The sequence below is a fragment of the Marmota marmota genome, unplaced genomic scaffold, assembly GCF_001458135.2.
Source record: "Marmota marmota marmota unplaced genomic scaffold, marMar, whole genome shotgun sequence".
NCBI lineage: Eukaryota > Metazoa > Chordata > Mammalia > Rodentia > Sciuridae > Marmota > Marmota marmota.
In genome coordinates, this window is record NW_025999990.1 from 51,207,476 (window position 1) to 51,324,325 (window position 116,850).

Sequence of the window (116,850 nt, forward strand, 5' to 3'; positions counted from 1 at the left end):
TGTTATAAAAATTACGATATAAGAGGTTGTGAGGGGAATGGGAAAATAAACAAGGAGAGAAATGAATTACAGTGGATGGGGTAGAGAGAGCAGATGGGAGGGGAGGGAGGGGGGATAGTAGAGGATAGGAAAGGTAGCAGAATACAACAGTTACTAATAGGGCATTATGTAAAAATGTGGATGTGTAACCGATGTGATTCTGCAATCTGTATTTGGGGTAAAATTGGGAGTTCATAACCAACTTGAATCTAATGTATGAAATATAATATGTCAATAGCTTTATAATGTTTTGAACAACCAATAAAAAAAAAGAAGGAAACAAACAGTGTCCACCAAACTGAACATCTACCAATAAGAGATTAGCCAAATGCATTCACAGTGAATTCTTGAAGTGAAAACCTGTGTATCATCAAAAGAAACAAAACAATATGGTGACAAGGAAAAATATCTAAGATATCTCTTTTAGAAAAAGATATCATATGGAATCACTTAATAGAAATAGATAAATTGATTATCCTTACATGTGAACTGGAAGAACACATTTAAAGAGTGAGATTAAATGGAAAATAAATAGGAAGATAATTATACATAAATTCTGATTTAAGAACACATTTGGGTTTTTTTGTTTTTGTTTTTGTTTCTGTGGTGCTGGGCTTTTGAACTAAGGATCTTACACACGTTAAGCATGCACTCTACCACTGAGCTACATTCCCAATCCCTAAGAAAGCATTTTGGATTTCATAAAAGGCTTTCTTTATAGCTGTGGTAGGCAGAATAATGACCTAAGATATCCAGTACTAATCCCTGGACCTTTGAATATATTAACTTTCATGGCAAGAAGGATTTATAAATGTGATTAAATTAAGAATCTTGAGATAGGGAGATTATCCTGGATAACACAGGTGGATCCAATATAATCATAAGGGATCCTCATAAAAAGGAAGGAAGAGCATAGTGAGAAAAGAGGTGACAAGGAAAGCAGGGGTCAGTCAGAGAGAAAGCCTGGAAGATGCTACACTGTTGGCTTTGAAGATGGAGGATGGGGCCTCAAGCCTCAGAATGCTGGTGTTCTCTAAAAGCTGGAAGAAACAAGGAAATGATCACATTACCTTGATTTTATACCAATAAAACCTATTCTAGATTTCTAACCTCAAAACTTTAGAGTTATTTTAAACTACTATGTGTGTGGTAATTTGTTATAGCATCAATAAGAAACTGATATAAAAGGAAATTTTCCATTCTCATTCTATTAAAATAATTTTAAGATAAAGGACTTGAGAAAATACATTACTTGCCTCTGAATTCCTGCTACCAAATACACATAAACACTTTTAATAGTGACATAGAATACATTAACTTGTATTTCCTTGTCTTCTGTGTGTACAATAATGGCTGTTGAAAAGTATGGGCTTTGGAGTTAGACAAGGTTCCATCCTAAGTTCAGCACTTAGTGTCTCTGTGACCTTTGGAGAATTGCTTATCCTCATTTAGGAAGAGGGACAGAATAAAGCTTCCTTTGCAAGACTGCTGTAAGAGTTTAATAAATTTTTGTTTAGTTCAGGTATGGTAAGGCCAACAGATCAGAAGACTGTCATTGAAAAGATGATTTTATTAGATTTCTAAGAGGAAGGGGCACAGCATGCCATGGAGGGACACAACGGGAAGCACCAGGGTCAGTTGCAGGCAGGGACAATGAACAAGGGAACAGCTGGGAATACTTGATTGGGGTTTTCTTAGGAAGGAATGCGTATGGGGGCATAGAAAGAGTGCTGCCTATGTTAGGACTGGCTAGTTTGACTAATCCTAGTAGGCTCTGGAGTCTAGGGAGTTGCCCCTGCTTGTATGATCCCATTATAATGCACAGAAGTGTACTGCCTTAGTCAGCTTTCCATCACTATAACAAACATCTGAGATAATTGACTTATAAAGAGGAAAGTTTATTTTGGCTCAGAGTTTCTGAGTTTCAGTCTATGACTGACCCATTGCTTCTAGAATTATGGAAAGGCGGCATGTCATGGCAGGGAGCACGTGGTACAACTGTCCCTCTTGTGTTCTGGAAAAAGAAAGAGAGGAATAAGGGGCTGGGATCTCGATATCCCTTTAAGGACATACCTGATGACCAGAATACCTCCTACCTGCCCCCACCTGTAAAGGTTCCACCACCTCCCAATGACACCATGGGCTGGGGACCAATGAGCTTTCAAAGACACTTGTCCAAAGCATGGTAAGAACTTATCCACAAACTGTGGGGGTCACATGGAGGTTTGAGATGTCCATTTCCTATATCCGTAAGTTAAATTACATCCAAATCCAGTCTTCATCTCCCAGTTTTAGTAGGAAATTTCATCCCAGACATTATCAATTTCTCCCCCAGCTTTTCTCAGCTCAGTAAATTACATGCCCACCCACACAGTTACTTAGATCTATACCCAAGCTATATTCCTTGATCCCTGTCTCTTCTCCACCCTCCCACATTACATCCAGGATCATCCAGGGCAAGCCCCCCAAACCCACCACAAAGCTGTTCAGGCCCCACATCCCTAGGTGACCTGTTATTTTCATCACCCTGGACCACTGGCTTCCTCATTCCACTTGCTGTCCCCCCATCCCCTGCAAAGCCTTCATAAAGCATCCAGGGCATTTTCAAAGAGTAAGACAGGTTGTGCCCCATTCCTGTGACAACCCTCCATGACTCCCCATAACCATGGGATGACTAGTCTATTACCCCCAGTTCACCCTGGCTCTGGCCCTGTCACCTCTTAGCCTCCCCTCGCTGCCCTCTCCATGGGGTCCTTCTTTTTGTCCACCAGCTTGGGGACATCCAAGTTTGCCATCCTAAGGCTTGTTCCCAAGTGTTCCTCTGCCTGGGATGACCTCCCTCAGGGTCATCCCCTGGCCAGCACTTGAGCATGAGAGTCATTTCTGCCAAGGCCATGCCTGTCACTTCATCTGATTTTCATTCTTGGCAGAAGAAAAGCTGTCAGAGCACTTGGTTGTAAGCTTGATGAATGAAGGGACCTTGTCCCTCTTGTTCACCACTGAATTTCTCACACGTGGTGCCATGAACTGCTTCTTGAATAAATGTTTCCCTGCAGTGTGCTCAGGATCCCAGCCTGCTTGGTCCCTTCTGACCCAACCTCTATGCCACTTTGGGGGCTCAGAAGGCCCAGAGGAAGCAGGGAGGCCTCTAACCATCCTGGGTGGAAAGACTTGTTCCCTGCAGTACCATCACCTCCCCAGGAATTGCCACTGGGCAGGATGGGGCCCTCCTCTCCCCACCTCAGCTCTAACCGAGCCTGACCCTTCAGACTGAGCAGGGTTAGGGACTGATCAGGCCCAAGGTGGGAGAGTTGGAGCCCTGCTCAGTCTTCCCTGCCTCCTTAGCATTCCCAGGGCTCAGCTGAAGCTCCTCAAAAGCATCCAGAGGGAGGGGTTATTTGTTTGTTTTATATACCCATAGCATTTAAGTAGCTTTCTTTCTTCCTCTGGGAAAATCCTTCAGGTTGAGAGTAGGAATACACAAATAATGAGGGAAAATATTGAGCAAACATGAATTATCCTGCCAAGAAATGCTAAGTGAAAACTCCTGAACACAGAATTATATAAAGTGGTCAATTATGCTTTTTAATACACAGACAAAACACTGGAAGAAAGTAAAATATTATCAATGGTTGTTTCAGAAGAGATGTCTCTATGTGTAATCACAACTCTTTTGACTTTTACATATTTTCTACATTTCAGGCAATGAGAGTGTGTTGCTTTTATAATTTTTAAAGCTTTTAAAATTGTACCTTTTAAAGTGCTTTGCAGATTGGATTTCTACACCTGGTAATTTATCATTTGAAATATTCAAATGTGCATGTAAATTTTATTACAAGAATTTTCATTAAATAATTTTCCATAATAGTGAAAAAGGACAAATAAAATAAACATAAAGTAATCCAGGGGATCATCAATAATGATGAATTATAGACAGACCTTAGAAATCATGGCTTTGAAGAGTACCTCATATTATAGGCAAAGGTTCACTATGTAGATAGCTTGAAAAAAATTTAAAAACAAAACGTGAACATGTTTTTCAGTTCTATAAAAACACAGCCAGGCACAGTGGTGCAGCCCTGTAGTCCCAGTGGCTCGGGAGGCTGAGGCAGGAGAATTGCAAGTTCAAAGCCAGTCTCAAAAGCAAGGCACTAAGTAACTCAGTGAGAACCTTTTTCTAAATAAAATACAAAATAAGGCTGGGGATGTAGCTCAGTGGTCGAGTGCCCCTGAGTTCAATCCCTAGTACCAAAAAAAAAAAAAAAAAAAAAAAAACCTTACAAAAAAATAACACTTGAAACCATAAAGCCAAAGTTAGCCTTAATTATTTCTTTGGTGTAACAGGAAAAATTACATTTTTTCTTTGTACCTAAGTTTATTTTAAAAATAGATATTATGTATTACTTTTCCTGTAAAAAAAATATTCACTATGGATACTGAAGGACAGTTGTACCATGTACCTAGAGCTGTAAGTGGGTTTTAGACAGAAAAGACACTGAAGAAGAGACCTCACTCACAGGACTTGGTAAGCCAGCTAGGAGTGGCTGGACCTCACACAGGGCAAGCACTCCTGTGTCAAGATAAATGCCAGCACAGAAGGAGAAAGCCAGGTAGACAGGTCCCAAGAGAGGGAGAACTGCCTTCTCATCTTCATATTTGGGTCTTGTGCCAACATCAGGTCAAAGTAAAACCCATGCTATTACTCCGTCCTGTCTAGGAAGGGTTCAGAGCCCAGGTTTTGCAGAGGGAGACTGGAGTCAGCTGCCCACTCAGCTCTGAGACTCAGCCATGTTGCTTGATCTCTGTGTGTTCTCAATTTCCAGGGAGCCAGGACTTCCACTTCAGACTTGTTTCTGTTAACTGAGTAGCTCCTGGGATGTGTTAGTGGCTCTATTATTTATGGAGGGTCACAGGACAATGATAATGGCATGATCCTCAGGAGACATTCCCAGGGACCCTGTCCCAGCACAGGTCCATGACTGAGCAGGAGCCACAGTGGTTCTCAGCACAGCTACCTCCACCAGCTGGAGACAGGAAGAACAATTTCTCCCTGGGTCTCTAAGGTCACCTTGAATGTGGCCTCCTGGGGGGAGAGCAGAAAATGTCTCAATAAAGTTTCGGGGCAGCTGGATTAGCCAGGGGACAGAGCAGGAAGCCCCACTTTCCCCAGGCCTGGCTGAAGCACTGCTGGCCTGTGTACATGACATGCTGACATCAGTCTGTGCTGCCATCCATTCAGGCATCCTAGGTTTGTGATAGTAGGAGCAAATGTGACTCCATTTTATTTTATGACTTCATCCTGTAAAACAAACATGCCAAGTAGAAGAGTCATGACTGGAGCAAGATGTTCTTTTCCTTTTGCTATAGAAACCTTTAAGAACACGGAATACCTAATGGGGCATTGTTTCTGTAACTAGGGTAACGGGGCTCTGTTTCTATAACTGGGGTGGCTGGGCTAACTGTGATTGGTTAGGCTTCCCTCCACTTGACTGCACTGTCCCACTTCTGTAACCTGGCTTGCTTGCATTGGCTAGACCCCCGAACATCTCTTTTGCGGTTTTCAGGCTTATAAGGAGTGCCCTTGAAATTGTTCGGGGCTGATCAGGGGAACAGCTTTATGTTCTGGTCAGCCGCCACCGGTGTGCTTCAATAAAGGCTTGATTCGATTATAGGTGAGTGGTCTGGAAGTCAGTTTATGAAACCCTGGGACAAAGCTTTAACTAGAACAGGTTCTTCTGTGAATTATAGCCTTCTGAGTTGCTGAGCCCCAGAGATAAGACCAGCAGTTGCCTCAGCCTCTCCCCAGCTCACTGTGGAGAACTTCCCTGGCTCAAACGTATTCCTGGCTTGGAGGCCAGCTGCTGTCTCATGTGCTCTGCCTTTGTCCTTGCTTTGTGTCTCAGGCTACTGACCCCTGGTCCAGTCTGCAGTGTGCAGTGGAGATGTGGTTGTTAATATAATTCGTATATTACCTGGGAGGTTCTGCCAAATGGTGCCCTATGGATACCACCTGGGGCACCTCATTTTCCTCTAGACATAATTTCTCAGGCTACACTTCACCAGATTTTCAATGTGTGGTGACACGGAAAAAGAACATAGGCTGTGGGAAGGTCGAACACAGATTTGAACTTGCACTTTGCTGTGTGACCCAAGGTGACAAGCACATTGCTGACTTCACTTCAGGGTCTCACATTCCCCACCTTCAAAGGAGCAAAATGTCACCTGCCACATGAGAGAAGTAAATGAGATGATAGGAACTCATCTAGGGTGGTGGCTGGCATTAGTGGGTGTTGGAAAATGCTTTTTACTTCCCAAAGAGCTTTGAAAGACCCATTAGAAGTCATTATCTAGGATTTTACCTTGGACCAACCAGTCTGTCAAGAAAACTTGTCTTTTCCTAATAAGAGCTTTAATGTAACTGAGAGAGAAATGAGTGGTGGAGCCGGGCAGTGCCTGGGGGTACCCGGGGCTAAGACAGTGTCCTGCTTTCCACACCTCCCTGTGGAGGGGTCAGAGTGACTCACTCCTGTTCCAGGTAATCCTGGCTTTATGGTGCAGATAAACACCATCTGGTGTGGCACTGGGGCCTTCTTTGCACTTTCTGAGCTGAATAATCCCCTCTGGTGACATAAATGACAACAGCAAGTAAACAACTTTAGAGATCCAGAAAAAACAACTTAAAAGATCCTATGCAGCTGCCTGCCCACTGAAGTGATTTCCACAAAACTTCCAGTTAGCATTCACTAAAGCGTGTTCTGTGGAACCTGAGTTCAGAGGGATGTAAGTAACAACTTTGTGAAGAGGGGAAGGATGCCTCTTAAACGCACTGGGGGGAGTGGACAGAAGGTTAAAATGAGCACCTTTCTTGACCACCTGTCTTTTCAGACCTAGATGTTCTCCTGTGGCTGGTCAGTCCCCCTGTGGGAGATGGATGGACAGTGTTTCCCAAACACACTTGACCATACAGCTCCTCTTTTGAGGAATTCCTATTAACATTCTAGAAGCAGGATTCTTCTGAAAAATATTTCTAGATATACTGTTGGGTTTTTTTAACAACTTTATTGAAGCATATTTTGCATATCATTTCCAGCTGTGTGATCATTAACATAAATAATTTTAGGACTTTCCATTCACCCCATGAAATAAATCTTCCTGCCTATTAACTGTTAATCGCTGTTCCCACCCCATCTAGGCAAAATCACTAATTTATTTTCTGTTTCTATAGATTTTCCTTGAGAAACATTGTTATTTGGGGGAGGGTGGTAAAATATACATAACATTGAATTTACCATTTTAGCCATTTTAAGTGTACAATTCAGTGGTGTTAAGTACATTCACACTGTTGTACAAACACCACGACCGTCATTCTCAATTTGTTCAATATCCCAAACTAAAACTATATTCATTAAAAAACAATTTCTCCTCCCCTGAGGCATTGGTAACTTATGTTCTAATGTTTGTCTCCATAAATTAGACTATTCTGTTTACTTCATATAAGTACAATCATGCAGTATTTGTTCATTCGTTGTCTGGCTTATTTTACTTTGCACAATGCCCTGAAAGTTCATTTATATTATAGCATGTATCAGAATTGCATTCCTTTTAAGGCTAAATAATTATATTCCATTGTATATGTATATTACATTTTGTTTATCCATTCTTCTGATGATGTATACCAGATTGCTTCCATCTCTTGGCTATGGTGAATAATGCTGCCATGAATAGTGATGTACAGATGTCTTTTTGAGTCTCTGCTTTCAACTTTTTGAGGTATATCCTACCAGTAGAATTTCTGGGTCACATGGTAATTTTATGTTTCACTTTTGGAAGACCCACCATATTGTTTTCCATAGTGGCTGTGTTGTTTTATGTCCTCATCAGCAATACACAAGGGTTCCAACTCATCATCAATACTTGGTATTTACTATTTAATTTTTGGTTTTGTCTATCTGTTTATGATTGCCAATTTAAGGAGTATGGAGTAGTATCTGATTTTGGCTTGAATTTGCATTTCCCTAGTGACTGATGATTTGGAGCATCTTTTCATGTGCTTATTGGCCATCTGTTTATCTACGGAGACAATTATGTACCTGAATCTTTGGCCTGTCTCATTATCAGGTAGATTGGTTGCTGTGGTTAAGCCATGGGTATTCCTTTGTATATTCTATTCATCCCTTATCACTTCCATGATTTGCAAATATTTTCTCCCATTCTGTTGGTTTTCACTTTCTGGATAGTGTTCTTGGACTTCATTTTGGTGAAGTCCAATTTGTATATATTTTTTCTTTTGTTGTCTGTGCTTTTGGTGGGATAACCACTGCTTTTAGGTTTTAAAAGATCAAATAGAAAGAGAATCTGCCCTTGAAAAGTAAAAAGAAAATCAAAATTGCTTGCTATCCTAATAGGTATTTTTATTATTCCTTTAGAAATAATAATTCATTTTTTTCACATAATATCCCCCCAAATAGTCAACTCTGAACTGTGTTTCTTGGCATATGTTTAAACAGCAATTGTTGTTCTTATTGAATATTCATTATGCACATGTCAGACTATCAGAGACCGAAATATCAGCCATTGTCAGTTCCAGAGCTGTCTGCCCTGAGTTGAGAGGCATATTTATTAGTAAAGACTCAGTTGCAAGTGACAGGGGACCAATTTGAAATGGCTTAGATAGAAAGGCGAATTTACTGGCTCATGCAGCTAAAATGTCAAGGAGAAGTATAGTGGTTTATCTAGGTCTAGAGGCTATATCTCAAATATTTCTCTTTTATTCTTCCCTCCTTCCTTTTCTCTCTCTATCCTTGATGTGGCAAGGCATTACATGAAGACTCAGTCCCCTTGTCCCAGAGCACCTTAGTGATCATCTAGTTTTTCACCCCTATTTCTCAATGATGGTCTTCTTGCAAAGTGAGCAAGGAAAAATGGTTTGGAAGGTGTATTAGTCTTTTTTTCCCTATTGCTATAACAAAATACTCGAGGCTAGAAAACTTATAAAGGAAAAAATGTATTTATCTCACAGTCTTAGAGTCTGAACGTCACACAGCATGGCACCAATTGTGGTAAGGACTTAGTGGGAGAGGGCATCATGGCAGGGTTCATGCAAGAAAGATCAGCTGGCAATTCAGGAAGCTAGGGCAGGGCATTGTCCCATTCCTCATGAATAAAACACTCAGGGTCACTCCAGGGGAACTGGGATGCATGAAATAATCACACAAGAGACAGAGATACCTTTTTCTTTGTGGTCCTGTGGCGGCTCCTCTGACCTTAAGGGTCCACAGAAAGAGTGAGCAAGCACATGCTGGACCCCTTTATTGAGGAGAAGCCATTGGAATGAGGCAAGGGGTCAGGTTTCAGGGGCTGAGACTAGCTTCCTGATGTCTGCTGTCAGCAGGTTGAGTGACACCTAGGAAGGCCACACTCAAAGGCAGAGTAAGAGAAAGGGACATATGAAGGGCGTTTCCATGGAACATTCTATCCCAAACAGGGTAAAGGGGTAATATCACAAAGGAACAGGTCTCGACTCATGGGGCAACATGCCTACATCTGAAGACATGTCCTCAAAATTCCAGGACCACAGAAATGTCCAGGTCACTACGAGATGTAGTAATGGTCAAAACCTCTCTGGCTCAGGGAAGGAGAATGTGAATCATTCAGACTGGCTGCCCACAGGGCATACTCTTGCTCATTTATTACACTCTCAGAAGAACTATCTGTGATTCCAGGAGAATGACTGAATCCTGGGGTTCCTGCCTTTAGGGCAGGAACCCCAGTGACCTAAAGGCCTCCCACTAGACCCCACCTCTTAAAGTTCCCACCACCTCTTAATGTCAACAACTAGGGAAATGGCTTCCAACACATGTACCCGAGGGGACAATAACAAACCTTATCCAAACTAAAGGCAGAGCAGGCGAGGACATTGCCCTCCAGCAGACATGGAAGGGTATGTGCCGCAAAACCTTTAATCAACATCCAGCTCTGCTCCCAGTGACTTTCCAGGCACAAAGGTTTGCAGACTGATGGGCTGATGGGCTAAGGTTCCCCAGAAGTAGTGCAGAGATCCCATTTCACTGACTTCACATCTTGATTTAAGAAAAAACACACTCCAAACACACCCTTTTTGAAGATTGTGATTTATTCTATTATTTTTAAAAATCCAGTCCATCCCATTATATATTATATTTTTATCATTGATTATATTTAAGCATATTACTTTAGTAGACTTAGAATGCTTTAATTTGATTCCCTTGATGAATATTCATTTCAAGGTAATAGCCAGATGGGCAGTAGGCAGAAAAAAAAACAGTTTATCTTCTGAGCAAATTTCTTATTGGTGCATTTCCTTGTATGTTGTCATAAAGGCTAATCCCTCACCACACATTAATTTTATGACTTTGTGAATGCCAAACTCCAATGCACTTTTCAATCTACTCATGGACTGAATCATCTTATTTTTCCTTTGCAGAAAGGAAATATCATCTTATATTAGGCATGAATTTATAGCAGGCTTAATATTTAGCTTGTTGGAAGCTTTCTTTCAGGAGGCAAAGTTTGTAAAAGACTAATTCAGCTTTGTGACACAACATGAAAATTCATATTTCCAACCAATGGGTTTCCAATAGAAGCCTTGCTTTGATTTGTTACGCTATGTCTTTATTTATCGGCTGTGTTCAGACTAACTATAATACCAGTGTCCCATCATCCTCACACCAGCTTGTCTCCATAGCTCATGTCCATTTTTCATTCTCATTCTGCTCCATTGTTTGAGTAATGATGACAACAGTGATGAATGTAATAGAAGTGCTCAGTCAGTGGCACCACAGTCCCAAGGGGACCTCCGGGTGAGTAATGGATCACCCACCTGTGTACAGATCTTTGTATGCATCATTGACTCCAGAAGCAGCTCTCAGAGCAGGGGTCTGTGGGTCTAACATTGAATTTTATTTTTTCTTCCTACTCTAATCATGATGAACGTTTCTTTTGTTTATTCTCCATCTCCTGGTGCTTACATCATGTGGGCTTCAATAATCTGTACTAAGACACATACATGAATAGTATTTATTATTAAAAATATGATGCTACCAGGTGCAGTGACACATACCTGCAGTTCCAACTGTCTATGAGGCTCAGGCAGGAAGACTACTTTTGCCTGGGGGGTTTTGGATCTGCCTGAGACACATAGTAAAACCCTTTCTAAAATTATTTTTAAAATGTGATGCTAGGTTAATGACATTGACAAGCACAGCATACCATTGCCCTTAACCTGGCATTTTAGGTCTTAGATTAAGTTCTGTTATTTTCCATTGAGGCTCAGTGAGCACATGAATCAGGCCATGGGTTAGACACATCTGAGCAAGGGGGGAGACACAGAAAGACCAAGTTTGATGAAGAGCCATACAAGGTTCTTATTAAGGACTTTGAAAGGGACTTCTCCTGGTATTATCATTAGAGAAGACTTGACCAGACCAACATAGATTCCTGAGCCACAAATCCAGCATTAAAAATTAAAACTCTATTGATTTTCTCAATACCCTGGTGAGGTCAATATTATCCTTATTTACTGGATTAGGAAAATTGAGATCAGAAAGGTGTGGAGATTTACATTACAACTCTGATAAGGGATACAGTCTAAATTGGTTTATATATGTTGTAGCTGTCAAATAGTTACTTTGTTAGGTATTAAAACTGAGAAAATAAAAAATAGTCTCTCATGCATTTTAAGATAACAATAATAAATGTATTTCATCTTAAAAATTTTGGCACCATATTTGAGAGGCCACCTAAAACCTTAGTGCACAAAACTAAATCACAGGACAGTTTGTTGTTTTAGTATTTCACCTGAACCTCCTCTGGTCAATGGCAGCTTGCCTTTAGGGGTTGCTGCTCCTGTTCAATTTCAGAAAGAAGGAGATAGGTACAGAGCCATGCCCACCCCCCTAGCTCCCTCCCTCATAGCACTCAAACACCCAAATCAGGCCGTTTCCTGAGTATGAGGGTAAAGTACAAGTATGTTTGAAGAGGGTGAACCAGGGGCTGGGGCTGTGGCTCAGCACTAGAGCGCTGGCCTCGCACGTGTGAGACCCTGGGTTGGATCCTCAACACCACATAAAAATAAGTGAATAAAATAAAGGTATTGTGTCCAACTACAACTAAAAAACAAATATTAAAAAAAGGAGTTTGAACCAGTCTGGGAGTTAAAGAGGATTTACTCAGGAAGTAAAATGAGAATGAAAAGATGTAAGAAGGGATGGGAAGAGTACCACCTGAGCCAGTCCATAGGCTCATCTATGGAACAGCTTCTGTTTGAGAGTTGAAGATGGATGAGGCTAAAAGAACAAAAAGAGTGGGATCCCTTGGTGGTGGCCCAGGTCTCGGCAGGCTGCAGTCTCCAGGGACTTCAGGTAATGATTCTCTCTGGTGATGAAGGGATTGACATGACACTTAGTCACCAGTCAAGGTCAGGTAGGGGATATAGTTATATGAACCAGATTGGCTGGGTTATTGGTCCAGGAAGCAGGGGCAGCTGTAGCTGGAAAGGCAGCTAAGGCTGAGTGAACCAGGTCCACCAGCATGGAGCCGTGCTGGGGGCTCAGCCTGCTTCGCCACATCTACTGTGAAGTGTCCATCCAGAATCCTTACTCTGGCCCCAACCAGATGTGTCCAGATTTCTTTCTAGGGATCCAGGCCCTTCCTCTTCTGCATAAAAACAGCCTCTCTAGGGTGTAGAAGCTGCTTAATCAGGAAATGGAGTTGGTGAAACTGTTGTAGCCACCAATATGACATCTTCAAACTGGTCATTAATAGACGGTAATCCTAAGCTTGTTTTCAAGTTAAGAACAAGATGTTAGATGCCAAAAACATATTCCTGAGCTACATATGGTTACAGCAAACCTTTCATGCATCCTTGGAACTGCACCCAATTCTGTAAGCACTCAGGTAATTAGGGATTTCAGATTTGCAATGCATGTTTTGACACCTTCTCAGGAAAATGTTTGGAGTTGAGCAAAAATAATATCTTAGTTTTGTAAACCTAAACAATTTACATATAACACTCTTACATCATGACTTCATTTGACATTCACAACTATTAATGAAGTAAACACAAATATTCTCATTTCATAGATAAGAACAAACTGGGTTAATCAAATGTCTTGCCTGAGACTTTACAGCTAGGATGTGGCAGGTCAGATCTTTAGAACTCACCCACTTTATTCTCCCTCTCTGGAGATTTTGGTCTCCTTAGGTTGGTCTTTCTTCCCAGTGTATCCCTTCAACCTCGAATTTTATATTTTTGTATCAATGACTCAATCATGAGATCATGGATCGAAATAGTAGCCCATGTCTTTTATTTTCCCTCATTTTTTTTAAGTGAAGTGCTTAAGTAGTCATTCTTTGAAGCTTATGTTTCTGTTTTGTTTCACTTTTTGAGGCGCGGTCTCATTATGTTGCTGAGGCTGGTGTCCCACTTGTGGGCTCAAGTGATCCTCCTGCCTCAGCCTTCCCAATAGCTGGAAATAAAGGCATGCATTTCCATGCTCTTTGGGTTTTATTAAGGAAATTCTCACTTCTCCCCTTCATATGGAGTCCAGATGACCGTGTCTAGATTCTCTTAAAACAATGGACAGTGAGCAATAGCTGATGTGGGTCTAACAATTGCTTCAAAGTCATTTGTAGCACATGCTCATATATAAGAATTCCTCAAAAATGAATGTGGCTTCCTTTTGGTTTTGGGGGATCAGTCAGACATACTCGGATCCCCAATATCTTGCTATCCAACATCAGATATTAGATATCCCAATATCTTACCAATATCTCTAGCCTGTGACATCATCACTCACCCCCATCCCCCCTCCAGCTTGTTTTTCTAGTACTCTAAGCTCCATCCACAAAGGAATTCCCAAGCATCCAGCATGGCTTTGAAGCTAAGGACACACTATGACTATGACCAGAATGTTCTTTCTTTCTACCTTCTCAGAGGTAACTTGTGCTCATTCTTCAGCTCTCCCCATAGACAGTAATCCTTCAGGACACAGTCTCTGAATCACAAGTCTAGCTTAGTCTCTCTTCTGCATGCTATAGAGCCTTGTGGGCAAGCACAGAGTTTCTGCAGTTAGAGGAACCATGATTGGACTCTCCACACTGGCAAACTTAACCTCTCTGGAATTTGATGTCTTTCCTATAAAATCTGGGTAATATCCATTTCTTTATAATTGCTGTTTTAAGAATTGAAGGTGAGAATCTATAAGCACAGAGAACAACTGCCTATAACATAAGTAGGGACTTAGTAGATGCATCTCAATGAGCAACTTTTTTTTTCTTTTTCTTTTTTAGCCTGTGTTGCCAGGAATAGGAAGCTGGAATAGTTATCTGAGTTTCTTCTGTTGGGAATTCATGGCTGTATCTTTGCTCATGTTGACTTCCTACTGTGAAGTGCCCCTTTTCCCCACTCTACCCACTCTCAGGGTCCTGTTTGACATATCCCTACCTCTCCCATGATGATGTTGGCCCCCACTGTGAGTTTTACCTATTATTCATCTATTAATGACAGTAGGACTCTTCAATTATTAGGCCTACTATATGCCCCACACTATAATGTGTGATTGGCATCTGATATCTATTTAACCCTCCACTGGTCCCAGAAGGGATGAGCTCTGTCTATCTACTCATCCCTGAATAAATGAGGCTTGGTTAAATTCTCCTTGTCATGAATGAGACAGCTGATATTTGAATCCTTCCTGACCCTTTGGCACCACCTGCCATCCTTCCTGGTTATCGGGTGCACCATCCTTGTGGGTAAACTCTCTTCCTTCCCCCAAAGAGTACAAACACTGTGGTGCTAGAGAAGGACAATCTTGTTCTCTAAAGTGTAGTCAGTGTGAAGCCAGGAGCTCTGGATGCTGTCTAGATGTGACAGATCCAGGGAGATAGAGCAAGAGGAAGGTGACGACTGTGATGGAGGGCCAGGTGCTATTGCTAGAGTTGCCCTGCTTAAAACTTCTACTTTCTATATAACTTTGGGAGAAGGGAAAACTGGAAATTCCATTTACCAGTCTAATAACAAAAGACGGATCTGCAAGGGCTTTGAGGTCAAAGTTTATTTGGAAGAGGATTCCAGAGGAATAGGTGAGTAAGCCAGGGAAGGGAAGAGAGCCAATCAAAGGCTCTAATGAGCAGATTACTGCTGCAGGCAACCAGGGCTGATCTCATTAGGGATCCTGGGAAACCATTTAGACTGGGATCAGAAAATTACAGCTGAATCCAGCCTGTTAGTTTTTTATTATGACTCTAAAGCAAAAATGCTTTTATATTTTTAAATGATAGAAAAGTAATTAATATTTTATGACATGCAAGTTCTTGACATTCAAATTTTAGTAGTGATAATGTTTTCTTGTTATAAAGCCTTGTCCATTTATTTACATTTCATCTATGCTATCACTGCTTGGTAGATGCATCTTGGTTCCCTAAAACTGCTGAACTGAGTAGTTGTGGTGGAGACCAGATGATCCACAATGATTAAAATATTTACTAGGAGGGTGGTGGAAGGAGAGGGTAATCATTATACAAAATACATGTATGAAGATGTGAATTTGGTGTCAACATACCTTATATACAAACAGAGATATGATAAATGGTGGTATAAATGTATATTAAGAATTGTATGCAAAAAAAAATAAGAGAGCTCATGTATAATGGCATAATTTGGTGTGAATATACTTTATATACAGAGTTACAAAAATTGTGCTGTGAATGGATAATTATGAATGTAATGCACTCCACCATTGTCATGTAAGAAATAAATTTTAAAAAAAAGAAAAAATATATTTACTAGGGGCTAGCGTTGTGGCTCAGAGGTACAGCGCTTGCCTAGCTTGTGTGAGGCACTGGGTTCAAGTCTCAGCACCACATATAAGCAAATAAATTTTAAAAAGATCCATCAAAAACTAATAAAAATATTTTAAAAAAATATTTACTAACTGGTTCCTCCTAGGAAAGATTTAAAATCATGGTTTAGGTCATGTTTCCACATTGTCTCTCCCAATGGATCCTCTTGAATCATTGCTCCAGGGATATTCCCAAGGGCTTTAATTTCCCAAAACTTGTAGCCCCTTCTTGTCCAAGCAACCCACAAACACTCTCCAGAAGAGTTCCAAGTCTTTTATAGCAGGAAGCAGATTGCATATTTGGAAACCAGTAGGATCCAAGGTGATCCATGTAAGGTACAGAGAGCTCCTGATACAGGAGCAATTTCTTCAAATTGGAGAATTCCCACAGCCCATTTTTTATTGGCTGTCAACCATAGTACATTGAGCAATTAGCCTCATGTAAAGACACAGGAAGGAGCAAACATCCAAAGACAGTTTGTCTCTAAAGAAACTGTCTTGTACAAGATGCTAGTGGCATTTCTGCCCCTCTTGACATGTGGTCCAGCAGCAAGGACATGCTGAAAAACAGTGAATGCATGAGCTTCTGCACTTCCTATAGCAGCACTTTCTGCTACAACAGCAGCATGGACAAGATTGTCTCCATTTTGGTCTCAAATTTCACCTCCACGATGGCCTTTGCACCAGGTAAAAATCAAGCCCACCCTTTTTATTGAGGAACTGTTCAGCAACCTGCTTTAATACAGGATGACTCACATCAAACCCAATCAAAGTCATTCTTGTGCTTGTAAAATGGTTCTGAACAAAGTGATATAACTCTTCTGATGACACTTTTCCAATCCTATAGTCAGGACAATACAATGACTTAGCTAAGGCATTCTGGTAAACAGCAGCATGCAAATTTTCAACAAGAAGAGCCTGTGGATTCTGTCAATCCTTAGCTGAGACTGAAGGGCAACTGCTTCCCAACAACAAAATTTTGGTGCTGTGGTGACATTGAGCAGGAATTCCATTGAAATGTCACCATCATACTGCAGGCACTCCATTTCCCAGTCACACTTAGTTTACCATCACTTGCTTCAATTCCTCGGGTTATCTTGAAAGATGAAGCACCCTTTGTAGCTAAACTGGATGCAAGACCCAGCAAATGAGAGGTTCCTAAATGGTTGGAGTCCTAATATCTACTGCCTGCTTTAATGAACAAACCAATTCTTGATGCAGGAGCATAGTTTTCCAGAGAAACAGTTATCAAACCATTTGGTAATTTGGTAAACTCAAGGTCCTGAGGATGTAGAGTAACCCCTGCAGGGGTAGTTGTACCTTTAATTTGGGGAGCAACTTTGAAGGAATAAAATCTTGAGAAGGACCTGGCTCTAGTCAGTAGCTTCATGGCTCAAGAGTGCTCTAACTCACTGTCACTGTGGCTTAAAGACAGGCAAGATAGTACCAGGCTGATGCCAAAGGAAAGCACCAGAAATTCACTGTTTCTTCTTTCAATGCCAATTACTTAGATTCTGGCTTTTTGGAATTTACACTGTCTTCCTGGCTGTAGTTGCTGTAGATGTGATCAAGGCTGCCTATAACCAAGTAAAAACAATTGCCCAAGGAAACCTTTCCAATGCAGATGTCCAGGCTGCCAAGAAAAAACTGAAAGCTGGATACCTAATGTCAGTGAAGTCTTCTGAAGGCTTCCAGAATGAAGTTGAATCCCAGACTCTAGCTGCTGGTTCTTACATACCACCATCCACACTCCTTCAACAAATTGACTCGGTGGCCAACACTGATGTCATAAATGCTGCAAAGAAATTTGTTTCTGTCCAGAAGTCAATGGCAGCAAGTGCAAACTTGGGGCATACACCTTTTGTTGATGAGTTGTAACACCAAAGCCATGCTACAGGGGAGAGAGTGGAACATTTTCTCAGCCCAGAGCATCAGACAACATGAAAGTCAAAAGTCTATAATTTATCTTGTTTTTCTCATTCAACCAAAATATCATATGCAGGGGCTGGCATTGTAGGTGATACCGAGGTATTACTCTATGGGTTTAGGGACTGGGATAGAATTTCAGTCAGAAATTTCTAATGGGATAGAATTCAGTCAGAAAAAGTCCATTAGAATAAGACAAAATGAACAACATAGAGAAAACAGAAAATCAAAGAAAATGAAATAGAAATGAGCAATACAAATAACGTACACCTTAACTAGGAGTAGTTCTGTCCATAGATTTCTATTAATGGAGAGAAGCATTAGATCAGAGGCTGGTTCACTGTTTTCATCAAGATGATATTTTCTATAGTTCTGGAGAGAGCAGTAAAACGTTCTTCCTATTTTTCCACACAGGTGGAGATAGGGAGGGAGCTGTTGGAAGGATAGCTGTAATCTGAATTGCCCTTTCTTAAAAAGGATATTCCAAGGAGCTCCTGAAGTGCTTTTCTAGTTAAGGAACGTGGAGGTTGAAGTGGGGGTGCATGTTTGCTTTTAGTTGCTGTGACATATACATGAGGAAAAAATATTAGAGAAAGAAAGATTCATTTTGGCTTATGGTTTCAGAGGTTTCAGTCCATGGTCAGCTGACTTCAAGATAAAAGCACCCTAGCAGAAAGACATGGCAGAAGAAAACTGCTCACTTCATGGCAGCCAGGAAGTGGTGGGGGATAGGGGGCAGGACCAGGGACAAAATACAGTCCCAAAGGGTACACACCCAGTGGCCTACTTTCTCCAACCCTGCCACACCTCCTCCTTGTAGTCCATTTTAAGTCTTTTGGGGACATTCCAGATAAAAACCATAACATAGTGGGATGTTCATATTGGACTGGGGAAGTGGTTCTATGAACCAGATTTGAAATAGCATTGATATATTGCAGCCAATGTTTTATCAAAAGAGTTTGAGCCTTAAAATTCTAGTTAAGTAGTAGATTAGCAGCCAAAGAAATATGCCACCTTCATAATCATAAGAGGGCCTACAGCCCATTTCCTTTCCCATTCAGGCCAGCCCTTTGGTATTTTAAAGACAATGTTCCTATTAGGGGTAAAGTGGTTTGGGTGCCTCTTCTCTGAAGAAGATCCCAAGCCGACCTTGAGTACCCTGTGGCCACTCTGGAAGTGGTATAAGATAACTGTCTAGTCTCTCCAAATCTGATTCAAAGATAAGGACTCTGAGTCTTCAGGGAGGTTGCTTAAGAGATTCTCTTTATTCTATCTAATTTTGTTCAAGTAGGTTCTGACAGCTGGACCTTTTGTATTATATTTCTGTATCCTTTGGGTACAGCATATTTTGCCCATTTGAATGGCTCTTTCTGTGAGCATCTTGAAGCCCTAGTAGACTCTCATAGGTAATAGGGTGACCTTCTGCTCTTAACTGGGTCCCTGTCCTCTAAGGTCCTGTCCTCTAAGGAGCCAGAGCATGTACATGATCACCAGAAAGCTTTGTTACTCATTTGACTGAAAACAAGAGCCTCATGTGAACATGTATGAAACAGATGCAGTTGAGATTTGTGAAACGGTTTTTTATGTGCCCGTTACTTAGACTAGGGGAGCTGACTCTTTCCAGTAAATCATATCTGAACTGTCTAGCTATATAAAGCAAAAAGCTTATACAGCATTTGCTTTTGTAAATAAACATGTTTTAGATAAGGTGGAGCACATTTAAAACTTCTGATATGACAAAATATTCCAAAAAAAAAAATGGAAAGATATATGCCAAACTGGGAAAAATTTTTTGTAACAGTTATGACAGAAAAGTATTAATACTGAGAATATTGTAAAGAGCTCCTGGTCAACTGGAAAAAGACAAAAACTTAGTAGGAAAAAATGAACAAGGGGAATAAAAAGGAAAATTAGAGAAGATAAAATAGAAGTGGCCAATAAATATATTAAATAATGCTCATCTTCAGTAGGAACCATGGATATAAAAAATTTTAAAACATGATGTCATTTTTACCCAATATAATGACAAAAAATATTTAAACATTTTACATTAATGCTCCAGTGGAGGAAAGGGAAAAGCTCTTCTCAATGTTGCTGGTGGGAGTATAAATGTACATGACAACATTAGAGGATAATCTGGCAGTCTCACAATTAAAATGAGCCTGTCCTCATGGCCAACCATTCTGCTCTAGGTATTTAAATCAGAGAAATACTTATGGGGGCAGAGGCTGCCAGTTATCTCCACATCTGTTCCTCATTTCTTGTGTTGTAATAAGATCTCCAGACAACCAGCAAGGAACTACATTTCCCAGCTTCCCTTAAGAGTAAATGTGACCAAATTTCAGCCAGTGGGATGTAAGAAGAGACTGCGATTTTAAAAGACATTTCCTTATGGGAAGGAATATACCCTCTCCTCCTTTTGTCTTTTTTATCAATGGCCAGTAGAAGAGAAAGGCGATAAGAGAGACATGCATGAGGCATAGACATGTGAGGATGGAGACAGATATTAGAGTGATGCATTTACAAGTCAAAGGATCCTGACAGCCAGCAGAAGCTGGAAGAAGTAAGGATGTCTCCTAGAGCCTTCAGAGAGAGTGCAGCCCTGCCAACGCTTTGATTTTGGACTCAAATAAGAGAATATAAATATAAGAATATAAATATAAGAATACTTCCATTGTTTTAATATTTCCATTTCTGGTAGTTTGTTATAGCAGTCCAGGAATATGAATATTCCATGACATACTCATTTCATAGGATATTTTTCAGAAGTTGGAAAGGATAAGCTCCATTTATATGGAAAGATATTGGCATGGAAAGATCTTGAAGATAATGGTGCTTGATTAAAGCATGTGACAGAATTATATCCATAAAAATACCATTTACACTTATGGAAACCATAAACAAGGCTATGCTTTTTATAGTAACAAATAAATGTATATAAACACAGAGACACATCTGATGTGGATTAAGTGAAGAACAAAATGTTGACCTTTTGGAGGATGGAGAAATAAGAGAATCAGGATTGGGGGAAGTAATCAGAAGAATTAGCTTTTTCACAGGATGAATATTTACATATGAATTGTGTAATAAATAATATAAATCCCCACATGGCACTCCAGATGTGGGAGACCAGTGGCAGAGAAGATCCTTGTTTGGGCCTCTGGTTCCAAGGTTGTGTAATATCTTTTGGAGTCACTCACTGCCCTGTACCACCTGCCTCCCCCCAACATGTGCATGTTCTTATCCCAGAACCTGTGACTCTTATCTTGTACAGCAAGAGGGACATTGCAGATGTGATGAAGGATTCTGAGATTTGAATATTATCCTGGATTATCTGGGTGTGTTTGATGACAGGGTTCTATAAGACAGGGCATGGTCAGGGGAGAAGGTATGTGCCAGTGGAAGCAGAGGCTGCAGTGATGCACTTTGGAAATGGATGAAAGGGACCAGCTGAAGAATCCAGGTGGCCAGGCACCACTGCAAAAGTCAAGGAAACAGATCTTCCCTAAGGACCTCCTGAAGGAACCAGCATTCAACACCTTGAATTTAGGCCAATGAAACAGATTTCAGACTTCTGACATCAAAACTATGAGAGAATAAATTTGTGTTTTTTTAAGTCAGTATGTTTGTTGTAATTTGTTATAGCAGTAACAGGAAGTGAACACATTTCTCTGTCCTTACTATCAATGCCTGCTAAACACAGCAAACCTTTGTGAAGAAAGTTCTAAAACTTAGGGGCATATATTTTAATTAATATGTACTTATCTGTGCTGCTAGAACAAAATAAAACAGAACGGATAATTTGTGAATAATCGAAATTTATTTCTCATAGTTCCAGGGGCTGGGAGTTCATAATCAAAGTTCAAACAGGTGAGGCTCTATCCCTGATTCCGAGATGATGTCTTGTTACTGTGTCTTCTGGGAGGGATGAACATTGTGTCCTCTCATGGCAGAGGACAGAAAGGGCCCAGCTAGTTCCCTCTAGTCCTTATATAAGGTTACTCATCACCACCTGAAATCTCTACTCATTACTGTACCCTGTGGATTCAGTTTGAACCTGTACATTCTGGAAGGATGCATCCATTCAAACCATAGCAGTATTTATCTGAACTACTGAGTTGCAACATGCTTGCTTCCAATGCTGACCTTATTAGAGACAGGCTGGCTTACACAACCAGGTTTAATCATCACTTAACTAACCTGTGTAAGAAAAACAGGACTCTTCTCTGTTTCTCCTGACATTATCTATCTACACTAAAAACTTCTTAGAAGCCAAGATGGTACCCAGGTAGGATAAGAAAGTCTCTGAATTTAAAAATTTTGCCTGATAAGTCTTGAGATATTGGTTACAGAGAGAATGAAGACTTTCCTTCTTCCAAATTTGAATTCTAAGTGTGCTCAGCTATTTGAGTTTTGCTCTGGAAACCACACCAAGCTAAGGATAAAACTGATATAGTCTATATTACTCCTTGCGATATGCCAGCCAAATTAGAAATTATAAAGCCCAGCAATGATTTCCAGATGAATGACTGTTTTAAAACTCAGTCACAAATGTCTAAGGAACTCTCTTCTTATAAACGGAAACTCCATTCTATGTATGGCCTCTCCCATTACCAGGAAATTCCACTGGATGAGAACCCTCATTGGGGGAAAAGCTGATATCTCCCTGCAGACTGACCCTGATGTGCTGGGTGAATAGTAGCTGGCCAAGGATTGTCCATTCATGAAAACTGTCAACACTACTCCCAGAAAATAGAAGAGAAGGAGATGTGTATTGCAGAAGCAGGAGGAATATTCTGTCTTTACAAAGCATTATCATGACCCTAAAAACAGTTTTCCACAGAAGAGACAGGTGGACAATCTGAAGCAAACTCTCTTATTTGAAGTTCTTGCAACTTCTTGTGCAGGAATTCTATGGATTTATCCATCTGATGACCTGCTGGTGGTGACAAATAGGGATGTCATAACATTATCCCTCCATACACCATTTTTCCTCTCAGAATGTGTGGAAAGAAGTGATTTCAAGAGCAAAACTCATACAGAACATGAATGTGATGAATCATTTTCAGAATGTTTTGGAGCATTGGAACAGTCAACTTTTAAGCAGAAAGTACAAATTAACTTTATGCCTGCACAAAGGAAGAATCCAGAAGAAAGTCAAAGCTTCCAGATGAACTTACAGAGGAATAATGTGCTTCAGTGAACCACCTCGTTGAGCCAGTTCTCCCTCTGAGATGTTGACCATTTTGAATAAAGAGGATTCTTTCAGGTCCACCTCTGCACATAGGTTGCCTTTTGGTCAGAGAAAAAAAGGTCATCTTGAAGGCCGAGGGTGTTTTGGTCAAATTCTGTTGCTCTGAGTTCACTCTCAACACATGGAATCCCTGAGGAGATGTTGCTTCTCAAGGTCCAGACTGAAAACCTGCTGCTGCACACCCTACTCTGCCATGAGGTACTGCTTTCACTGAAGATCAGGACACCAGCCCCATGACTCTTGGGACTCATCCCATCATTGGACAGGATTCAATCTGGGAATCATTCCTGATGGGAGAACTCACAGCAGTTTTCCATGTGACTATCCACAACTCTCATTTCCTGATGGGTAGAAGGACTCAGCTCTGGAAGATAAGGATGTGTTAATCAGCTTTCCACTGCTTTAACAAATACCTGAAATACTCATAACTAAGAAAGAGGAAGGCTTACTTTGGCTTACTTTTGTAGATTTCAGTTCATGTTTGGTCTTTGGGTCTGTGGCAAGGCAGTGCATCACGGTGGGAGCAAGCAACAGAGGAAACAGGTCACCTCCTAGAAACCAAGAATCAAAGAGAAAGGAAGGGACGGGGTCCCAGTATCCCTTTCTCAGGCATGTATCTAATGATCTAACTTCTTCTAGTTAGGCCCGCCTCTTATGGCCTTCACCACCTCCCAATTGTGCCACACACTGGGGACCACATATTTGCATTTGACTCTTACATTTTGGTCTTCTCCCCTCCTGTGTCACATCACTGTTCTGCATGACAACAAGTTCTTTGAAGAGTTCCTGCAAAACATCCTATATTCTTTCCTCATGATTTAAACATTAGCAGGAAGAACACTCTTTGTACAATAGAATATTACTCAGCCTTAAAAAAGAATGAAATTATGGCATTTGCAAGTAAATGGATGGAGGTGGAGAATATTATGCTAAGCAAAATAAGCCAATCCCCAAAACCAAAAGGCCAAATGTTTTCTCTGATATGCAGATGGTGATCCATAATGGGGGTTTGGGACTAGAGAAGAATGGAGAAAATTTGGATTGGACATTGGGGAGTGAGGGGAGAGGAGGAGCTATGGGGATGGGAAGGATAGTGGATTGAGACTGACATTATCACCCTATGTGCATGTATGATTGCACGAATGGTATGACTCTGTATCGTGTGCAGCCAGAGGAATGGAATTTGTGTTCCATTTATGTACAATAAGTTGAAATGCATTCTGCTGTCATGCATAACTAATTAGAACAATTTTTTTTTAATTTTAAAAAACAAAGAAAATAGAACACTGGTGGATTTGTGAATTTCTCACTACTTCACAACAGGAACACAGGAAACAATAGGTGTTTAAAATCAGAGTAACAAATCAGTAATGCAGGGTTCTTCTGCAACTTCCCCCTTGCTATTTTCCACAGAGATAATTCTGCCCCCACAACATAAATAGACAGTTGGCCCTCCATACCTTTTGGAGTCCACATTGCAAATTCAACCAACCATGGATAAAAAATATTCAGAAAAAAAATTGCATCTGTACTGAACTTGTACACACATTTTTCTTGTCTTCATTTCTTGAATAATAGATTTTTTTCCTAAACAGCTATTTACATAGACTTTACATTGTACTAGGTATTATAAATAATCTAAAAATCATGGAAAGCATATGGGAAGAGGTACACAGCTTCTATGTAAATACCATGCCATTTTATATAAGAGACTTGAGCATCCAAGGATTCTGATGGGGGATGACTGTATTTACTCATGTGTTCTAATCTACAATCCACATGCAAAGTTTTAGTTTTAAAGTGTCGGTACCACTAAAAAGAACATATCCAATACCAAATTTAAGATTCCTTTACCCTTTGTTGTATATGTCCTTGGAGTATATTCCAATAAAGTGTGCTCTCACAGGCTTAATTTTCAGGTTACTTTATGTAATTATTTATTTTATGTTCACACTGGACACTATGGATAGTGTTAAAGAACTGTAAATAATTAGTATATTATTAACATTACTCTGTTAAGGTAAGTGTAAAAATATTGTGATTAACTCCACTTCCTAGAGAAATAAGGCAGAGGAATAAGAAAACTGGAAATAAACACAGAGCCACGCAATTTCAACAGGTTCTTAGAAGAGAAGTGGTAACTGATTTGGAAGAGAAGAAGAAGCCACAACTCCAAGTGGATGTTCCAGAATCACAAGTTACAAAAGGGAGTGGCCCACACTCCCTTCCCTGGACACAGGAGGCTCTGGGGCCACAGGCGTAGTGGAGAACAGGGCAGAGGCATGGGGAGAACAGAGGGGTCGGGAGCAGATGAAAGTCTTCATATGGAACAGTTGGCCTCACAGCTCCCCCTATTTGCAGATGCCCCAGAAGGCTCTCAGAGCAGCCTCCTTGGAAACCCTACACTGTCCCCTAGGGAAAGACCCCTGGCCTGGATCTTTTCTCCTGAGCCATTCAGGAACTATTCTTGATCCTTCTCTTCTGTGTTCTGTGTTCCAGGAGGTAAGTTACACACACACAGTGTCCCTTGGGAATTCTCATTCTGGCTTCTGGATAGGTCTGCTGGGTTGGCAATGCATTGGTGTGATCCTGGACTGCAGCAGACAGAGGCTGTCATATTTATTGTCCCTTTTCTTCATGCCAGACTGTAGTTTGGCAATGGCTTCATTCCCCTGCGATGGCAATGGTTCCTGTTAAGGAACCCCTCTCCCAGGGCTGGGAGCTTTTAGGAGAGTCCCAAACTTTGTACTCTTTTATTTTCATACTTCATGTGATATTGGCTCCCAGCTGTTGCCAGTCTCACCTGAGCACTCACCCTCACTGTTAGTCTTTATAGGACAGGGACAGGAGGTTATATGAAGAGGCTATGGGAGGGTCTGAGTATGATATCTATTTCCTGCATGGACAGGAGTGCAAACAGCCTTCACAGACCAATAATGGTCAGTGCCCTGACAAACTCAGTTCCACACTCAAAAAAAATATCTACTGGCAGCTTCCAATCTGCTCCTAAGAGACTCATCTTGCCCTGATCATTGAACCGTAAGCAAAAGTATCACACAGGCAGACATCAACTTGTGGCTGACCATATATCCTCGATTTTTTCCTGTCTTAGATCTGAATGGACAACTGAGGATACAACTGAGGAAGACCATCATATGTAGACAAAAATAAACAAACAAAAAAGTAAGGAATAAGGGGAAACAGAAACTATTGAGGTACAACTTCAAAATAAAAAATAATATTCTCAGAGATGTTCAAAATGATACTGAATCCACAAATCAAACATAATAACATGATCTTGTTATTTTAATTTTTGATATGAAGTCAAATGTATTATTCTTCAAAAAATATTAACTGCCTCTTGTTGAGGGAAAATTGCCTATAGACTTGCTCATGTGACTTGCTTTGGCCACTGAACTGTAAGCAGAAGTATAGGACCAGGCTGACATTGATGTGTGGTTGGCCATGTGCTCAATTTTTTCCCCTGCAGGAGACCAGCAATGTTCCACATATGGATTCAACCTGGGTCTCCGTGTGACAATATGCAGAGCAGAGCCACAGTTGACTTGTAATAGATGTGTAGTTTGAACTGGCAGAAAAATATTTGCTGTTTCAAGTCACTGAGATTTCAGTGTTGTGACCAAAATATATACTAGCCTATGCTGGATGATACAATATTCAACATTTCAAAATTTTAAAAATGCATTAAAAGATCTGAGAGAGAAAGAAAAAAATTCAACACAACCTCTTGGAAAGAAAAACAGATAAGAAGATGAAAAACAGACAAGAGAAAAAGAAAAAAAAGAGATTCAACCAAATAAAAATGCCAACATCCTAATAATATGTTTTAGAAGTGAGAGAACATAGAAAATTACTGGGAAAGATTATTCAAGAAAAACAAAAACATGAACCTCAATTGAAGGATTTAGGGATCTATAATTAACATCCATTATCATCCAAGCACCATCAATAAAATGTCTAACACCAAAGCACATTTTCAAGAAAATTTTCATTACTCAAAATGAACAGTTCTATAAGATTCTGTAGGGAAAAAAAAGGTTACACTAAAAAGGAACAAAAATTCACTGAAAAGAATGTCATCAGGAATTTCAATGATAATGGAATAAAGGTCTTTAGAATTCTAAGAGAGATTGATAGCCAAACTATCAATAACATATGAGAAGAATATGATATTTTCAAACCTGCAAAGGCCTATAATATTACTTTTTGAACTGTCTTTCCAAGAAAACTCTTTGAGAATGCTCTCCCATAAAATGAAGTTATAAACCAAGAAAGATAAAGACATTTAACAGAAAACAATGTACCTAACCCAAGACAGCACTGAAGACAAGACACAGAATGCTGTCTATACTCATCTGTGTAGCAACCAGTCTGCACTGGAGTAGAGATCTGAAGGACTGAAGAGTGTAATTATGACTATTGCTAAATGTATACTAAATGATATACACTGCATATGAATGACAAAATTCAGTGAATGACAAACCACTTATCACAGTAGTCCCATAAGATTATACTACCTAGAGACATCATAGCCACCTTAGTCTATGCACATACGTTATGATGTTCACACAATGATGAAATCACCTATTGATGTATTTCTCAGAATGTCCCATCATGAATAACACAAGATTTTAGTAGAAAAGCCCCCTATGCATTTCCATCATGATAGGATGGCATGACAAGGGTTTAAATCTTCCCCAGAGAAGACAGCAAAAAGAAAAAAGTTTTACATTATTTGACAACCATAAAAGTGATAAGTTTGAAAATGTAGATGGCTGAATGTCTATAGTACATCCATTCACCAGCTGTTAAAAAGAATGAGGCAGGTGTGTGTGTGTGTGTGTGTATATAATAAAGAATAATCTATAAGATGCATTTTTAATAACAAAAATCAAAATACACACACAAAAAAACAAAACATAGAAAACAGTATGCAATGCCAGATATGCCAAAACAAAACATTTTATAGATCCACAGAAAATGCCCATATATACAGAAAATACCATATTTGAAGTAGGGCCACCAGATAAAATTTAAGATGCCCAGTTAAATTTGAATATTGAATAAACAATGAATATCATATTCAATGCAATATTTGGGAAAACAACTAATCATTTATATCTGAAATTCAAATTTAACTAACAGCATGCATTTATATTTGTTAAATCTTGCAACCCTACTTGGAGGTGATGTATATGAAAATTAGTGTTCTGTTTGCAAAAATTTACATGATGGCCTGAGCACACTCAGCAAAGGAAAGCAACAGCCCCTCCAAGCTCATATTCCTAAACTGGACATAGTTTGCATGATGTGCCCTGCTGTTGTGAGATGTGGGACCTGGTTAAATTATTAGGAGGCACTGCTGTTGGTGAAGGTGGCTCGTCACCCAAGGAAGTCACTGGCACTTGCTATAGAGAGCAGCCTGTGTCTGCCCTTCAGGCACCAATGGAGCTGAGGGCAACTCTAGACCATATGTACTGTTCAGATGCTTCAATAGTTTTCTCCTAACACTAAACAGCCACCATCACTCTTGTTTCTTCCTGTGCCACACTCTCCCTAGCCCCACCACAAGACACCACTGTTCTAACTCCGAGGTAGAATCCATGTTTATAATTTTTTTAGCAAATGGATCTGAAAATATTACAGTATTTTGATTTAAGGGATTTAAAAAATTCATTCCATTCCCTTTGCAGCCAACTATGCTGTGATTTTGTTTGAACACATTTAAAGAGCTCCCACTCACCACTGAGTAAATGTTAGTGACACATTTCTCTGGGCAAAGAAATAAGTTTTCCTTCCCCTCCTACAGAGTGAAAGAAACACTTCCTTTGGTGCAAACAGAGGTGAATTCTCCTTCTTACCCTTTTTCAAAAATCTCTGCTCAAACCCAGAACATTTGTCTCTCCCACCACCAACTATGACTGCTAAAAACTAAGCTTTCCAGTGTCATTTATTCAACAAGAATTTATCAAGTGCCTACAGTGTGCCAGGCTCTGGAGACACTAGTATGTCCTGGTGCTGCCAGGGATGTGGTGAGATGCTGGGCCCTGCCAAAGCAAGCAGTCTTAGCTGAGGGGACTCAGCAGACTGGCCCACTGCAGCCCTTATTATTGAAGAGACTGCTGTTCAGAGGCCCCAGGCAGCCTGCTCAAGGCCTGACGCTGACTGGCAGCTAAACCAGGACTGACCCTCTGTGTATTAGACCTGAACCTTGGCATTTCTGGATTTCTTACATTGCTTTCTTCTTTCTCTCCTGGGCCACTCCAGCCCCACCACTGGCTTGCCTTTCCCCTTCCAGACTTTAACAAAATGCCACACACCAAGAGGAATGAATTTCTGAGTAGGCACTGAGGAGCCTGCTGCTGTCCCCCATGGAATGTATCTTGGTAACATGAGTTAGGAAGTATTCAGTCATGGGGCTCCATCCTAATGACATTATCTAACCCTCATCACCTCCCAAAGGCCCCAACTCTACACACTGCAGTCTGTTTCCAGCCTCTTACTACCACAAAATGGGAATTAAATTCAACTCATGAATCCATGGAAGACACACTCCAGCCACTTCCCAACCAGAGCTCTCCCAGAGACCGGCGTGTGGCCTGTGAGCTGCGTCTCCTTGTGAGTCACAGTGAGCATCATCCAACACAGCAAGCCTTCCCCTCATGTCACATGGTTCCTCTCCTCTTGAATCTCCCAAGTAAATATTCTCCCTTCAATTACTGGAAGCAGCTCTGCTTTCCAGAGGATCCAGTTGAGAGATCACTACTATCAGATCTCATAACCCAGTTTGCCAGTGTCTCAGGGCACATCCTTTATGCCTCTCTTGCCCATGAATTTAGTTAGTAATTTTTAAAAATTATTGAGCACTTATAACCCTCCAATCCTCATTCCCTGCCTTATTTTCTGCATGGCACTTATTACCATATAAATTTTGTTCATTCTCCCCACACCCCCACCCCATACCCTGCCAGCGAATGTGAGCTTCTGGGTTTTATTCACTGCTATTTCCTCAGCACAGGAGCAGTGCCTGCCACAGAGTGGGAACACTGCTAGTTAAATGAATCAATGCTACACACTAAAAATGAGAAGAATCAACAAAACAGACTGTCTTCCTTCAGCAGAAGATCTGGCTGCCTCATGCCATGTCCTCTACCCTGCAGTTCCCTTCTGCATCTGGTCCTAGGTATGCTCATTCTAAATAGACTCATTCCAGTATGTTCTTCTCATGGCATCTGCTTGCACCAAGGATGGACTTTCCTTGCCCTATAGCTCTCTTTACATATGAACCTCTCCCCCAGCCCATGTTTGCTCCTGACTTGTCAGAAATGTATCTGTTTCCTTCTGGAATCTAAGATCAGGGGTTTCTGATCCTACTTCTGGTCAGAATATTTCCTATTTGAGGCCTGTGGCTGAGACTGTTGTTTGTCTCTCCATCATTGCATTCTACCATAGTGACAAAACAAATAATATTTGCAGTTCAGTGATCCACAAGGAATTTTGTCAGGAATTTTGTAAACCATTGTTAATCACTGGCAGCCTGAAAGTGACCTCAGTAGTAGTATTTACACCACATAAAATAGCAAATGCTACAATTGGGACTTCCTTCCTTCCCTCTCCCCCCACCCTTTCTCTCTGGGTTGTGAGGTGGGGTGGATAAGGCTGGTTTAGCACACCAGGGTGAATATGCTGGACTACATTTCCCAGTGTTCTTTGCACTAAGAAATGGCTAAGGAGTCAATGAGATGTAAGAGAAATGTTAGTGGAACTTCTAGAAGATTCTCTTAGAAAAGAGAGTTCCCATGTCTCAATATTGTTGCCTGAAATATGAATACAATGATTTGAATTCCAGCTGTCATATTTCATCATAAAGTCAAGGAGAACTGGATGGAGCTTGGTCCCTAATGACTTAAAAAGGCCTTAATTCCTAGGCTGAGGATATAGCTTGGTAGAGTGCTTGCTTCACATGTAGAAGGCCCTGGGTTCAATCCAAGCACCACAAAAAAAGAAGAAGAAAAAAAGAAAGGCATTAGTTCCCTAACTCCAGTGCACAAATAAACTACCCTTTCTAAGTAATTTTTTATTTGGGAGTTTTCTATTAAGTAATGGCATCTAATCCTAACTGATACAGGTCCCTGCTGAATTTACCACCAAGCAATACCAGTTTCCCATGCAATATTATTAATGTCCCCTGGGCAACATGGCTCACAAACATTATTGCTCATGCTCTTAATCTGTAGCCTACAGCTGCCAACTACCTTACCTTCAGACTTACCCATCTCTTGAAGCAGCCACTACTGTTCTCTTTCTTAATTTTGACATTTTGCATATGATTAAAGTCTACCACAAGCCCTGCATCCTCTTAGAAATGTCTCTTTCAGTTCAGCCTCTTTCAGTTTTCACCTGCTACAGCAACTGGCTGGTGCCTTCTGCCACTGTTATCCTCATGGTGGAAACTGAGCTGAGACTGTTCCCCAGGAATAGAAGGGAAGATTTGGCAGGGGTGATCAGCTCCACCTAAAGATGACCAGGAATGGACAATGTATTTGTTAAAGAGTGAAAATGATCATGTCAGTGATCCCCATTTCCTATGGAAATTCACAGCCTGTACTATTTTGGGACCAGATCACACACTGTGTGTTCCTACTTTTAAACCATGTTTTAGTGTAAGAGAAATTTAATCTATTTATAAGGTGATTCAGAGATTGATTTGTTTTTCCAGAAGTAACTTAATTAACCAGCTGTTAGGCATCATCTGTGTAATCTCTAAATTAACAAAATAAGTCCTATGAAAAAAATTTGCCAATTTCATTACTGAATAATCACTTATATCATGCCCAAAGACTTATGAACCGTGGCAACGTGTCATTCCTGGAAAGTGGTTTCTGGAAATCCATATTTAATGCCTTTTTATTAGTTATTATTCTTAGAGAAATAACAGAGACACATGGATCTTTTGTTCTTGTTGATTAGGGTAATTTAATCTTCTGGTCAATTATACATTTTTAAATATTTTAATGAAATGAAAATAAAAATGATCTATCTGTGTGAGACTAAGCAGAAATGGCAATATTTTGTTTCAAATGTAGCATATCAAAAATATGCATTTAAAACCAGACTGGAAGCTCAATCCAAAAGATAATTAGCTCTACTTTGGCAGCTTCTGTAAGCAACTGAAGTGTCTGTTAGGTACTGCTCAACTACATTCACCCCTTTTAGATGCTGCTTGATTATGTTCATTTTATTCATGCCTTGCTAGGGTGTACCTGGCTGTGTAACATGTAGTTTAATTAAGGTCGGTTCTCTTTCTTTCTCAGGGCAAGCAAATCTCCAAGAAACTGCCAAGTTCACAAATCACCACTCCCTTCTACTCTCCAACACTATAATATAATCTCCTGAGCTAAAATTGAGATGCCTTTGTAAAAAGAAGTGAACAAATATATGTTCTGAAGAAACAACTGTTTTTCTATTTCTATTTTTACCTCTTTAGCAGAATTTCACATAGAAATAATTTTTATTTTTAAACTTTCTTTTAGAGATGATAATATCTGCTTGTAAATCATTATTTGGGCCTTGAAGTTATTTTTTAAGTAATTAGCATCTAAAACTGTATTTTTAGAACTAAAATTACAAATTTCTAGTGTTCAGTTTTTTTCCATTTTTATGATTTCTTTCACTTACACTTAGGATTTTAAAAGTTCTATGAACATTGAGTTTAATATAAAAGTATAATGGAAAAACATTTTTAGAAATGTAATGAAAATAAAGTAGCAGTTAAGACTATAACTTACTCATACTTAACAAAACTGAAATTTTGGCTTAGTGGATTCACTCACTATAATGAGAAGCAACTGTTCAGCAAGATGTGTTTTTGTATCATTATTTTCTCCAAACCAAACAAATTCTCACTTTATCTTTGTGGGTAATGATTCTGCTGAGGGCCACATGGCCCTGTTGTAGGGATCAAATGAGATCCTTGGAGAAGTTCAAAACAGAATTTCCAGATTTTTTTTTATTAAGCCTGGTTTAAATAAGCAACTGATCCAAGAGGCTATAATCATGTGTCAGCTTGTTTACTTGATGGTATTAAGCAGGAACATTAATAGGATGAAAAGTTGTAGATACAAGTGATTCTGAGAAAGCAAAGTCTACCATACCAATTGTATTTTATTTTAAAATAAGGAAAAGGTTAGGAAGGATTCACAAGCAAGTTACCAAAAAAATACAACTTAAATCTATATGAATGTTTTTATCTTGTCAACAAAATGTTGAGTTTCTGTTTACTTAAAAGAATAAAGAGCTTTCCTGACTTATTGAAATATCTGAAGTTGTAACTAGAACTACTGGTTAGAACCTTGAGCCTAGGGTATTTGTAAATAGAACAGTGATAGAGAAGAATGTGTTTACCTACAGGAAGGTGAGTGTGTTTAGTAAATGGTGCTATCCTTCTCATTAGAATAGATAATAAAATAGAAAAACACATTCAGAGATCATGCCAGGATTAATACAACAATAGGAAATGATCTTGCAGATTGTCTTAAACTCAGGAGTATATCTGATGCCCTGCAAGATGTATTTTTTCAAGTGCAAATAAAAGAAAGACTGTATTAATATTAAAAGGTAAAATAGAAGTTCAACTTTCCACATCATGTACTTATGACTAACTGGCCATGAAAATTCCTGAGATAACTAACTTATAAAGAAAAACTTAAAGATATAATAATAACTTACTTATAAAAACTTATAAAAATAAAAGGGGTTATTTTTGGCTCAGAGTTTTGGAAGTTCCAGTCCATGATCAATTGGCCCCATTATTTTGGGCCTGGGATGAGGCAGCACATCATGGTAAGAGCACATGGTAGAGCAAAATCAGTTATTTCACAAGCCAGGAGCAAAGAGAAGGAGGAAGGGGTTAAGTGCTATAATTCCCTTCAGAGGAACACCCCCATGACCTGAGGATCTCCCACTAGGCTCTTCCTACTAAAGACTCACAGCACCTCCCAATTGCACCATCCTGGGACCAAGCCTTTAACATGGGCCTTGGGGAATTTTCCAGATCCAAACGATAACGATATGCCAAATGTAAAAACTTTACAAAGTATAAAAAGTGTATAAGTGGAAGCTATCACTTTTTAAAAATAGGTAGGAAAGAAGATATTTTAAATAAAAGTGGCAAATGTTAATGCAAAAAGACAAATATTTTAAGATGATCTTGACGCCTTTTCCTGTAAGGTGTTGCATAGAGATATTAATGAATGTCACATTATTGGAGAAACATCATTAATCTTCAGTCCACTGGTTGTCCCTTTTAGACCTACCCTATCCTTTTCCCCTGATGTCACCCTTCCTCTCTCGTCCCTATTTCTCTCTTCTCCACATTCCAGGGTCTCCAGACCCTACCCTCCAGGAAGAAACTGAGATTATCTGGTTCTTAATCCTGCAGGATAATCTAGCTTTTTAATTCAATTTCCTTCTACTAGGCAACACACACACACACACACACACACACACACACACACCAAGCAACCTGTGATCAGTTCGCCAACCTCCCCACTGCCAGTGCTACAAGAACAAAGAGGATGGTCTCGCCCGTGTATTTTCTGTAATTCGGCATTAATGGATGGTCTACTATGGCTTCTTACATTTTGGTTAGCCAAATGACAAAACTTTGAGAGCCCTCTCTGGACAGTGCTAAGGCTGATCTGATCATAAGCAGAGCCATAAAGACCATTCAGAGGTGGAGCAGGGCACAGTGCCATTTAGTGTGACTGTGTTATCATTTATGTGCCTTTCAGTAAGTGCTACTTGGAGGAGAAGAGAAGGCCCTCTGACAGTGCTGGATGGCACTGGAGCAAGGGCCTTCACCATGGATCTCCCCCTGACAGATCTAACAACAGTCTCCAAATCAGCTCTGTGCAGTTCAGGCAGGATGAACATATGAGCAGAAGATAATATGAATCTGTCTGAAGATGTGTAGAGCAGGCTCTTTGAGTGTGAATGCCCAAGTCATACTACACATCAGAGCAAATTAGAGTGGGACCTGAGCGAAGGATATCAGAAATACTGTACAAGCACATATGGAAAACTCATGTACATGAGTACCTACTGTATGCAAGGGCTAACTCTTTCTATAATATTTGATAGCTCTCAGGAAAGAAGGAAATGTGGATTCATATATCATCATCTAAATATTTGAAAGTTCTAAATCAAGCTAATAGCTAGAAAATAAAACATGCTGTGTCCCTCCACTTTGATGAATATTCTTTCCTGACAACCTAAGGCCAGTTTCACAAGTAGATTGCTCAAGCCCCTTGGAATTCCTGACCACCTCTTCTTTCCACTCTAAGCTCTACTCTGCACCAAAAGTCATCTTCTGGATGCTCAGTCTAGATGCCCCAGTCTGCATACCCAGCCTCTTCGCTGTCTCCCTGCCTCCAGCTCAGGAATACATGTTCTAAGGATGCCACTGACCCTGACCTGGGGAGACTAGTACACGCCCTAGATGAAGAACTGGGGGCTGTTTAGGTGGAGAAATGCCTATATTCAGAGCATGGCTCAGAGAAGGGAAGTATGGACCCCAAGTGGGTACTTTCCCTGACCCCATCACTCCCCCCATATGGGAGGCATGGCTGGAGGATGGGTGGAATGTGTGTGTGGGGGGGGTTGTAAAGCCCCAGGCAGGGAAGCATCCCAATTGCTGGGTGGTGGGTGATGCTGGCAGGGACAGACAGGGTAAAGCTATGATAAGATCAGCCAATCTATTTTAGTAGCTTCCAACCACAGGTGGTTTCTGTTTCTTCCAGATAATACAAGCCATATTTATTGGTCCAAATTTTACCTTAATACTCCAGAGTGACCTAGAATACCACAGTAAGTGATGGATTTTGTCTTCTAGACCATGGGAAAATAAGTGGCAATAAACTTGACATTTTGTAGAGGTGGACACTGCATTGAATGGACTTTGAAGCTCTTCCTATTCTCTTCCTTTCTGAACAATAAAGTCCAATTCACTTTAGGTAAAGTCAAGTGAAGTAAGCAAAGTCTGCCTGAGTGGGGAAGAGGGAGTAAACTGTGGTGTCCGGGGCCAGATCCCTGGGGAAGGTGAGAAAATGTTCCAACAGGGAGCTGCCCTGGCTTGGGCATCAGGGCCTGAGTGAGCAAGGAGGGACTCTGTCTGCATTGGGAGGGGGCAGGGCAGTGGCAGCAATGGAAGGTTGGGAAATTGACAAGTGTGTCAGTATGCTAAGGGTAACAGGAGCCAGATTTCTCATCACTGGAGAAGTGGAGAGGGTGAAAAAAGCCTGCATAAACAATGCCATTTGTTTGGAATTGGAGATAACAAGATTTTCAACACAGAGAAATGTATAGCCATAAAGATGTAAATGTAGATGTGTATACATGTGTACAGATGTTCTATGTGTTAAGAGGCCTAGGGACATCCAACAGCCCAATAGCAATGAGCATATTGTGGTGCCCACATTCTGATTTCTAAATCCCATTTTCCATTATGAAGAAGCAGGGCACCTTGGAACAGTGGCTGATTCCAGAGCTGGAGCAGGGCATATACAGAATGATCCTGGAAGAACTTCTTCTTGTGCCAGAGGTAGGACAGTGCTCAAAGAATAAGAAGAACTGCCAAAGGGGTGGAGCCAGCTTGAAGGGGCTCCTACTGACCAGACCTAAGACATTTTTGCACATTCAGATACATCATGATAGTAACAGAATAAATAAGGCATAGAGTAAAATTGTAATCCACAGAAACATGTTGCTACAAATAAGAAAATAAGAGAGTAACTTGAAAGTTTCATGAGGAAGAGGATATTTGCATAGTATGCAAGACTTTCCTCCCATAATACATGTTATTTACTATGGGAGAAAAAGAATATCTTTAGAACAGGGAAGTTGGCAGGTACCACCTTAATCAAGTAATGAGAGTAAACATGAGCAGTAATGAGACTAACTGAAATATATTCCATTTAAAAAACATATAGAAATATAGCATCACTCTCATATTTCTGCAAAGAGTTATAGTTGAAGTTAAGCCACGATGAAACATCAGACCAACCCAAACTGAAGGACAGTCTAATAAATAGCCCATAATCTCCAAAGTCAAGGTTGAGTCAAGGAAAAACTGTAATATTATTCAATACTGAAGAAACCTAAAGAGATGAACAGCTGCTTGCAATGCAAGGCTTTCAGCTGATTTGTTTTGCTAAAAGACACCTTTAAGACAACTAGCAAAAGGTAAAGGGGTTTGAGAATATGACGGTAATAATGGGATATCATGTGGGCAAATTATTTGCAAATTACTGAGGAAAAAAATTAGTTGTGTGTTACAGTCTTCCTTTAAGTTTGAAATTGTTTCACATATTTAAAACAAAATAAAAGAAATATATTACAAAAAAAGTGATAGAAATGTGGCGCACATAGAACAATGGGAAAAAAATTAGTGGATCAAAGCTCTCAAAGATAGTAAAAAGACAGTATTTCCAGATATGTCAGCTTAGTTAAAAGCACATTTCCTTTTGGGAAAAGTGACAGGGAAGTTCATATTTTACATATCTTTAAATAGCGAATTACAGTAGTAGGGGTATCAGTACTTTTCTTTTGAAAGGGGGAAATAAACTATAGTATACAAGAAGTGAACCAAGGTGAACAGACAGGGAAAATAATTAATAATTTTCTTCTCATAGGGAAATGCAAGCAAGAGGCAGAGGATGATATATGTGGAATTGATGTTAAGTGGGCAGGATTCACTGGAGGAGGAATCTACAGCATAAAGGAAGGAGAAGTCCTCAGGATTAGGAGTAGAAATAAAAAGAGCTCTTCCAGTACACAGGAGAAACTCCATGGGTCAGCCAGTGTTTGGATGGGGGAGTACAGACAGGGGGTATAACCTGGAAGAACAGAGGGATGGTTTGCACACTGTGCCCACACAACTGAGATGAGCTAAGGGCAGATGCAACTGAAGTTTGACCCAATCAAATGAGTGAGTCAGAGTCTTATTGGAACATGTTCCACCCCTGTTTGCCAGTCTGTGAGATGGTCTCATATGTCAATGGACTGTCACGAGGTGAACCACCAGAAATGGAATCAAACCGTAATTATAGGCAGGACCACATGGGATCCTGGGAGACACTCAGTGGCAATTTGTCCATTAAGTGAAGGAGGAAAGGGGAAGGCTTTGGCTTATTGATCCCATGTGCTTCAGAGAGCTACAGGGTTCCACCTGTGCTCTTCACAGACTGAAGAGCCATGGAGTTGCCAATGCAGATGATCCTATCTGTTCTAATTCCTGGCCTCACTTATGGAAGCCAAGATAGGCTGCTCCTAGGACCCAAGTGAGGTTGTCTTGGGTTCTGAGCAATGAAGGAAGCCACTGCTTAGGTGGCTAAACCCAGAGTGCGGGATCAACAGAGGAGAGAACTGACCCCTGGACATGCTGCTCTTGGTGGAGGCAGATGAGCTACTTCACCTTTTTAGTCACACCCTATTCTTTACAGTTGCATGTACAATCTTGATGTGCACAGCATCTCTTTGTAGCTTTAACCTGACCTTCCAGAAGTTCCCTGACTTCTGTGTTCTCCTGTGCTAATGTTTTCAGTATGACATCCCATTACCACGAGAATAAGTAAAGCTGTCTTTCTCATGCAGGAAAATCTTCTGTTTTTCCTAAATTAGAAAACTATTTACACCTCATTTATGGTGTGGAAAGAGAGCCCATAAAGCAAAGCAGTTTTCTACTAAATATCTATCATTTTCTGTGAAAATTCTAACATGCTGGGATAAACACAAATTTATTCAGTGGTTCCCATCTTAATATTTTAAGAAAATTTAAAACATATGCAAAGATCTTTCAAATGTTTCCCTCTTCTGCCAACATTTTTGACCTGGAATATTAGTCATTTACACTTGATTTTGTGTAACTGACAAGTTCAAAGCACACTGGCAATCGTGATCTGCTTTTTCTATCTGTACCAGCATCAGCATAGAATGGTGAGGATTCTTCACACATCTCATTCGGTATTTGTTAGCTGCAAAGAGCATTCATGCACAGCCTCCTAAGAGATAGGGAGAAGATGGTTTTGAAATAATTTAAAAATTTATATTCCATTTTACAAACACACACACATATGCACACATTTACTGGTTGAAACTAATAAATGAATTCAGCAAAATTGCAGTATACAACATCAACATGCAAAAATCAGTTATGTCTATATATACTAACTTGACATATAATGACCTGCCAAAATTAAGAAAACAATTCCATTTACAATAGCGTTGAGAAAAATTAAATGCTTATTCAAGGACATGAAAAATCTTGTACACAGAATACAATAAAATGTTGCTAAAAGAAATTAAAGAAGGCACTAGTAAGTGGAAAGACAGTATGGCTGATGGTCCTGGAAGACTTAATATTCTTACAATGTCAATATAGCCCCAAGTTGCCTACAGATATATTTCATCTCTACCAAAATCCCAATATCATTTTTTGCAGAAAAAAAAAGACAAATTCATCACAAAATTTAGTTGAAATATCAAGGAACCCTGAAAATTACCAAAATAATCTTGAAAAAGAAGGCTCAAGTCAGAGGTTTCATACTTCCTGATTTCAAAACTTCCAAAGTTACATTAATCAAAACAAGATAGTTTTACTGACTTAGAAAAAGACATATAGACCAATGGAATAAAATAAAGAATCCAGAAATAAATTCACACATACCGTCGAATGATTTTCTACAAAGGTGCTAAGATGTTTCAATGGGGCAAGGACATTTTTTTCAACAAATATCCACTTGCAAAGGAATGAAATTGGACCTTTACCTTATACCATAATTGACTAACAATAAATTAGTAATTAAAATTAACTCAAGTTGATCAAGGACATAAACTTCATTGCACTAAATTTTACAATTTGCCTCCATAGCATTGTTGAACAATTTAACAACTCTTCTTTGAACGTGACGCTGAAAAAACCAGGTAATACAGAAAAAATAGGTAAATTGTGTTACATCAAAATTTGAAACTTTTTCTCTGTGCGGCAGCTCATGCCTGTAATCCCAGGAGCTCTGAAGGCCAAGGTAGGAGGATCATAAGTTCACAGCCAGCCTCATCAAAAGCAAGGTGCTTAGCAACTCAGTGAGACCCTGTCTTTAAAGAAAATTCAAAATAGGGCTGGGGATGTGGCTCAGTGGTTGAGTGCCACTGGATTCAATCCCCTGTACCAAAAAAAAAAAAAAGAAAAAGAAAAGAAGAAGAGAAAAAAAATTAAAACTTCTGTGCATCAAAGAATACAGTCAAAAGAATGAAAAGACAGTTAACAGAATGAGAGAAAATATTTGTATATCATAGGTCTGATATGGGATTAATATCCAGAGTATTCAAAGAAAAACAACAACAACAACAACAACAAAAACTAACACAATTAGGAAATAGGCAAAGGACTCGAGTAAACATTTCTCCAAGGAATATACATGAATCAACAAGTTCATATTGAGATTCTCAAATCTCTAATCATTACGGATATACAAATCAAAACCATTATGAGATTCTACCTCAAATAAAATAGGATGATTATTATTAAAAAAAAAAGAACAGAAAATAACCAGTGCTGGTGAACATGTAGAGAAATTGTGACACTTAGCACTGTGTATGGGAATGTAAAATGGCAGAGTCCCTATGGAAAACAGTATGGTGATTACTTAATAAATTAAAATTATAATTACCACATGATATAGAAATTCTACCTATGGATAAATCCCAATATAATTGAAACTAGGGTCTCAAACAGAAACTTAAATCTCCATGTGCATACCAGCATTATTTACAATAGGCAAAATGTACAAGCAACACAAGTGTTTGGACAAGCAAAGTGTGGCATATGCATGCAGTGGAATATTATTCAGTCTTCAAAAGAAAGGAAATTCGATATACTGCAATATGGTTAGGCCTTGAGGACATTATGATAAAAAAGCCAGATTCAAATGGACAAGCACTAGATGGTTCTCTATAAGATATCTAGAATAGTTGAATTCATAGAGACAGAAAGTGGGGAAAGGAAAGTTTTGTTTAATGAACACAGGTTGAGTTTGAGATGATGAAAAGTTCTAGAATTGAACAGATATTATGGTTGCACGATTTGAACATACTTAAATATACACATAAAAATGATTAAAATGGTAAATTTCATGTTTTGTATTTGATCACACTAAAAATTAAAATAAAATTATATTCCTTTTAATCTAGCTTTCCTTAACATGATTTTATTGGAGGTTGGTGTGGAATAACAAAAATAATTAACAGTAACATGACACCCAATGCTGCCACTGTAACCCCTGGATTGAGGAGACTAAGGCAGAACAACTCTTATTTTTATATGTTTGTACATTTGAAGCTATAGGGAGGCAGATTTTGACTCAATGGAATCATTAATATACCAAAACCAAAGTCAAAATCAACATACAAAGAGTAATGGAACAAAGGATAAGATATGTCAAAACAAAGCAAATAAAGTCAAGACACTTAAGAATCACACAATGAAAAAGGCTAAATGGCAGGGAGCTAGAAGAGGATAAAGCAGGCTCCGGGTTCTCCTAGGTTTCTATAGCACTAGGCCTCAGTCTCCAGGGGTGATTGAGACCTCCCAGATGGATTCCTGCCTTGGGAGCAGGTTTGTTTGTGGCCCTTGAAATAAGGTCCACAGCTGCTTCCTCCCTCAGGCCAAGACACCATCTGCCTAATAATAAAGGCAATAGCATGGTCACCGTTTCTCAAACTTCACTGTGGTTAGGGGCAGCTGGATCCCCATGGGTACTGCTTAGTCCTCCATACAGTTCAGCACCTCATAGAGTGTCTGGCACAGAACAGATCCTCAAAAAGTAGTTACGTTATTCCACAATGTGATGAATTAGGTACATATGTATGTATTGTTGTCGCCAATTTGTGTACAAGAATACTGAGACTCAGAAAGGTTAAGATACAAGCCAAGGTCAGCCAGTGACAGAGCCACTGTTCTAGCATGTAGATCCAGCTGTCTTTTTAGGGCTCTCTCGAAGTCTTCTGTTCCTATGCACCAGGCAGAAGATCCCTTAAGGATGAAAATCAGAAGTTACTCCCTTGCCCTCCATCTTTAAAAGCTTCCCAGGCAACTTAACAGAACTCAAATGAAAGTTCTTTTGATAACCTACGAGGCTCAGCATATGATATGCAAGTTTCCAACCTCCTCCCCAGCTCCAGCCCTCAACTGACCTATCACATCCTGACTGCATCCTCCACCCAGCATTGTGACCTCAGGGCCTGTGCACTTCCTGTGCACTCTGCCTGGAGTGGTTTCCTCTAGAATTCACAGCCTCCTTCCTTCTCTAATTCACAATTCTGTTCAAACACCACCTCTTCAGCAAGGCCTTTGCTGACCACTTTATCTCAAGACATCACATTTCACCATCTTCATGCATCTGAATTTATGTTATATAACAAATTGTTCATTGGGTATTTCCTTTTTTGAAGAGCAGCTCAATGAATTCATATACTCTTCATATTTTAGTCACTGCATCCCAAGACTGATATTCAGAAAATATTTAATGAATGAATAAATGATAAACCTCTTGAGTTGATTTCAAGAACAGTAATTGAGTCCACCAGGTCAACCCTTTGTTACCATAAAACTTGTGCAAATTGTCCCTTGAGCATAGGAAAACCATGTCATAACAGGTTCACTGAGAACGGCATCCCTCCTCTGCACACAACACTGTATACCACACTATCCCATATACCTACCACATACATCCCATCTGTACACACAGCACAATGCCTGTTCCCTTCCTTGTCCTGTGCCATGTCTTGGTCCTTTCTTCCTCAGCCCCCTGGACTCCCTAACAACCCAGATTCCCAGGCTTTACACCCTTGGAAAGGTGCTAAATGAATCACCCCAACCAGCTAACTGGGTCATCCCAAAGGAACAGGCTGTCCCATTTCAGAACCTAGGAGATGTCTTCAGGGAGAAGTACAGGGGAAGCAGAGAGAGGAGCGCAAAGGAGTATTCGTCTCTCTCCTTCACCTCTCATCTCCCCTGGACCCAAGATTTCTCTAAAAATAAAATGCCATTCTCATTTGCAAAGGTGCTGCCTTTGGCCAAATATAAGGAAGAGCATATCCCTAATCCAAACTCTCTGAGTGAGATGGACTGCCAAGGAGAGCTGGGGGAGTCTCTGCCCCAGAGCGCCATGAGGCAGAGTGGTGTCAAGGGTTTCCTGCATCAGGCAGGTTGCAAAGCGTGAGCTCCAGGGGCACTCATGTTGCTAACATGCATTAACAGCATTAGCTCTTTGGGGAACTGGCTGCAGCTGCTATTTTATAGGCTACTAATTGTTGAGCACTAACAAAGACCCATCACCATCACATAGTAAGAAACTCTTTCCTGCCTGTATAGCTTAGCTTTTGCCACATAACTAACCATCCCAAAATTTAGTAGCTTAAAAAGACAACCATGTCAGGCACCACCAGTGGCACATTCCTGTAATATCAGCAGTTTTGGAGACAGAGGCAGGTGGGCACAAGTTCACAACCAGAATCAGCAACTAAGTGAGGCCCTAAGCAACTTAGTGAGACTGTCTCAAAATAAAATTTAAATGGGGCTAGGGATGGGCTCACTGATTAAATACTTCTGGGTGTAATCCCCAGTACAAAAAAAAATTTACTTGTCTGTGGATTTCTGTTTTGAGCTAAGCTCACAGAGGCTGGTGGTCTCTATTCCATGTGATAGAAAGGGGACTTGCACATGAATTTGCAATCAGTAGTTTGTGGCCTCGTTCATGTCTGATAGGTGGCTGGGTATTGGTAGAGCCAGTTGGGAAAACCAGGTCATGTCACTCTTATCTAGCAGGGTAGGCGGGCTCCTTCACAGCAATGGTTCCAGAGATTTTATGAGCAGCAAAAGGGCAAGTGCCAATGTCCACTTACCTCCCAAGCCTCTGCTTGCCTCACATTTACTATCACCACACTGGCCAAATCACATCACCGTGCCCAGATTCAAGAGGTAAAAATGCATAGACTTCATTCCTTGAAGGGGAGTCGCAAAACTTATGTTGAGTGGAGGTTTCAACCTGAATGGGAAGAATCTGCTACAAAGTTTGCAATCTACCAAAGTGCCCATCTCAGCTCAATGCCACGTCCAAAAGAAACATAAGCCTAACCCCCAAAGAAAGACTTTAAACTACAAAACAGCAGGAACACTTCCTAGAAACCCTTTTACCCATCCATATCCCTGAGGTCCCAAACTTCAAGGCAACTGCCAGAGCTGTCTTTCTTATTCCCCAATTCCCAGTCCCTACAGAACCCCATATTTCATGTCCCTTCTCACTTCCCACCAACCTCCTGCCTTTCACATCTTTTTCTGATTTTACTTTTCTTCCCATCGATAACTCTTTTCCATTCACGAACTTAATAACAATGACAAATAGCCAGCAGCAGAGAAATGCAAGACACAAGATCTTCAGAGGGCTCAGGATGCCCGCATGTCTGTCCATATTGATTTGTGTATAGTCAATGAATTCAGAAATTCTAAATGATAAATCAACCCCTCCCTTTTCCCTCTCTAGATTTTCCTGGTCCCTCTCTGTATTTTCCCCTCTGTCTCTCTCTCCCTCCTCACTATATGAATGTATATATATCTTTGTATATATATATATATATATATATATATATATATCTCCACATTCCTCCTTTCTTCTCATCCTGAGCATGGTCTCTTTAAGTATTTGTTACATTAATCAAAAATATAAAACTATATTTTGAGTATTTGTAACTTCAGGTGTATGTTACAAAAAGATGTTTACACTGATTAACAAGAATAAAATACCTAAAGGAGAAAGGAAATGAGGCGGGGAGCAGAAACCATCCACCTGCACAGCCCCACCTACAGATGAAGCAGCCTGAGGTCTTGGAGGTGATGGAGCCCTTGAGCCCATTGGAGCAGTAAATTTCCCTCCCCTTCCCAAGGGTTCTGGTGGCTCATTTTCCTACTTGTTTGCTAGTTGATGTAGCCTGAAATTGTGCTCTCTAGAGAAAATACGTCTCTGTCTCCTTTCATCTCCCTTTTTCTAATTTATTCAGCACCTGTTCACTGCAGTCCTGGGTATTCAGGCACAGTGCAGGGTTTGTAGGGGTTTGTAGGGTCTCCATCTTCATTGACTTCCTTCTTCCTTAGACTGTCATGAGACAATACCTCTGCAAATTGCCTATGCATCCAAGTCTGTGTGTGTGTGTGTGTGTGTGTGTGTGAGAGAGAGAGAGAGAGAGAGAGAGAGAGAGAGAGAGAGAGAGAGAGAGAGAGAGAGAGATGGGAATTGAACCCAGGGCTTTGCACATGTGAGATAGCTCTCTACCACTGAGTTATGATCCCAGCACTAACCCCACATCCCTATAATCTAGGAGGGCCTCGAGTTCCCTTTCAAAGTCTTAGTAAGCTTCTTTAGCCAAAGCATTAGGCTGCTTCAAAACTTCTGCAGAAACAGTAGGATAGGAATACCTCTAAATCAGCCAATATGAACCACCTTATTAGATAAATAATAAATGGGTAGATATATAGGTAGAGACAGAGATACCTATTTTTTGAAACAGAATCACCCTTTTAGTTCTGGAAATATGAGACCTCATTTCTTTATTCTGGCCTTTAAATAAGTGTTTAAAACAGGAAATTTTCAGGTCACACTGTAGCTTGTTGCAAAATTTCCCCTGCACTATGCAGATCTCTGCCAGGGTGATGGGGAAGCTTACTCCAAAGGGGGTTAGTTATAGCTTAATTATGGCTCAGGCAGGGGCTGTAATTAGTTTGTAGTCATTGTTTTTGCTTTCCCAGAGAGTGGCTTCTCCTGGCCTAATTTCTTCTGGGCCTCCAGCCCATTGCCCTCTGCTAATTAGTTTGGCCATGGAAAGGCCTTTTAATGTCAGTGTTTGAATGTGTATTGTAGTCTGCTGTTTCATGTTTTGGTCTTCAAACTAGTTAAAACAGTTAAATTCTATATTTCAGAATTAACAAGGATACTTCCACAAGTTCTCTTCATTATATTTTCAAAACCTGTTTTGGGATACAAAGAATACTTTCACCACAGAAATTGTTGGAAGCTATAGGCTTTTGTTCACAAACTGTAAGATGATAAAACTGTAGTTGTCTGTCAGTACCCACAGGAATGCCAAGATACCAAAATCCATGCATGTTCAGGTCTCATATAATATAAAATTGTGCAATATTTGCACAGAACACAGTGAACATCACTATGTATACTTTAATCCATCTCTAAATTAATTATTGTTATCAAACCAGGTCTGTTGTGCCCTCCACATGGCATGCCAATCACTGAGATGAATTTTGTAGAAGTTTATTTGAAAGGTGGCCAAGCATGGAGGAGAAGACCCAAGTCTGAAAATCACCTCATTGAGGAAAAGGTTTGGGTATATTTATGGTGTAATGAAACAGAGTAGTCTGAGGCATGGGGAAATATAATCAGAGGTGAAGAAATCAGCGGTCTATGCATGCACAATCAGTCTTCATAGTTCTTCATGGAACACCTGTTCAGATAATAGCAGTGGTGGCATGATCTGAGAGAGGAGATTTTGTACATCTGGTATCCAAAGGTCACCCACAGTAATACAGTTAGAGACCCCCATAAAAAACATACCTCATATAGAGCACCAGTCTTCGAGGCTCTGAACTAACAGTACATGCCAGGAGACTGGATGCTGGGTAGTCAGTGAATCCTTCAAAGACTGTAAGCAGAGATCCCAAGAGGCCAGAATCAAGAAAACCAAGATCATTAAGTCATACCTACTGAGGCAGGACAATGACCTGCTTTGCTCCAAAGCCCAATTAGGAACTTTCCCCAATGGTAAGAAGCAAATTTCAGGTGGTGAGGGGCAAAGGCACCGGTGGAACAGCCACTGAAGTAACCCACAGTTGCCTTTACCTTAGCAACATAGAGAAATGCAGAGTCCTAGGCGGGGACTTAAGATGGTAATGAACACAGGAAACAGCATGATGGAGAAGAGTTTAGGAACAACTAATACCTTCTCACCTCCACAAGTGATGACATCAAGAGACCATGTCCCTGCCAACCCCAAAGATGTCTTAAAAGCTGTACACCTTCCTCCTCCTCCTCCTCCTCTTCTTTTTCTTCTTCTTCTTCTTCGCCAGCCTGACAAAGATGTCTTAAAAGCTGTACACCTTCCTCCTCTTCTTTTTCTTTCTTCTTCTTCTTCTTCGCCAGCCTGACACTCTCCTGGTCAATGCTGTATCTTGCACAAGCAAGATATCCCAATAAAAATATTATTTCTCTCACAGTTGTGCCTTTATCTTACTCTTCTGATGGAGATTAGAACCTACCAAGACGGTAAGAATAGAACACCTGGACAGGTCCAAGTGAAGAGAAAGTAGTGTCAACAAAGGTGGCCTTCAAGTCCTTGAAAAATAACCTAGGCAACTGCTATAATCATAACCCACACATTACCTACAGCAAAGCTAGTGGGAGACCCATAGTGTACAGCTCAGCTGTGTGACCTCCAGAACTAGTGATGTTTCTAAAGTCAACTAAAAGAAAGTAACAAAGCAAGTGAAGTTTGAGGATGTATTTGGATTTTGCCTGGGTCTCATTATGATCTCTAGTACAACATAAATGCTGTGTAAAGTTGTTATACAGCATTGTTTAATGAATAAGGAGAAGGAAACAGTCCAGGTTCAGTATGGATGAGATATTTTTCTGGGTATTTAAGGTGGATCCATGGTTGGCTGAATCCATGGCTGAGAACCTGCTGATATGAAGAGCTGACTATACTTTTATTCTATTTATAAAAATGGGAAAAAACACCTAAGAATTTAGATGATTTTATGTCAATGCTTACAAAATAAAATTCTTGGATTCCTGGGGCAGGACAAAGGGAGAATATTTTTCTGGATGAAGGGATTAGCATGTGCAAAGGCTAGAAGTAAAAATGAGAGGAAGAAAGACAAGCCTGGAGAACCCAACAGGGACCAGATCCTGAAGAGACAAGGACAGGCAGGACACTAGCCTGCAAAGCCACAGCAGAGGTTAGATAAGCCAATGTGCAAGCAGAGCAAGCCAGGATCCAAGTCTGGTTGAGCAGCCATGTTAGCACAGGGGCAAGTTCCACAGCCCTGCACAGACCTTCCCTCGTAGAAGAGGTGCTGGCTGCAGAGCCTACGGAAAGGAAGAGCTGACTGTGCTTTTGTTTTATTTCTATTATTGGAAAAAGACACTTATGAATTTAGATTAGCTTATCTCTGTGCTAATTCTGATTCCAAACAGCATCAGAAGCCTGACTTTGTCTGAACATGAAGCATGGATACACTCTTAAGGGAAGGCTCAGATGAACCATGCATAAAACCAAATCCTTGGTGCTTACCAGAGGCTGGGTGAGAAGAGGGGAAGGGGAGACACTGATAAAAGGGGACAAAGTTTTAGTCCAGAGGAATAAGCTTAAGTGATCTCATGGCATGATGACTATAATGAACAACAATGTAGTACATAAGTCAAAATTGCTAAGAGTATATTTTAAATACTTTCACCACAAAAAAAGTATGAGAGGTGAAGTATTTATTAGTCTCATTTAATCATTGCATATTGTAAACATTAATCAAGAAATTACATTATACCCCATAAATATATAATTAATCATCAATTTACTAACTTTTAAATTTAAAAAGTGAAGCTGATATATAAAACCAAAATGATGTTTATTCACTATCATGGAAATAGTGGCAGGGACCTATACCTGGATCTGTCATGAGTAGGCCAGCCTTTCAGCCTCTCCTGGGGCACACGGGAACAGGAAATCCATTGGGAATGGGAAGGTTGCTAGGAGCAGGGACCCTAGGAGCTGTACATCCCAGTGGGATGTGAAGAACCTGTGCCCGAGGCACACTCCCCTTCAAGGATCTTGAGACCGAGACTGTCCCTGAAAGATCTGAGTGGATGTCATTATCACAGATATATATATATATATATATATATCTTATATAGACTCAAAAAGTCAATGTTGAAGAGGTGTAATGACAGACACAGAGGACAGAGGTTAGGGTGATGTGATGTAAAGGTGGAAGCAGGAGCCACAGGCCAAGGAAAGAGACCAAGGAAGGAGACAGCCTCTAGAAATTGGAAAATATCAAAATGGATCCCCCCCCCTGCAGAGACTCCAGAGAGAACACAACTCTGCCAACACTTTTAGCCCCATAAGAACCATTTTGGACTCATCACTTTCATAACAGTGTGATAATAAATTTGTGTTGTCTTAAGTCACTAAGTTCATAGTAATTTTTTCATAGTCACAGTAGAAAACTAATACAATAGTCAAATGTATAAAATGGTTTATTATTATCCTATGCTACATAATAAAATAATGGCATCCATATTTCCAATTTGATGACCACCCTGTGGTTCAAAAGTTCCCATGGTTTTCTGGTGAACAAATTATAGTGGCCCTTATGTTAAGCAGTTTCCCATTACTGTAACAAAATGGTTCTCCAGGCAGCAACCTGATCATTCCTTCTTCTTTTATTTTTTTTTATGTTTTATTTCTGAGTTTTATTTTAGAGAAGCCCCAGATTGTCTTTAAAATCACTAAATCATTTTTTCAATTGTTCCAATTAGTTACACATGACAGTAGAATGCACTTTGATACATCACACATAGATGGAGTATAATTTCCCATTCTTCTGGTTGTAGGTGATGTAGAATCCCACGAGTCATACAGTTATATGTGTAGATAGTGTAATAATGTCTGATTTATTCTACCATCCTTCCTACCCCACATCCCCCCTTCACTCCCCTCTACCTAAAGTAGCTCTATTCTTCTCTAGCACCACCCCCATTCCTTCTACTGTTATTAGACAAAGGGATACTCAAGTTTCTTCCCAGAGTTTCCCAAAACAAAGAAAAAGTCCTCGAAAATCTCTATGACTGGAACCAAAAGGTAACTAAGAGCAAGATATACACTTATTCAGGCTCTGCCCTGATCAAGATCATCACCTATAAGGGGAAATTGTTCACATGAGAGACACATTAATTATTGTGGATTTGAGGGTCTTTATTATATATTTGTCCACTTCAAAGATGGGCAATTGCATAATTATTATGACAATTTTCCAGGAGATGGCAGTAATATATCTTACTTTATCAGAGTCAGTATAAACTGACAATTTTCAACAGACAGAAAAATGGCTTATTCCAATAGTGCAGAATATGATTCTTCATTAATTTATGAAAAAGGAAAATAATCACAGATCCTTCATCCTACTCATCTAAATAAATCTGTGCTTTTAATAAAGGTTCAAGTTTTCATCTAATATACTAATCAGTAAGCATCTTAGAAAAAAATTTAAATCCACCATTGATTCTAGAGCACTGACAAAAGTTTATACTTAATATTGAAATTTCAGTCATCCAGATTGTTTACTACACCAGAACAGAGTAACTGAGCTTCCAATTAAAATATATAGTACTTCTATTAAGATGCAAGTTATACATGACAGTAGAATACATTTATGCACTTTGATATATCATATATAACTAAGTGGTATAATTAAAACAAATAAAACAATTTTTAAAGATACAAATCAAATCTCTAAGAAAAAACTTTCATTTGCAGTTAATAATCCACAAGTAATCTGTCTTATAGTACTGCAATTGTTTAATTTGCTGTTATAAAAATTTTGTCAGTAAAAAGTAAGCAGTATTAAAATCAAGAAGTTTGTTAGATACATGTTATATTTGAATGTTAAAATTTCCAAGAAAAACACTAAACATGGCAGATACTCCATGATTTATCATCGGGTAATATCCCCATAAACCAGTCATAAATTGGAAATATCATAAACTGAAAATACATTTAAAATATTCCACTTAATATTCTAGCTTAGCAACACAGCACACTGTAGAATATTGGTGGTTTTCCCTGATGATCACAGGGCTGCCTGGGACCCTTGGGACTCATAGCCCCAAGGTAGATAGGGTAGTAATGCCTGGGTCATTCTACTATCCTTCCTACCCCACACCCCTCTCCTCCCTTCACTGCCCTCTACCTAATCTAAAGTAGCTCTATTCTTCCCTAGCCACCCCCTACAATTCCTTCTACTGCTATTAGACAAAAGAATCATGAGAGGATCAGACCACATATCACTAGTCCAGGAAGAGATCAAAACTGAAAATTTGAAGTATAGCTTCTGAATACATATCACTTTTGTACAATCAAAAATCCAATACTATTGTAAATCATACTATTTTAACTCAGGGACCATCTATAGATGGTTTCTCCTCAGATGGTAGGGAAAAAAATTTTATTCATCAGTATCAGAAAACAAAATCACAGATGATTAAAATTATTTTGATCATTAAGTAAATCTTTGAAGAAAATAAGATATGAGAGTAAAATGAAGCCACAAAGAGAAGATGCAGCTGTCTCACTGATAAGCAGCATGTGTTCAAATGCGTGGATTCTATGTCAACCATAACTGATGGATTTCTGGGAAAACTGAAAGAATTTTTTCAAGAATGCATTAAACCAAATACATTTTCTGTCCAGCCAATGACCTGAACATTAAAAGCCAGGCTCTTTCATTGAAAACTCTTGCTGGAATCATTCTAAAAGTACCTCAGCTGGAAAAGATTTAGAAACTTGCTACACACAATTTCTTTCCAAATAGAGAAAAAAAATCAATAGATGTTAATTAATTTATTTGACCTCAAAGACTTATCTGTCCACATTGTATGTTCTCTAGGGATAAATGTAAACCATTGAAAATGAGAGGGGGACACAAAGATTGTCAGCAATTGTCAACGTGCTTGGTAAGCTTGAAGTTAGTGAAATGTGTGTTTTCAACAATAGTAAATATGTAAAAGTAAAAATATGTAAAAGATGTGAGGGGCAAAAGGGCAGACACTGCATGAAAATATCTTGGCACACTGGATTCATAATATGCATGGTACAGTTCTTTTCTATGGGTGATGTCTAGTGTACAGAGGGATAGCTAAAAAACTATGAAAATGGTAGGATTTTCTCCATTTGGCAGAAACAACAATAAAATATAATAACATCATAATGGAATACTTTCACAGAAAACATGTATCAATGTGAAATGTTAACATTATCTAAGGAATGAAATGCAAAACCACGTAAAGGTGTAATAAAAATGATGAATGAAATAACTTTGAATAAAGTAAGAAATGCAGAATACTATGTATCTGTTTTAGATAAAATCCCAAATGGAGCCACATGAAGCAGATAATTATTGTTGGATTTCTAGATTTTCAAGATTCAAGTATCTCTATATGAGTATTTCATAGGATTTGGCCCAGAAGGCAATGTGAATAAAGAGAATCTATGCCCATTTTTAACAGAATAACACCAAAAGAGATCTAACAAGCCATTAAATATGCCTAGAAAACAGAATAGGCTGCAAGAGCAGAGAGAGAAAAAAATGTCTAAGGCATCCTATCTTCCTTTTTTTTTTTTTTTCGCATACTTTCAAGTATACTAAGTGAACACTGCAGACAAAACACTCTTTTAAAAAATTATAACTTTATTTTATTTACTTATATGTGGTGCTGAGGATCAAACCCAGGGCCTTGCACATGTGAGGCGAGTGCTCTACCACTGAACCATAACCCCAGCCCCCTCCCCCACCCAGAAAACACTTTTGATGACACTGAACTTTTTGTTCATATCCTAGAACGATACAGCTATTTTGTTGCTTCAGTAAATATTAAAGTGTATTAAGAACATATATTACCCAGCAATAAAAAATAATAAGATCATGGCATTTGCAGGGAAATGGATGGCAATAGAGCCGATTATGCTAAGTGAAGTTAGCCAATCCCAAAAGAACAAATGCCAAATGACTTCTCTGATATAAGGGGGGGTGACTCAAAATGGGGTTGGGAGGGAGAGCAAGGGAGAAAGAGTACCTCTAGATAGGGAATAGGGATGGGAGGGAAAGGAAGGAGAAGGGGAATAGCATGGATGGTGAAAGGAGACTCTCATCATTATACAAAATATATGTATGAAGATGTGAATTTGGTGTCAACATACCTTATATATAATCAGAGATATGACAAATTATTGTATAATGGTGTATTAAGAATTGTAATGCAAAATAAATAAATAAATCATAAAAAAGAACATATATTCCAAGCATTTAATTGTAACTGTGGTTGAATCTCATTGGGAAGGTACAGTTAGTGCCATCAGACCTCAGATTAACCCATTTGGAAAAATATAAGTGAAGACACGTTCTGGAATGAAAGCCAAAGATATTGTTTTGAGATATCTACTTTCAACTGTATTTGCTCAGTAATAATTTGGAATCATGTTTTAAATAGAAAATGATGCATTAACAAATTTTTCTTTCCTTTTCTTTCTTTTTTCTTTTTTTTTTTTTGGTACTGGGGATCAAACTCAAGGGTGCTCAAACACTGAGCCATCCCTAACCCTTTTATTTTTTATTTTTAGATAGGGTCTCGATAAGCTGCTGAGGACCTCACTAAGTTGCTGATGCTGGCTTTGAATTTGCAATCCTCCTGTCTCAGCTTCCTAAACTGCTGGGATTACAGGCTGTGATTATACGTAATCAATAATGAATACTGAATGTGCACATGAATGCACCAAAGGGATTAAGAAATTCTTTGAAGAAAAATGAAACAATGATATTATTAATATAGTATATAGGGCAAAACAAATTGCAGTTTACTGACACTGAAACCAACTTCTCAAATGTAGAAAATACTAGAAAAAGAAGGCAGAAGGCTCATTTCGATTACACATCTCAGAATGTATGACCAAACACCAAATTTCAAAATTAATGTTTCTTTTACCCTTTTTAGATTATAATATCCTTTTTTAAAGTTTTTAATATTGAAAAATAATCATACCCTTTTATCATTTATAAAGCATCATAATTTAAAGATCATAATAAACACTTGTTCCTGCAACTAAATTAAATTTAGAGTTGAAGTTGGTTGTTAAACATGGTGTGTTATGAGAAATTAATGGGATAGCAACACGAAAAAGTAATGAACTTGGGTGACTTTTAAACACTAATATAACCCCTATGGAAGAACTGTAATGTATTTGCAACAACAATTTACCAGGTGCATTTTTGAATATTTTTGTAGTCCTCAAGCTATATTTAACTTTGCCATTTACAGCCATACTTCTTAAAATTAAATTTTTTAAAGATTTACTCAAGAGCTACAATGTCACTGGAAAGTCTAATGTCCATTTTTGTAGAAAATGGTGTTCTGGAATGATTATGCATTGGATCTGCTGCAGAAACTTTCAACCAACAATAACAACTAATTATTGATGCTGACAATTTAAATTGTATACTATTTTATGCTCATTTGTTTGATTTTTATAACTTTATTTTTTATATATTTATTAAAAATTGTATATATTTAAAGTGTGCAATGTGATGTTTTGGTATATATGACACATACTGGACTCATAACTCAGTCTATCTAATTGAAACATCAATCTCTTCACATAGCTACCTTTCCTGTGTATATGTGGTCACACATTAAGATCTATATTTAGGAGATTCAAGATGGTGGGTTAGAGGAACGGTGCATTTCTAGTTGCCCTGTGGCTCAGGATTCAGGCAGTAGTAGTACAGCTTCTCAGTGAGGTAGGTAAAAGAGGGTTTTCACTAAAATTCAATATTGGACAGTCAGAGTATCTGAGAGACTTGGAAATTTGGGTGCATTGAAAAAAAAAAGAGTATAGTGGAGCCAAACTGGTTGTGACAGTGACAATGCTGACTCACCACAGAGGGAGGGAGAATACAGACAAACACAATGGGCAGATTTGCTACAGAAAAATTGAGATCAGAGAAGTAGTCCAAACAATTATCAAGAATACAAGTAACAATAAATCCTAATGAGGATGTGAGGAAAATGTTCACTCATACACTGCTGGTGGGATTGCAAATTGGTGGAACCACTATGAAAAGCAGGACAAAGATTTCTCAGAAAACTTGGAATGGAACCACCATTTGACCCAGTTATCCCACTCCTTGGTTTATAGCCAAAGGACTTAAAGTCAGCATAGTACATACTTTGATGTGGCCATGTCACTATAGTTGTTAAACTGTCAGGAGTCTGGATCTCAGAAGTCTTACCACTCTTAATTAATGTAGTGTTGGAAATTCTAGCCAGAGCAATTACACAAAGGAAAGGAGATAAAAGGGATAAAATAAGAAAGAACAAGTCAAATTATCACTGTTTGCAGATGATATCCTATACTTAGAAGAGCCAAAGAATTCCACCAAAAAACTGCTGAAGCTAATAAACAAATTTGATGAAGTGCTGGTCACAAAATCGACATTAAAAAATGAATAGCTTTCCTATGTAACAAAAATGAATCTTCTGAGAAAAAAATCAGGAAAACAATTCCATTCATAATAGCCTAAAAAAACACTTAAGAAGAAATCTAAAAAGGAGGTAAAAGTCCTCTACGATGAAAAATATAGAACACTACAGAAATAAATTGAAGAAAACCTCAAAAGATGGAAAAATCTCCCATGTTCATGGATAGGCAGAATTAATATTGTTAAAGTGATCATTTTACCAAAAGCAATATATAGATTAAGTATAATCCCATCAAAATACCAATGACATTCTTGACAAAACTAGAAAACATAGTCCTAAAATTCATTTGGAAGAATAAAAGACCTAGAATAACAAAACAATCCTAATCCAAAAACTTAATGCTGGCAGCCTCACAATACCTGACTTCAAGTTATACTACAAGGATACAGTAACACAACTGCATGTATTGGCATAAAAACAGATGCAAAGACCAATGGTACAGAATAAAAGACAAACCACATATCTACAATCATCTGATCCTTGACAAAAACATACACTGGAGAAAAGACAAATGATGCTGGGACAACTGGTTATACATATGTAGAAGAATGAAACTAGACCCTTATCTCTCACCTTGCACAAAACTCAACTCAAAATGGACCAAAGACCTAGCAATTAGAAAAGAAATTGTGCAACTCCTAGAAGAAAATATAGGGTCAAGACTCATGTAGGCACAGACAATGACTTTCTCAATAGGACTCCTAAAGCTCAGGTAATAAATAATTCCAAGAGTTAATAAATGGGATAGCATCAAATTAAAAAGCTTCTGCACAACAAAGAAAACAATTAGGAATGTGAAGAGAGAATCTACAGAATGGAAGGAAGTCTTTGCTAGCTTCTCCTCTCACAAAGTATGTAAATAATTGAAAGAATTTACACCAAAATACCAAATAACCCAATTAATAAATGAACAAATGAATTAAACAGAGACTTCTCAAAAGAAGAAATACAAATGACCAAGAAATTTTTTAAAAAGTCAATATCATTACCAATTATGGGCTGGTGCAAGGTTTGTTTCTGGAATAAGCCATTCTTTGGATTAGTTTCTAGACTCTCTCTTATGCTCAGGAGCTCTAGGTTTCTGTGCTATACAGGAGCTGAAAGAACCTTAGAGATAATTCTGGGCACCCTAAAAGCCAGGAAATGCTTCCTCAGAATGTGGGGTATGTGGTGTGATCTGAGGAATCATTTCATCTTTACTTTAAACTATTTCTCATAACTAATACAAAAAATATTTTGTTCTAAATATTGCCCACTATTTGCCCATTTGCCCGCCTTTTGCCTGCCCATGTCCCACCATTTGCCCACAGACCACCTGCTGTTCTCCTTCATATGGCCTGTTGCCTATTGCTGCCTAGAAGTCCACTGTCGGGGTATCTTCAGGTTTCCTTACTTGCAGCCGCTGCCATCTTGGGATACCGACCAGGGCTTCACTATGGGAACATGGGCCAGGCCTGGAAATCTATTGTTGGGATACCTGCAGGTCTGGCTGTACCCGAATTCATCCTGCTGGGTGTGCTAGTGACTGCCATCAGACTGTCTCTTTGCATGGTTGTTCCTTTGTGTTAGGGCACCCCTGGTGGTCTTTCTGCAAGTTGGAAAGGCATTGAGATCTTGGGATTACAGCAAAACAGAGGCTGGAGAATCTGAAGCCCAGATCTGTCACATTGCAGCTGGGTCTTTGTAGGTCAGTCTGGGCCTGGCAAGCCTATGGAAAGCCAGAGACTGGGGAAATTTCCAGGTGGGGGAGCACAGGTTGGAGAAACTGGAGAGAACCAGGCTCTCTCCAGTTCAGTGAGTCCTGAAATGCACGGGGACTGAAAGGGCCAGCTGCAATGGGTGGGAAGTGGTCTACCACCCACTGAACTGGAGCTACCAACAGATTTCATACAAGTGCACCTACTGGTGGAAGAGGGAAGCTAAGAAGATTTTTCAAAGCTAATAGAAACAATTTTTCAATTTTCCATTGAGACTTTCCTTTTTTTTTGCCCTCTCTCACATCTCTACCATCTTTGAAACCAAATATTTTAATTTATTAAGGAATGGGATGTCTAAATAGTATTTTACATTTTTTGTTGTGTATTCTTACATTTTCACCTTAAAAAAATCTGTATATATCTTTTCTACTCTAAGAGGCTTACAGGACCCCAAATGTACAAAATTACAGCAGACCCACACCAAGGCACATTTGATAAAATGACTAACATACAGAATAAGAATAGAATTTTAAAGGCTGTGAGAGAAAAATATCAAATTACATATAGGAGGAAACCAATTTGGATCTCACCTGATTTCTCAACCTATACCCCTCAACACCAGGAGATCCTAAAATAATATACATCAAGCTCTGAAAAAAAATAGATGCCAACCAAGAATTTTATATCCAGCAAAACTAAGCTTCAGATGTGAAGATGAAATAAAAACCTCTTATGATAAACAAAAGTTCAAAGAATTTGAAACTATAAAGCCTGCATTACAGAGCAGTCTCAGCAAAGTATTCCATGAGGAGGAAATGAAAAAAAAAATAATGAAAACCAGCAAAGGGAGGAACTAAACTAAAGGAAAAGTCAATCAAAGGAGAAACTAAGTCAACTTAAAAACCAAAATAAACCAAAATTACCAGGAATACAAGTCATATCCCAATAATAACCCTGAATGTTAATGGCTTAAGCTCATCAATCAAAAGATATAGATTGGCAGACTGGATTGGATTAAAGCAAGAATCAGGTGACTTGATGAAAGTGCTCGATGTTACCACTCAAAGACCTCATGCTGCAAAGGCCTGATTTAAAACACAAGTTATTCTATTAGTCAATAGAAATAAATTAAAACTGAACATTTAAATGCCCCTACTTCATTGTTGCAAGGCACAAAACCTATCTAACATCAAATATCTACAAAGTTGCTTGCCCATTGTTCTTCTACTCTCCCCTGATTATTGTAGGACACACCTGGTCTTTAGTCTGTTTTAGCATTTATTTTTTTTTATTGGTTGTTCAAAACATTACAAAGCTCTTCACATATCATATTTCATACATTAGATTCAAGTGGTTTATGAACTCCCATTTTTACCCCAAATACAGGTTGCAGAATCACATTGGTTACACATCCACATTTTTACATAATGCCATATTAGTAACTGTTGTATTCTGCTACCTCTCCTATCCTCTACTATCCCCCCTCCCCTCCCCTCCCATCTTCTCTCTCTACCCCATCTACTGTAATTCATTTCTCTCCTTGTTTTTTTTCCCTTTCCCCTCACAACCCCTTATATGTAATTTTGTATAACAATGAGGGTCTCCTTCCATTTCCATGCAATGTCCCTTTTCTCTCCCTTTCCCTCCCACCTCATGTCTCTGTTCAATGTTAATCTTTTCCTCCTGCTCTTCCTCCCTGCTCTGTTCTTAGTTGCTCTCATTATATCAAAGAAGACATTTGGCATTTGTTTTTTAGGGATTGGCTAGCTTCACTTAGCAAAATCTGCTCTAATGCCATCCATTTCCCTGCAAATTCCATGATTTTGTCATTTTTTAGTGCTGCGTAATACTCCATTGTGTATAAATGCCACATTTATTGTGGCCACTGCTGGGACTTTTTAAATCCTGTTTCAATGTAAGGAGTGCATGATTCGGTATGACAAAGCAGAAAAGACAAAATTGCGGGGCAAGAAAAGATTCTTCTTGGTGTTTTTTATCAATGGAGGTCTGTTATCTTGTGACAAAAACAGAATCAGTAGCTGCTAAAGAAGACCCAAATGTTTGGGCTTCTTTTTAAAGTTATTTTTTCCTAATAAGATGTCAATCTAAAGGGGCAAAATAATAACATCAACTACCTAACATGAAAAATTACAAATCTGAGGGCTGGGAGGGTACCTCAATGGTAAGCCCTTCCCTAGCCCATGCAGGCTGTTGGGTTCTCCCAGAGAAAAATAATTACAAATTTTGATCTAGTGAGAAGACAAATGCCACAGTGCTAAAGAACTCAGTGCTCCTTTCTTTGAAATTATAAGAAGTTAAAGGAAAGGCAGGCAGGAATGTGGTGGATACCATAGAACAGCATTAGACTCTACCGCATTTTTCAACTGCCTTTATAAGATTAATTTACTAAATGTAATTTTTGCTGCATGTAGGTGCATTAATGAAAAAATTAAATTCATTAAAAGGAATGAAAATTGTGTTGTATCAATACAAATCAGAATAACATGTTTTACTGATTTGATTCCTGAAGGTGGTATGCCCATCATTCCACCTGAAGAATTAATCTGCAAATCTGAACTTTTAAAGGGATATTCAAGGTCATAGCCTGAAAAAGGGATCCAGTAAAATGGTTAGGCTGCAATAGGAATAGAGTTCATCAATCACCATCTTCCTACTCTTTTTTTCCAAAAAACAAGTCAAATTCTTGCTGGTATTCAGTGAAATAAATGTCTTTTATTTCAGCAGAAAATTCACTAAGTACTTCCACACTGGGAAAATTATGCACATATTTATGTATTGCCATATATTTTCTGAATGCTTTCAAGACCACTTGCCATCCTCTGAGATTTCCCAGGTATAAACTGAGCCCCTGAGGCTGAGAAATGTTTAGTCACTTCCAAGGTCTCCTACCTGTGACAGACAGAGACTTTGTTATTTGGATTCTCCAAGTAAAATTCCATCCATGAGTCACATTTTCCAGAAAAGACATCCATCTTCCATATCTGCTTCTTGGGAAATGATCAGTTGGGTGAGGTCAATTAATCTAGCTAAGGTGTACCCAAAGATAAGGGAAATAAACCGTAAGTAGACCATAAGGAGGGAGATATAAAGTCAAAACTCTTATAATCAGTCCTATTAATTATACCACCCTCGCTAGCTAATCAGCCATTGACTGCCACACTCAAAGAAAACACCCTCCATCATTCAACACTATCCAGTGAACACTGACGATGATGATGATTAAGACCCTTGGGCTCCCTTTACTTTAAAAAGGAAACTTCACACTAACAACTAACCTGATGGCTTTCATGGATCAGAAGTTGGTTTGGTCAAGGTGTTCACTTGCCACCAATGGAGTCATCATCTTCAGTTTGAATATATCCACATGTGCTGGATGGTTCATCAAAGAGGCAACCACCTAAGATGTGAAAGAATGAAAAGTAATGACTACCAGACCTCTTCAGTGAGCTGTGATAAATACACCTACTTGATGCCAAACTGGATCTGGTTTGACTTAGCCTCTATTACTCAGGATCTGTGTATTTCACCATTATCATACATTTGCTAATTATGGCTGAGTATTAACCATGCCTTGCCCATACCACTATATCATGTTGCTCTTCAGAAAGAATCTAATATCCATAGAAGACAACTGAAAGGAAGATCTAAGAAATTTTAAAATTCACATTTTTCAGATGCCTAGGAATTTTAAAAATTCATTGTAATTCATTTAATAGAAATTCCCTAAGCATTCAATATGTTTTCAATTTTTAAAAAATATATCATTTGTCCAAAAAACAGAGAAATGTTTTCACCACAACATTGGCACTATGGTAGAAGACAAGATGCAATACAAATTATGGACAAAATACAAAATATTTTTCAAAGGATCATTCTAAAATCTAACACAGGAACCTCTTTCATTTTAGTATTTCAGAGATTTGGAGGGTCTCAAAATTAAAAGAGATTATAAACTTACTTTATAGTCCATATAAGTTTTAAAGGCAAAAAGAATTTCAAGATTAAACATGTGTTAAACATTTGCTTAATTTTGCTACTAGGAATAAAGCTATTTAAATAAAGAAACAAACACAATAGAAAATGCAGTGTATGCAGAGCAGTTCATCTGTTTCAGCATCAAAAGCATTCAGCCCATTGATGAGTGTAGATTTCACCCCTCATCCTCTTAAATGTCTGTTACTTTGAATTATTATACCATCAGATCTTTATCCACGTTTCACCTGGGTAACACAAGTAATTATATCAACCATATTAATGACTATAAAAATTCTATACATTATATAATGGATAATTGATATTATTATGTAACCCATTACTTAACAATAATTAATATACTAATTACATTAATTCAAAAATATTAATTATAAGTGCTTGCCAATGAGAATTAAGATCTGGGTCAAGAAAACACAAATTTAAGAATATTATTACATTATATATGTAATGTATCCCTGGTCTCAAGAAGATAAATTAAAAAGAAAACAGGTGTTGGGATCACCTGATATAACTTCCATGCAAATGCTCAAGTCAATTCCATACTCTCCTGAACATGCAGACAGTCGTTGAAGAGGTGAGACACTCAGAATTTTGTAACATATACTTATCACACAGAAAATTCCCCTCAAGGGCTGGGGACATAGCTCAGTTGGTAGAGTGCTTGCCTCTCATGCACAAGGCCCTGGGTTCTGCCCCAGCAAAACAATAACAACAACAACAACAATCCCCTTAAAAAGACACAAATGTGCTTCTTGAGATGGAAACCCATTTATCTTAGCTCCACCCATGAAGAAATGGTAAAAATCTCAGCTCTTGCATGGGAAATACGATCATCTGAAAAGAGTTGTCATGTTCTAAGTCTTTATGTCTCCAAGCAAAACATGTTTTGCTCCCCTAAAATTCCTCCTACTAGATGGGTTTCAGACTTGTCAGTAGCATGACAGTTGTTCTTTGAACACTGGTCTAAAAGACCAGAATTCAACCAGCTCATTCCCTTGACCTCTGCTCTTTCAACAGCCTGTACAAGGTGCTGGTCCTTTCTGAACTGCTGGGAGCCTTCATAACCATCCATCCTTTCCATACCTCTGCCACTGAATTGTTTTTCCTTTTCTGTAATGAGGTGATTTTTCTGAATTCAAACACAGGACTGTCATTGCATCACTGTCACCTATGGAGAACTTTCAACATACTGACCCTGTTGCTCAGGTACTAGTCATCCTACCTAAATTTACATTACAGTTTGAGCATGCCTCACCAGAAAATCCAAAGTCTACCAAAATCTGAAAATTTTTGAGTATCAGTATGATACCACAAGTGAAAAATTTCACACTTGAATTCATGTGATGATGGGTCACATTCAAAAGGTAGGTGCACTAAAAATATTGCATAAAATTACCCTCAGACTATGTATATAAGGTGTATGTAAAACATAAATGAACTCGGTGTTCAGACTTGGGTCCCATTCCCATAGCATCTCACTATATATATGTGTATACTTCAAATTTTAAAAAATCCAAAATCTAAAGCATTTTTTTTTTGTCCCAAGCACTTCTGAAAAGGATACTCAGTCTGTATCTGAAAGTAAAGTAAAGTAAGCATGCTCTCAGATTTGATTCTGATATGCTATTAAATGGTACATAGGGTAGAGTCCAGGAACTTTAAACTGTTTTAAATGGTCTCTACCAGCTTTCTAGACTTTTCTTAGTCCATTCACTGACTTCAGTAACAACTCTAACACTTCTAGTTTCAACTAAACTTTCTTGTGGAAACAGAAAATTCATTATAAAAGATAGAGCATTAAACTCAAAGTTTTACCTTGACAACCATCAATCATTAGTATTTCCCTCTTACTAGGTTTTAATAAGTTCAAGTGTAAAATGGATTCATTGAATGCCTAATGCTAATAATTTTCCAATTTGGGTTAAGAAATGTTAGAAGATTACACAAATCCTTATGGTATTTCCCCCTACCTTAGTTGCAATCCCTAATTTTGATATAGAGAATAGCTTCAGTACTGAAGGGATAACCCCACCTGGAGTGGCATGAATAATAGTCCACAAGAATGAAATAATCATAAATTTTTATATAAAAGAGACCTCAGTGGAAACAGCACAATTGTGAAAGTCCTATTGTGCAATCTTAAACAGAAATAATGATATGCATCCACTGAACAGCAAAGGCTGGTTAAAGATCTGCTTTACAAGTCAGTTGTTGGCACTGAAGATGGACCCAGATACCAAGGCAATAGCACATGTGGCTGACAGCAAACCCAGAAGACCAATACAAAGCCTGTGAGGGGATACAAAGCTGTTTTATCACTTGAAAGGAAATATAAAAATATATTATGGTTCTTTCTGGGCCCATGTCTGATTACTGAGCCCCTTGAAAACACAATCAACCATAGAATTTCTAATAGCCCTAGAATATATATATACCCCCATGCACAACAACCTTTATTGGCGGGACCATGAATGTTGAGGGCCACAGCCACGTGTTGGGATGACGCATGGCATTTTTGCCAGAAGTAGTGGTTGAGAGGTGACGCTAGCGAGCCATTAAGATGATGACTTTTGAGTTCTGGCAGAGTTCCCGTTGAGTTCTGCTTGAGCTCTCGCGGGGATTCCCAGAGAGTTCCCATTGGTTGGGGAAGTGCCGGAGGAGGGATATTTCCGGTTGCTGGTTGCTGGAGGAGCCGCGTGGCATTCCGGAGAATTCCCGGGGAGCGTGTGTGGAGTGTGCTGGTGGAGTTCAGAAATAAAGTTTGTTCCTGCTTCAGTGGCTCGTGATTTGTGCCCAGCCAGACTGCGGCACATGAAGATAGCAAAGGTGATTTTTTGAGCTAAAATAATGTTAAAGGAAGTGACAAAAGAGTTGAAACAACCAATTAAAGAAAGAACAATTAATGTTTTGGTTTTGATTTTCATAGAAATTGGTGTAATAGCATAGTATACACTTTCTGGAGTCAAACCCCAGATACCGTTTCATGAAAACTGCAGGCTGTAAGAACAGGTATCTGAAAGGCCATGAACAGGGTAGGAATTCTGCTCAAAAGTAATACTGATTTGAACTGTATCTTTCTTGCCTTGGTATTCCCTAGAACAGCTCCCTGCTAAGCACAGAGTGAACACCTCTTAAAAGAAGAGGCAATGAATTCCCCCAAATTCTATGTAGGATCTGGCTGCATTAATTTTTGCCTGGAAATTTTGAAAGGAAGTGTAATGTAACATCCACCTAAATAATAAAAACAATCTTTATATAGCCCCCCAAAATACCTCACCTGATTCTTCTGGGGTATCCCAAGATAAAACAGCTGCAAAAGGTGACTAATCATTGAATATATTCACTTTTTATTATGGTTGAAACTATAAGCCAGTTAAGTGTTAATGAAGTTTCCACAAATTATGGCTTTCAAACTTTTTTTTTTATCCTGGCAATAATTAGATGGCAAGTCTAGTTGCCTATAAGAGTCACTCTCAATTTATTAAAATAAAATGACAATATTTTATTATCATTTGCATCCTGGAAGGAATTTGCCTTTCTTCTTTCTTTGGAGGAGCATAAATGACTGCAACAATAGTATGAAATCTTTAAGATATAAGATGTGAAGAACTGGCCTGCTTTTACCCAAAATGGAACCCTCTGAGATCTTTCACATCATCATTCTATGTCCTACTGAAACTCCAGGCCTGGAGAAAAGACAAAGGTAGACAAATTGACAAAGATTAGGGCCAACCATTGAAAAATGTTTTAAAACGTGTTTTTGATTGTGAGCCAGTCACGCCACCCTGACCCAGCCCTCCTACGTGCATTCTTCACTAACCAAATGTATCTCTACTGAGAGTGTGAATATTTTGTACTGTGTTCCATCTGGTTTTGCAAATGGGAGCTCTAGATTCACTAAACTGACTTCAGGGTTTCTTCAAAAGTTGCTTCTTGCATTCTCTAAGATTTGGGAGTGAGAGACACTACTTAAGAATGTTTATTTAGCTCAAAGTTATTAATCAACCCTCAATATGTTAGTACACAACTAAGATACTCAGAAAAACTCCTGATCCACAAAGATCTCTGGTACTGTCAGCTATTATTGCTTCAATATGGACCTAGTGTCATCTACAGGATGTATCCAGGCCCTTTATCTAAATGCTATCTAAGGGACAATATGATTATTATTTTTTTTCTTCACAACCAGTAGAATACTCTGGTATCAAGATATCTGATTCAAAGAACTCACTGCATAACAAAACCATGCAAAAATTTATATGTATCATCTCATTGAATTTTCTTAAAGACCTATCTGTGTACCAGTTATCAGCATATATTATACCTCTCAGGTCTATAAACACTTTTCATCACTTGCTATGCAAAATGTGTCCAGGCCCTTTATCTAAATCACCTGTCCTAATGGGCAAGAAGCTAAGATTCTCAGTAGAGGATGTGGGAGAGACTCTGCACGAAGGAGGGATGGCCTCACTCAACTCCCTGGCAGGATCCTCAGCACACCATGCAGGAACCTTCTCAGAGACTGACTGTTCGAGCAAAAGCAACCTGCCCTGGACCTCTCCTGAGGTTTGCAGCAGCAGGATCCCATGGAATGCATCCCATTCACAGTTTTCTCTGCCCCCTGCTTTCTCTCCAGAAGGCACATTCCTTCCAAGCTTTGTAGGTATAGCCTTATAGTGACTACTCTGCCATCTAGTAGGTCACATCCTGTCCTGGGTCTCCTGCTTGGCTCTATGTTTGCCAAGATGTCCAGACAGAGGCTGTCTCATATATCTACTATTCTTTTACTCTTCAGAGCACTCATTTGTTTGTACTACCCAATCTCTCCTATTCCAGCCCCCATTTATAGTTCACTGTTTATCTATTTATTTATTTCTCTATCTATTTTTATATTTATTTATTTTTATGGTGATGGTGGTACTTGGGATTGAAATCAGGGGCACCTTACCACCGAGCTACATTCGAGCCCTTTTTATTTAGTGAGACAGGGTTTTACTAAGTTGATTAGGCTGGTCGCAAATTTGTGATCCTTCTGCTTCGGCCTCTCAAGTCACTGGGATTACAGGTATACACCACTAGTTCTGGCAAGTTCATTATTCTGTATATTATTTTTTCCCTATTCAACTCACTGTACTGTTTTTGTCTCTTGACTGGATCCTGACCACTATGTTCCTATTTTTACAAATGGCAGTTTTGGATGCTCAGATATCTCCCCAAAAATATCCCGCAAATTTCAGTTCAGGGCTAGTAGTTCAACAGAGATCTGCATGTAAAGTCCATACTCTTTCCAGTCTATTATTCACCTACCTACCTGCATGAAATAAGTAAACAACACACTGACTGTTAAATGAAATGCATTGTAAATAAGCTCCTGAAAGTACTGCTTCTAAGAAGCAGTGGAGGACAATCAAATGTAAATTTCAAAAACTTGTAAAATAAACACATTTTGAATTGTTCTTTTATAGGTTAAAATTACTTATATACCCTAGGCAATCATTCCTATTGTCGTAATTATAGTCCATTTAAAGTTATTTTGTAAAAAGACTATAAGAGCCCTTGAGAAGGTTTCTGGAACATTTTCTCATTTGTTCTAAATAAAGAATGACCCCACTTAAGGCAGCTTTTATCAAATGCACAAAGTATTAAATGTCTCTCTTCATAGAGAACACAGATCAAAAAATAGTGCTAAATACCCTCCCCAAAGAATGACTATTCTATATTTATTTATAAATTGAATACATGTAGTTCTCTGCATATGCTGATTATGACAAGTGTGCTTGTAATTGAGTTTTTAAAGAATTACTAGAAAATATACATATAAGATGAGATTCAGATATTTTCTTTCATTCATCAATGGATTTTACTATATTCCTCAAAAGTGGCAAGAAGTAGAAAGTCTTTTAGAGGTTGGTGCTTGAACTAACTTAATAATTTAGTCATAAATATCTCTCAGGTAAATAAGGAAAACAAAAATAGCAGAGCTGGATCAAAGTGTTGCTCTAATTTTCTGCTAAGAAAGCCCTAATCTGTCATTTTTCTAAGTGGACTATTCAATATCCTACATGGAAAATGATCCCAGGTACTGGTCAGAAGTACCCAGGAAATTAATGAAAAACAGAATTTCACTTAATACACTCCTGACAGTTTAATATGATTTACAAATCCATCTCTTGATGATTTATTAGTATAAATCATTATTTGGAAAAGCTGATAAAGTCCTGAATTCACCATTGGGCAGTGCATATCAAGTCAATTATTTATGTTCAAAATTTAAAACAGCCAGCCAATTGTTTGTGTTTCTTAGGTTCTGATTAATCTAAGCTCACCTAAATGAAAAGCTTCAATGATTCAATGAACTTTTTTTTTACTCATTTACAATCACTGAGTAGAATCGACATATAAGGAAAAATGAATATGATTTCATATATTTTCTTGGCAAACCATTCATTCCAATTTGCTATCATTAGGGGAATTACTAATCTAACATCAGGTAATTGTACAGCTGACCTGTACTGAAGGGGATCAGGGACCTGGGGTATATTAAGTCCTGGATCTGATAGTTATATGTGTCTTGCTCCCTGAACAAGAAGGAGATGAGCAGTCCTCAGAGTGGGGGCGCACTTTACCTAGATGATCTCAGTGAAGAAAAGGGAGGAGTGTGATATAGAGAAAAGTCAATGCACTTAGTCCAAGAGCCTAATAGTCATATGTCCCAGAAAAGCTGGAACTGAACAGGTGCTCCCTCCACCTCACCCAGTTGGTCTCCATTCCTTCATGCCTTTCTTAGCATGGCATCCTGTTGGGGTCAGTGTAATTCTCAGTGTTAAGTTCTGAATGTTTCACTAAAACATGGGTCCAAACTCTAAATCACCTAATTCTGTGCTCAAACAGGAAATTATATTCCAATGCCAAGGGGACCCAAGAGTGGCCCTGTTGAAATTACTGAGGAAAAATATGTTAATCTTCAATGAAGAAATTCCCTAGTGGGTTTTCAGGGATAATTTTGAAGAAGGGAAAATCTCTGAGGATTTATGCTCTACAGAATATATGGTTCCTTCATAACATCTATCACCTATTGCCTGGGAAACTGGGAAGGTTGAACTTGGCGATTTCTATGAAAGTGTGGTCATTGATTGAAGATGATAAGCATCAAAGAAAGTCACAGCTAAGTTCCTGTTTCATATGATATGATTCAGGAAGAAAGAGTAATAGACGTGTCTTTACCCTCACTGCATTGGTTGGCTCACCTAACTCTCTGCCCAACATCTTATGCCCTTCATTGTGTCTCCTATCAGTTTCCCATCCTCCCCCACAATTTGAGTTTCAGCTCAGCTATCCACTTGATTTGAACCATTCCCTCATGTCTGGCCCCTCTAGTAATCCCACACATTCCCTGAAAGCGAATTTTATAAATACATAGCTTTAAGTACTCTCCCCCTACTTAAATCTATTCATCAGCTCCTTACTGCCCATGGGATAACACTCAAGTTTTATCATGTGACATATGTTGCTTTTCTTATTTGACCCTTCTACCTTTTCATCTTCTTTTCTTACTACTGTTTCCACTTAATTTCACACTCTTGTAATTCCCAGCTATCTCTTCACCTCCAATGACCGTGCTGCCATATGCTCATGCAGTTCCTGCACCTACTCAGGGTTTTCCCCACCCTGAGCCCAGAGTCTACCTTGAAAACTCTCAAGCACTAATCAAATCCCAGCTCAGAGGCCACCTCACATAGGAACCTGATATCTTTAACAGATAAAATCAATCCTCCTTCCTGTGGACCACCACTGCAAAATATATCAGTCTTCTTGATGTTCTTAGAGTACTACTGTGTGGCCACTTAACTGGACATGTTTGTCTTCTCTACTGCACTGTGAGCTCCATAGACCAGCACAAGGTTTTTTGTTTATCTCCATATCCCTATCCCCAATCCTAGAAAAATACTTGCAAATCATTAAATACCTGCTGGACTTAACAGAATTGTGTGAAGTTTTTTTTTGTTTGTTTATTTTTTTTGTTGTTGTTGTTGTTGTTGTTTTTTTTGTAATACAGGTAAGAACAAACACTGCTTACTGGTCTCTTTGTTAGGAAGAAACACTGAAGAAGAAGCATCTAATTTGACAAATTATTCTATTTAACAAATACTCAGGTTGCACCAATGGAAGAAGAAATCTTGATTCTAGAGTTCAGTCTCTTCTTTGATTTGACTATAGCATCCCCCTCCCTCTCTCAGCCCTAAGGTTCCTAAGGACTTGATGCCAGGTATTAGGTCAGACACTGGGGATGAAAGGGGAGTGGACTAGAGAGACAGAGGATGAAAAAGAAGTCCTTGTCCTCAAGGAAGTTAATTCTGGGAACACATGGATTTAAAAAGGGAGGGAATTCAAACTAGTACAGGAGCCAAGGGAAAGAACAAAAACTCATTCTGAAGGTCTCCTTTTCCTAAATGATCCAGATAAAAAGAAAACCAGAGAGTTGGCCACTAAATATAAGAATTTACTAGATACCCATGGCCTGCTATTCTAAGAATGAGGCTGCCATTTGACAGACCTCAGCATAAGTCAATGAAAAGCACAGAGATTTTGTGTGTATCCTACTGGAGCCCTGGTTTAATGCCTCAGTCAGTTGTGTTTGGTTTTAGGTTTTAAACATAAAAAGAATGTCAATGATTACATACTATGCATCTTTCAAGTTTATGAAACATAAAAGTATTTAATGCTTACCCAATATCAAATGCCTCCACTCACCATAAAGAAAGAACAGTTTAAAGAAAAATAATTCGTTATATAATTTTTAAAATTAGGAAGCTGGATTCCATGCAAAATTCTCCAAGCTTAGAGCAATACTCACAAGACATAAAAACTGTCATGAATCAGCTTTCCTAGCAGTTATTTCGCTAGTTGACCAAACAGTTGCTAAAATATAGGAAACTAAGGACATTAACCCTTCTCAAGATCAATATGGCTGGAGTGAATTTCTTGTTCTAATTGAGTGGTTATTTGATATTCTGTTTACCTTTTAGCGGGCATTTTACCACTGACTAAAGACAGCAAAGCCATCTGAGAAAATGGCCCTGGACCAGGAAGGAGGAGTCTGGGTCCCAGACCTGCCCATGGCTGCATGTGGCTTCAAGTAGGCAACCAGGCACCAGAGAGGAAATGTGATGGAAAGAATGCTTCTTTGTCACCAGAAAGGATCAAAGTAAGTCCCAACCCTGTTTACTTAAAAGCTTTCCTCATCTTTTCATCTATAGAATGAACTACCTTCAAGAATAAGGATTAAGGCTGGGGTTGTAGCTCAGTGGTAGAGTGCTTGCCTAGCACATGTGAGGCCCTAGGTTCAATCCTCCAGCACCACATAAAAGAAATAAATGAATAAAAGTTATTGTGTCTATCTACAACTAAAAATATTTAGAAACAAACAATAAGGATTGAATGATTTTACATATATGCAAGTGTTTATGTATACATAGATCTTATGCTGTACCTATCTACCTACTTACCTACCAATCCGCTTACCTACCTAGCTAGTAAAGGTTTTCTTTTCTTTACAGTCCAGTGTCCTGTCTATGAAATAGCATGGATGTATCATATCATTGTTTTTCCAAAATGTGATTGTCAGAACCCTCTGACCACTTTTGGAATATCTGTCCACTGCAAGCCCTTCAAAAACCCTACTTCTATAGATATATTCAACTTTCATTTACCTTTCCTTTCTTTGAGTCAGAGTGTTGCTATGTTGCCCAGGTTGGCCTCAAACTCCTGGGCTTAAGTGATTCTTTTGTCTCAGATTCCTGAGTAGCTGGGACTACAACATCCACCACTGAGCCTGGCAGAAGATTCCATTGGCTACACAACAACTGGGCTACAAAAAAGTTAGTATTTGTCAATATCTGACAACTTCATGTCTAGATTATCTCAAAATTCTATCCTAAGACCTCACAGTCATTTCTTTCTCTCTTCTCTTAATGATTCTTTATTAACAATACAATGGAGGTTAAAATGTTTTGTTGTGTATTAAGTATGATATAAAAACAAAATGAATAAAGTTAATAAATAATATAAGCAAAAAAGATGGCTGAGCTCACTGTTCAACCAAGAAGACCATGATTAGGAGGAGACAGAAGGCATTCCACTGACAGAAACATTAGCCAACGCCCGGCCAGGCTCCTGATTTATAAAAAGCAAAGATTACAAGGTCACAGGACAAAATATCCAGTACTTTCAATCCTATGTGGTCTGGGACCTAGTTGGGGTGACTGTTCCAATCTGAAGTGATGAAATTACATATGCTGAAAGGATCACCTAACACAGGAGGGTGTGGTGGCACACATGTGTAATACCTCAGGAGGCTGAGGTTGGAGGATCACAAGTTCAAGGCCAGCCTCAGCAACTTTGTAAGGCCCTATGCAACCTAATGAGGCTCTTTTCTTAAAATAAAAAAAGGCTGGAGATACAGCTCAGTGGTAAAGCGCCTCTTCGTTCAATCCCCATTACAAAGATAGAGAGAGAGAGAGAGAGAGAAAAACACACCCCACCAAATATGACTTTAACAGTATTCTTCTTAGCCCACTACTAACATCTAAAGTTATTTGAGGGGGCTGGGGTATGACTCAGCTGTAGACCACTTGGTTAGCAAAAACAACAACAAATACAATTCAGTCTACAGCATACAGTCTAGATATCTAAAACTCAAACACTGCATATAAATGGATTCATATTGTCAGTCCTCTAACCATATCCACTCCAGAAAGCATTTATTTAGAGCTATAGTGAACAGGTCCACACAAACAACCCACAAGTATAAATAACTAGATGTTAGGTATTTTGTACTTTTGACAAAAGCTACTTAAGGACATTTGACATATAAAAGATGGGTGGGGAATAGGTTCCCCGCCACCCCCCCCCAAAAAAAAAAAGAGAGGCAGGGGAAGAGAGAAGTAGAGGAGGAGGAAGAAAAAAATTATTCAATGTCTTCATAGTAAGCTTGTTGGAATGAGACCCACTTGGGATGAGTCCTATATGCTTCCAGAAATGATTCACTGCAATATAATTAACATATAGCCTGGTGTGTGGTGAGTTCCATTTATCATGAAACTTCATTCATTTTCATATGGCTGACCTATGAGAAGCTGTAGTCCCTGGGATAAGTGACTCACAGGGACACTACACCATTAGTTTTAAGTCTGAGTTTAGTTTTTGTTGCTGTTGCTGCACTGCTAGGGATGGAACCCAGGGCCTCGTGCATGGGAGGTAAGCACGTACCCTGAGCTACTTCTCAGCCAGTCGCAGTGTAATTTTATAGTTGATTATACATGGCCTGGATCTTTCTTTCTTATGGAATGCTCCTTAAGCTTGTGTTTGGCCTTGGCCACATTGGATTTTCATCTTTAACAGTATCTAACCTAGTGCAGGCACATTGTGTATAGAGACCTCTGTAGATCAATATAATATTGATCAGTCTTATAGAACAGTAACCTTTCATGGGGCCATAAATTTGTCTAGAGGAAGCTTCATAGACCAGCTCAAGTTCTGAAATGTTCAAACCAATAATGAAATGTAGTACTTTGGAAGCCACAATTCCCAGCTGGTATAACCAGCAGAGAGCTCCAACACAGCTACTGCTGGGAGACACATGTCCCACCACAGAGTCCCTCTGCTAGAGGCGCTGCATCCCATTTATAGAAGTGAATCTTCCACTATCAACAGCACACTCATTTTACCCTGGGTTTAGGAGAAATGAGGGAACATGTACCACTTTTCAGCGGTACCCTTAACTGATATAAAAATTCATGGATTAGGAGTAAAAACTAAGTTGCATCCATCACAGCTTCTTCCCGCATGCTCTATAGATTTCACAGAGATGTTTATCACAGAATTGCAGAGATGATCTTAACCACAGGAGAGCACAATGTGACTCCATTACTCCATAATTCTCAATAAACACCTTCATTCTATTTTGCTTCTAGATATTGCTAACTTCAGAATTAAAAAAAATAAAACCCAGAGGGAAATCAGAAAATTTAACTAGGTCAGAAAAAAAAATGTGGACTTGAGTTGTTTCTTGAGGAGGAAATAAATCTATTATAAATAAACTGTTAAATCAGTAAATCCACTAAACAGTATAAACTCTAAACACTGAAATATTAACCCAAACATAATCCTGACTTACAAATTGAGTGGTAAGCCCTTGCCTCCCTCATGTGTTTACAGGAGAGTCCCTGAAAATGCCTTTCCTATTCTCACCACATGTTTCCTTAAAGATTAGTGACCTACAATAGTCCTGCCATGGCCTTGCTCTCATTCTGTGTTGCATGCTTTTCTCTGAGCTCAGTGATTCTGAAACTTTGGGGAGCTGATGGACCTCCTTGAGAAACTGAAAAGAGCTGGCCATGATCTGTCTCCCCAGCACAGATGTGTATTTGTGCAAACCTTACAATTCCTTGGTTTACAACATTCTCATGGACAATGTGGCATTTACTCAAAGGGAAGTTCACTGGCCACCTGCATCAGAATTGCTGGGACCATTTATTACTATACAGATATTGAGCCCCAGTATAGATTTAGAGAACCAAAATTACTGGGAGTGGGGCTGAGGTTCTGAATTTAGGATACTTCCCCAGTGATGCTGCAGCTGGCTGAAGGGAGGATGATCCTCTACTATGGCTGTTTTCCTATCCTCTCCAGCCATCATCTGGTCCCCAGATTAGTGCCAAGTACTCTCTCCACTCTCTGAGGAGCCCGAACTCTGCCATCTCCACATGACTGGTGGGCATCTCCACTGGTATACTGTACAGCCCACCAACTCTCCACACACCCACACCCTGCACATGCAACCCCACTCCATGCACATCAGGATCTTGGACTCTCCTGTTCATTTACACTTCCCAGAAAACTGAGACCACTGCCATAGAAGGTACTAGCTCTCTCTCTCTTCCCAGGTCATTAGCTCTTCACTGAATTCCCACAATTCTCATATAGAAGAGACTGTCCTTCTCAGCATTCTGTACAGCATTTGGCTTCCCAACAAATCTCACAACAGAAGCAGCACCTGCTACTGGGTGCATAGGTGTCAAACCTTACCTGTCTCTACTGAGATGAAGGCTATCTACACGGGAACATCCCAAATGCCAAAGCTCAAAGGGACCTTAGGTACTGCCCAAAGTGTTATACAAATATGGAAAATAAGGCCTGGGGATTTACCTGACTTATCAAAGCAAGAGATTCAATATCCAGTCTCTCCTGATGCATACCAGGGCATTGTTAGTACGGGAAGAGATACCGAAGCCCAGGATCCTGACCCTCAACTTTAGTTAGGAATACAGGACAGATACATGACCAAATAGAATTAAACACTGACAAGAACATGCTGAGGCTATTTCAAATGAGGAGAGAGTAGGGAGAATGCACAGGCGAGAAGGTATTTAAGGTGTGTCTGGCAAGCTAGGTCGACTTTTGAGGCACAGATACAACATTCTAGAAAGCACAGAGTGTTGTGAGAAGCCACTATGCTGGCATGAAATAAATGTTTATCTCAGCACAAATAATGTAAAAGAGTGGCTCTAGATGAGACTACAGGTAGCTGGGAGTGTGCTGTACTAGGCTGGGGTCCACCCTGGCAGAAATGGAATTTTCACAAGGCTACGTACATAATTCAACATGGCCATCATAACAGCCTTGTATCAAAGGAGGGCAGAATCGTTATTTTCTCTTACAGACAAGAACAGGACTTGGAATGAAGTATCTGGCCTGGAGTACCAGAGGTAGACAAGGCAGAAGTGGAACATGACTCTTGGCTTATTAACCACAAAGAAGCATGTTTTCCTCTTGGTATAATTTGTATAAAACCTCACTAGGATGACTATTTCACAAATGCTCTTTATGTATCTACTACATAAAGCAATTTCATTTTTATTAAAATAGGCATATTAGATGTCGTCTTTGAATTTTTAATTTTTTTTAGTTGTAGATGGACACAGTATCTTTATTTATTTATTTTTTATGTGGTGCTGAGGATCAAACCCAGTGCTTCACGCATGCAAGGAAAGCGCTCTACCACTGAGTTACAACCCCAGCCTGTCATCTTTGAATTTTATAGCCAAAGAGCACTGACATCTCATCACCATTAAAGAGCCTTTATAAACTTATTTAAGTGAATATTTATAATAACGGAAAGGAGATAAAGAAAGAGAGGCATGGAAAAGTGAGATTAATTTACTCAAATAGATACCGCAGAAAACTCAACCCTAGGATCAACTATCAATAATGCTGCTGAATGAATCAATCCTGGACAAACTGAGCATGCTAAGCAAGAGCACATGGCGAGGCAATGGATTACACCAGACACACCTTAAATACCTTCTTGCCTGTGCATACCTCTGATGGTTCTCCCAGCATCTACTTACATCCTGTCAATGACAGGGAAGTCACTACTATTCAAATCACCCATTCCATTGTTTCATAGCTCTGCAAGTGTTACCAGCATCCTAGGTCAGAGGCCTGACTGCAGGGTGAGGAAAGAGTCCCAGCTAACCAGCAGGTCCCAGTCATTCACCCCAAACACCAACAGAAAAGGTAATACTAAAAGCAGGAAAATAATAAATACGGTCATATTAGGAAGGCAAAGTGAGATTCAGCACCTCAGCCTTGTTATCTGGGTACTGAAAGGAGTCGTAGGTATAAATAGAGGAAGAAGGTTTTTAGTTTGAATCCATCCCATTTACTGATTCTTGATATTTTCTTTTTGCTCATTAGGAGTCTTGTTCAGGAAGTTAGTTCCTAAGCTGATATGGTGAAGATTTGGGCCTACTTTTTCTTCTGTTAGGTACAGGGTTTCTGTTCTAGTGCCTAAGTCTTTGATCCACTTTGAGTTTTGTGCAGGGTGAGAGATGGGGGTTTAATTTCATTTTGCTACATAGGGATTTCCAGTTTTCCCAGCACCACTTGTTGAAGAGGTTATCTTTTCTCCAATGTAGGTTTTTGGCATCTTTGTCTAGTATGAGATAACTGTAATTATGTGGGTTTATCTCTGTGTCTTCAATTCTGTACCACTGGTCTACATGTCTGTTTTGGTGCCAATACCATGCTGTTTTTGTTACTATGTCTCTTTAGTATAAGCTTCTTCTCAGCAAAGGAAACAATAATGTGAAGAGAGATCCTACAAAATGGGAGAAAATCTTCACTGCATGAACATCTCAAAGGATTAATCTCCAGAATATATAAAGAACTCAAAAACTCAACACCAAAAATCCAAATAACCCAATCAATAAATGAGCAAAGGAACTGAACAGACATTTCACAGAAGAAGAAATACAACTGATTAACAAATATATGAAAAAATGTTCAACATCTCTTGCAACTAGAGAAATGCAAATCAAAACTATGCTAAGATTTCATCTCACTCCCGTCAGTTATCAATGGCAATTATCAAGAATACAAGCAACAATAAATGTTGGTGAGGACTGGGGGGAAAGGTACACTCATACAATGCTGATAAGACTATAAATTGGTGCAACTACTCTGGAAGGCAGCATGGAGATTCCTTAGAAAACTTGGAATGGAACCACCATTTGACTCCACTCCTCAGTCTATACCCAAAGGATTCAAAATCAGCATACTACAGTGAGGCAGCCACATCAATGTTCATAGCAGCTCAATTCACAATTGCTAAACTGTGGAGCCAACCTGGGTGCCCTTCAATAGATGAATTGATAAAGAAAATGTGGTATAAAATGGTGCGAATATACTTTGTATACAATTAGAGATATGAAAAATTGTGCTCTATATGTGTAATATGGATTATAATGCATTCTGCTGTCATATGTAATAAATTAGAATTAAAAATAAATTAAGAAAAACACAAAAAAAATTTAAAAAGAAAATGTGGTATATATACACAATTGAATATTACTCAGCCTTAAAGAAGAATGAAATTATGGCATTTGCTGGTAAATGGATGGAGCTGGAGAATATCATGTTAAGCGAAATAAGCCAATCCCAAAGAACCAAAGGCCAAATGTTTTCTCTGATATGCAGATGCTAATTCACAATAAGGGTGGAGGGGGTGCTAGGGAAGAATAGAGATACTCTGAATTAGACAGAGGGGAGTGAAGGGAGGAGAGAATAATAGAATGAATTCGGTGTTATGACCCTATGTGTATATATGATTATATAACTAGGGTAAACCTACATCATATACAACCAGAAGAATGAGAATTTATACTCCATTTATGTATCATATGTCAAAATGTGTTCTATTGTCATGTATAACTAATTAGAAGAATTTTTTTTTAAAAAAAGGAAGAATTGGGGCAGGGGTAAGAGGCCTGCATAATTAAGCAGTCTTTTCTGTGTTGTCTGATTGACCATGATTTCAGTTCTGATTCTATAAGGAGTTCCTTCTAAAGTATTCCTATCACTTGAGGCGGCAATTTTCACTTGCGGCTCAGGATGTCTGTCTACCAGACCTGTGATCCTGGATGAGGGACTGGAGACTTATAGGCACCTCTCAAGGGATCTGGAACAGGATGCTGCAAAACTTGCCTCAGTCTTGAAGAGAGAAGAGATAGGGTAGCTAACTTTAGGGCTAATAAACTTTGCATTACTAGTTTTTAGATGAACATTCCTAAATGATTAGCATGCCTATGTGCAGAGCTGAGCGGGACCTGACCCCAAATTTAAGTTAATACATGAGAAAAATAAAAAACGAAGGCAGAGATGCCAAGTTTTATTCAGCATGTACATGTCTACAGGCCTAAGAGTCACTGCTTTTAGCAAAGGCAACCTACGACCCTGTTTTAATAGGAAACTCTTCCCTAACAAATGAAACCACCAAGAAACTCCAATCATCAATTTAAAAAAGGTTGTCCTACCATTGAATTATGAATGAGCAATTGACTAAAAAAATGCAGGTCTTTTTATACAAAGCACTGTCAAAGCCAATATCCTCTATTCTTCACTAACATACTTACTATTCTAAAACTAAATGTAAAGCTTTGTATGACTTTGACCTATTATTCAACATAACATAATAACTCTTTTACTTGCAATAAACAAATAAATATAAATTGCTTCAAAAGTCATGAAACCTTAAGCTGAATGAATAAAAAATAGTGCTGCATTCAAAGGAGATCCTAGCGCCAGTGTACCCAAAATAGAATACCATATAAGAATTCAATTTGGAGCACTACTCTTCAAGAAAACACAATAGAAAAATCAGCTGACTTCCAAAAAATATTCATTCCTACTCTTAAGAGATGGCAGCTGGGTTTGGTGGCACACATCTATAATCCCAGTGACTCAGGAGGCTGAGGCAGAAGGATCAGGAGTTCAAAGGCAGCCTCAGAAACTTAGCAAAACCTTGTCTCCAGAATAAAAAATAAAAGGAGCTGGAGATATGGCTCAATAGTAGAGCACCCCTGCAGTCAATCTCTGGTACCCCCCCCCCCAAAAATGATGACAAAACGTAAGATTCAATGAGGGCCTAAATATATTTAGGTTGTTTAGTACATTGATAAGCAAAATAAAGATACACAATCCTTTCACTCCTAAATTTCTACTAAAGACCTAGGTTCCAGCACTATGCATGTCACAGATTAATAATCTTTATATTTAACGTGTGGTAAGAGCTAAAAAATTAAAAATTAAATGATACAATCAAAAATCTGTAGAATAAGGGTAAATATTTGTAAATCATGTCCGATAACTCCTAAACTTGATATGAATGAAACACAGGATTTGAAAATGCATTTCCCAAAGGAAGACATACAAAACACAAACGAGCACATGAAAAGATGCTCATGTTCAGCAGCATCAATGGGAGAGGGGGGTGTAACTCAAATCTGAAAGTACCACTTCATACCTAAGAGGATGGCTAGAATCAAAATGATGGATGATAACAAACATTGGCAGGCATGTAGAAACACTGGAACCCTTATACACTGTTGGCTTCTTTGGAAAATTCTGGCATTTCTTCAGAAAAAATAAACAAGAGCTACCATATAGCTCAGGAATTCTGCTCCTATTCACATGATCAAAAGAAATTAAACCATTTATCCAAAATCTTCCATGCAAATGTTTATAGTAGCACTATTCAAAAACAACACAATATAGATGTCAATCAACTGATAAATGAATAAATAAAATGTATAATCACTTAATGGAATTTTATGTCATAATAAGGAATGCAGTACAGACTGATACATGCTAAGACATGGACAAACCTTAAAAAAAAATGATGGTAACTGAAAGAAGTCAATCAGAAAAGACCATGTGTTATATGATTCCATCTATAGGGAAGGTTTATTTGCAGAATAAGCAAATCTACAGAGATGGGGTCAATTAGTCCTTACCAAGGACTTAGGTTAGGTAGTAGAAATGGGCAGCATGACAGCCCGTCATTTTGATGTATTCAATAATGAGAACGAGCTGCCTTACTACTGAAGACCTGGATCATTACAAGTTCAGGCAAAAGCTAAATAAACTTAATGGAATAATCCTCCTGCCTCAGCCACCCCAGCCACTAGAATTACAGGTGTGTGCCACCGTACCTGGCTCACAGAAGCACTTTTAAAGACGAATGTAAGTTCCCTGAAGACAGGGCTTCTTGTCTCTTTTGTTTCATGTGAGAACATCATCTGACATAGTGGGCACTCAACATCTGTTGAATGATTGAATAATTAAGTGACACAGGCAAAAACTGCATTTAACAAATTTTAAAATTTTGAATTCAGTTTTTTAAAAAAGACAGATGGGAAGGAACTTGAGTTTGGCTTTCCTTTTATTTCAAATTAATATTCCCTAAGTGACTCTTAAAATGTCAACTAATGCTTTTGACAGATAACACAGTGATTTAAATATCCTATTCTTTTAAATAAAATAGCATGAGACATGTATAATTTAGAATCAAATTTTTGTACCATAACTGCAATTTTCAGACAGTTATATTATCTTTCTAAGCTCTCATTTCAAAGACAATAACTGCTGTGCAATAATAGTACACTGGGGAATAATAGAAATACATTAAATTAGTTGCATTAATTTGAAGTAGAATCATTAAACTACTTATCATTTTTTGTTTCTGAATTATGTTAGTGCTTAGATATTAAAGTGAAAAAAAAAATAGCAAATCCTTCAGACACCTCTAAAAATCCAGTCTGGTACACAGAAATTAGTGGCCCATATAAAATGAATCCTGACATATATATTTTATATTCCTAATTGAACTAGTATATTTGTTATGTGGCCATCTGAAAATCCTTCATGTTTCTAAATCCTTTAGAAAAAGCATAATGGCTCTTGTATGACACCCTGGACTGTAAAAATAAGCCCCAGCTGAAAGCTGAAGGCTTATAGGTCTCTCACTGAGACAGCAGGCACAGTCCCACTGTAAAAAGAGAGTCAGCAGGATGTTCAATGGGATGAAGAAAGGCCATCCTTAGCAGAGCACAGGGGCCCCAGCAGCTCAGGAGCTCAAAGCCAGCCTCAGCAATTTAGCAAGGCCCTAAGCAACTTAGATCCTGCCTCAAAATAAAATATAAAGAGGGCTTATGACTGTGGCTCAGTGATTAATTGGCTATGGGTTCAATCCTTAGTACCAAAAAAAAGATGCCATCCTGGAGGTGGCAACCGAATTCTAATGTCCTTATACAGCTAATAATTTAAAAATATAACCTCGTCTCAGTCCAAATTTTAGAGACTGCAACTTCAATCTACCTAGATGGTAAACCTGCTCCTCTTAGTTGCAAAAGCAACTGTGCAAGCATAAGACAGTATAAAAGCAGGACTTACTGGAGGACAGGGCTGGGATGGAGCTCAGTGGTAAAGTGCTTGCCTAGCATGCACAAGGCCCTGGGTTTGATCCATAGCCCTGCAAAGAAAAGAAACTAGAAAATAAACAGAACTAGAGGACAAAGTAAATCAACTTATGGTATAGTAACACAAATTGATTTAGGATTGTTTTATAATCATCACAACATGCTATCTTTTATTCTAAGCCATTTGAAACATTTAATAGAAACAGATATATCTATATATATAGATCCATATATATATATATTCTACATATCTATATCTATATATATATAGATCTATACAGATATATATGTATACATATATCTGACTCATATATAATCATTTTTTAATATATATATGTATATATATATATATATATATATATATATATATATATACACACACACACACACACANTCATATATAATCATTTTTTAATATATATGTATATATATATATATATATATATATATATATATATATATACACACACACACACACACACACACACACACACACACATATATATATATGTGTGTGTGTGTATTCCCCACTCCCCCAGTACTGGGAATCCAACCCCTAACCCCTAGGGGTGCTTTACTACTGAGTACATCCCCAACTCTTTTATTTTGAGACAGAGTCTCTCTAAGGTTCCAAACTTGCAACTCTCCTGTCTTGGCCTCCTAAATCACTGGGATTACAGTCATGCACTATTGCACCAGGCAAGTGTCAGATATATTAAAGAACGACATGTTAGACTTACAATCTTAATTTGAACTGTTTAAGTATTTACATGTTTTAAAGAACCTGACTTACATTGACATGTCTATTACACTTAACAAATGTTAAGTTCTTAGAAAGACTGTACTATTAGATTTACAAGTTCACCTCCTTAGAAATTTAAAAGAATAAAAATATTAAATGCTGTTTATAACACTTAAGGGAATCTGGGAACAGTGGCTCCTGACTGTAATTCCAGCAACTCAGGAGGCTAAGGCAGGAGGATGATAAATTTAAGGCCAGTGGAGGCAAGTTAGCAAGTCTCTGTCTCAAAATAAAAAATAAAAAGGACTGGGGATGTACATTACCAGTATAGTGCCCCTAGATTCAATCCTCAGTACCACCAAAAGAATAAAAAATAAATAAAATAAAAAATAAGCGATTTTATAACCTGGTAAAAACATTTAATTGCTTCAAGGAATTTAATGTTGAACTGATGCCTTAATTGAACTTTACTAAAAAAATCAAGTATTTTTGTTTTTACATATACATTCCTCAGATTTATAAATAAAACAAACCAACATTTGTAAGTAAAATAGTCTTAAAAATAGCTCTTTTAAAATATTCAACTTTAATGAATTGAAAATTATTCTTTGAATTCTATACACAAAATCTCCTCTTAAAAGACTTCAACTGATTATGCAAAAAGAAAAAAAAAATGCCAGTCTCTTTTGTATCTTAGGCTATTCCTAGGAAAGATATATATATATATATATATATTTTTTTTTTTTTTGCTATTGTGAATACATCCTTTTTAACCATTTTTTTTAGTCAGCTTTTTTGCTGCTGCGACTTAACTAGCACAATTGTAGAGAAGGAAGAGTTTATTTGAAGGTTCATGGTTTCAGAGGTCTTAGTCCATAGAAGGCCAGCTCCATTACTCAGGGCTGGAGGTGAGGCTGAACATCAAGGTGGGGAGAGGGTGGCAGACAGAAGCAAACAGCTCACATCAAGGTGATCAGGAAACAGACTCCACTTTCCAGATACAAATATATATACCAAAGCCACACCCTAATCCCCACCTCCTCCAGCCACACCCTACCACTTCAATGACCACTCAATTAATCCCTGTCAGGGGATTAAATCCCTGATTGGGTTAAGATTCTCACAATCTAAACATTTCTCTTCTGAACCTTTTTATTTGTCTCACATGTGAGTTTTCTGGGGATACCATACATCCAAACCATAATACCATGATAGTTTTAAACTGGTTATTGATAAAACAGAAAGATTAACTTGTGTGTGCTAATTTTGTAATTAGCTCCTTTACTGAATTTAGTGTTTTTTTTTCCAAAATAGTAGTCCTGTCATGTCATCCACAAAAATGAGAATTATCTTTCCTTTTCTGAAAAACTTCATTGATCTTTGTTTCATCTCTTATTGCATTGGCTAGAATTTCCAGGGTATCAGACAACATATCCTTTGCAATGTTCCTGCAAAGGAATGGGAATGCATGTTGCCCAATTGTAATATTGATTCATTTATTAAGTCATTATTATATTCTTCAATTCCTCAAAAGTTCAAATTTCTAAAGTAGGAACATGTGCTGGATTTTATTAAATTATTTACTGCAATCTTAAAAACACTTTAAACAATCAGTTTGTCTTTTTTTGTGTGTGTGTGGTACTGGGGATTGATCCCAATTGATCCCATGTCCTTGTGCATGCAAGGCAAGCACTCTACCAACTGAGCTACATCCCCAGCCTCAATCAGTTTGTCTTTAAAAGAATATACACACTGTGAATGACAGTCCCTGCCATTAATTCACGGTACTTCTGAGAAACTGATCTCCAGGAAAGAAAAATCAGGTTCCAGGACAACCTAGCAAGCCCAAACACCCTCAACTATCAAAGCCTCTGCACAGCACAGTGCCCACAGGAAATGCGGGTGGATCTGCTGCCTTTAGGAGCAGGCCTGTGACTCAAGAAAAGTGCGGCTCTGCAGCTCCAAGTCAACCTGGCTCCAGGGAGTCTGAGCCCTGAAGTGGGACCTGTTGTAAAAAGCCATGCTACTGTCTATGAAAGTCTGGGCAGGAACCCTGCTGGACTGCGACTGTCCCCCTAAGCTGGCATCCATCTTCCTGCTGTCACAACTTCTTACAAAGTGTCCAACTACACCAAGGCTAACCCGGGAGCCCGGGCCGACAACCACACACACCTCTGTCTTGAGGGCCCACGCGGGCCGCGGACGTCCCCACGCGGCGGTCCTCATGCTGGCCGGGACTCCTGGCTGCCCCGCGGCTAGTGGCCGGCTCGGGAACCCTGCCCGCGGGCGGCTGGCGAGCTGGTGCCACGGCCCGCCCATGGCCGGCTCCCGCACGGGGGCCTCCTCAGTCGCGCCGCATGCCGTCCAGGAGGACGCCAACTCCACGTCCCAGAAGCAACTCGCAGGAAACGCGAGGGGCGGCCACAGGGCGCCCCGGCAGGAGTGGGCGCTGACCCGCCGCCCCGACGCTGCCTCCTGAGGACCCAGCCATCCGCGGGAGCGCTCCGCAGAAAGCAGCAGCCGGGGCAGCAGGCGCTGGAAGTCGGAGCCTCCAGGCAGAGATCAGCGGAGTCTGAGAGGCGCGGGGGCCCCAGGCTCGGCGAAGGCCTGGTTCCAGGCGGCCCCGAGGTCAGTCAGAGTAGCTCCCGGGCAAGGCGACAGGGTCAGAAGGCGCCTGGGGCTGGGGGATGCTCCCGTCCCCAACAGACTAAGGGCCTAACTGACTGGAGCACCAAGGAGGAGGGGAACCGAGTCTGGCGCAGTGGGCAGGGCAGGCCACTAGGCCAGCTCCCTCCCAGACTTGGCCTCCAGCACCCTGGTGGCCACCTCAAACCACAGAAGCTTCCTTGTCAGGAGCCTGAAGGAGGAGGAAGGAGCAGGGAGTCCCAGTCTCTGATGCTGGGAGACTGCATCACCCCTGATGAGTTCTTTTAAATCAAAGTGGGAACAACCAAATATATGTCTCACAAAGGACACGGCATTTCCTGAATCATATTACTGACTAGACAGTATGATGAAGTAAAAACAACCCCAGAATAAAATGCATTGGTGAATGCAGCCTTTTCCCTGTAAACATCAGAAGAAAAGACGCCAAAATTATAAAAGCCCTGATTTGGAGACTTTCACAAATGTTAACTCATTCAATCCTCACAGTAAGAAGTGTTGTCTCTATTTTAGGGGAAAAAACAAGCTGGAAGGTGTGAGTGACCTGTTTCAGCTGCATGCTGGGTACCAGAGTTTCAAACCCAGGCTTCTGGCTTTAACTGTCAAGCACTGACTACAATCAGTGGTTTAGGTGTAACCTTTCTGGTGCCTGATAAACATGGAGTAAATGCATCTTGATTCCCAAACCCCTGCTATTTCCCAGTCTCTTCCTTCAAGAAGCCCTAGAGGGATTACAATGAAAGGCTTTATTTTCTATTGTTTTACCTTGCAATATAATTTCACCATAGGGCAAGGATTAGGCCATGTTCCTTCTTCATTCTTAGGCCAATAATAACAAATTGAATCAAATAGTGAGGGAAATTCCTTTTATAAATATCTATTTGTATTTAATATGATAATAATAGAGATTACAAATAAGTGAAACCAAATCAGGAAATCTAGAAACCTCTAGCTTGCCGATAAGCTAGTAGGCCATTTTGTTTTAATCACTTCTTATCAGGAAACAAAGGAAACATTCAACACAATATTTTAGTGCCTACTTTGAACTTGGAATTTTCTTAGATTTCTAAAAGCTTTTCTTTTCTTTTTTTTCCACAAAAGCTTTTATCTTATTACTCTCCCTCAATATATACTCTCAAATGACAGCTACAGGTGCATTTCAAGCTCTTGTAGAGTTCTGGTACATTCTGGTAAAAATGATTTCTTCAAGGTCTTTGAAAATGGTTGCTAATGGAGGGAGTTGGAGAAGGAATCATACCTGGTTCTTCAAACAGCAGCAGCTCAGGGTACACAGTGCTGGGGACAGGCCCAGCACTGTTGCAGGGCTCTGCAGGAGCTTGTTCCTGGGGTTCTCACAACAACCCCATGTGGTAGGTACTACTGTTGTCTCCTTACAGAAGAGGAAACTGAGGCACAGAGCAACTTGCCCAGGCTACACACACAGGAAAGGGAGCTCTAAGAGTCAAATCCAGCCAGTCCATAGTTCAGTGGATATCCAGTGATTTCAAAATAGATCACTGGGGAGAAGTCCTTTCAAAGATGTAATCAGGGGCTGGGGTTTCAGCTCAGTGGCAGAGCATTTGCCGAGCATGTGTGAGGCACTGGGTTTGATCCTTAGCATCACATAAAAGAAACAAATAAAATAAAGGCACTCTGACCATCTACAACTACAAAAAAAATTTTTTAAAGATGAAATCAGAAAGTAAGGAGTCTTCATCCTTCAGGAAGCTGGAAGTATAGTGGAAAGAACATGGAAGACCAATTGCTAGGGTTAGGGCTCCACTCTCAGGTATAAACAGTCATGTAGTCTTGGGCAAATCAATTTACTGCTGGAGACTGAATTTTTAAAAATCTAAAATACCAGAAGCTGGGTATAAAGAATCTGTAGGATCCTTTGCCAGTCCATGCCTGCCTTACCTGGTTTCAGATCTACCAGAATTGGCAGGATCTCATGCTTTTCCCACAAGATTTGCAACAGCACTTCTCTCATCATGTGGTTTCCACATGTGCTGGAGCCAGGGAGAGGGGGTGAAGAGCTGGGGTGCAGTCTACAGATCCTATGGCCACCTCCATGGCCCCCCAGAGACAGGCACCTCTTTGGTTTGTTGGACTTGCTGTAGAGGATCATTGCTACCTCACATGGCTATTTGGGGTCCAAGTGAAGTTTCTCCTAAATGTCACATGGGTAAGGGAAGCTTATAAATAGAAATTATTTTTACTACTCTAAATACTATGGTTTGAATGTGTCCCCCAAAGTTCATGTATTGGAAATTTTATCTCAAATGTAATAGTGTCCACAAATGTTAGGTCATGAGGGTTCTGCCCTCATGAATGGATTAATGTCATTATTGCTAGGGTAGAATCATTATCAAGAGAAAATTAGTAATGAAAGTAAGTTTGGCCCACCCTTGCTCTCTCAATATTTGATGCCTTCTGCTATGTTATAATACAGCAAGATGGGTCTTACTAAATGTAGCCACCTGATCTCGGCCTTAAGAGGCTCCAAAACCATGAGCTAAATAAACGTCTACAGTTTATAAATCAGCCAGTATATGGTATTCTCTTACAGCAGCACAAAACAAAGACACTAAATCTAATCATCTGTCACCTAAACTCTTAAACCTTATGAAGACTTGGCAGTAGAGATGCTCAATACAACGTTTATTAATCTTGTAAGATCTTTACCACGCACATACATCAGAGAGAGCACTAATCTCCAGGATATATAAAGAACTCAAAAACTCAACACCAAAAAAACAAATAACCCAGTCAATAAATGGGCCAAGGAATTGAACAGACACTTCTCAGAAGAAGATATACAATCAATCAACAAATATATGAAAAAAAAAATGTTCAACTTCTGTAGTAATTAGAGAAATGAAAATCAAAACTAAGATTTCATCGCACTCCAGTCAGAATGGCAGTTGTCAAGAATACAAACAACAATAAGAATTGGCAAGGATGGTGTGTGTGTGGAGAGGGGTTTTCAAATTGGGACTGCAAATTGGTGTAACTACTCTGGAAAGCAGTATGGAGATTCCTTAGAAAACTTGAAATGGAACCACCATTTGACCCAGCTATCCCACTCCTCGGTTTTTACCCAAAGGACTTAAAATCAGCATACTACAGTGATGCAGCCACATCAATGTTTACAGCAGCTCAATTCATAATAGCTCAACTGTGGAACCAACCTAGATGTCCTTCAATAGACGAATGGATAAAGAAACTGAGGTATATATACACAATGGAATATTACTCAACATTAAAAGTTAATAAATGTATAGCATTTGCCAGTAAATGGATGGAGCTAGAGAATATCATGTTAAACAAAATAAGCCAGTATCAAAAAAACAAAGGCCATATGTTTTCTCTGATATGTGGATGCTGAATCAAAATGGGGAAGGGGGATGGAGGCATGGGAAGGAACTTTGGATTGGGCATGGGGGGAGGAAAGATGTGGAATGAGACAGACATCACTACCCTAGGTACACATATGAGTACATGAATGGTGTGACTCTACATCATATACAACCAGAGAAATTAAAAGTGGTACTCCATTTCTGTACAATGAATCAAAATGCCTTCTGCTGTCATGTATAAGTAATTAGAACAAATAAAAAATTTAAAAAAATAGTGAAAGATGGCTAGCAACCTAAATGCCACAAATGTAAAAAGTCAGAATGTATAAATTATGGAATAGAATGAAAGTCATATGAAGTTTTTTAAAAAATCACATTTTCCAAGATTACTTTCCAGCCTGGAAAAATAAGGATGATCTTGAACAGTGAAAAAAATTAGGCTATAAAAAGTACATACACACCATATTTAAGTATTATACACCAATGTAAGACTCATGTGTAACACATATAAACATGCATGGAAATCTGGAAAAACAAAACAAATTGTTAATAATCTTTGAGCAATTGGATTATGTTCTATTTTCCTTTTGATACTATTTTGTATTTTAAACTTTTTCCTTCAACAACAACATAGGAGTCTAAGGGTCGAAAACAAAGTGGTTCAACAAAGGACAAATACACATTTTTTTTCAAATAAAAGTAATATTTACACTAAGAGCAAAATCATTTTTAGTAATTAAATTTAAAATATCACCCAACAGTAGTTACCTTACACCAAGAAAAAAATAGAAATATGAGAATTTCTAAAAATTCAAATGGCATTAAAATATGTGAGTTTAACAGACGGAGGATTTATAAATTTTTTTTAAAAGTATCATAAAAATTACACAAGTTTGACTGCCCAGAATCACCTGGGGGAAAAAAAAAGTCCTGGAGGGATCATGGGTTTAGATGAGAACTTGGCTGGACCTCGCTTGCTCAACAGCACAGTATTTTTGTTCTCTCTGTCTCCTCAACACAAACACACAGGCACACAGTGCCAGGCCTAAGGACAACTTCATTCTTGACCTCAGATTTAAAAAGTAAAGAAAAAACAGTCTAGCTTCCCCAAGGCCTCATGTTCCTGCCTCCTAATGCTGATAAGGACCTGGAAGTGAGGCCACTTCTCTTGTGTGCCCTTCACTCACTGCCCCTGCTACCATTCTAATAGAGACTGACCAGTCTGTCTTGGGGCTTGCCTCTTCCTAACCACCCTATGCCCTTGGGGCCAAGCCACTCCACCACCCACAGCCAAAGTGGCATTCAAGCCTGAGGCAACTGCATGTATGCCCATTAGGTTCCAGGTGACAGCACCCCTCGGTGACTGGCAAGTCTCAGGTAGTTTATCAGTGTATCTTCCCTCTGTTCTCTTCCTATAGAAAATAGCCTCAGCTAACAGTCATTTTGAAAGAACAAAAGAGATCAACTAGGGAGCCTGGCACAAACCATAGGGAACTCAGTACTGATCACTGGCAGCCCAAGACAGACCCATAGGAGCCCAGTGTCAGTTCCTCCCATAACAGATAAGAAGCCCGACACCTATCATGATCTCTCCAAGGACCCACGCAGAGAAGATGAGCTGGGTGCAAAAGAGCTGGCTGCAACATTAAACTAAGAAAATGGTGAAACAGTACAGGACACAGAAGTAATTTTCATATCCAGGGTAGAATGGCTCTGCGACCTTAAGGGTCAGCTTCCACGCTGGAAAGAGCACTGGAAAAGACAGCATGCACCGGAATCTCTTTATTTTTATAAGGGGACACACAAAAGAGTTTCCTTGAGACAAAGGATAAGGTTTCAACGGTGGAATCTTGCTTTCTGATGTCTTGTGGTCAGCAGACTGATTGAAATCTTGGTAAATCACACCCATCTCAGGTGCTGTGTGGGATCACAGGCAGAGGAAACGAAAAGTGCACTTGCATCACACAGCCCAATCAGCATGCAATGCCAGACTTATCCCCTCACATGGCTAATATGCATATAGTTGACACACATAGCCCAGGGACAGCTCATGATACCATGAGCCCCAGGCCACAATGATTAGGGAATCGAGGGAGGAGGGAGGTAGGGCCAGAAGCTTGAAACACAAAGCCAGCAAAACACAAATCCAAAAAAGACCATTTATAGAAAATGCAGGCTACATACTATTTATAAAAATTTAACTCAGAATACTCTTCTCACACACCTATTAGAAAAACCAAAATCCATGAATGAACAACAGCAAATGCTGGTGAGGATGGAGAACATCAGAACTCTCCCTCACAGCTGGTGGGAATGCAAAAATTGCACAGCCACTTCAGAAGTTCTTGCAAACCTAGATATCCTGTTATCAAGTGATCCAGCAATCACAGTCCTTGGTATTTATCTAAAGTAGCTGAAAACTTTTGTGTGCACAAAAACCTGCACACAGAAACTTATAGCAACTTTATTCAAAATTTATGGAACTTGAAAGCAGGCAAGGTGTCCTTCAGCAAGTGACAAGATCCACAAACCGTGGCACACCCAGGCAATGGAATATCAGTCAAGGCTAAAAAGAAAGGAGCTGTCAGTCAAGAGAAGACATGGAGGAAATTTAAATGTATATTACTAAGTCAGAGAAGCCCATCTGAAACAGATTACAACTATCCAACATTCTGGAAAAGGCACACTTGTGGAGACAGTAAAATGACAAGCAGTTGTCAAAGGGCTGGGGGGAAGGAATGTTGGATGCGGGAGGTCCGAGGATTTTTAGGTCTGTGAAACTATCCTGCATGACACTGTAATGGTGGAGCCATGTCACTGGACATTTATCCAAACCCACAGAAAGCAGACACCACTGAGCAGGAACCCTAACATGAGCTGAGGACTCTGGGAGATGATAATGCAACAATGTAGGGTCATTTCTTTTACACTGTGGGGGATGCTAATGAGGAAGGCTGAGATTGTGTGGGAGCAGGGGACATGTGGGAAATCTCTGTGCCTTCTTCTCACTTCTGCTGTGAACCTGAAATTGCTTTTAAAAAATAATTGTTACAGCACCGTGTACATTCAGAGGAATGAGAAGTTATGTGTACAATGTGTCCAAATGCATTCTACCATCCTGTACAATTAATTAGAACAAATTTTTAATATAAAAAATAATAATTGTTACAAAACAAAACACAAAGCAATAATCACATTGCCTTCATCTAAGAGTTTCAAACAATGTTTTTTAAAACATTGATTCTTTAGGACCTTGGTTCAAATCCCAGTTCACCGATTAGCTGTGCCTCTTTGAGAAAATTAAGTCATCTGTGTCTCTACTACCTCATCCTATGAGATACCTACTTGCAGTGTTATGAAGATAAATTGCATTAATAAACTCAAAAGCTCTTAGAACAGTACAACCAACATACAGTAATACTATATATCTTGTTTTAACTGCTAGTATGGTTTATTATTATTGTATTGTCATTATCCATTTGAACCTGCCTTTTATAGTTTGAAGGATTTCTGCCTTTTTCAACAAAGTCTATTTAATTGTACTCAAAAACCACATGATACTTCAGTACAAATATGTCCTTTGTGAAAGAAGAGGAACTCTGGGGCTGGGCAAACCATGTGATGGCCACAAGGATAATCTGACACATTACCTAACCTCTCTGAGCTTCAAGTTCCCATGGACAAGACACTTGTTTGACTACCAACCTCCTAGAGTCCTGCAGGGAGTGAAGAACATGTGAGGAGCAGACTTACAAAACTCTGAGATGTAGCAAATGGAAACAAGCCTGGCAGTGATCTACTCTGCGCTCTGGCTCTAGGAATGTCAATGACTCTCCCTTGCTTGGCAGACAGGGACCAGGCAGGCTCTGGAACACAGGGAAGAGGGAGGGTGCCAGGGGCCAGGTCACTCAGGGACATGTATGTGAGGGAGATAAGTTGCTTTCCACTTCGGGTTATGTGAACTTGAGATTCGTACCAAGAAATCATCCAAAGGATCAAAACAGACTTCATTGGTAGAAGGAAGAAAATAAAAAATGTTGAAGTTACCTAAGAGAGAGAAAAGAAGAAATTAAGACAAAGGCCAATCCCCCAGTCCACTGTTCTTATTCAGCAGCCTACAGAGTGTGTTTCTCACTTACCACTCCTTACATTGCCACAGAATTCCTCCACTCAGCCCAAGGAGAAGAGATGTCAATGGGACAACTGAACACATTTCTGCTCCCCAAAAGGAATCTAGCTCCTTGTGAGTTACATCAGTCAGGGTAGGCTGAGATGTGCTGTAGTAACAGGCACTAAATATCAAAAAACAAACCACTTCTTACTCATGCCTCATGCCCACTGCCTCTGTCAGCTGGGGCTCTTTTCCAAATGATCCCAAGATATATTAAAGCAAACACTGGCTCCAAGTGGGACATTTAATTGACCAAAGCAAGTCATACAGCCTATATCCAAATGAACAGGGAAGTACAATAGTCCTCCTTGCCCAGAAGGATAGTCAGAATATTTGTGAATATCCATGCACCCAACAAGAAGGTCTCCAAGACCTGATTACCTACCTGTTTCTTAGAGAAAACTTTCAAGAAACATATTTCCAAATAAAGTCAGAAACAGATGACAAAAGAAGGTAACAGAAGTTTCAGCTGGTTACTGTTAGAAAACTGTGACTTCATCCCTCCGAAGTTTTCAAGTATTTTCTTAAAGCTTAATCATTAAATATAGTACAAGCTTAAATGGTTACCTAAGACTCTAAGTAGTCATCACCATCCTGTACTATAAACACACACACACACACACACACACACACACACACACTCCTCACATTGCCACAGGAATTCCTCCACTCAGCCCAAGGAGAGTATACAGGTATACCTATACAAGTGGCAACTGCCAACTGTCCATATTGAGAGTAAAATACTCTTTGTTTTATGAATCACCCTTTTGCAGGACTGGACTCCTGAGAGGATCATGTCGTTACAGCCAGTCCCAAGTGTGGGTTGTTTCTGTCTTGGAAAATGTCATCCTCTGTAAATGTTCCCTGGGGCCAATCTCACGGAGGCTTCCAGAGCTCCTCCCAGAATGAAGCCCTCTGTGAAGCAAGCTTTCAGATACTCTCAACACTCCTGGCATCCAGACATTCGTACAACCCTGAATTATTTATTCACCAATCCTTTCACGATTTCCCCAACTCCGATGGAGGCCGGGATGGTTGCAGCGAATTGATGTTACATCTTCTCAATTGGCTAAAGAGGCTATAAAGCACCCCATTGCTTAAGCCTGCCATCTTGGTTCCATTAGCAGTAAAGACCTCTCTATTCAAACTACTAAGTAAATCCTCCGAGAGCCTGGGGACTGTTTCATGCTTGAAAGCAACCATTAAGAATTTGACAACAACCAACTGTTCCTATTTAATCCTTCTCCCAAGGTAAAAAGAATTGTAGGTAAAGTATGCCTTCATTATTTGCTTTGCTGCATTTCAGTGACCAATCCCACACAAAATTGCCAGCCGAGAATTTATGCAATCATTTCTGTATTTCAGAGCTACTGCCTCTACAGAATGGAAAAAGCTTAACTAGGGTGATGGAGCTGGTTAGCCAAGGACCATGTCTTATGTGGTGTACACCTTAAATGTCACCGGGGTAAGAGGTAAAGGAAAAACCATCCCAAACCAAAGGTTGCAGCAAACAATAAAAAGAATGAGAGAAGAAATTACAGAATGGAAATTCTTCTTATTTGGTATTGAAAGATAGGAGCTATGAGGCACAGGGCTTGGGTTCTTATTTAGTTTTTTTTATCTTTCAAGTTTTCTGTTTTGTTTTGACTTATATACTTGTCACATCCTCAATTTACTACTCCTGCTGAAGGTAATTTTATTGATACATTAAACACACATTCTAAAATTGATAAATGCAAGTTAAGGTGAGGAAAATACTCTTTAAAGATGCATTATTTAAGAATAATAAATAATCAGTACAGAATAAGGGAAGGTGAAGTAATGAGAAGAGGGAAGGGGAAGACAGAGACCTGATTACCTACAGAACTACATGTGACATCTTTTTATGTGTAAATGGGTTAATCTGTATCATTTCCTTTGAGGAAGGAAAGATGACATTTTCTTTATTGTAGTTTTATTCAATTGTCTATGAAATGATGAAACGTGCATCAATAAGGGATCACTCAGAGGAGGGTTTTGTTACTGTTGTTGGTGGTGGTGGTTTTTGTTTTCTTCTTTTCTGGGAAGGGAGGGTTTGGTTTTGGTTCAGGGTTTTGGGCTACATATTTAAGAGGCTGCATGTAAGAGCAGAACATCTTTCCCAACAGTGGAAGACTATTTCCAACGTGCGCTGTTATCACCGGCTCAGACTCAAGGCAACATCTTAGAGAAGGGATTCCAGAGCACTTAGTTCTCATGAGCCCCTAATCTGAAGCTCCTAACTCCCAGAGGCATTTGGAGCATTCTTCCTCTTCCTCCTCAGAGCCAATTCACACAGAACTGAGAGTCCAGGGCAGTCTTCCAGATCTCCCAGACCAAGGGAAGGTAAACCAATTGGAAACCAGAAACGCTCACAGGTAACTCAAGGATGAGGCATTCCGCTACTCCCCGCTTCCCAGATGCTCTGGCACACTCCACTGGCTAACCATGACTCCATTCTCAGGAAAGGCTGACACTGGGTGTGGAGAAACAGATACAGACATACAGATGTACCTCACAGCCTTGGTGTCCAGGATGGATGAAGACCCTCTGGAAAATTAAGCTTTGAGCCAGGCACAGTGGCACACACCTGTAATCCCAGTGGCTAGGGAGGCTGAGGCAGGAGGATCATGAGTTCAAAGCCAGCCTCAGCAACAGCAAGACACTCAGCAGCTCCCTGAGACCCTGTCTCTAAATAAAATATAAAATAGGGCTGTGGATGTGGCTCAGTGGTCAAGGGCCCCCGAGTTCAGTCCCTAGCACCACCCGCCCCCCAAAAAATTAAGCTTTAGGGGCTGGAGGTGTGGCTCAGTGGTGCAAAGCCCTGGGTTCAATTCCCAGCACTGCCAAATTAATTAATTAATTTAAAAATCTATGATAAAAATTAAGCTTTTTGATTACTTTTTTTTTCCAGTTAGGCAAAGAACTTGTAATTTTACTTAGGAAAACAGCACTTTTCTCAAAAACAGAGAGAGGAAAAAAAGGCCTTGTCTGATATATACTGATTCAATTCAATTAATCTTTATTGAATATTCAATATTTGCTCCAGGGAAATAAAATGGAAAAGGGGAGGTTATGCCTTCAAACAGCTTATAGACTAATAGAGGAGAAATTCATTTAAACAAATATGTTTGCAACATATACTGGTCATATATTCTGGACACCACAAAATTTTCAAGAAGAGCAATACTAGCTGCCGTTGGAATGAAGCAGAGATGCTTAGAGAAGAGAGGACACTTAAGTCTCTGGGACTTCCAGGTCAAGGAGGACTTTGATTACTGAAATAGAAATATCTGTCCCATCACTTCGACTTCCCAAGTCTCTTTTTCCAAACCCAATCCCCTGAGAAAAAGATGTTGTGCTCTGAATAGTGAAGTTGGCACTTCCATGGACACTGAGGTTGGGTACCTTCCAACATGCAAGCCCACAATGCAAGACAACCCTAAATGTTTTGTACTGAAAGGGTCATTAAGCTGTGAATTCTATTTCTAAGGTATTTACTCAACTATATTATTTTTAATACCCTCCTGTTTTTTGTGAATACGAACCTCCCTCTCTGACCTTGTTTTGATCAAAGAGGCGCTGACGGTGAGAACAGTGTCAAATAGCCCAGCCACATGTGGAAACACTAAGAAATTCTGTCTTGGGCATGGGCCAGGAAAGCAGACCGGACAAATGAAAGACACGAGGATCAACTTGGCCTTGTGAGTGAGAACAGGCGGATCTCTCCAGGCCTCCCACCAGTAAAGTCTCCCCAAGAAGCCAGTACCAGCTCTGCTCTTATGGGAGGGCAGGCAGGAGTTCCAGGCACAAAGGAAACACTCTGAGGGCCATGCTTCCCTCAGAAGCACAAATCAGCTGTTGTCTCTCTTGTGGCGTTTCTCCAGAAATCCAGCCTTGGAGAGAACACAAAGAGGAACAGGGCCCATGGAATAAGTGATACCCAGGCTGATACCCAGTGGATGGACCCAGCCTCTGCAGAATCATGAAAAGGTTTCTTGAGAACTAGAACCAAAGGCAGCTGTATTGGTCTATTTTCTGCTGCTCTAACAAAGTACCTAGACTGGGTATTTTATAAAGTAAAGAGGTTTGTTTGGTATACAATTTTGATGCTTGAGACTACAAAGAGCATTTTGCTAGCATTCTGGCCCTCAGGCTGTATCACAACATGGCAGAGAAACAGAAAGGGAAGCAGAAAGGCCCCAGTGCAGGGGGTGGCCTCACTTATGACAATCTATTCCATGAGACCAGCATTAATCTGTTCCAAGAATGGCAGCCCTATGACCTACTCACCTTGCAGTGGGCCCCATCACTTAAAGGTTCTATCACCCCACCACCAGCATACTGGGTATCACACCTTCAGCATGTACACCCCTGGGGAACCCCATCAAATCACGTCCGAACCATAGCAGCAGCTAAACTCAGCTAGAGAGTGACAGCCAAAAAAGAAATGAGTAAGTCACCTCAAGGCCTTTGGCTATAACTCTGGATCGGCTCTGTCTGGGGAGATCTGTGGTAGAGCATTATTGCACATGTGTAGACACAGGGTGTTTCCTGGCATCCCTTACATGAATGGAGGGTAGCATTCTTCAAGAGCAACCCCAAAAGACAGGCATGGCCCCATTCCCTCCTGCCACTGTCTGGCTGGGCACAAGTCATGAGCCACTCAAGCAGGAACAAACTTTATTCCTGAACTCACGTGAATGCCACCCACGCGCCCTTCCAGGCACACCACACACCAACCGGAACTCCCCCCTGGAACTCTCCCGGAACACCACTGGGCTGCGTGCGCACTACTCTTGGAACCCCACAAGAATTCAACGGGAACTCCAAAGTAGCGGGCGCCTGAGGTGGACAGTAAAGGTCTAATATACAATTGAATACACAGCCTGTTTCAATCCAGCATCATCCAGTCACAGCAATTATAGACAGCTTAACTTAATATCATCATCTTAATGGCTCACCTCTCAACCATTACTTCTGGCAAAATGCCAGGGGTCATTCCGACTCGGCTGTGGCTCTCAGCATCTTCCCCCTTCTGTTTAATTAAACAACAAGCAATGTGGCTTAGGGACGGTCCCTGTCTCAGCTTGTCCAATACTACATATGGTCCTTATCCGTCATCGGATGATCTAACCTCAAGACATCAGCCTTCTGTCTTAGGTTGGTACCATTGCAATTGGATCTTACCCATCATTGACTACCGGTCCAGCATATAGCCATACTAGTGGATAGGCCTTTACACCAGTGAGGGGGGGGGTGAGGTTCTTTGCCTCACCTCTGTTGGCCCCCAAATTTGGCCTTGGTGCCGGTGGGGGGGTGAGGTTCTTTGCCTCACCTCTGTTGGCTCCCAAATTTGGCCTTGGTGACAGTGGGAGGTGAGGTTCTTTGCCTCACCTCTGTTGGCCCCAAAATTTTAGACCATCACAAACAGAAGGGAGGAGGATGCAAAATGCCACAACACCAAGCCAAATGATGGTTCCTTTTGGAAAAATTGTACCACCAATGACACCATCAGCAAAGATAACCCAGCACTACCACAATTCACTGCACCAACAGATAGTTCACAATGCATACAAGTGATACATAGTCCAGGCAAGTTCTGCAAGCAGTTCAAAGCAGAGGAATCCATTAATATGTCCATTTCCTCCCAAAGTAAATCGACTCCTTGATTGAGCATCACTTGTTGAGTTACATTATTCATTGATGCATCAGTTTATACATTTTACTGTGATAGCTATCGAAGAAGCTGTAGTTTGGTTTTATCTTTGTCTTCACCGGCACTGGGATGAAGATAGGAATTCTGGCAATGATGGCTAAAAAAAAAAAAATATGTAACATTCCAGCAGGCACTAAGAAAACAATTTTATGAACAATTTACATTATCCTGAACAGAATTATTAAATATAATGAAAAGGAAAGGTGAAAGTAAACAAACAGATCTGTTAACCTCCTTTTTTGTTCACATATTAAAATAATCCTTAACAGCTGTTTACCCAATTTAAATTAAACCATTTAAATCACGTGAATAAAAAAAAATATTTGGATCCATTTTTTCATGAGCGCTCCTCATATATGATATATGGACATACGCACATACAGACATACAACACAAAACACAAGAGTGCACACATAACACAATACATACAACACATAACATAATAGTAATGGCCTTGTAGCTTTTCACAGGTGAAATCTCCATTGCAGTGTTTAAAAACTCCACAGTCAAAAAATAGGACTAATCAGAAAAACATTAACCTAGGTCTGTATGAGCTCAAAAAATAAAATAGAACTTCATGATGTGGGAAAAGGCAATAATAAAATAGATATTGAAAAAAGACATCCTGGTTACCACCTGGGTTTGACTCTTCTTTGGATATCCCATCCTTTTTCCTGTAATTTGCATATGGGTCTGAAAGTATTCCCACAAGCAAGCCCCAAGGTTTTTTACATTTGAAATAGGCTCTAATGGTGTTCATTATTCATTAGCCTCCAGGTGTGGGAGAACCACTGTTGCAGACATAAGGATATCAGCTGTTATGGATTTGAGCCAAGTCATCTTCTTTTTGTTCTGTAGAAATCGCTTTAGTTAGTCTCTCTGGAATCCAAATCGGCTGCTGTTCTCCCTGTGGAAACACAAACAGACCACGGACTCCAGAAAATCATTGGGTCAGGACCTTTCCATTGTCCTGTTAGAATATCGTTCCAAAGTACCTTAGGCTTATGTACATTTTTTGGACACATATGTCTTTCCGCAGCACTAAGTCCTGATGAATCCAAATTTAAAAAGTTTAGAGTAAAAAGGGTTATTTTAAGTTTATCTTTAGGGAATATATACCCCTTCCCAATTACCTCTTTTTGCTTTAATAAGTACATTTTAATAGTTTGATGAGCTCTTTCAACTATGCCTTGTCCCTGTGGATTGTATGGGATTCCTGTTATATGAGTAATGCCAAATGTTGAGCAAAATTGTTTAAAAGAGGTAGAAGTATAACCAGGGGCATTATCTGTTTTTAACTGTTTTGGAACACCCACAGTGGCAAAATTTTGTAAGCAATGAGCTATAACATCTTTAGTTTTTTCTCCGGCATGAAGGGAGCCCATCAAAAATCCAGAAGAAGTATCAACTGTAACATGCAAATATTTTAATTTTCCAAATTCTGGCAAGTGTGTGACGTCCATCGGCTGTGGCTCTCAGCACCCTCCCTGCTGTTTCCATGCCACAGGTGACAGGTGAAGGCCTCTTGTATGACACAGGTGGCTCCTAGGGCCAAAAGGAGAGGCTCCACTTCTCCCAAGATCAAGGTCACTGAGGAGGTAAGATTCAACTACTGACATGACTTTAGGCCTTGGTCCAAAAGTTTGCCACTTTTGATTACACACAATGTTTCTTCATTAGTTTCCAGGTTCTATTCAAACACAACCCAGATTTTGGAAAGTACTCTAGGGCCACCCCCTCCTCACATCCCAAACCACCACACCCACCAGCCTTCCCAGCAGCCTCCACCAAGTCACAGACAGGCCCTGCTACTCTTGTCATTGCAAGGACACCAGCCGCTGAGGGTCACATTGGAAACTGGGTGCCATCACTGAAGATGTTCTGCAACTACAGATATTCTCGAGGCTTGGATGCATACTCAGCACCCAGAAGGCCTCCAATAAAGAAGTCTACTTATGGCCTCCATCTAAACTTACATTAAAAAAACATCTTCAACAACAACAACAACTAACATTTTCCTCATGCAAAACCTACCTCTATAAGCCCCAGAGTGAACCAGAAAAAACAAGTCCATCCCACCAGAAGGCTATGCTGCAACAAATTGTCTTGATATACAAGGCACAAACCGACCCTTCCCTACTTCCCATCAGAAGCCAACTGTTCCTATAAAAGATACATCAAACATGAAGATGTCCCCTCTAGAATGGCTATCTTTAAAACTCTGGGAGACCATCATGTCCCTCTTCATTTTGATGGAGGTGGTGGTGGCTTTTAATTTGTGCTATGCTATCTGTAACTGAACTTTGTCATGTGCCTCCATGACAGTGATTTTGCTGGTCTATGTCTTTCTTTAATAAACAGAATTTTTATTATGCTAGTGAAATAAAGGATGAGGCTTCATGAATAAAGATCAACTCTAGGAAGATCAAGTCATCTCGAAGTGCAGGCACCCCCCCCCATCCACAGGGGAGAGATTCCAAGACCCCTGTGGATGTCAGATAGTACAGAATCCTGTACATACTAAGTTCTTCCGAAACATTACATATAATAGAGTTTACATTATAAATTAGGCAGAGTACGAAAATTAGCAATAATAATGATAATGATGATGAAAATTATTATAACAATATGTATAATAAGACTTACATGAATATAGCCACCTGTAGCTTGCATTCAGCCCTCCCTGCCACCTGGTCACACCTTCTCTCACCATCTCCCCAACCCCTACTCCACATAGCCTCCCTTCTATCCCTAGTATCACAATCCTGTCAGTCACCATCAACTTCCATCCCATGTGAAAATCCAGAAGGGCATCCCTTCCTTCTGTAGGACCCTTAGTAGAGTGCAAAGGGAAGAGAGCTTGAGAGAGACACCAGGAAAGGGGCAGAAAACTCCTAGCCAGTCCCACACCTCATTTTCTTCTTCAGAAGTAAAATACAGAGAGCTGGAGTTGTGGTTCAGTTATAGAGCACTGGCCTAGTACTTGTGAGGCAATGGGGTTCATTCCCCAGCATCACATTAAAAAAAAAAACAACTAAAAAAAAGAGAGGAAAAAAAAAAAGAATTAAAATTCAGACATGAGGGTGCTGCCAAAGAGACACCTATTAACATGTATCTTAGGTTTGCAACATGGCAGCAGATCTCTGCTGAAAGAAACTAAGTTTGATTTGGCTGCTTGGTTGAACCATGAGAACTAGTTTTGCCAATTAGGTCCTTCAGCTACAAGGTGATGAAAGAAAATAAATTTAAAACAATTATCAATGGGCAGGTAATATTTTAGACACACAGTGAGAATTTTTATATCGATTGTTTTATGAGAGTAGAAATTTCTGAAAATCATTGCTCTGGGATATATAATCTTCCAGGGTATCCACCATGCAGAATGATGATCTCCACCTGGGCCAGCCCCTGATCCTGACCACCAAGCCATCACCCCCGCACCACCAGATAATCCACAGGAGCAGGGATCCACCTCTCCTCACTCCACATCCTGCTGCTGAACGTCTGATAACTTAGAACAAACCTGAGGGGCAGAGGGAAGGCAAAGACATGCTGCTTAAAAATTTTTAAAAAATCACAATAGATATACAATAATGATGACAATGCTCTCATTAGTAATAAGACCATGGGTGACTGTGTTCACTCCCAGATTCTGCCCTGTGTTACTTTAAAAGCACAATTTAAAACAATTATATTTAAATGATTATGTTTTTATTATTTTAATAAGATCAAGCCAGTTCCCCACATTGAAAATTTACTAGGGTTAAATAACAAAGGATTTTGAAGATAAGTTTCCTGAAAATTCCCAATTTTAGCTTCTTGAAACATAGACTTAAAATTTTAAACCAGAGAAGGAAGAACCCTGTTCAGTCTTATGATAATATTGTAGGTGTAAAAGAAGATGGACAGTAGGTGGGGGGTAGTAAATTCTCAACTCCAGTCTCACCCAGAAGATGAAACAGTTACACACTGATCACCCTTCTTTAAAATGGGATGAAACCTATAAAAAATAGTTCTTTGAATGAAGTGTGTTTATAAATTGGGGAAGGCAGTTTTTACACCAAACTCCTGCCTTAAGAAAATACATTACATGTAAATGTAACAGCCATGCAAATACTGATGGCATATTGGTCCCACATCAAACTCATTACCTGTCTGTCAACAGTAGCTGACAATGTCCTAATGAAAAATGAGAGGCACAGTGAACTAGTATTTCACATTAGGCAGGAGAAGTCAAGAAAATTCATCCAGATGATTTGGCTGGGCCCGATAACACTCAAATTATTAACTAGATCAGTCGCCTAAAAGTATCCAATTTTCTCTAAAGAAAAAGATATCCCCTCAGTAACAAAAAGCTATTTTGTTCTTTTTATGATCATTTATCATTCACTCCCTACTTCTAAATTTACAGGAAACTCTAATCTCCTCAAACACAAATATTCCTGGGTTTGTTAATATTCCTCCAGTTCCTGAGCTTTTAAATGACTTTTGATCAGATAGAATCAAACTCCCAGCATCTTCTGCCTCTGATCTGGTATTCTAGAAGTCCCCTAACTACTGCCTCCCATTGATCACAGGTACATCACCCTGTGTGCACTTTACTCCTGTGGCAACACCAGTTTGGCCTGTGGTTGTGCTGTTTCATGCTGAGCTGGTGGTTTACATAAGTTTCCCAATATTCCTTAAATCATTTGCACAAATAGTAGGATTGACTTGGATTCTATTTAACACATGTTTTCTGGTTCTGCTTCCTACCCTCAAGTATTCAAGAGAGGGTAGGGGAAATAGTATTTTCCTATCTATGAGGTATTCACCATCTGTAGACCCCACTGCCTAAATGAGCCAAATCAGCAATCACCCACTGAATCATGAACGTCTTCTCCAATAAGCTTCTTGCAGGCCAAATAAAAGCAATAAATGTTACCATGGGAAATACAAATTTCCACTCAACCAGGACTTTCCATCTACGCAACATTACAATTTATCTACCTGTTCAAATTTTTAAAATTATGAGTTAGACCTATTGGAGCTGACAATAGTAATCTGCTAATCCCAAGAGATTAATCCAATAGGGTCACTTCTTCACAGCATTGGAATCAACCAAACATTGATCTACTGATCATTAGCTGGGACCATGGGACAACATGGTCCCAGCTCTAAAGGCGTTTTCAATTTCTTTAAAGAAACAAGGGAAATAGGTCTACAGCGATGTAAGCATTATTCATCAGGTGTCTACTGTAGGAAAAATGACTAAGACAAAATAGAATCAGGTGTAAAATTGTGTGCAGTAGTTCACACCTTGCTAGAATTCAAGATTTCATTCTAGTTTCTCCCATATTCACCTGGTAAAAACAGTAAGTTGGAATTCAGATAAATGGAGAAAAAGACATTTGAAATATGGGGTTTAACATGAACCAAGTTCCCAGGTAGTTAGACTCAACAGTGAATCTGAGGAGCAGTTGAGACACAGGTCTGACCAAGGTAGTTAAAAAAGACTGAGAGAACAGTGGAAGGAATGCCTAAGAAGAAATCAGCCTAAGGAAATCCCAGGACCGAGACACAAATTATCTTGATGCAGCTCAAAGGGAGTCAGTGAAGAGTTTCCAAGAACAGCAAGGATCATCATTAAAAGTACTCCTGAAGATCCAACCAGCCTTTAGCAACAGGTTTTTATACAGAACAGAGAGCAAAATTCAACTGAAGCATGATAACATGTCACCCAGGCACATGCACGTGCACCCACATAGTCACATTAGTTCACTTGACTTTCTTCTCTTCTTGAAAAATGAGATCAAAGTATAGAAACAAGTTACTCCAAACACATGAGAGAAATTCCTACAACATATGATCTTATTTAACTCTACCTCTAATGCTATATTTCTCAAAATTGAATGAAATTCAGGAATCTTGTGAAGAAAAATAATTATCAAAGATCCAAAGAGGCCAGGTGTGGTGGCACATGTCTATAATCCCAACAGCTCAGGAAACTGAGGCAGGCAGATCATGAGTTCAAGGCCAGCCTCTGCAATTTAGCAAGGCCTGGGCTATTTAGTGAGACACTTTCTCAAAATAAAAAATAAAAAGTGGCTGGGGATGTGACTGGGATCTGGCACCCCTGGATTCGATCCCTGGTACCAAAACAAACAAACAAACAAATCCAAAGGAAGTTTCACTAAAGGATTCTTGGGGGTTTGAGAAACACTGACTAAAAGAAAACTGTAAAGAAAAAAAAATAAAAAGACTTTATAAATAATTTATACACACACACATATTTAAGAATCCAGATGGAAAACATTTTAAAATTACAGAAAACTGGTGTTAACTGAAAATAATCATAGGAACCCACATTTGAGAACCTCATCTAGATCTACTGTGCAAAACCCAGCACTTTCTATCAAACAAGATGCTGCTGTCAGTTTGCCCTAATTCCAAGGTTAGTGTAAGAAAACTTTTAGTACAAGAAGAGATCTTTTCTAAAAGAATCATTCATCTTATGGGGCTTTCAAACTGCCCAATAGAATCTGTCTTCTATTTTTCCTATCCCACATCTAGTGAGATTCCCTGTTGATATTTGTTGTTGTTGTTGTTGTTTTGGTGCTTTTCCATTTTTTAAAAATGTTTTAAATTATTAACTGATACATAAAAATTATAAATGATAATGGAGTATAATGCTGTGTTTTGATACATGTATACACAGTGCATAATATTTAAATCAGGTTAAGCCCTGTTAATGGTTTTAATATAATTATTAGTTTCATAAAAATGCCTCTCAATCCTCAGTACTAACAAGTGTAAGTCATTTGCTTACAACTTTCCCAAAACAAAATTGCCCTCTCACCACTGTCAATGTGGGAAGTCAGGCATCCTTAGCAATAGGCACTAATAAAATTCTCACCACTTGGTGAGAATTCTCACTAAAATATCCAAAATCCCCTGCAACTACTGTTTCACCTGTGTGGAAATGTTCTCCCTAACTTAAGCCTAATGCGTAATCACAAGTAATCAGAAATCCAAGAGCTGCCAGGGTGCAGGGGATCCACTGACTCAAGTTGATCACAAATGATGTTTTTCCCTCAACTGAAGATGATTCCTGAGTTGTGGGGCACAACAGGAGGGCACGACAGGGACATTATGTGGAATGAGTGGCAGTGGCATGTGTGCACATTTTTTAAACTGAGGCTCCATATAAAATTGGCTGAAGATAGGGTTTACTTTTAAAAAAATGAGAAGGGACAGTTTTTGGATGTACTGCTATTCTATCATTCAATTCCATCTAAGAGAATTCTGATAATCTGAAAGGGGAAGTAACAATCCAAGGCACCAGGCAGCCAGTGGCAGCAGCTGGAGCAGAATACCTAGGGCTGATCCCCAGGCCAGCACATCCAAGGAGTTACCAATGTGACCATCACCACTGATGGCAGGTGTTTGGTGCACTGAGAACTCCGTGACAGCACCAAGAACCTCCCATCAAGTACAGCAACACAAAGAAAGAACTTGAGGGCAAAATTCGCTATGATGCCAGGACACCAAGATCTCAGAAGAGGGCTGGGCAGAAAAATCTCAGAAACGTTAATTAAGAACAAGAGAATTATTTTTAGCTTTAAATGACATTAACTGGAAAGTGTACACTAGGAAGGAATGAACAAGTGTGTGTAATAATTTAATAATAGCATGAGCGTGCCCTGGGGAAGTAAACAGGAGTCATGAGGGCATCCCAGATTCTAGCCATGGCATCTGCTTCATTGCCTCTGATCAGCTGACCTCGGGACACACAGGGACTAGTCTGCACTTGAAGAATTTTCCAGATGTTTTTGAGGTTACTCTCCATCTTACATCTGTTCCAACTGGGAGAAACTGCCCTTTCATCAGATCTTCTCCCACTGCATGTCCACCTCTGCTCCCCAGAGCTCTTTTAAAGTTCTTCAAGCTTTTTCAGAACAGTAGTACTCCTGTTCTTCACCTCTCTCAGGGCACCTGCAGGCAGGTGCAGGTGAGTGGGCCAGTCCATCCTCAATGAGCATGTACCCACATGGGACCCAAAAACATCTTTTTCACATGCAATGAGGATAATAACAGTCTGCAGTGAGAATTTCGGTAGTAAAGATGCTCACAATATTTACATTCCTTAGAGCTCCACATCTCTTCCAAGAACAGGAAGAGCCACTACCTGGAAAAAAAAAAAATGAGCACTTTATCCCAAGGCTCAAGGGCTAAATGATACACATGCACCAACGTAACTCAACTTCTCAGGGTTCAAAGAGAACCAGGCCCTTCCCAGTCTCATTTCAGAGACCTCAGAAGCTCACTAACACTAATTCCAGAGATCAGTGGAAAGCTCCAAGACAGTTAAAATCAGGTAACCTACAGAGGAGTTTCTTACTGTAATCTCACAGAGAAACAAGACTGTCCTTTTCATGGAACTCTGCTCAATGTTTCATAAAGATGTAATGTTAAAAAACTAATAGGGACCTTCTAGTCCTGGACAAGCTAGGTTTCGATCCGTATGAAGTCAGGAGTGTGCAGAAACATGTCTGCCTGACATGAAACTTGAACCTGGAAAAACTGTTCTTTGTGTCTTCAGATTATCCGTGCCTCCCCTTGCCAAGCAGCCTCCATCTTCTCATGGTACTTCAGCCTGCAGTTTCGAAAAAAAACATGCTATCAGTCAAGGGATGCCTCTCCCTGCAGCTCTTGCCTGTCCAGTGACTTCTATAACTAGGGAATGGAAGCTGTCAAGGTCTCACTCATTACTGCAGCAGGTGAGAGAAAGACCCTGTCCAGCAGAAGGGCTCCATGTCCCTAAATGGCCATCCCCTGGGCAGCTGTGAGGCGAGAACTGTAATAAGTAGCTACTGAGCGGCCTCAACCTCCACCCCTCACCACTGAGTTTTAAATAGCAGATGCATGGCAGAAACAAAATCAAGTCCAGTGCCAGGGGCTGTGGTAGATGTTGAGGATGATCAGAGCTCTGAGGAAGACAGAGCAAGGCATGAGCAGCTTACCTAAGGCATTCTTATTTTAGGAAACTGACATCTTAGCACTCAGCAGGCAACTGTAACTTGAAACTAAATAGCCTAGAGCTATCATAGAGAGGGTTGGGACAACCCACCCTGGCCTCTACCAGATCAGGCTGGCACTAAAAGGCCTTATTCCTTTGGGGGTAAGTGATGATTAGAATTGTACTCAATGCTTAATTTATTTAATAAATATCATAAACAGTGAGGCACAGAGAAGTAATTTCACTGGGGTGACACAGAAGAGGAATAGTCAAAGATCCAGGTGCAGTGGGACCTGGCTACAATCCCAAGTACTACTTGGGAGGCTGGGGCAGGAGGATTGCCTGAAGCCAGGACTTGAGAATTGTCTGGGAAAGAAGGAAAGAAAGAAAGAACAGATTGGAACCCAGAAAGCTGGCTCTTAGGTGTAAGCTCTGGTCTGAACCGAAGCAAGGCTCCCTCCTCAAGATGTGTGCAGAAGACAGTTCAGCACACAGAGCAGCCAATTGCTCTTTACATCACTTATGAACGGTCTTTTTCACATGCAATGAGGATAATAACAGTCTGCAGTGAGAATTTCTGTCGTAAAGATGCTTACAATCTTTCCATTCCTTAGAGCTCCACATCTCAGTTTCTGCACCATCAAAACACTGCTAACACCAGCATCTCCCTTTAAGAGCTGGTGTGAATGCTTAATGAAGTAACACTGGCAGCAATGTGCCCACAGCCTGGCACACACTGAGTACTGAGTAAGCGTCAATTCGTCCTCCCAGGGCAACAGCCCCCAGAAGCAACCATAGCCTCTTCCTTCCAGACCCCTAAATGTCCCCTAAATCACCAGTGTCCAGGAAATGAGTGGTAGTGACCGCCTGAATCACCAGCTTGAAACCATCATCCAGAGTCACCTTCCCCACAAACTTCAAACATAGGCCACTGGATCCCCAGGACTTTTTGTTTATTGTTTTTTGTTTTGGTTTGATTTGGTTATTTAGGCACTGAAAATGAACCCAGGGATTCAAGAATGCTAAGCACGCTGCACACTCAGCCCTGATCTGCCGGAGTTTTAGAGATGGTCTCAGTCATCAATGCATAAAGACGGGGGCAAAGAGCAGAGAAGCCAACCCTCACTTCAGTTGTGGGAAGGGGCTCAGGACCACTCCCCCTCCCCACCCTGTGGGTCAGGAGAACAGGTAAAGGGAATGGCTTCTTGAGGGGTCTCCAGAACCTCCTGCCTCTCCTTTCCCAGGCCTAGCTCATAGCCAGAAATGCTTCCCTGGTTCCAAACCACAGCCTCTTCCTGTCTGGTCTGCTCCACAAAGACTTGTCCCAGCATGAGAACCAGACCCACATACACACCACCTACCCCCAAGTCATCTCACAGTCTATGTCCAAGTAGGGGAGGATGATCTGCCTTGGAGAGCCAGACAGCAACACAGGAGACCCTTCCCCAAATCAGCACCACGGCCTCAGCTCTGCAGTCAGAGGGCCCATGACTCACACCCTGGACAGAACTGAAGCTATCTTGAATGGGTAACATCACACATGAACTGTGTATGGTTCAAGTCAACTCACTCATTCAACTGAAATTGCAGAATAACTAAGGAACTAATCCTTAAAATGAGGAGATTCAGCTTGATCCATTAAGGGTGGGAAAAGACCCACTGATTTTCACCTGGCGTTCCCTCATGTATCTACTTAAAAAAAAAAGTCAGTTCATTATGTATATCTTTTCAGTTCTGAAAACTTTTTGCTAGGAAGCATGCTATAGAAAAGAAGGGAAGGGGTGTGACATTCTTGCTGATGTCTAAAACAAAAAATAACAGGGTTATAATATATTTAACTTCCAAGACTTTATCATCAAAATTTCACATAAGTATAGCTTTCTACTATACAATATGTATTAAGATTCTAGTGAGTAAAACTGACTTACTTAGTAGATCACATTAAAAATTTATCTGGGGCTGGGGTTGTGGCTCAGCGGTAGAGCGCTCGCCTCACACATGTGAGACCCTGGGTTTGATCCTCAGCACCACATACAAAAATAAAGAAGTGAAATAAAGTGTTGTCTCCAACTACAACTAAAAAATAAATATTTAAAAAGAAATTTATCTGGCTGGGAGCAGTGGTGCACACCTGTAATCCCAGCAGCTCAGGAGGTTGAGACAGGAGGATCACAGGTTCAAAGGCAGCCTCAGCAACATCAAAGCACTAAGTAACTCAGTGAGACCCTGTTTCTAAATAAAAATACAACATAGGGCTGGGGATGTGGCTCAGTGGTTGGGTGTCCCTAAATTCAATCTCCAGTAACCCCCACTCCCCAAATTATCTGTTCCACTGGAAATTTTCCTCAGCATTCCAAATGGTGCCAAAGATAAAAGCCCAAATTCTATTTTGGAAGATTATGACACTTTAATGTAAATTGAAAATCACTGTGTCCTACAAGTAAAAAAATGTGAGCATTAGAATTATTGTCCCATGCCATCCAAATAGATTAGAAGAAATGGTCTGGTCCCACCAGCTGAAGTCCCTGTTGGCTTCCTGCCACACCCTCTCTGAATTTCCACAGAAGTGAGGGTGGCACCAGGTGAACAGGGCACTTCTGTATGTCCTTCAGGAACCAAATCCTCTATGGCCTCTGTGTACAGTTTCTGCCAATTGTGCATCTCACAGGATGGTAATGTCGAAATAAAAGGTAAAGTCCGTCTGCTTCCTCCTCCTGAGTGCACACATTCCTTCTGTGCTCATAACATTGACATCACCACTGGCACTTCACATTCCCCAAAGCAAGTACCACTTGCAAATTCCTCCATGCAGCCCCTACTAGGCCCCCTTCAGATTCACTGGAATCGAAATTAGTATTTCAAGGAGCTATTACAAATGCTGAGACTCCCGGATTTTTCACACCAGAGAACCTTTTCCCCGCCCCCCCCTACATTTCAGCACCACATATTCCACACAAATCAAGTTTTTGATGCTTTTTTTTTTTTTTTTTTTTAAAACAGAGCAGCAGCCATGTCCAAACCTCATCAGAAAACTTCAGGTCTTACCTTCTGTATCTGGCATGTGGCCAAGCAGCCTTGTGTCTCACTCCTAACCCTCCAGATCCTAAATCTGTCTCCTGAGGTCCCAAATTTAGCCTGATGCCTTGCTTTGGCAAGAAAAGAATTAGAACTACTCACTCACAAATTGGAGCATTTCTCCATCAACAAAAAGAGAGGTGATTCTAGTAAATCTCAAATAAAAGAATAAATGGATCAGGCACAATTCCTGGCAATTAGACTGATCAAGACATCAGCTGCAAATCATTCCTGGTAGGAGGGATGATGATTATGTTGGCATCATAAGTCTATAAGGTGGCTGAACACACCTTTATGAAGAATGAGGTTAGGAGGATGAAATCCCCCAGAACTACAAACTAAAGGCAGTGAGTCAGATCTAAAAGCGCACTGAAATACAGGCTGGCCAGAGCACATTTTGCTGCAGAAGCTGGGGTGCCACATGGCAGCAGGGATCAATGCTCCATTGTGAGTCCTGCGCTAAGCAGACTCCACAGGACACTGTGTATGCCACACCATGAGCCCTGAAAAGATTAAAAACCACTAATTCTAAGGCAGAAAACAGGTTTGCCCATTTGAAATCCAGAGCTAGCCAACAGTTATAGAAATAAAGTTGGAGGAACAGAAAGTATCAGTGGGCCTCAGGGGAAAAAAAAAAAGAAAAAGATACTCCTAACAGCAAAGCAAAAAGGGAAGAAAAAAAAAATGTGGGAGGCCCTCCTGTGGAGAGCAACTGGTCTCACCCAGATTCTGCAGGTGATATCCCAGGTCAGGAGAAGAGCTGAAGCAAGATGGCAAAGACCTGGTGATGGGCTGAAGCCCTAAGCAAACACGCACTTAACATCCAAATCAAACACACTTCAGAAAGACTTAAGTAAAATGAATCTCCTAAGATGCAGTTGCAAGTAGGCATTCTTGGGGCAGATTATAAAAATGATTCCAAAGAAATATTTCTTAGATATTTCACAATACCTTCTCTTTTTCTCACAATACTTTCAATGCTAAGTATTAAAATATAAACTCAATGAAACACTAGCAAGTTTTTTTTTTTTTTAATTTTAACAAGTTTATTTTTAAAGTTCCATGGTCACAGGGCTAGGGGAAATGGAACTAGGGGAATAATGGTATAATTGACACTTTATACTGTAATATGTATTGGCATTTGTAAAAGCATTGCCACAATCGAATTTCCCAGATAACTCAAACATCAGTGTTAAATCCAATCAAAGCCAATAGAATCTTTGTTCAAACCTTCTCACTGGCCTTTTGATTTTTCCCTATTAATTCCCTCTCCATAGTCCTTTCACTGTGCTAGATGGGATCAAATTCATAGAAGTAGACTAATGCTGCAAAGTCCCCTGCCCAGCCCTGACCCAAGGTCACCACTCTGCCTTCTTATCATCTTAAAGAGTACAGGCAACCAGGAGTTCAAAGCTGTTTCCAACTACCTAAGCAGACCTTCACAGGTGACTAAATAGCTCCAAACCTCAGTCACCTCATCAGTAAAAATGGGACAATGGTGACACCTTTCTCCTGAGCCAAGCTGCTGGATGTCAACAGTATTTAGCATAATAAAGGCTCAAAAATTGTTTCTTTAGTTGTTATTCTGTCTGTATTCTGGCAGCAGTCAGATTACCAAAGTTGACCCACATGAGTTTAGCTATGAAATTTGTTACTTTAAGCCAGCAAGTTTATGATCATTTGTTACAGCAACACTAGGAAACCAACACACCAGGCAAGAGTAGTGGTGACTCATGGAGCAAAAAATAAAAGGGGGATGACATATTTCCACAGCTAGCACTTGTAGTTCTTACAGGAACTCCTACAGGGGAGAAAACCTAACTTGAGCTTGGACTTAATGTCCATGAAATTGTTTATAAACTGTGCGGTTTAGGAAAATGGTCATTTGGACATTACAACCGGTTTTCTATTTTTAAGGACTAGGAGGTGTACTAGGGATTGAACCCAGGGCACTTAACCTCTGGGCCATATCCCCAACATATTGATTGATTCATTCATTCATTCATTGAGGGTCTCACTAAGTTTAGGGCCTCACTATGTTGCTGAGGCTGGCTTTAAACTTTCGATCCTCTTCCTCAGCCTCTGGGATTATAGGGATTATAGGGGTGCACCACCATGCCCAGCCCGTTGTCTTTTAAATAGTGTGGCTTCTCAAATCCTTATAGAAAGTTTAATGCTTATAAACATCTAAACCAGCACTTTACATAAAAACTGGAATACAGATGTTATAGTTTGGATGTGAGGTATCCCCCAAAAGCTCAAAAGTGAGACAATGCAAGAAAATACATGTTAGAAATGATTAGGTTGTTAGAGTATTAACCCAAACAGTGAATTAATCTCCTGAGAGGGATTAACTGAGTGGTAACTGAAATGATATGGTGTGGCTGGAAGAGGAGGGCATTAAGGCGTGGCTTTGGGGTATATAGTTGTATTTGGCAAGTGGAGATCTCTATCTGCTTTCTGATAACCACATGAGCTGCTTCCCTCTGCCATACTCTTCTGCCCTAAAGTTAGGCCTCACCTGGAGCCCAGAGGAATGGAGCCAGCCTTCTATGGACTGAGACCTCTGAAACCCTAAGCCTCCAAATAAACTTTTCCTCCTCTACAATTGTTTTGGTCAGGTCTTTTAGTCATGGCAGCAACAAAGCTGCCTAAAACAACAGGCTATCAGTGGGTGCTTGAAGTCAATGCTGGTCTACTGGAGGTGCCATACCCAACCCTGTGGTTCTCCTCCCTTCCTGTCTAACCAGCTCAATGCAACTGAGGGGACAGATTTGGGAAGGGGGACAGACTTTAGTACAAAAAAATGACTTAGTAAAAAAAAAGAATTGCTGGCTCAGGTTGCCACAGTAGCTAAGTTACCTGTATTTAATTCCACCCCACCCACATTGTCCCTTTAAAATACAGAAATGTCCATGCAAATGAGAGCAGGAAAGAATTTCTTCTACTTATGTAACATTAATAGGATGGATAAAGAAATGATGAGCACCCAAGTCTGAGACAGGGAAAATGAGCAGGGAGAGAGCTGCAGGCGCCTTCCAGCCCACGCTAGACCTCTCCCTCAGCAGCTCTCAAGGCCTCTGCTGCTGATCACAGAAGCAGTTCCTCATCCCCTTTCATCCCCTCCCCAATCCCCCCACTAGACAAAGTTAAGCTTCTCTCTGTCATGAAAATGCTATGAGTTAAAAAATGTTTCCAACAAAGTATGGTAAAATACTTTAAAAACAAGGAAAGGAGTTAGTAACATTAACTAACTCCAGTAGGAAAAAAAATGTGAATGAGAGGTCAATAAACAAACACAAATGATCAAAAACCTTACCAAGATTTTTTCACTGTGATTCTAAAGAAAAACTTTTTTATGGACAAACTGGGCACAAATTGAAATGTTTCTGATCCATCTAGAGATCTGAATATAAATGAATACAACTTTTCTAGAGGGCAGTTTGTGAAAAAATACACCACAGGTTGAATATTTCTTATCCAAAATGCTTAGGACCAAAAGTATTTCATATATTTGAATTTTTGAATTCTGGAATATTTGTATAGACTTTACAAGTTGAACATCCCTAATCTGAACATCTAAAACTTTCTGAGCACCAACATAATACTCAGAGTTTCCAGTTTTGGAGCATTTTGGATTTGAGATTTTCAATTAGAGATGTTGAACTGTTCAGACATTTATGGTGACTTCTCCTATGTAAATAATCAGAAATGTGCAGGAAGGTAATGTATAGGTAAAGTCATTAGTCACATCACAATGTAGCATTTACCATAATAGCCATAGCTTGGAAACAATATCCAGCCTTAGAGAAAGAAGCATGAAAGAAACATGCACTTCCATGCAAAAAGTATTTCTGCAGCCACAGAAAACATGTTCTCAAATGGCTTTCTATATATTAAGGACATGCAAAAGTATAATTTAGGATTATCTAAGGTTAAGATCACAATTTAAGGTTAAGAGAAGAAAAATTGATAACTGTATGATTCTTGTGTTTGTGCATGCCAGAGATCAAACTCAGGGTCCTGCGCATCATAGGCAAGAGCTCTGTCACCAGCTATATCCCCAGTCCTCTCATTTTTTTAAAATACACAAATTAAAAACAAACTGGAAGGAAATATATTGAACTACTAGTAATAGCAATAGATGGCAAGATCTTCTTTCTTCTTTATATTTTTACCTTTTCCCAATTTACTCTACCAAAAACATAAACATTATTTTTATCCAAAGAGAGCCAAAGGGAAATTGTATAATCTAAAAAAGGAACTATAAAGCAATGTTTCTACTAAAACATTTCCAAAAGATGTAAATTAAAAATATATGTTCAAAATCCTTTTAAAATAGTTATGCACATAATGAAATTTTTGCTACTGATTTTTAGGGGTAAGGGCAAGCTACTTCAATGCTCTAATTTGTGAATTTCAATCTCTTATTGAAGAAACTAGTATCTGATATGTATACCCTCCATTCTCAAAAAGCTAGGCACAAAATGATCAGATTTAGTTTTTAAAAAATTAATCATAATCTAGATATCTGTATGGTGTGAAATCTCCACATGGTTGGTCAAGGAGCGCCTATTTGCAGAGGAGATGAAACACTGTAGAAAAGTCTATGGATGGAAAAAGAAAACACAGCAGTGTTTACCCCCAAATAAGAGAGAAGTTAGGTTGCCTTCTAAAAATGGCAAATATGACAAATGAGTTTTACTGAGCAAACTTTATCACTCATTTCTTCTTTTTTTTACAAACATGCTGACCTCATTTATAGAGTTTATATTTATTAATTACTGCCAATTCAGCTACATATTTTGTGGAAAAGTTCTCAACACAGAAAATGTAAAAAGGAAATATAATTAGGTAAAAAAGTGACTCAAAAAATAATTTATTACATTTTAATATGCTTGATTCATTTTTTGAATCTTCATTCCAATATCTAATTCTTTTTTTAAAACAATAAAAAGTTGGGCTGCGGTTGTGGCTCAGAGGTTGAGCACTCATTTAGCATGTGTGAGGCACTGGGTTCGATCCTCAGCACCACATAAAAATAAAAAATAAAGATATTGTGTTCACCTATAACTAGAAAATAATTATTTAAAATAAATAAATAAGAGGCAGACCTGCGACCGACCGGGAGAACAGGCCCAGCGGCCCGCAGGCGTGGTAGACAGATCACCCCAATTGGAGGAAGGGCCCAGCCACCGCCAGCAAGGTAGGCAGACCCTGCGTCCCAGAGAAGGAGCCCAGCAGCCCGCCGGCCTAGTTGAAAGATCACCCCCATCGGAGGAGGGGCACAGCCGCTGCCTGCGCCTGCAAGGTAGGCAGACCTGCAACCTGGAGAACAGGCCCAGTGGCCCGCCAGCATAGTAGACAGATCACCCCTATTGGAGGAGGGGCCCAGCCGCCGCCTGCAAGGTAGGCAGACCGCGCCTCCCGGAGAAGGGGCCCAGCGGCCCGCCAGCGTGGTAGATACATCACCCCTATTGGAGGAAGGGCCCAGCCGCCGCCCGCGCCTGCACGAGAGGCAGACCTGTGACCTGGAGAACAGGCCCAGCGGGCCGCTGGCGTGGTAGACACATCACCCCTATTGGAGGGGGATCCCAGTGGTCGTCTGCAAGGTAGGCAGGCTGTGTGTCCTGGAGAAGGGGCCCAGCGGCCCGCTGGCGTGCTAGACACAGCAACCCAATTGGAGGAGGGGCCCAGCGGCCCGCTGGCGTGCTAGACACAGCAACCCAATTGGAGGAGGGGCCCAGCGGCCCGCTGGCGTGCTAGACACAGCAACCCAATTGGAGGAGGGGCCCAGCGGCCCGCTGGCGTGCTAGACACAGCAACCCAATTGGAGGAGGGGCCCAGCGGCCCGCTGGCGTGCTAGACACAGCAACCCAATTGGAGGAGGGGCCCAGCGGCCCGCTGGCGTGCTAGACACAGCAACCCAATTGGAGGAGGGGCCCAGCGGCCCGCTGGCGTGCTAGACACAGCAACCCAATTGGAGGAGGGGCCCAGCGGCCCGCTGGCGTGCTAGACACAGCAACCCAATTGGAGGAGGGGCCCAGCGGCCCGCTGGCGTGCTAGACACAGCAACCCAATTGGAGGAGGGGCCCAGCCGCCGCCTGCGCCTGCACGGTAGGCAGACCTGTGACCTGGAGAACAGGCCCAGCAACTCGCCTAAGTGGTAGACAGGCCTCCCCAGTTGGAGGAGCCCAGCCTCCCACTGGTGAGGTAGACAGACCACTCCAATTGGAGGAGGGGCCCTGCCGCCTGCCCTGCGGTCACCTGACCGAGCTCTTGACAAACATAAGGTTTCCCCAACACCCCCACCTCATCAAACACCTTATGAGAAAAACTGATGGAACTCATCTTGGAAAATCCCACCAACCCTTAAAACCCACCAACCGATTGACTGGCATGGCTACCAGTGCGGTTCTGCAGCGGATCAGGCACCTGGTTCACATCTCAGAGAATAAGAGTTAGAGAGGCCACAGGTGGAAGCTCAAGTCCTCTCACACTGACTACCACCACCGTCCTGAACCCAGAGACTCAAGCTAGGAATAGACAACGCCACCAACTGGAAGAAGTGAAAACAGAGTTCTGAGAAACATTTTTTTTCTTTTTTTCTTTCTTTTTCTCTCTTCTCTCTCTCTTTTCAGCCATTCACCCAGTCTCCTCTACCCTTCCCCCCTCAGGTCTTTGAAACCTCAACATATGAGAAACCAAAAACTGTACACGAAAAAGGTCTTTAACAACTGAAAAACCAGAATAATAAATATACTATAGAGGAATTGCATATGCCCCACCTCCCTTCCCCCTTTTTATTCCTTTTCTTTTTTCTCATATTTTCTTTTTCCCACTCTCTTTTTTCTCTCCCTTTCCTTGTTATCTGTTTTCCTCCCTCCTACTCCCTCTATCCCACTTGCAACCCCCTAAATTTTACTATTCATAAGTAGGGTAATCTTATAAATACAGATAGGAATTTGAATCTATACATTCTTCCATAAATTACCCATCTATTGGTTAGAGCTCTCCAAAGTTACTAAG

General features: G+C 39.8%; 1 pseudogene; it reads right to left on the minus strand.

Annotated features, from left to right (window-relative positions):
* Window positions 1–15,933: 15,933 nt before the first annotated feature.
* On the minus strand, window positions 15,934–63,832 carry LOC107139632 (annotated as a pseudogene).
* Between the last annotated feature and the right edge of the window lie 53,018 nt (window positions 63,833–116,850).